Source organism: Capricornis sumatraensis, chromosome 6, assembly GCF_032405125.1.
Source record: "Capricornis sumatraensis isolate serow.1 chromosome 6, serow.2, whole genome shotgun sequence".
Lineage (NCBI taxonomy): Eukaryota > Metazoa > Chordata > Mammalia > Artiodactyla > Bovidae > Capricornis > Capricornis sumatraensis.
In genome coordinates this window covers 5,703,089-5,846,705 of record NC_091074.1, presented here as the reverse complement: position 1 = coordinate 5,846,705, position 143,617 = coordinate 5,703,089, and positions in this window count along the sequence as shown.

The following is a 143,617-nucleotide window of genomic DNA, read 5'->3' as shown; positions in this document are numbered from 1 at the left end:
GCCCCCTAGCAACTCGCATAGGGACTGGCCTCTCCTGAGGCCACCAGGGCGGGTCCCTGAGGTCCCCGTCGTAACTCGAGAACACCTGCCGCAACTCGAGAAAATCCAGGAAGTTCTCCCTTCCAGGCGAGATGAGGCCTATTTCCGATGAGGCGTCTGGAGACTAATGACACCTTACCTCTGGAACTTCGAAAGGGTCTTTCACAGCCTTGCTGCAACTCAAGAAGTTCACCACCATACCCGTCTCCACTAGAGAGGAAGCACGATGGTCCCGCCCACATCCAGTGGAGCCCCGTTTCCCCCTCGTAGCTCGAGATGAGGGATCCTTTCCCTGCTTTCAACGGGAAAGAATTCCCGGCGTTCCCGTCGCATCTCAAGAGGAGGCACTCTCAACAGGAAAGGCGAGAGGAACTCCATGGTCGTACCACCATTCCAAGAGTCCCCCAGATGTCTCAGTCCATTCCAGAGGAACCTCTTTGCCCTGCACTGGCTCATCTTTCACGCCGAGGATCGACTCACACCACGGTGGCACGTGGGACAACCCTGTGGGAAAGCCTCGAGGGAAAACCACAGATCCTTTGATCCACGCGACGGGAAGCGTGACATTGCTGCTACAGCCTTGAAGGAAAGTGCACGTGCATGCCCCCACTCGAGACGAGGCCTGACTCCCCTGGGGAGACTCCACAAGTACCCAAAGATCCATGTCAGCCCCTGAGAGGAATCCTCGGTTCCGGCACTGACTCCACACAAGGTTTTTGGCCCCGGTATCGACGGGAGAGGAATCCCGAGAGGCCCCCTAGCAACTCGCATGGGGACTGGCCTCTCCTGAGGCCACCAGGGCGGGTCCCTGAGGTCCCCGTCGTAACTCGAGAACACCTGCCGCAACTCGAGAAAATCCAGGAAGTTCTCCCTTCCAGGCGAGATGAGGCCTATTTCCGATGAGGCGTCTGGAGACTAATGACACCTAACCTCTGGAACTTCGAAAGGGTCTTTCACACCCTTGCTGCAACTCAAGAAGTTCACCGCCATACCCGTCTCCACTCGAGAGGAAGCACGATGGTCCCGCCCACATCCAGAGGAGCCCCGTTTTCCCCTCGTAGCTCGAGATGAGGGATCCTTTCCCTGCTTTCAACGGGAAAGAATTCCCGGCGTTCCCGTCGCATATCAAGAGGAGGCACTCTCAACAGGAAAGGCGAGAGGAACTCCATGGTCGTACCACCATTCCAAGAGTCCCCCAGATGTCTCAGTCCATTCCAGAGGAAACTCTTTGCCCTGCACTGGCTCATCTTTCACGCCGAGGATCGACTCACGCCACGGTGGCACGTGGGACAGCCCTGTGGGAAAGCCTCGAGGGAAAGCCTCGAGGGAAAACCACAGATCCTTTGATCCACGTGACGGGAAGCGTGACATTGCTGCTACAGCCTGGAAGGAAAGCGCACGTGCATGCCCCCACTCGAGACGAGGCCTGACTCCCCTGGGGAGACTCCAGAAGTACCCAAAGATCCATGTCAGCCCCTGAGAGGAATCCTCGGTTCCGGCCCTGACTCCACTCAAGGTTTTTGGCCCCGGTATCGACGGGAGAGGAATCCCGAGAGGCCCCCTAGCAACTCGCATGGGGACTGGCCTCTCCTGAGGCCACCAGGGCGGGTCCCTGAGTTCCCCGTCGTAACTTAAGAACACCTGCCGCAACTCGAGAAAATCCAGGAAGTTCTCCCTTCCAGGCGAGATGAGGCCTATTTCCGATGAGGCGTCTGGAGACTAATGACACCTAACCTCTGGAACTTTGAAAGGGTCTTTCACACCCTTGCTGCAACTCAAGAAGTTCTCCGCCATACCCGTCTCCACTCGAGAGGAAGCACGATGGTCCCGCCCACATCCAGAGGAGTCCCGTTTTCCCCTCGGTGCTCGAGATGAGGGATCCTTTCCCTACTTTCAACGGGAAAGAATTCCCGGCGTTCCCGTCGCATCTCAAGAGGAGGCACTCTCAACAGGAAAGGCGAGAGGATCTCCATGGTCGTACCACCATTCCAAGAGTCCCCCAGATGTCTCAGTCCATTCCAGAGGAAGCTCTTTGCCCTGCACTGGCTCATCTTTCACGCCGAGGATCGACTCACACCACGGTGGCACGTGGGACAGCCCTGTGGGAAAGCCTCGAGGGAAAGCCTCGAGGGAAAACCACAGATCCTTTGATCCACGCGACGGGAAGCGTGACATTGCTGCTACAGCATGGAAGGAAAGCGCACGTGCATGCCCCCACTCGAGACGAGGTCTGACTCCACTGGGGAGACTCCAGAAGTACCCAAAGATCCATGTCAGCCCCTGAGAGGAATCCTCGGTTCCGGCCCTGACTCCACACAAGGTTTTTGGCCCCGGTATCGACGGGAGAGGAATCCCGAGAGGCCCCCTAGCAACTCGCATGGGGACTGGCCTCTCCTGAGGCCACCAGGGCCGGTCCCTGAGGTCCCCGTCGTTACTCGAGAACACCTGCCACAACTCGAGAAAATCCAGGAAGTTCTCCCTTCCAGGCGAGATGAGGCTTATTTCCGATGAGGCGTCTGGAGACTAATGACACCTAACCTCTGGAACTTCGAAAGGGTCTTTCACACCCTTGCTGCAACTCAAGAAGTTCACCACCATACCCGTCTCCACTCGAGAGGAAGCACGATGGTCCCGACCACATCCAAAGGAGCCCCGTTTCCCCCTCGTAGCTCGAGATGAGGGATCCTTTCCCTGCTTTCAACGGGAAAGAATTCCCTGCGTTCCCGTCGCATCTCAAGAGGAGGCACTCTCAACAGGAAAGGCGAGAGGAACTCCATGGTCGTACCACCATTCCAAGAGTCCCCCAGATGTCTCAGTCCATTCCAGAGGAAGCTCTTTGCCCTGCACTGGCTCATCTTTCACGCCGAGGATCGACTCACACCACGGTGGCACGTGGGACAGCCCTGTGGGAAAGCCTCGAGGGAAAACCACACATCATTTGATCCACGCGACGGGAAGCGTGACATTGCTGCTACAGCCTGAAAGGAAAGCGCACGTGCATGCCCCCACTCGAGACGAGGCCTGACTCCACTGGGGAGACTCCAGAAGTCCCCAAAGATCCATGTCAGCCCCTGAGAGGAATCCTCGGTTCCGGCCCTGACTCCACACAAGCTTTTTGGCCCCGGTATCGACGGGAGAGGAATCCCGAGAGGCCCCCTAGCAACTCGCATGAGGACTGGCCTCTCCTGAGGCCACCAGGGCGGGTTCCTGAGGTCCCCGTCGAAACTCGAGAACACCTGCCGCAACTCGAGAAAATCCAGGAAGTTCTCCCTTCCAGGCGAGATGAGGCCTATTTCCGATGAGGCGTCTGGAGTCTAATGACACCTAACCTCTGGAACTTCGAAAGGGTCTTTCACACCCTTGCTGCAACTCAAGAAGTTCACCGCCATACCCGTCTCCACTCGAGAGGAAGCACGATGGTCCCGCCCACATCCAGAGGAGGCCCGTTTCCCCCTCGTAGCTCGAGATGAGGGATCCTTACCCTGCTTTCAACGGGAAAGAATTCCCGGCGTTCCCGTCGCATCTCAAGAGGAGGCACTCTCAACAGGAAAGGCGAGAGGAACTCCATGGTCGTACCACCATTCCAAGAGTCCCCCAGATGTCTCAGTCCATTCCAGAGGAACCTCTTTGCCCTGCACTGGCTCATCTTTCACGCCGAGGATCGACTCACACCACGGTGGCACGTGGGACAGCCCTGTGGGAAAGCCTCGAGGGAAAGCCTCGAGGGAAAACCACAGATCCTTTGATCCACGCCACGGGAAGCGTGACATTGCTGCTACAGCCTGGAAGGAAAGCGCACGTGCATGCCCCCACTCGAGACGAGGCCTGACTCCCCTGGGGAGACTCCAGAAGTACCCAAAGATCCATGTCAGCCCCTGAGAGGAATCCTCGGTTCCGGCCCTGACTCCACACAAGGTTTTTGGCCCCGGTATCAACGGGAGAGGAATCCCGAGAGGCCCCCTAGCAATTCGCCTAGGGACTGGCCTCTCCTGAGGCCACCAGGGCGGGTCCCTGAGGTCCCCGTCGTAACTCGAGAACACCTGCCGCAACTCGAGAAAATCCAGGAAGTTCTCCCTTCCAAGCGAGATGAGGCCTATTTCCGATGAGGCCTCTGGAGACTAATGACACCTAACCTCTGGAACTTCGAAAGGGTCTTTCACACCCTTGCTGCAACTCAAGAAGTTCACCGCCATACCCGTCTCCACTAGAGAGGAAGCACGATGGTCCCGCCCACATCCAGAGGAGCCCCGTTTCCCCCTCGTAGCTCGAGATGAGGGATCCTTTCCCTGCTTTCAACGGGAAAGAATTTCCGGCGTTCCCGTCGCATCTCAAGAGGAGGCACTCTCAACAGGAAAGGCGAGAGGAACTCCATGGTCGTACCACCATTCCAAGAGTCCCCCAGATGTCTCAGTCCATTCCAGAGGAACCTCTTTGCCCTGCACTGGCTCATCTTTCACGCCGAGGATCGACTCACACCACGGTGGCACGTGGGACAACCCTGTGGGAAAGCCTCGAGGGAAAACCACAGATCCTTTGATCCACGCGACGGGAAGCGTGACATTGCTGCTACAGCCTTGAAGGAAAGTGCACGTGCATGCCCCCACTCGAGACGAGGCCTGACTCCCCTGGGGAGACTCCACAAGTACCCAAAGATCCATGTCAGCCCCTGAGAGGAATCCTCGGTTCCGGCACTGACTCCACACAAGGTTTTTGGCCCCGGTATCGACGGGAGAGGAATCCCGAGAGGCCCCCTAGCAACTCGCATGGGGACTGGCCTCTCCTGAGGCCACCAGGGCGGGTCCCTGAGGTCCCCGTCGTAACTCGAGAACACCTGCCGCAACTCGAGAAAATCCAGGAAGTTCTCCCTTCCAGGCGAGATGAGGCCTATTTCCGATGAGGCGTCTGGAGACTAATGACACCTAACCTCTGGAACTTCGAAAGGGTCTTTCACACCCTTGCTGCAACTCAAGAAGTTCACCGCCATACCCGTCTCCACTCGAGAGGAAGCACGATGGTCCCGCCCACATCCAGAGGAGCCCCGTTTCCCCCTCGTAGCTCGAGATGAGGGATCCTTTCCCTGCTTTCAACGGGAAAGAATTCCCGGCGTTCCCGTCGCATATCAAGAGGAGGCACTCTCAACAGGAAAGGCGAGAGGAACTCCATGGTCGTACCACCATTCCAAGAGTCCCCCAGATGTCTCAGTCCATTCCAGAGGAAACTCTTTGCCCTGCACTGGCTCATCTTTCACGCCGAGGATCGACTCACGCCACGGTGGCACGTGGGACAGCCCTGTGGGAAAGCCTCGAGGGAAAGCCTCGAGGGAAAACCACAGATCCTTTGATCCACGTGACGGGAAGCGTGACATTGCTGCTACAGCCTGGAAGGAAAGCGCACGTGCATGCCCCCACTCGAGACGAGGCCTGACTCCCCTGGGGAGACTCCAGAAGTACCCAAAGATCCATGTCAGCCCCTGAGAGGAATCCTCGGTTCCGGCCCTGACTCCACTCAAGGTTTTTGGCCCCGGTATCGACGGGAGAGGAATCCCGAGAGGCCCCCTAGCAACTCGCATGGGGACTGGCCTCTCCTGAGGCCACCAGGGCGGGTCCCTGAGTTCCCCGTCGTAACTTAAGAACACCTGCCGCAACTCGAGAAAATCCAGGAAGTTCTCCCTTCCAGGCGAGATGAGGCCTATTTCCGATGAGGCGTCTGGAGACTAATGACACCTAACCTCTGGAACTTTGAAAGGGTCTTTCACACCCTTGCTGCAACTCAAGAAGTTCTCCGCCATACCCGTCTCCACTCGAGAGGAAGCACGATGGTCCCGCCCACATCCAGAGGAGTCCCGTTTTCCCCTCGGTGCTCGAGATGAGGGATCCTTTCCCTACTTTCAACGGGAAAGAATTCCCGGCGTTCCCGTCGCATCTCAAGAGGAGGCACTCTCAACAGGAAAGGCGAGAGGATCTCCATGGTCGTACCACCATTCCAAGAGTCCCCCAGATGTCTCAGTCCATTCCAGAGGAAGCTCTTTGCCCTGCACTGGCTCATCTTTCACGCCGAGGATCGACTCACACCACGGTGGCACGTGGGACAGCCCTGTGGGAAAGCCTCGAGGGAAAGCCTCGAGGGAAAACCACAGATCCTTTGATCCACGCGACGGGAAGCGTGACATTGCTGCTACAGCATGGAAGGAAAGCGCACGTGCATGCCCCCACTCGAGACGAGGTCTGACTCCACTGGGGAGACTCCAGAAGTACCCAAAGATCCATGTCAGCCCCTGAGAGGAATCCTCGGTTCCGGCCCTGACTCCACACAAGGTTTTTGGCCCCGGTATCGACGGGAGAGGAATCCCGAGAGGCCCCCTAGCAACTCGCATGGGGACTGGCCTCTCCTGAGGCCACCAGGGCCGGTCCCTGAGGTCCCCGTCGTTACTCGAGAACACCTGCCACAACTCGAGAAAATCCAGGAAGTTCTCCCTTCCAGGCGAGATGAGGCTTATTTCCGATGAGGCGTCTGGAGACTAATGACACCTAACCTCTGGAACTTCGAAAGGGTCTTTCACACCCTTGCTGCAACTCAAGAAGTTCACCACCATACCCGTCTCCACTCGAGAGGAAGCACGATGGTCCCGACCACATCCAAAGGAGCCCCGTTTCCCCCTCGTAGCTCGAGATGAGGGATCCTTTCCCTGCTTTCAACGGGAAAGAATTCCCTGCGTTCCCGTCGCATCTCAAGAGGAGGCACTCTCAACAGGAAAGGCGAGAGGAACTCCATGGTCGTACCACCATTCCAAGAGTCCCCCAGATGTCTCAGTCCATTCCAGAGGAAGCTCTTTGCCCTGCACTGGCTCATCTTTCACGCCGAGGATCGACTCACACCACGGTGGCACGTGGGACAGCCCTGTGGGAAAGCCTCGAGGGAAAACCACACATCATTTGATCCACGCGACGGGAAGCGTGACATTGCTGCTACAGCCTGAAAGGAAAGCGCACGTGCATGCCCCCACTCGAGACGAGGCCTGACTCCACTGGGGAGACTCCAGAAGTCCCCAAAGATCCATGTCAGCCCCTGAGAGGAATCCTCGGTTCCGGCCCTGACTCCACACAAGCTTTTTGGCCCCGGTATCGACGGGAGAGGAATCCCGAGAGGCCCCCTAGCAACTCGCATGAGGACTGGCCTCTCCTGAGGCCACCAGGGCGGGTTCCTGAGGTCCCCGTCGAAACTCGAGAACACCTGCCGCAACTCGAGAAAATCCAGGAAGTTCTCCCTTCCAGGCGAGATGAGGCCTATTTCCGATGAGGCGTCTGGAGTCTAATGACACCTAACCTCTGGAACTTCGAAAGGGTCTTTCACACCCTTGCTGCAACTCAAGAAGTTCACCGCCATACCCGTCTCCACTCGAGAGGAAGCACGATGGTCCCGCCCACATCCAGAGGAGCCCCGTTTCCCCCTCGTAGCTCGAGATGAGGGATCCTTACCCTGCTTTCAACGGGAAAGAATTCCCGGCGTTCCCGTCGCATCTCAAGAGGAGGCACTCTCAACAGGAAAGGCGAGAGGAACTCCATGGTCGTACCACCATTCCAAGAGTCCCCCAGATGTCTCAGTCCATTCCAGAGGAACCTCTTTGCCCTGCACTGGCTCATCTTTCACTCCGAGGATCGACTCACACCACGGTGGCACGTGGGACAGCCCTGTGGGAAAGCCTCGAGGGAAAACCACAGATCCTTTGATCCAAGCGACGGGAAGCGTGACATTGCTGCTAAAGCCTGGAAGGAAAGCGCACGCGCATGCCCCCACTCGAGACGAGGCCTGACTCCCCTGGGGAGACTCCAGAAGTACCCAAAGATCCATGTCAGCCCCTGAGAGGAATCCTCGGTTCCGGCCCTGACACCACTCAAGGTTTTTGGCCCCGGTATCGACGGGAGAGGAATCCCGAGAGGGCCCCTAACAACTCGCATGGGGACTGGCCTCTCCTGAGGCCACCAGGGCGGGTCCCTGAGGTCCCCGTCGTAACTCGAGAACACCTGCCGCAAATCGAGTAAATCCAGGAAGTTCTCCCTTCCAGGCGAGATGAGGCCTATTTCCGATGAGGCGTCTGGAGACTAATGACACCTAACCTCTGGAACTTCGAAAGGGTCTTTCACACCCTTGCTGCAACTCAAGAAGTTCACCGCCATACCCGTGTCCACTCAAGAGGAAGCACGATGGTCCCGCCCACATCCAGAGGAGCCCCGTTTCCCCCTCGTAGCTCGAGATGAGGGATCCTTTCCCTGCTTTCAACGGGAAAGAATTCCCGGCGTTTCCGTCGCATCTCAAGAGGAGGCACTCTCAACAGGAAAGGCGAGAGGAACTCCATGGTCGTACCACCATTCCAAGAGTCCCCCAGATGTCTCAGTCCATTCCAGAGGAACCTCTTTGCGCTGCACTGGCTCATTTTTCACGCCGAGAATCGACTCACACCACGGTGTCACGTGGGACAGCCCTGTGGGAAAGCCTCGAGGGAAAGCGTCGAGCAAAAACCGCAGATCCTTTGATCCACGCGACGGGAAGCGTGACATTGCTGCTACAGCCTGGAAGGAAAGTGCACGTGCATGCCCCCACACGAGACGAGGCCTGTCTCCCCTGGCGAGTCTCCAGAAGTACCCAAAGATCCATATCAGTCCCTGAGAGGAATCCTCGGTTCCGGCCCTGACTCCACACAAGGTTTTTGGCCCCGGTATCGACGGGAGAGGAATCCCGAGGGGCCCCCAAGCAACACGCATAGGGACTGGCCTCTACTGAGGCCAACAGGGCGGGTCCCTGAGGTCCCCGTCGTAACTCGAGAACACCTGCCGCAACTCGAGAAAATCAAGGAAGTTCTCCCTTCCAGGCGAGATGAGGCCTATTTCCGATGAGGCATCTGGAGACTAATGACACCTACCTCTGGAACTTCGAAAGGGTCTTTCACACCCTTGCTGCAACTCAAGAAGTTCACCGCCATACCCGTCTCCACTCGAGAGAAAGCACGATGGTCCCGCCCACATCCAGAGGAGCCCCGTTTCCCCCTCGTAGCTCGAGATGAGGGATCCTTTCCCTGATTTCAACGGCAAAAAATTCCCGGCGTTCCCGTCGCATCTCAAGAGGAGGCACTCTCAACAGGAAAGGCGAGAGGAACTCCATGGTCGTACCACCATTCCAAGAGTCCCCCAGATGTCTCAGTCCATTCCAGAGGAACCTCTTTGCCCTGCACTGGCTCATCTTTCACGCCGAGGATCGACTCACACCACGGTGGCACGTGGGACAGCCCTGTGGGAAAGCCTCGAGGGAAAACCACACATCATTTGATCCACGCGACGGGAAGCGTGACATTGCTGCTACAGCCTGGAAGGAAAGTGCACGTGCATGCCCCCACTCGAGACGAGGCCTGACTCCCCTGGGGAGACTCCAGAAGTACCCAAAGATCCATGTCAGCCCCTGAGAGGAATCCTCGGTTCCGGCCCTGACTCCACACAAGGTTTTTGGCCCCGGTATCGACGGGAGAGGAATCCCGAGAGGCCCCCTAGCAACTCGCATAGGGACTGGCCTCTCCTGAGGCCACCAGGGCGGGTCCCTGAGGTCCCCGTCGTAACTCGAGAACACCTGCCGCAACTCGAGAAAATCCAGGAAGTTCTCCCTTCCAGGCGAAATGAGGCCTATTTCCGATGAGGCGTCTGGAGACTAATGACACCTTACCTCTGGAACTTCGAAAGGGTCTTTCACAGCCTTGCTGCAACTCAAGAAGTTCACCACCATACCCGTCTCCACTAGAGAGGAAGCACGGTGGTCCCGCCCACATCCAGAGGAGCCCCGTTTCCCCCTCGTAGCTCGAGATGAGGGATCCTTTCCCTGCTTTAAACGGGAAAGAATTCCCGGCGTTACCGTCGCATCTCAAGAGGAGGCACTCTCAACAGGAAAGGCGAGAGGAACTCCATGGTCGTACCACCATTCCAAGAGTCCCCCAGATGTCTCAGTCCATTCCAGAGGAACCTCTTTGCCCTGCACTGGCTCATCTTTCACGCCCAGGATTGACTCACACCACGGTGGCACGTGGGACAGCCCTGTGGGAAAGCCTCCAGGGAAAGCCTCGAGGGAAAACCACAGATCCTTTGATCCACGCGACGGGAAGCGTGACATTGCTGCTACAGCCTGGAAGGAAAGCGAACGTGCATGCCCCCACTCGAGACGAGGCCTGACTCCCCTGGGGAGACTCCAGAAGTACCCAAAGATCCATGTCAGCCCCTGAGAGGAATCCTCGGTTCCGGCCCTGACTCCACACAAGGTTTTTGGCCCCGGTATCGACGGGAGAGGAATCCGAGAGGCCCCCTAGCAACTCGCCTAGGGACTGGCCTCTCCTGAGGCCACCAGGGCGGGTCCCTGAGGTCCCCGTCTTAACTCGAGAACACCTGCCGCAACTCGAGAAAATCCAGGAAGTTCTCCCTTCCAGGCGAGATGAGGCCTATTTCCGATGAGGCCTCTGGAGACTAATGACACCTAACCTCTGGAACTTCGAAAGGGTCTTTCACACCCTTGCTGCAACTCAAGAAGTTCACCGCCATACCCGTCTCCACTAGAGAGGAAGCACGATGGTCCCGCCCACATCCAGAGGAGCCCCGTTTTCCCCTCGGTGCTCGAGATGAGGGATCCTTTCCCTGCTTTCAACGGGAAAGAATTCCCGGCGTTCCCGTCGCATCTCAAGAGGAGGCACTCTCAACAGGAAAGGCGAGAGGAACTCCATGGTCGTACCACCATTCCAAGAGTCCCCCAGATGTCTCAGTCCATTCCAGAGGAACCTCTTTGCCCTGCACTGGCTCATCTTTCACGCCGAGGATCGACTCACACCACGGTGGCACGTGGGACAGCCCTGTGGGAAAGCCTCGAGGGAAAACCACAGATCCTTTGATCCACGCGACGGGAAGCGTGACATTGCTGCTACAGCCTGGAAGGAAAGTGCACGTGCATGCCCCCACTGGAGACGAGGCCTGACTCCCCTGGGGAGACTCCAGAAGTACCCAAAGATCCATGTCAGCCCCTGAGAGGAATCCTCGGTTCCGGCCCTGACTCCACTCAAGGTTTTTGGCCCCGGTATCGACGGGAGAGGAATCCCGAGAGGCCCCCTAGCAACTCGCATGGGGACTGGCCTCTCCTGAGGCCACCAGGGCGGGTCCCTGAGTTCCCCGTCGTAACTTAAGAACACCTGCCGCAACTCGAGAAAATCCAGGAAGTTCTCCCTTCCAGGCGAGATGAGGCCTATTTCCGATGAGGCGTCTGGAGACTAATGACACCTAACCTCTGGAACTTTGAAAGGGTCTTTCACACCCTTGCTGCAACTCAAGAAGTTCTCCGCCATACCCGTCTCGACTCGAGAGGAAGCACGATGGTCCCGCCCACATCCAGAGGAGTCCCGTTTTCCCCTCGGTGCTCGAGATGAGGGATCCTTTCCCTACTTTCAACGGGAAAGAATTCCCGGCGTTCCCGTCGCATCTCAAGAGGAGGCACTCTCAACAGGAAAGGCGAGAGGATCTCCATGGTCGTACCACCATTCCAAGAGTCCCCCAGATGTCTCAGTCCATTCCAGAGGAAGCTCTTTGCCCTGCACTGGCTCATCTTTCACGCCGAGGATCGACTCACACCATGGTGGCACGTGGGACAGCCCTGTGGGAAAGCCTCGAGGGAAAGCCTCGAGGGAAAACCACAGATCCTTTGATCCACGCGACGGGAAGCGTGACATTGCTGCTACAGCATGGAAGGAAAGCGCACGTGCATGCCCCCACTCGAGACGAGGTCTGACTCCACTGGGGAGACTCCAGAAGTACCCAAAGATCCATGTCAGCCCCTGAGAGGATTCCTCGGTTCCGGCCCTGACTCCACACAAGGTTTTTGGCCCCGGTATCGACGGGAGAGGAATCCCGAGAGGCCCCCTAGCAACTCGCATGGGGACTGGCCTCTCCTGAGGCCACCAGGGCGGGTCCCTGAGGTCCCCGTCGTAACTCGAGAACACCTGCCGCAACTCGAGAAAATCAAGGAAGTTCTCCCTTCCAGGCGAGATGAGGCCTATTTCCGATGAGGCCTCTGGAGACTAATGACACCAAACCTCTGGAACTTCGAAAGGGTCTTTCACACCCTTGGTGCAACTCAAGAAGTTCACCGCCATACCCGTCTCCACTCGAGAGGAAGCACGATGGTCCCGCCCACATCCAGAGGAGCCCCGTTTCCCCCTCGTAGCTCGATATGAGGGATCCTTTCCCTGCTTTCAACGGGAAAGATTTCCCGGCGTTCCCGTCGCATCTCAAGAGGAGGCACTCTCAACAGGAAAGGCGAGAGGAACTCCATGGTCGTACCACCATTCCAAGAGTCCCCCAGATGTCTCAGTCCATTCCAGAGGAACCTCTTTGCCCTGCACTGGCTCATCTTTCACGCCGAGGATCGACTCACACCACGGTGGCACGTGGGACAGCCCTGTGGGAAAGCCTCGAGGGAAAACCACAGATCCTTTGATCCACGCGACGGGAAGCGTGACATTGCTGCTACAGCCTGGAAGGAAAGTGCACGTGCATGCCTCCACTCGAGACGAGGCCTGACTCCCCTGGGGAGACTCCAGAAGTACCCAAAGATCCATGTCAGCCCCTGAGAGGAATCCTCGGTTCCGGCCCTGACTCCACACAAGGATTTTGGCCCCGGTATCGACGGGAGAGGAATCCCGAGAGGCCCCCTAGCAACTCGCATGGGGACTGGCCTCTCCTGAGGCCACCAGGGCGGGTCCCTGAGGTCCCCGTCGTAACTCGAGAACACCTGCCGCAACTCGAGAAAATCCAGGAAGTTCTCCCTTCCAGGCGAGATGAGGCCTATTTCCGATGAGGCGTCTGGAGACTAATGACACCTAACCTCTGGAACTTCGAAAGGGTCTTTCACACCCTTGCTGCAACTCAAGAAGTTCACCGCCATACCCGTCTCCACTCAAGAGGAAGCACGATGGTCCCGCCCACATCCAGAGGAGCCCCGTTTCCCCCTCGTAGCTCGAGATGAGGGATCCTTTCCCTGCTTTCAACGGGAAAGAATTCCCGGCGTTCCCGTCGCATCTCAAGAGGAGGCACTCTCAACAGGAAAGGCGAGAGGAACTCCATGGTCGTACCACCATTCCAAGAGTCCCCCAGATGTCTCAGTCCATTCCAGAGGAAACTCTTTGCCCTGCACTGGCTCATCTTTCACGCCGAGGATCGACTCACACCACGGTGGCACGTGGGACAGCCCTGTGGGAAAGCCTCGAGGGAAAGCCTCGAGGGAAAACCACAGATCCTTTGATGCACGTGACGGGAAGCGTGACATTGCTGCTACAGCCTGGAAGGAAAGCGCACGTGCATGCCCCCACTCGAGACGAGGCCTGACTCCCCTGGGGAGACTCCAGAAGTACCCAAAGATCCATGTCAGCCCCTGAGAGGAATCCTCGGTTCCGGCCCTGACTCCACTCAAGGTTTTTGGCCCCGGTATCGACGGGAGAGGAATCCCGAGAGGCCCCCTAGCAACTCGCATGGGGACTGGCCTCTCCTGAGGCCACCAGGGCGGGTCCCTGAGTTCCCCGTCGTAACTCGAGAACACCTGCCGCAACTCGAGAAAATCCAGGAAGTTCTCCCTTCCAGGCGAGATGAGGCCTATTTCCGATGAGGCGTCTGGAGACTAATGACACCTAACCTCTGGAACTTCGAAAGGGTCTTTCACAGCCTTGCTGCAACTCAAGAAGTTCACCACCATACCCGTCTCCACTAGAGAGGAAGCACGATGGTCCCGCCCACATCCAGAGGAGCCCCGTTTCCCCCTTGTAGCTCGAGATGAGGGATCCTTTCCCTGCTTTCAACGGGAAAGAATTCCCGGCGTTCCCGTCGCATCTCAAGAGGAGGCACTCTCAACAGGAAAGGCGAGAGGAACTCCATGGTCGTAGCACCATTCCAAGAGTCCCCCAGATGTCTCAGTCCATTCCAGAGGAAACTCTTTGCCCTGCACTGGCTCATCTTTCACGCCGAGGATCGACTCACACCACGGTGGCACGTGGGACAGCCCTGTGGGAAAGCCTCGAGGGAAAGCCTCGAGGGAAAACCACAGATCCTTTGATCCACGCGACGGGAAGCGTGACATTGCTGCTACAGCCTGGAAGGAAAGCGCACGTGCATGCCCCCACTCGAGACGAGGCCTGACTCCCCTGGGGAGACTCCAGAAGTACCCAAAGATCCATGTCAGCCCCTGAGAGGAATCCTCGGTTCCGGCCCTGACTCCACACAAGGTTTTTGGCCCCGGTATCAACGGGAGAGGAATCCCGAGAGGCCCCCTAGCAACTCGCCTAGGGACTGGCCTCTCCTGAGGCCACCAGGGCGGGTCCCTGAGGTCCCCGTCGTAACTCGAGAACACCTGCCGCAACTCGAGAAAATCCAGGAAGTTCTCCCTTCCAGGCGAGATGAGGCCTATTTCCGATGAGGCCTCTGGAGACTAATGACACCTAACCTCTGGAACTTCGAAAGGGTCTTTCACACCCTTGCTGCAACTCAAGAAGTTCACCGCCATACCCGTCTCCACTAGAGAGGAAGCACGATGGTCCCGCCCACATCCAGAGGAGCCCCGTTTTCCCCTCGGTGCTCGAGATGAGGGATCCTTTCCCTGCTTTCAACGGGAAAGAATTCCCGGCGTTCCCGTCGCATCTCAAGAGGAGGCACTCTCAACAGGAAAGGCGAGAGGAACTCCATGGTCGTACCACCATTCCAAGAGTCCCCCAGATGTCTCAGTCCATTCCAGAGGAACCTCTTTGCCCTGCACTGGCTCATCTTTCACGCCGAGGATCGACTCACACCACGGTGGCACGTGGGACAGCCCTGTGGGAAAGCCTCGAGGGAAAACCACAGATCCTTTGATCCACGCGACGGGAAGCGTGACATTGCTGCTGCAGCCTGGAAGGAAAGTGCACGTGCATGCCCCCACTGGAGACGAGGCCTGACTCCCCTGGGGAGACTCCAGAAGTACCCAAAGATCCATGTCAGCCCCTGAGAGGAATCCTCGGTTCCGGCCCTGACTCCACTCAAGGTTTTTGGCCCCGGTATCGACGGGAGAGGAATCCCGAGAGGCCCCCTAGCAACTCGCATGGGGACTGGCCTCTCCTGAGGCCACCAGGGCGGGTCCCTGAGTTCCCCGTCGTAACTTAAGAACACCTGCCGCAACTCGAGAAAATCCAGGAAGTTCTCCCTTCCAGGCGAGATGAGGCCTATTTCCCATGAGGCGTCTGGAGACTAATGACACCTAACCTCTGGAACTTTGAAAGGGTCTTTCACACCCTTGCTGCAACTCAAGAAGTTCTCCGCCATACCCGTCTCGACTCGAGAGGAAGCACGATGGTCCCGCCCACATCCAGAGGAGTCCCGTTTTCCCCTCGGTGCTCGAGATGAGGGATCCTTTCCCTACTTTCAACGGGAAAGAATTCCCGGCGTTCCCGTCGCATCTCAAGAGGAGGCACTCTCAACAGGAAAGGCGAGAGGATCTCCATGGTCGTACCACCATTCCAAGAGTCCCCCAGATGTCTCAGTCCATTCCAGAGGAAGCTCTTTGCCCTGCACTGGCTCATCTTTCACGCCGAGGATCGACTCACACCACGGTGGCACGTGGGACAGCCCTGTGGGAAAGCCTCGAGGGAAAGCCTCGAGGGAAAACCACAGATCCTTTGATCCACGCGACGGGAAGCGTGACATTGCTGCTACAGCATGGAAGGAAAGCGCACGTGCATGCCCCCACTCGAGACGAGGTCTGACTCCACTGGGGAGACTCCAGAAGTACCCAAAGATCCATGTCAGCCCCTGAGAGGATTCCTCGGTTCCGGCCCTGACTCCACACAAGGTTTTTGGCCCCGGTATCGACGGGAGAGGAATCCCGAGAGGCCCCCTAGCAACTCGCATGGGGACTGGCCTCTCCTGAGGCCACCAGGGCGGGTCCCTGAGGTCCCCGTCGTAACTCGAGAACACCTACCGCAACTCGAGAAAATCAAGGAAGTTCTCCCTTCCAGGCGAGATGAGGCCTATTTCCGATGAGGCCTCTGGAGACTAATGACACCAAACCTCTGGAACTTCGAAAGGGTCTTTCACACCCTTGGTGCAACTCAAGAAGTTCACCGCCATACCCGTCTCCACTCGAGAGGAAGCACGATGGTCCCGCCCACATCCAGAGGAGCCCCGTTTCCCCCTCGTAGCTCGATATGAGGGATCCTTTCCCTGCTTTCAACGGGAAAGATTTCCCGGCGTTCCCGTCGCATCTCAAGAGGAGGCACTCTCAACAGGAAAGGCGAGAGGAACTCCATGGTCGTACCACCATTCCAAGAGTCCCCCAGATGTCTCAGTCCATTCCAGAGGAACCTCTTTGCCCTGCACTGGCTCATCTTTCACGCCGAGCATCGACTCACACCACGGTGGCACGTGGGACAGCCCTGTGGGAAAGCCTCGAGGGAAAACCACAGATCCTTTGATCCACGCGACGGGAAGCGTGACATTGCTGCTACAGCCTGGAAGGAAAGTGCACGTGCATGCCTCCACTCGAGACGAGGCCTGACTCCCCTGGGGAGACTCCAGAAGTACCCAAAGATCCATGTCAGCCCCTGAGAGGAATCCTCGGTTCCGGCCCTGACTCCACACAAGGATTTTGGCCCCGGTATCGACGGGAGAGGAATCCCGAGAGGCCCCCTAGCAACTCGCATGGGGACTGGCCTCTCCTGAGGCCACCAGGGCGGGTCCCTGAGGTCCCCGTCGTAACTCGAGAACACCTGCCGCAACTCGAGAAAATCCAGGAAGTTCTCCCTTCCAGGCGAGATGAGGCCTATTTCCGATGAGGCGTCTGGAGACTAATGACACCTAACCTCTGGAACTTCGAAAGGGTCTTTCACACCCTTGCTGCAACTCAAGAAGTTCACCGCCATACCCGTCTCCACTCGAGAGGAAGCACGATGGTCCCGCCCACATCCAGAGGAGCCCCGTTTCCCCCTCGTAGCTCGAGATGAGGGATCCTTTCCCTGCTTTCAACGGGAAAGAATTCCCGGCGTTCCCGTCGCATCTCAAGAGGAGGCACTCTCAACAGGAAAGGCGAGAGGAACTCCATGGTCGTACCACCATTCCAAGAGTCCCCCAGATGTCTCAGTCCATTCCAGAGGAAACTCTTTGCCCTGCACTGGCTCATCTTTCACGCCGAGGATCGACTCACACCACGGTGGCACGTGGGACAGCCCTGTGGGAAAGCCTCGAGGGAAAGCCTCGAGGGAAAACCACAGATCCTTTGATGCACGTGACGGGAAGCGTGACATTGCTGCTACAGCCTGGAAGGAAAGCGCACGTGCATGCCCCCACTCGAGACGAGGCCTGACTCCCCTGGGGAGACTCCAGAAGTACCCAAAGATCCATGTCAGCCCCTGAGAGGAATCCTCGGTTCCGGCCCTGACTCCACTCAAGGTTTTTGGCCCCGGTATCGACGGGAGAGGAATCCCGAGAGGCCCCCTAGCAACTCGCATGGGGACTGGCCTCTCCTGAGGCCACCAGGGCGGGTCCCTGAGTTCCCCGTCGTAACTCGAGAACACCTGCCGCAACTCGAGAAAATCCAGGAAGTTCTCCCTTCCAGGCGAGATGAGGCCTATTTCCGATGAGGCGTCTGGAGACTAATGACACCTAACCTCTGGAACTTCGAAAGGGTCTTTCACAGCCTTGCTGCAACTCAAGAAGTTCACCACCATACCCGTCTCCACTAGAGAGGAAGCACGATGGTCCCGCCCACATCCAGAGGAGCCCCGTTTCCCCCTCGTAGCTCGAGATGAGGGATCCTTTCCCTGCTTTCAACGGGAAAGAATTCCCGGCGTTCCCGTCGCATCTCAAGAGGAGGCACTCTCAACAGGAAAGGCGAGAGGAACTCCATGGTCGTAGCACCATTCCAAGAGTCCCCCAGATGTCTCAGTCCATTCCAGAGGAAACTCTTTGCCCTGCACTGGCTCATCTTTCACGCCGAGGATCGACTCACACCACGGTGGCACGTGGGACAGCCCTGTGGGAAAGCCTCGAGGGAAAGCCTCGAGGGAAAACCACAGATCCTTTGATCCACGCGACGGGAAGCGTGACATTGCTGCTACAGCCTGGAAGGAAAGCGCACGTGCATGCCCCCACTCGAGACGAGGCCTGACTCCCCTGGGGAGACTCCAGAAGTACCCAAAGATCCATGTCAGCCCCTGAGAGGAATCCTCGGTTCCGGCCCTGACTCCACACAAGGTTTTTGGCCCCGGTATCAACGGGAGAGGAATCCCGAGAGGCCCCCTAGCAACTCGCCTAGGGACTGGCCTCTCCTGAGGCCACCAGGGCGGGTCCCTGAGGTCCCCGTCGTAACTCGAGAACACCTGCCGCAACTCGAGAAAATCCAGGAAGTTCTCCCTTCCAGGCGAGATGAGGCCTATTTCCGATGAGGCCTCTGGAGACTAATGACACCTAACCTCTGGAAATTCGAAAGGGTCTTACACACCCTTGCTGCAACTCAAGAAGTTCACCGCCATACCCGTCTCCACTAGAGAGGAAGCACGATGGTCCCGCCCACATCCAGAGGAGCCCCGTTTCCCCCTCGTAGCTCGAGATGAGGGATCCTTTCCCTGCTTTCAACGGGAAAGAATTTCCGGCGTTCCCGTCGCATCTCAAGAGGAGGCACTCTCAACAGGAAAGGCGAGAGGAACTCCATGGTCGTACCACCATTCCAAGAGTCCCCCAGATGTCTCAGTCCATTCCAGAGGAACCTCTTTGCCCTGCACTGGCTCATCTTTCACGCCGAGGATCGACTCACACCACGGTGGCACGTGGGACAGCCCTGTGGGAAAGCCTCGAGGGAAAGCCTCGAGGGAAAACCACAGATCCTTTGATCCACGTGACGGGAAGCGTGACATTGCTGCTACAGCCTGAAAGGAAAGCGCACGTGCATGCCCCCACTCGAGACGAGGCCTGACTCCACCGGGGAAACTCCAGAAGTACCCAAAGATCCATGTCAGCCCCTGAGAGGAATCCTCGGTTCCGGCCCTGACTCCACACAAGCTTTTTGGCCCCAGTATCGACGGGAGAGGAATCCCGAGAGGCCCCCTAGCAACTCGCATGGGGACTGGCCTCTCCTGAGGCCACCAGGGCGGGTCCCTGAGGTCCCCGTCGAAACTCGAGAACACCTGCCGCAACTCGAGAAAATCCAGGAAGTTCTCCCTTCCAGGCGAGATGAGGCCTATTTCCGATGAGGCCTCTGGAGACTAATGACACCTAAACTCTGGAACTTCGAAAGGGTCTTTCACACCCTTGCTGCAACTCAAGAAGTTCACCGCCATACCCGTCTCCACTCGAGAGGAAGCACGATGGTCCCGCCCACATCCAGAGGAGCCCCGTTTCCCCCTCGTAGCTCGAGATGAGGGATCCTTTCCCTGCTTTCAACGGGAAAGAATTCCCGGCGTTCCCGTCGCATCTCAAGAGGAGGCACTCTCAACAGGAAAGGCGAGAGGAACTCCATGGTCGTACCACCATTCCAAGAGTCCCCCAGATGTCTCAGTCCATTCCAGAGGAACCTCTTTGCCCTGCACTGGCTCATTTTTCACGCCGAGAATCGACTCACACCACGGTGTCACGTGGGACAGCCCTGTGGGAAAGCCTCGAGGGAAAGCCTCGAGGGAAAACCGCAGATCCTTTGATCCACGCGACGGGAAGCGTGACATTGCTGCTACAGCCTGGAAGGAAAGTGCACGTGCATGCCCCCACACGAGACGAGACCTGTCTCCCCTGGCGAGACTCCAGAAGTACCCAAAGATCCATATCAGTCCCTGAGAGGAATCCTCGGTTCTGTCCCTGACTCCACACAAGGTTTTTGGCCCCGGTATCGACGGGAGAGGAATCCCGAGGGGCCCCCTAGCAACACGCATAGGGACTGGCCTCTCCTGAGGCCAACAGGGCGGGTCCCTGAGGTCCCCGTCGTAACTCGAGAACACCTGCCGCAACTCGAGAAAATCAAGGAAGTTCTCCCTTCCAGGCGAGATGAGGCCTATTTCCGATGAGGCCTCTGGAGACTAATGACACCTAACCTCTGGAACTTCGAAAGGGTCTTTCACACCCTTGCTGCAACTCAAGAAGTTCACCGCCATACCCGTCTCCACTCGAGAGAAAGCACGATGGTCCCGCCCACATCCAGAGGAGCCCCGTTTCCCCTCGTAGCTCGAGATGAGGGATCCTTTCCCTGCTTTCAACGGCAAAAAATTCCCGGCGTTCCCGTCGCATCTCAAGAGGAGGCACTCTCAACAGGAAAGGCGAGAGGAACTCCATGGTCGTACCACCATTCCAAGAGTCCCCCAGATGTCTCAGTCCATTCCAGAGGAACCTCTTTGCCCTGCACTGGCTCATCTTTCACGCCGAGGATCGACTCACACCACGGTGGCACGTGGGACAGCCCTGTGGGAAAGCCTCGAGGGAAAACCACACATCATTTGATCCACGCGACGGGAAGCGTGACATTGCTGCTACAGCCTGGAAGGAAAGTGCACGTGCATGCCCCCACTCGAGACGAGGCCTGACTCCCCTGGGGAGACTCCAGAAGTACCCAAAGATCCATGTCAGCCCCTGAGAGGAATCCTCGGTTCCGGCCCTGACTCCACACAAGGTTTTTGGCCCCGGTATCGACGGGAGAGGAATCCCGAGAGGCCCCCTAGCAACTCGCATAGGGACTGGCCTCTCCTGAGGCCACCAGGGCGGGTCCCTGAGGTCCCCGTCGTAACTCGAGAACACCTGCCGCAACTCGAGAAAATCCAGGAAGTTCTCCCTTCCAGGCGAGATGAGGCCTATTTCCGATGAGGCGTCTGGAGACTAATGACACCTTACCTCTGGAACTTCGAAAGGGTCTTTCACAGCCTTGCTGCAACTCAAGAAGTTCACCACCATACCCGTCTCCACTAGAGAGGAAGCACGATGGTCCCGCCCACATCCAGTGGAGCCCCGTTTCCCCCTCGTAGCTCGAGATGAGGGATCCTTTCCCTGCTTTAAACGGGAAAGAATTCCCGGCGTTCCCGTCGCATCTCAAGAGGAGGCACTCTCAACAGGAAAGGCGAGAGGAACTCCATGGTCGTACCACCATTCCAAGAGTCCCCCAGATGTCTCAGTCCATTCCAGAGGAACCTCTTTGCCCTGCACTGGCTCATCTTTCACGCCCAGGATTGACTCACACCACGGTGGCACGTGGGACAGCCCTGTGGGAAAGCCTCGAGGGAAAGCCTCGAGGGAAAACCACAGATCCTTTGATCCACGCGACGGGAAGCGTGACATTGCTGCTACAGCCTGGAAGGAAAGTGCACGTGCATGCCCCCACTCGAGACGAGGCCTGACTCCCCTGGGGAGACTCCAGAAGTACCCAAAGATCCATGTCAGCCCCTGAGAGGAATCCTCGGTTCCGGCCCTGACTCCACACCAGGTTTTTGGCCACGGTATCAACGGGAGAGGAATCCCGAGAGGCCCCCTAGCAACTCGCCTAGGGACTGGCCTCTCCTGAGGCCACCAGGGCGGGTCCCTGAGGTCCCCGTCGTAACTCGAGAACACCTGCCGCAACTCGAGAAAATCCAGGAAGTTCTCCCTTCCAAGCGAGATGAGGCCTATTTCCGATGAGGCCTCTGGAGACTAATGACACCTAACCTCTGGAACTTCGAAAGGGTCTTTCACACCCTTGCTGCAACTCAAGAAGTTCACCGCCATACCGGTCTCCACTAGAGAGGAAGCACGATGGTCCCGCCCACATCCAGAGGAGCCCCGTTTCCCCCTCGTAGCTCGAGATGAGGGATCCTTTCCCTGCTTTCAACGGGAAAGAATTTCCGGCGTTCCCGTCGCATATCAAGAGGAGGCACTCTCAACAGGAAAGGCGAGAGGAACTCCATGGTCGTACCACCATTCCAAGAGTCCCCCAAATGTCTCAGTCCATTCCAGAGGAAGCTCTTTGCCCTGCACTGGCTCATCTTTCACGCCGAGGATCGACTCACACCACGGTGGCACGTGGGACAGCCCTGTGGGAAAGCCTCGAGGGAAAACCACAGATCCTTTGATCCACGCGACGGGAAGCGTGACATTGCTGCTACAGCCTGGAAGGAAAGTGCACGTGCATGCCCCCACTCGAGACGAGGCCTGACTCCCCTGGGGAGACTCCACAAGTACCCAAAGATCCATGTCAGCCCCTGAGAGGAATCCTCGGTTCCGGCACTGACTCCACACAAGGTTTTTGGCCCCGGTATCGACGGGAGAGGAATCCCGAGAGGCCCCCTAGCAACTCGCATGGGGACTGGCCTCTCCTGAGGCCACCAGGGCGGGTCCCTGAGGTCCCCGTCGTAACTCGAGAACACCTGCCGCAACTCGAGAAAATCCAGGAAGTTCTCCCTTCCAGGCGAGATGAGGCCTATTTCCGATGAGGCGTCTGGAGACTAATGACACCTAACCTCTGGAACTTCGAAAGGGTTTTTCACACCCTTGCTGCAACTCAAGAAGTTCACCGCCATACCCGTCTCCACTCGAGAGGAAGCACGATGGTCCCGCCCACATCCAGAGGAGCCCCGTTTCCCCCTCGTAGCTCGAGATGAGGGATCCTTTCCCTGCTTTCAACGGGAAAGAATTCCCGGCGTTCCCGTCGCATATCAAGAGGAGGCACTCTCAACAGGAAAGGCGAGAGGAACTCCATGGTCGTACCACCATTCCAAGAGTCCCCCAGATGTCTCAGTCCATTCCAGAGGAAACTCTTTGCCCTGCACTGGCTCATCTTTCACGCCGAGGATCGACTCACGCCACGGTGGCACGTGGGACAGCCCTGTGGGAAAGCCTCGAGGGAAAGCCTCGAGGGAAAACCACAGATCCTTTGATCCACGTGACGGGAAGCGTGACATTGCTGCTACAGCCTGGAAGGAAAGCGCACGTGCATGCCCCCACTCGAGACGAGGCCTGACTCCCCTGGGGAGACTCCAGAAGTACCCAAAGATCCATGTCAGCCCCTGAGAGGAATCCTCGGTTCCGGACCTGACTCCACTCAAGGTTTTTGGCCCCGGTATCGACGGGAGAGGAATCCCGAGAGGCCCCCTAGCAACTCGCATGGGGACTGGCCTCTCCTGAGGCCACCAGGGCGGGTCCCTGAGTTCCCCGTCGTAACTTAAGAACACCTGCCGCAACTCGAGAAAATCCAGGAAGTTCTCCCTTCCAGGCGAGATGAGGCCTATTTCCGATGAGGCGTCTGGAGACTAATGACACCTGACCTCTGGAACTTTGAAAGGGTCTTTCACACCCTTGCTGCAACTCAAGAAGTTCTCCGCCATACCCGTCTCCACTCGAGAGGAAGCACGATGGTCCCGCCCACATCCAGAGGAGCCCCGTTTTCCCCTCGGTGCTCGAGATGAGGGATCCTTTCCCTGCTTTCAACGGGAAAGAATTCCCGGCGTTCCCGTCGCATCTCAAGAGGAGGCACTCTCAACAGGAAAGGCGAGAGGAACTCCATGGTCGTACCACCATTCCAAGAGTCCCCCAGATGTCTCAGTCCATTTCAGAGGAACCTCTTTGCCCTGCACTGGCTCATCTTTCACGCCGAGGATCGACTCACAACACGGTGGCACGTGGGACAGCCCTGTGGGAAAGCCTCGAGGGAAAGCCTCGAGGGAAAACCACAGATCCTTTGATCCACGCGACGGGAAGCGTGACATTGCTGCTACAGCCTGGAAGGAAAGCGCACATGCATGCCCCCACTCGAGACGAGGCCTGACTCCCCTGGGGAGACTCCAGAAGTACCCAAAGATCCATGTCAGCCCCTGAGAAGAATCCTCGGTTCCGGCCCTGACTCCACACAAGCTTTTTGGCCCCGGTATCGACGGGAGAGGAATCCCGAGAGACCCCCTAGCAACTCGCATGGGAACTGGCCTCTCCTGAGGCCACCAGGGCGGGTCCCTGAGGTCCCCGTCGTAACTCGAGAACACCTGCCGCAACTCGAGAAAATCCAGGTAGTTCTCCCTTCCAGGCGAGATGAGGCCTATTTCCGATGAGGCCTCTGGAGACTATTGACACCAAACCTCTGGAACTTCGAAAGGGTCTTTCACACCCTTGCTGCAACTCAAGAAGTTCACCGCCATACCCGTCTCCACTCGAGAGGAAGCACGATGGTCCCGCCCACATCCAGAGGAGCCCCGTTTCCCCCTCGTAGCTCGAGATGAGGGATCCTTTCCCTGGTTTCAAAGGGAAAGAATTCCCGGCGTTCCCGTCGCATCTCAAGAGGAGGCACTCTCAACAGGAAAGGCGAGAGGAACTCCATGGTCGTACCACCATTCCAAGAGTCCCCCAGATGTCTCAGTCCATTCCAGAGGAACCTCTTTGCCCTGCACTGGCTCATCTTTCACGCCGAGGATCGACTCACACCACGGTGGCACGTGGGACAGCCCTGTGGGAAATCCTCCAGGGAAAGCCTCGAGGGAAAACCACAGATCCTTTGATCCACGCGACGGGAAGCGTGACATTGCTGCTACAGCCTGGATGGAAAGCGCTCGTGCATGCCCCCACTCGAGACGAGGCCTGACTCCCCTGGGGAGACTCCAGAAGTACCCAAAGATCCATGTCAGCCCCTGAGAGGAATCCTCGGTTCCGGCCCTGACTCCACACAAGCTTTTTGGCCCCGGTATCGACGGGAGAGGAATCCCGAGAGGCCCCCTAGCAACTCGCATGGGGACTGGCCTCTCCTGAGGCCACCAGGGCCGGTCCCTGAGGTCCCCGTCGTTACTCGAGAACACCTGCCACAACTCGAGAAAATCCAGGAAGTTCTCCCTTCCAGGCGAGATGAGGCTTATTTCCGATGAGGCGTCTGGAGACTAATGACACCTAACCTCTGGAACTTCGAAAGGGTCTTTCACACCCTTGCTGCAACTCAAGAAGTTCACCACCATACCCGTCTCCACTCGAGAGGAAGCACGATGGTCCCGACCACATCCAAAGGAGCCCCGTTTCCCCCTCGTAGCTCGAGATTAGGGATCCTTTCCCTGCTTTCAACGGGAAAGAATTCCCTGCGTTCCCGTCGCATCTCAAGAGGAGGCACTCTCAACAGGAAAGGCGAGAGGAACTCCATGGTCGTACCACCATTCCAAGAGTCCCCCAGATGTCTCAGTCCATTCCAGAGGAAGCTCTTTGCCCTGCACTGGCTCATCTTTAACGCCGAGGATCGACTCACACCACGGTGGCACGTGGGACAGCCCTGTGGGAAAGCCTCGAGGGAAAACCACACATCATTTGATCCACGCGACGGGAAGCGTGACATTGCTGCTACAGCCTGAAAGGAAAGCGCACGTGCATGCCCCCACTCGAGACGAGGCCTGACTCCACTGGGGAGACTCCAGAAGTCCCCAAAGATCCATGTCAGCCCCTGAGAGGAATCCTCGGTTCCGGCCCTGACTCCACACAAGCTTTTTGGCCCCGGTATCGACGGGAGAGGAATCCCGAGAGGCCCCCTAGCAACTCGCATGAGGACTGGCCTCTCCTGAGGCCACCAGGGCGGGTTCCTGAGGTCCCCGTCGAAACTCGAGAACACCTGCCGCAACTCGAGAAAATCCAGGAAGTTCTCCCTTCCAGGCGAGATGAGGCCTATTTCCGATGAGGCGTCTGGAGTCTAATGACACCTAACCTCTGGAACTTCGAAAGGGTCTTTCACACCCTTGCTGCAACTCAAGAAGTTCACCGCCATACCCGTCTCCACTCGAGAGGAAGCACGATGGTCCCGCCCACATCCAGAGGAGCCCCGTGTCCCCCTCGTAGCTCGAGATGAGGGATCCTTACCCTGCTTTCAACGGGAAAGAATTCCCGGCGTTCCCGTCGCATCTCAAGAGGAGGCACTCTCAACAGGAAAGGCGAGAGGAACTCCATGGTCGTACCACCATTCCAAGAGTCCCCCAGATGTCTCAGTCCATTCCATAGGAACCTCTTTGCCCTGCACTGGCTCATCTTTCACGCCGAGGATCGACTCACACCACGGTGGCACGTGGGACAGCCCTGTGGGAAAGCCTCGAGGGAAAACCACAGATCCTTTGATCCAAGCGACGGGAAGCGTGACATTGCTGCTAAAGCCTGGAAGGAAAGCGCACGCGCATGCCCCCACTCGAGACGAGGCCTGACTCCCCTGGGGAGACTCCAGAAGTACCCAAAGATCCATGTCAGCCCCTGAGAGGAATCCTCGGTTCCGGCCCTGACTCCACACAAGGTTTTTGGCCCCGGTATCAACGGGAGAGGAATCCCGAGAGGCCCCCTAGCAACTCGCCTAGGGACTGGCCTCTCCTGAGGCCACCAGGGCGGGTCCCTGAGGTCCCCGTCGTAACTCGAGAACACCTGCCGCAACTCGAGAAAATCCAGGAAGTTCTCCCTTCCAGGCGAGATGAGGCCTATTTCCGATGAGGCCTCTGGAGACTAATGACACCTAACCTCTGGAAATTCGAAAGGGTCTTTCACACCCTTGCTGCAACTCAAGAAGTTCACCGCCATACCCGTCTCCACTAGAGAGGAAGCACGATGGTCCCGCCCACATCCAGAGGAGCCCCGTTTCCCCCTCGTAGCTCGAGATGAGGGATCCTTTCCCTGCTTTCAACGGGAAAGAATTTCCGGCGTTCCCGTCGCATCTCAAGAGGAGGCACTCTCAACAGGAAAGGCGAGAGGAACTCCATGGTCGTACCACCATTCCAAGAGTCCCCCAGATGTCTCAGTCCATTCCAGAGGAACCTCTTTGCCCTGCACTGGCTCATCTTTCACGCCGAGGATCGACTCACACCACGGTGGCACGTGGGACAGCCCTGTGGGAAAGCCTCGAGGGAAAGCCTCGAGGGAAAACCACAGATCCTTTGATCCACGTGACGGGAAGCGTGACATTGCTGCTACAGCCTGAAAGGAAAGCGCACGTGCATGCCCCCACTCGAGACGAGGCCTGACTCCACCGGGGAAACTCCAGAAGTACCCAAAGATCCATGTCAGCCCCTGAGAGGAATCCTCGGTTCCGGCCCTGACTCCACACAAGCTTTTTGGCCCCGGTATCGACGGGAGAGGAATCCCGAGAGGCCCCCTAGCAACTCGCATGGGGACTGGCCTCTCCTGAGGCCACCAGGGCGGGTCCCTGAGGTCCCCGTCGAAACTCGAGAACACCTGCCGCAACTCGAGAAAATCCAGGAAGTTCTCCCTTCCAGGCGAGATGAGGCCTATTTCCGATGAGGCCTCTGGAGACTAATGACACCTAAACTCTGGAACTTCGAAAGGGTCTTTCACACCCTTGCTGCAACTCAAGAAGTTCACCGCCATACCCGTCTCCACTCGAGAGGAAGCACGATGGTCCCGCCCACATCCAGAGGAGCCCCGTTTCCCCCTCGTAGCTCGAGATGAGGGATCCTTTCCCTGCTTTCAACGGGAAAGAATTCCCGGCGTTCCCGTCGCATCTCAAGAGGAGGCACTCTCAACAGGAAAGGCGAGAGGAACTCCATGGTCGTACCACCATTCCAAGAGTCCCCCAGATGTCTCAGTCCATTCCAGAGGAACCTCTTTGCCCTGCACTGGCTCATTTTTCACGCCGAGAATCGACTCACACCACGGTGTCACGTGGGACAGCCCTGTGGGAAAGCCTCGAGGGAAAGCCTCGAGGGAAAACCGCAGATCCTTTGATCCACGCGACGGGAAGCGTGACATTGCTGCTACAGCCTGGAAGGAAAGTGCACGTGCATGCCCCCACACGAGACGAGACCTGTCTCCCCTGGCGAGACTCCAGAAGTACCCAAAGATCCATATCAGTCCCTGAGAGGAATCCTCGGTTCCGTCCCTGACTCCACACAAGGTTTTTGGCCCCGGTATCGACGGGAGAGGAATCCCGAGGGGCCCCCTAGCAACACGCATAGGGACTGGCCTCTCCTGAGGCCAACAGGGCGGGTCCCTGAGGTCCCCGTCGTAACTCGAGAACACCTGCCGCAACTCGAGAAAATCAAGGAAGTTCTCCCTTCCAGGCGAGATGAGGCCTATTTCCGATGAGGCCTCTGGAGACTAATGACACCTAACCTCTGGAACTTCGAAAGGGTCTTTCACACCCTTGCTGCAACTCAAGAAGTTCACCGCCATACCCGTCTCCACTCGAGAGAAAGCACGATGGTCCCGCCCACATCCAGAGGAGCCCCGTTTCCCCTCGTAGCTCGAGATGAGGGATCCTTTCCCTGCTTTCAACGGCAAAAAATTCCCGGCGTTCCCGTCGCATCTCAAGAGGAGGCACTCTCAACAGGAAAGGCGAGAGGAACTCCATGGTCGTACCACCATTCCAAGAGTCCCCCAGATGTCTCAGTCCATTCCAGAGGAACCTCTTTGCCCTGCACTGGCTCATCTTTCACGCCGAGGATCGACTCACACCACGGTGGCACGTGGGACAGCCCTGTGAGAAAGCCTCGAGGGAAAACCACACATCATTTGATCCACGCGACGGGAAGCGTGACATTGCTGCTACAGCCTGGAAGGAAAGTGCACGTGCATGCCCCCACTCGAGACGAGGCCTGACTCCCCTGGGGAGACTCCAGAAGTACCCAAAGATCCATGTCAGCCCCTGAGAGGAATCCTCGGTTCCGGCCCTGACTCCACACAAGGTTTTTGGCCCCGGTATCGACGGGAGAGGAATCCCGAGAGGCCCCCTAGCAACTCGCATAGGGACTGGCCTCTCCTGAGGCCACCAGGGCGGGTCCCTGAGGTCCCCGTCGTAACTCGAGAACACCTGCCGCAACTCGAGAAAATCCAGGAAGTTCTCCCTTCCAGGCGAGATGAGGCCTATTTCCGATGAGGCGTCTGGAGACTAATGACACCTTACCTCTGGAACTTCGAAAGGGTCTTTCACAGCCTTGCTGCAACTCAAGAAGTTCACCACCATACCCGTCTCCACTAGAGAGGAAGCACGATGGTCCCGCCCACATCCAGTGGAGCCCCGTTTCCCCCTCGTAGCTCGAGATGAGGGATCCTTTCCCTGCTTTAAACGGGAAAGAATTCCCGGCGTTCCCGTCGCATCTCAAGAGGAGGCACTCTCAACAGGAAAGGCGAGAGGAACTCCATGGTCGTACCACCATTCCAAGAGTCCCCCAGATGTCTCAGTCCATTCCAGAGGAACCTCTTTGCCCTGCACTGGCTCATCTTTCACGCCCAGGATTGACTCACACCACGGTGGCACGTGGGACAGCCCTGTGGGAAAGCCTCGAGGGAAAGCCTCGAGGGAAAACCACAGATCCTTTGATCCACGCGACGGGAAGCGTGACATTGCTGCTACAGCCTGGAAGGAAAGTGCACGTGCATGCCCCCACTCGAGACGAGGCCTGACTCCCCTGGGGAGACTCCAGAAGTACCCAAAGATCCATGTCAGCCCCTGAGAGGAATCCTCGGTTCCGGCCCTGACTCCACACCAGGTTTTTGGCCACGGTATCAACGGGAGAGGAATCCCGAGAGGCCCCCTAGCAACTCGCCTAGGGACTGGCCTCTCCTGAGGCCACCAGGGCGGGTCCCTGAGGTCCCCGTCGTAACTCGAGAACACCTGCCGCAACTCGAGAAAATCCAGGAAGTTCTCCCTTCCAAGCGAGATGAGGCCTATTTCCGATGAGGCCTCTGGAGACTAATGACACCTAACCTCTGGAACTTCGAAAGGGTCTTTCACACCCTTGCTGCAACTCAAGAAGTTCACCGCCATACCGGTCTCCACTAGAGAGGAAGCACGATGGTCCCGCCCACATCCAGAGGAGCCCCGTTTCCCCCTCGTAGCTCGAGATGAGGGATCCTTTCCCTGCTTTCAACGGGAAAGAATTTCCGGCGTTCCCGTCGCATATCAAGAGGAGGCACTCTCAACAGGAAAGGCGAGAGGAACTCCATGGTCGTACCACCATTCCAAGAGTCCCCCAAATGTCTCAGTCCATTCCAGAGGAAGCTCTTTGCCCTGCACTGGCTCATCTTTCACGCCGAGGATCGACTCACACCACGGTGGCACGTGGGACAGCCCTGTGGGAAAGCCTCGAGGGAAAACCACAGATCCTTTGATCCACGCGACGGGAAGCGTGACATTGCTGCTACAGCCTGGAAGGAAAGTGCACGTGCATGCCCCCACTCGAGACGAGGCCTGACTCCCCTGGGGAGACTCCACAAGTACCCAAAGATCCATGTCAGCCCCTGAGAGGAATCCTCGGTTCCGGCACTGACTCCACACAAGGTTTTTGGCCCCGGTATCGACGGGAGAGGAATCCCGAGAGGCCCCCTAGCAACTCGCATGGGGACTGGCCTCTCCTGAGGCCACCAGGGCGGGTCCCTGAGGTCCCCGTCGTAACTCGAGAACACCTGCCGCAACTCGAGAAAATCCAGGAAGTTCTCCCTTCCAGGCGAGATGAGGCCTATTTCCGATGAGGCGTCTGGAGACTAATGACACCTAACCTCTGGAACTTCGAAAGGGTCTTTCACACCCTTGCTGCAACTCAAGAAGTTCACCGCCATACCCGTCTCCACTCGAGAGGAAGCACGATGGTCCCGCCCACATCCAGAGGAGCCCCGTTTCCCCCTCGTAGCTCGAGATGAGGGATCCTTTCCCTGCTTTCAACGGGAAAGAATTCCCGGCGTTCCCGTCGCATATCAAGAGGAGGCACTCTCAACAGGAAAGGCGAGAGGAACTCCATGGTCGTACCACCATTCCAAGAGTCCCCCAGATGTCTCAGTCCATTCCAGAGGAAACTCTTTGCCCTGCACTGGCTCATCTTTCACGCCGAGGATCGACTCACGCCACGGTGGCACGTGGGACAGCCCTGTGGGAAAGCCTCGAGGGAAAGCCTCGAGGGAAAACCACAGATCCTTTGATCCACGTGACGGGAAGCGTGACATTGCTGCTACAGCCTGGAAGGAAAGCGCACGTGCATGCCCCCACTCGAGACGAGGCCTGACTCCCCTGGGGAGACTCCAGAAGTACCCAAAGATCCATGTCAGCCCCTGAGAGGAATCCTCGGTTCCGGACCTGACTCCACTCAAGGTTTTTGGCCCCGGTATCGACGGGAGAGGAATCCCGAGAGGCCCCCTAGCAACTCGCATGGGGACTGGCCTCTCCTGAGGCCACCAGGGCGGGTCCCTGAGTTCCCCGTCGTAACTTAAGAACACCTGCCGCAACTCGAGAAAATCCAGGAAGTTCTCCCTTCCAGGCGAGATGAGGCCTATTTCCGATGAGGCGTCTGGAGACTAATGACACCTGACCTCTGGAACTTTGAAAGGGTCTTTCACACCCTTGCTGCAACTCAAGAAGTTCTCCGCCATACCCGTCTCCACTCGAGAGGAAGCACGATGGTCCCGCCCACATCCAGAGGAGCCCCGTTTTCCCCTCGGTGCTCGAGATGAGGGATCCTTTCCCTGCTTTCAACGGGAAAGAATTCCCGGCGTTCCCGTCGCATCTCAAGAGGAGGCACTCTCAACAGGAAAGGCGAGAGGATCTCCATGGTCGTACCACCATTCCAAGAGTCCCCCAGATGTCTCAGTCCATTCCAGAGGAACCTCTTTGCCCTGCACTGGCTCATCTTTCACGCCGAGGATCGACTCACACCACGGTGGCACGTGGGACAGCCCTGTGGGAAAGCCTCGAGGGAAAGCCTCGAGGGAAAACCACAGATCCTTTGATCCACGCGACGGGAAGCGTGACATTGCTACTACAGCCTGGAAGGAAAGCGCACGTGCATGCCCCCACTCGAGACGAGGTCTGACTCCACTGGGGAGACTCCAGAAGTACCCAAAGATCCATGTCAGCCCCTGAGAGGAATCCTCGGTTCCGGCCCTGACTCCACACAAGGTTTTTGGCCCCGGTATCGACGGGAGAGGAATCCCGAGAGGCCCCCTAGCAACTCGCATGGGGACTGGCCTCTCCTGAGGCCACCAGGGCGGGTCCCTGAGGTCCCCGTCGTAACTCGAGAACACCTGCCGCAACTCGAGAAAATCCAGGAAGTTCTCCCTTCCAGGCGAGATGAGGCCTATTTCCGATGAGTCCTCTGGAGACTAATGACACCAAACCTCTGGAACTTCGAAAGGGTCTTTCACACCCTTGGTGCAACTCAAGAAGTTCACCGCCATACCCGTCTCCACTCGAGAGGAAGCACGATGGTCCCGCCCACATCCAGAGGAGCCCCGTTTCCCCCTCGTAGCTCGAGATGAGGGATCCTTTCCCTGCTTTCAACGGGAAAGAATTCCCGGCGTTCCCGTCGCATCTCAAGAGGAGGCACTCTCAACAGGAAAGGCGAGAGGAACTCCATGGTCGTACCACCATTCCAAGAGTCCCCCAGATGTCTCAGTCCATTTCAGAGGAACCTCTTTGCCCTGCACTGGCTCATCTTTCACGCCGAGGATCGACTCACAACACGGTGGCACGTGGGACAGCCCTGTGGGAAAGCCTCGAGGGAAAACCACAGATCCTTTGATCCACGCGACGGGAAGCGTGACATTGCTGCTACAGCCTGGAAGGAAAGCGCACATGCATGCCCCCACTCGAGACGAGGCCTGACTCCCCTGGGGAGACTCCAGAAGTACCCAAAGATCCATGTCAGCCCCTGAGAAGAATCCTCGGTTCCGGCCCTGACTCCACACAAGCTTTTTGGCCCCGGTATCGACGGGAGAGGAATCCCGAGAGACCCCCTAGCAACTCGCATGGGAACTGGCCTCTCCTGAGGCCACCAGGGCGGGTCCCTGAGGTCCCCGTCGTAACTCGAGAACACCTGCCGCAACTCGAGAAAATCCAGGTAGTTCTCCCTTCCAGGCGAGATGAGGCCTATTTCCGATGAGGCCTCTGGAGACTATTGACACCAAACCTCTGGAACTTCGAAAGGGTCTTTCACACCCTTGCTGCAACTCAAGAAGTTCACCGCCATACCCGTCTCCACTCGAGAGGAAGCACGATGGTCCCGCCCACATCCAGAGGAGCCCCGTTTCCCCCTCGTAGCTCGAGATGAGGGATCCTTTCCCTGGTTTCAAAGGGAAAGAATTCCCGGCGTTCCCGTCGCATCTCAAGAGGAGGCACTCTCAACAGGAAAGGCGAGAGGAACTCCATGGTCGTACCACCATTCCAAGAGTCCCCCAGATGTCTCAGTCCATTCCAGAGGAACCTCTTTGCCCTGCACTGGCTCATCTTTCACGCCGAGGATCGACTCACACCACGGTGGCACGTGGGACAGCCCTGTGGGAAAGCCTCCAGGGAAAGCCTCGAGGGAAAACCACAGATCCTTTGATCCACGCGACGGGAAGCGTGACATTGCTGCTACAGCCTGGATGGAAAGCGCTCGTGCATGCCCCCACTCGAGACGAGGCCTGACTCCCCTGGGGAGACTCCAGAAGTACCCAAAGATCCATGTCAGCCCCTGAGAGGAATCCTCGGTTCCGGCCCTGACTCCACACAAGCTTTTTGGCCCCGGTATCGACGGGAGAGGAATCCCGAGAGGCCCCCTAGCAACTCGCATGGGGACTGGCCTCTCCTGAGGCCACCAGGGCCGGTCCCTGAGGTCCCCGTCGTTACTCGAGAACACCTGCCACAACTCGAGAAAATCCAGGAAGTTCTCCCTTCCAGGCGAGATGAGGCTTATTTCCGATGAGGCGTCTGGAGACTAATGACACCTAACCTCTGGAACTTCGAAAGGGTCTTTCACACCCTTGCTGCAACTCAAGAAGTTCACCACCATACCCGTCTCCACTCGAGAGGAAGCACGATGGTCCCGACCACATCCAAAGGAGCCCCGTTTCCCCCTCGTAGCTCGAGATGAGGGATCCTTTCCCTGCTTTCAACGGGAAAGAATTCCCTGCGTTCCCGTCGCATCTCAAGAGGAGGCACTCTCAACAGGAAAGGCGAGAGGAACTCCATGGTCGTACCACCATTCCAAGAGTCCCCCAGATGTCTCAGTCCATTCCAGAGGAAGCTCTTTGCCCTGCACTGGCTCATCTTTAACGCCGAGGATCGACTCACACCACGGTGGCACGTGGGACAGCCCTGTGGGAAAGCCTCGAGGGAAAACCACACATCATTTGATCCACGCGACGGGAAGCGTGACATTGCTGCTACAGCCTGAAAGGAAAGCGCACGTGCATGCCCCCACTCGAGACGAGGCCTGACTCCACTGGGGAGACTCCAGAAGTCCCCAAAGATCCATGTCAGCCCCTGAGAGGAATCCTCGGTTCCGGCCCTGACTCCACACAAGCTTTTTGGCCCCGGTATCGACGGGAGAGGAATCCCGAGAGGCCCTCTAGCAACTCGCATGAGGACTGGCCTCTCCTGAGGCCACCAGGGCGGGTTCCTGAGGTCCCCGTCGAAACTCGAGAACACCTGCCGCAACTCGAGAAAATCCAGGAAGTTCTCCCTTCCAGGCGAGATGAGGCCTATTTCCGATGAGGCGTCTGGAGTCTAATGACACCTAACCTCTGGAACTTCGAAAGGGTCTTTCACACCCTTGCTGCAACTCAAGAAGTTCACCGCCATACCCGTCTCCACTCGAGAGGAAGCACGATGGTCCCGCCCACATCCAGAGGAGCCCCGTTTCCCCCTCGTAGCTCGAGATGAGGGATCCTTACCCTGCTTTCAACGGGAAAGAATTCCCGGCGTTCCCGTCGCATCTCAAGAGGAGGCACTCTCAACAGGAAAGGCGAGAGGAACTCCATGGTCGTACCACCATTCCAAGAGTCCCCCAGATGTCTCAGTCCATTCCATAGGAACCTCTTTGCCCTGCACTGGCTCATCTTTCACGCCGAGGATCGACTCACACCACGGTGGCACGTGGGACAGCCCTGTGGGAAAGCCTCGAGGGAAAACCACAGATCCTTTGATCCAAGCGACGGGAAGCGTGACATTGCTGCTAAAGCCTGGAAGGAAAGCGCACGCGCATGCCCCCACTCGAGACGAGGCCTGACTCCCCTGGGGAGACTCCAGAAGTACCCAAAGATCCATGTCAGCCCCTGAGAGGAATCCTCGGTTCCGGCCCTGACTCCACACAAGGTTTTTGGCCCCGGTATCGACGGGAGAGGAATCCCGAGAGGGCCCCTAACAACTCGCATGGGGACTGGCCTCTCCTGAGGCCACCAGGGCGGGTCCCTGAGGTCCCCGTCGTAACTCGAGAACACCTGCCGCAAATCGAGAAAATCCAGGAAGTTCTCCCTTCCAGGCGAGATGAGGCCTATTTCCGATGAGGCGTCTGGAGACTAATGACACCTAACCTCTGGAACTTCGAAAGGGTCTTTCACACCCTTGCTGCAACTCAAGAAGTTCACCGCCATACCCGTGTCCACTCAAGAGGAAGCACGATGGTCCCGCCCACATCCAGAGGAGCCCCGTTTCCCCCTCGTAGCTCGAGATGAGGGATCCTTTCCCTGCTTTCAACGGGAAAGAATTCCCGGCGTTTCCGTCGCATCTCAAGAGGAGGCACTCTCAACAGGAAAGGCGAGAGGAACTCCATGGTCGTACCACCATTCCAAGAGTCCCCCAGATGTCTCAGTCCATTCCAGAGGAACCTCTTTGCGCTGCACTGGCTCATTTTTCACGCCGAGAATCGACTCACACCACGGTGTCACGTGGGACAGCCCTGTGGGAAAGCCTCGAGGGAAAGCGTCGAGCAAAAACCGCAGATCCTTTGATCCACGCGACGGGAAGCGTGACATTGCTGCTACAGCCTGGAAGGAAAGTGCACGTGCATGCCCCCACACGAGACGAGGCCTGTCTCCCCTGGCGAGTCTCCAGAAGTACCCAAAGATCCATGTCAGTCCCTGAGAGGAATCCTCGGTTCCGGCCCTGACTCCACACAAGGTTTTTGGCCCCGGTATCGACGGGAGAGGAATCCCGAGGGGCCCCCTAGCAACACGCATAGGGACTGGCCTCTCCTGAGGCCAACAGGGCGGGTCCCTGAGGTCCCCGTCGTAACTCGAGAACACCTGCCGCAACTCGAGAAAATCAAGGAAGTTCTCCCTTCCAGGCGAGATGAGGCCTATTTCCGATGAGGCGTCTGGAGACTAATGACACCTACCTCTGGAACTTCGAAAGGGTCTTTCACACCCTTGCTGCAACTCAAGAAGTTCACCGCCATACCCGTCTCCACTCGAGAGAAAGCACGATGGTCCCGCCCACATCCAGAGGAGCCCCGTTTCCCCCTCGTAGCTCGAGGTGAGGGATCCTTTCCCTGATTTCAACGGCAAAAAATTCCCGGCGTTCCCGTCGCATCTCAAGAGGAGGCACTCTCAACAGGAAAGGCGAGAGGAACTCCATGGTCGTACCACCATTCCAAGAGTCCCCCAGATGTCTCAGTCCATTCCAGAGGAACCTCTTTGCCCTGCACTGGCTCATCTTTCACGCCGAGGATCGACTCACACCACGGTGGCACGTGGGACAGCCCTTTGGGAAAGCCTCGAGGGAAAACCACACATCATTTGATCCACGCGACGGGAAGCGTGACATTGCTGCTACAGCCTGGAAGGAAAGTGCACGTGCATGCCCCCACTCGAGACGAGGCCTGACTCCCCTGGGGAGACTCCAGAAGTACCCAAAGATCCATGTCAGCCCCTGAGAGGAATCCTCGGTTCCGGCCCTGACTCCACACAAGGTTTTTGGCCCCGGTATCGACGGGAGAGGAATCCCGAGAGGCCCCCTAGCAACTCGCATAGGGACTGGCCTCTCCTGAGGCCACCAGGGCGGGTCCCTGAGGTCCCCGTCGTAACTCGAGAACACCTGCCGCAACTCGAGAAAATCCAGGAAGTTCTCCCTTCCAGGCGAAATGAGGCCTATTTCCGATGAGGCGTCTGGAGACTAATGACACCTTACCTCTGGAACTTCGAAAGGGTCTTTCACAGCCTTGCTGCAACTCAAGAAGTTCACCACCATACCCGTCTCCACTAGAGAGGAAGCACGATGGTCCCGCCCACATCCAGAGGAGCCCCGTTTCCCCCTCGTAGCTCGAGATGAGGGATCCTTTCCCTGCTTTCAACGGGAAAGAATTCCCGGCGTTCCCGTCGCATCTCAAGAGGAGGCACTCTCAACAGGAAAGGCGAGAGGAACTCCATGGTCGTACCACCATTCCAAGAGTCCCCCAGATGTCTCAGTCCATTCCAGAGGAACCTCTTTGCCCTGCACTGGCTCATCTTTCACGCCCAGGATTGACTCACACCCCGGTGGCACGTGGGACAGCCCTGTGGGAAAGCCTCCAGGGAAAGCCTCGAGGGAAAACCACAGATCCTTTGATCCACGCGACGGGAAGCGTGACATTGCTGCTACAGCCTGGAAGGAAAGCGAACGTGCATGCCCCCACTCGAGACGAGGCCTGACTCCCCTGGGGAGACTCCAGAAGTACCCAAAGATCCATGTCAGCCCCTGAGAGGAATCCTCGGTTCCGGCCCTGACTCCACACAAGGTTTTTGGCCCCGGTATCGACGGGAGAGGAATCCGAGAGGCCCCCTAGCAACTCGCCTAGGGACTGGCCTCTCCTGAGGCCACCAGGGCGGGTCCCTGAGGTCCCCGTCTTAACTCGAGAACACCTGCCGCAACTCGAGAAAATCCAGGAAGTTCTCCCTTCCAGGCGAGATGAGGCCTATTTCCGATGAGGCGTCTGGAGACTAATGACACCTAACCTCTGGAACTTTGAAAGGGTCTTTCACACCCTTGCTGCAACTCAAGAAGTTCTCCGCCATACCCGTCTCCACTTGAGAGGAAGCACGATGGTCCCGCCCACATCCAGAGGAGCCCCGTTTTCCCCTCGGTGCTCGAGATGAGGGATCCTTTCCCTGCTTTCAACGGGAAAGAATTCCCGGCGTTCCCGTCGCATCTCAAGAGGAGGCACTCTCAACAGGAAAGGCGAGAGGAACTCCATGGTCGTACCACCATTCCAAGAGTCCCCCAGATGTCTCAGTCCATTCCTGAGTAACCTCTTTGCCCTGCACTGGCTCATCTTTCACGCCGAGGATCGACTCACACCACGGTGGCACGTGGGACAGCCCTGTGGGAAAGCCTCGAGGGAAAGCCTCGAGGGAAAACCACAGATCCTTTGATCCACGCGACGGGAAGCGTGACATTGCTGCTACAGCCTGGAAGGAAAGCGCACGTGCATGCCCCCACTCGAGACGAGGTCTGACTCCACTAGGGAGACTCCAGAAGAACCCAAAGATCCATGTCAGCCCCTGAGAGGAATCCTCGGTTCCGGCCCTGACTCCACACAAGGTTTTTGGCCCCGGTATCGACGGGAGAGGAATCCCGAGAGGCCCCCTAGCAACTCGCATGGGGACTGGCCTCTCCTGAGGCCACCAGGGCGGGTCCCTGAGGTCCCCGTCGTAACTCGAGGACACCTGCCGCAACTCGAGAAAATCCAGGAAGTTCTCCCTTCCAGGCGAGATGAGGCCTATTTCCGATGAGGCCTCTGGAGACTAATGACACCAAACCTCTGGAACTTCGAAAGGGTCTTTCACACACTTGGTGCAACTCAAGAAGTTCACCGCCATACCCGTCTCCACTCGAGAGGAAGCACGATGGTCCCGCCCACATCCAGAGGAGCCCCGTTTCCCCCTCGTAGCTCGAGATGAGGGATCCTTTCCCTGCTTTCAACGGGAAAGATTTCCCGGCGTTCCCGTCGCATCTCAATAGGAGGCACTCTCAACAGGAAAGGCGAGAGGAACTCCATGGTCGTACCACCATTCCAAGAGGCCCCCAGATGTCTCAGTCCATTTCAGAGGAACCTCTTTGCCCTGCACTGGCTCATCTTTCACGCCGAGGATCGACTCACAACACGGTGGCACGTGGGATAGCCCTGTGGGAAAGCCTCGAGGGAAAGCCTCAAGGGAAAACCACAGATCCTTTGATCCACGCGACGGGAAGCATGACATTGCTGCTACAGCCTGGAAGGAAAGCGCACATGCATGCCCCCACTCGAGACGAGGCCTGACTCCCCTGGGGAGACTCCAGAAGTACCCAAAGATCCATGTCAGCCCCTGAGAAGAATCCTCGGTTCCGGCCCTGACTCCACACAAGCTTTTTGGCCCCGGTATCGACGGGAGAGGAATCCCGAGAGACCCCCTAGCAACTCGCATGGGGACTGGCCTCTCCTGAGGCCACCAGGGCGGGTCCCTGAGGTCCCCGTCGTAACTCGAGAACACCTGCCGCAACTCGAGAAAATCCAGGAAGTTCTCCCTTCCAGGCGAGATGAGGCCTATTTCCGATGAGGCCTCTGGAGACTAATGACACCAAACCTCTGGAACTTCGAAAGGGTCTTTCACACCCTTGCTGCAACTCAAGAAGTTCACCGCCATACCCGTCTCCACTCGAGAGGAAGCACGATGGTCCCGCCCACATCCAGAGGAGCCCCGTTTCCCCCTCGTAGCTCGAGATGAGGGATCCTTTCCCTGCTTTCAACGGGAAAGAATTCCCGGCGTTCCCGTCGCATCTCAAGAGGAGGCACTCTAAACAGGAAAGGTGAGAGGAACTCCATGGTCGTACCACCATTCCAAGAGTCCCCCAGATGTCTCAGTCCATTCCAGAGGAACCTCTTTGCCCTGCACTGGCTCATCTTTCACGCCGAGGATCGACTCACAACACGGTGGCACGTGGGACAGCCCTGTGGGAAAGCCTCGAGGGAAAGCCTCGAGGGAAAACCACAGATCCTTTGATCCACGCGACGGGAAGCGTGACATTGCTGCTACAGCCTGGAAGGAAAGCGCACGTGCATGCCCCCACTCGAGACGAGGCCTGACTCCCCTGGGGAGACTCCAGAAGTACCCAAAGATCCATGTCAGCCCCTGAGAGGAATCCTCGGTTCCGGCCCTGACTCCACACAAGCTTTTTGGCCCCGGTATCGACGGGAGAGGAATCCCGAGAGGCCCCCTAGCAACTCGCATGGGGACTGGCCTCTCCTGAGGCCACCAGGGCCGGTCCCTGAGGTCCCCGTCGTAACTCGAGAACACCTGCCGCAACTCGAGAAAATCCAGGAAGTTCCCCCTTCCAGGCGAGATGAGGCCTATTTCCGATGAGGCGTCTGGAGACTAATGACACCTAACCTCTGGAACTTTGAAAGGGTCTTTCACACCCTTGCTGCAACTCAAGAAGTTCTCCGCCATACCCGTCTCCACTCGAGAGGAAGCACGATGGTCCCGCCCACATCCAGAGGAGTCCCGTTTTCCCCTCGGTGCTCGAGATGAGGGATCCTTTCCCTGCTTTCAACGGGAAAGAATTCCCGGCGTTTCCGTCGCATCTCAAGAGGAGGCACTCTCAACAGGAAAGGCGAGAGGATCTCCATGGTCGTACCACCATTCCAAGAGTCCCCCAGATGTCTCAGTCCATTCCAGAGGAACCTCTTTGCCCTGCACTGGCTCATCTTTCACGCCGAGGATCGACTCACACCACGGTGGCACGTGGGACAGCCCTGTGGGAAAGCCTCGAGGGAAAGCCTCGAGGGAAAACCACAGATCCTTTGATCCACGCGACGGGAAGCGTGACATTGCTGCTACAGCATGGAAGGAAAGCGCACGTGCATGCCCCCACTCGAGACGAGGTCTGACTCCACTGGGGAGACTCCAGAAGTACCCAAAGATCCATGTCAGCCCCTGAGAGGAATCCTCGGTTCCGGCCCTGACTCCACACAAGGTTTTTGGCCCCGGTATCGACGGGAGAGGAATCCCGAGAGGCCCCCTAGCAACTCGCATGGGGACTGGCCTCTCCTGAGGCCACCAGGGCGGGTCCCTGAGGTCCCCGTCGTAACTCGAGGACACCTGCCGCAACTCGAGAAAATCCAGGAAGTTCTCCCTTCCAGGCGAGATGAGGCCTATTTCCGATGAGGCCTCTGGAGACTAATGACACCAAACCTCTGGAACTTCGAAAGGGTCTTTCACACCCTTGGTGCAACTCAATAAGTTCACCTCCATACCCGTCTCCACTCGAGAGGAAGCACGATGGTCCCGCCCACATCCAGAGGAGCCCCGTTTCCCCCTCGTAGCTCGATATGAGGGATCCTTTCCCTGCTTTCAACGGGAAAGATTTCCCGGCGTTCCCGTCGCATCTCAAGAGGAGGCACTCTCAACAGGAAAGGCGAGAGGAACTCCATGGTCGTACCACCATTCCAAGAGTCCCCCAGATGTCTCAGTCCATTCCAGAGGAACCTCTTTGCCCTGCACTGGCTCATCTTTCACGCCGAGGATCGACTCACACCACGGTGGCACGTGGGACAGCCCTGTGGGAAAGCCTCGAGGGAAAGCCTCGAGGGAAAACCACAGATCCTTTGATCCACGCGACGGGAAGCGTGACATTGCTGCTACAGCATGGAAGGAAAGCGCACGTGCATGCCCCCACTCGAGACGAGGTCTGACTCCACTGGGGAGACTCCAGAAGTACCCAAAGATCCATGTCAGCCCCTGAGAGGAATCCTCGGTTCCGGCCCTGACTCCACACAAGGTTTTTGGCCCCGGTATCGACGGGAGAGGAATCCCGAGAGGCCCCCTAGCAACTCGCATGGGGACTGGCCTCTCCTGAGGCCACCAGGGCGGGTCCCTGTGGTCCCCGTCGTAACTCGAGGACACCTGCCGCAACTCGAGAAAATCCAGGAAGTTCTCCCTTCCAGGCGAGATGAGGCCTATTTCCGATGAGGCCTCTGGAGACTAATGACACCAAACCTCTGGAACTTCGAAAGGGTCTTTCACACCCTTGGTGCAACTCAAGAAGTTCACCGCCATACCCGCCTCCACTCGAGAGGAAGCACGATGGTCCCGCCCACATCCAGAGGAGCCCCGTTTCCCCCTCGTAGCTCGATATGAGGGATCCTTTCCCTGCTTTCAACGGGAAAGATTTCCCGGCGTTCCCGTCGCATCTCAAGAGGAGGCACTCTCAACAGGAAAGGCGAGAGGAACTCCATGGTCGTACCACCATTCCAAGAGTCCCCCAGATGTCTCAGTCCATTCCAGAGGAACCTCTTTGCCCTGCACTGGCTCATCTTTCACGCCGAGGATCGACTCACACCACGGTGGCACGTGGGACAGCCCTGTGGGAAAGCCTCGAGGGAAAACCACAGATCCTTTGATCCACGCGACGGGAAGCGTGACATTGCTGCTACAGCCTGGAAGGAAAGTGCACGTGCATGCCTCCACTCGAGACGAGGCCTGACTCCCCTGGGGAGACTCCAGAAGTACCCAAAGATCCATGTCAGCCCCTGAGAGGAATCCTCGGTTCCGGCCCTGACTCCACACAAGGTTTTTGGCCCCGGTATCGACGGGAGAGGAATCCCGAGAGGCCCCCTAGCAACTCGCATGGGGACTGGCCTCTCCTGAGACCACCAGGGCGGGTCCCTGAGGTCCCCGTCGTAACTCGAGAACACCTGCCGCAACTCGAGAAAATCCAGGAAGTTCTCCCTTCCAGGCGAGATGAGGCCTATTTCCGATGACGCGTCTGGAGACTAATGACACCTAACCTCTGGAACTTCGAAAGGGTCTTTCACACCCTTGCTGCAACTCAAGAAGTTCACCGCCATACCCGTCTCCACTCGAGAGGAAGCACGATGGTCCCGCCCACATCCAGAGGAGCCCCGTTTCCCCCTCGGTGCTCGAGATGAGGGATCCTTTCCCTGGTTTCAACGGGAAAGAATTCCCGGCGTTCCCGTCGCATCTCAAGAGGAGGCACTCTCAACAGGAAAGGCGAGAGGAACTCCATGGTCGTACCACCATTCCAAGAGTCCCCCAGATGTCTCAGTCCATTCCAGAGGAAACTCTTTGCCCTGCACTGGCTCATCTTTCACGCCGAGGATCGACTCACACCACGGTGGCACGTGGGACAGCCCTGTGGGAAAGCCTCGAGGGAAAGCCTCGAGGGAAAACCACAGATCCTTTGATGCACGTGACGGGAAGCGTGACATTGCTGCTACAGCCTGGAAGGAAAGCGCACGTGCATGCCCCCACTCGAGACGAGGCCTGACTCCCCTGGGGAGACTCCAGAAGTACCCAAAGATCCATGTCAGCCCCTGAAAGGAATCCTCGGTTCCGGCCCTGACTCCACTCAAGGTTTTTGGCCCCGGTATCGAAGGGAGAGAAATCCCGAGAGGCCCCCTAGCAACTCGCATGGGGACTGGCCTCTCCTGAGGCCACCAGGGCGGGTCCCTGAGTTCCCCGTCGTAACTTTAGAACACCTGCCGCAACTCGAGAAAATCCAGGAAGTTCTCCCTTCCAGGCGAGATGAGGCCTATTTCCGATGAGGCGTCTGGAGACTAATGACACCTAACCTCTGGAACTTTGAAAGGGTCTTTCACACCCTTGCTGCAACTCAAGAAGTTCTCCGCCATACCCGTCTCCACTCGAGAGGAAGCACGATGGTCCCGCCCACATCCAGAGGAGCCCCGTTTTCCCCTCGGTGCTCGAGATGAGGGATCCTTTCCCTGCTTTCAACGGGAAAGAATTCCCGGCGTTCCCGTCGCATCTCAAGAGGAGGCACTCTCAACAGGAAAGGCGAGAGGAACTCCATGGTCGTACCACCATTCCAAGAGTCCCCCAGATGTCTCAGTCCATTCCTGAGGAACCTCTTTGCCCTGCACTGGCTCATCTTTCACGCCGAGGATCGACTCACACCACGGTGGCACGTGGGACAGCCCTGTGGGAAAGCCTCGAGGGAAAGCCTCGAGGGAAAACCACAGATCCTTTGATCCACGCGACGGGAAGCGTGACATTGCTGCTACAGCCTGGAAGGAAAGCGCACGTGCATGCCCCCACTCGAGACGAGGTCTGACTCCACTGGGGAGACTCCAGAAGTACCCAAAGATCCATGTCAGCCCCTGAGAGGAATCCTCGGTTCCGGCCCTGACTCCACACAAGGTTTTTGGCCCCGGTATCGACGGGAGTGGAATCCCGAGAGGCCCCCTAGCAACTCGCATGGGGACTGGCCTCTCCTGAGGCCACCAGGGCGGGTCCCTGAGGTCCCCGTCGTAACTCGAGAACACCTGCCGCAACTCGAGAAAATCCAGGAAGTTCTCCCTTCCAGGCGAGATGAGGCCTATTTCCGATGAGGCCTCTGGAGACTAATGACACCAAACCTCTGGAACTTCGAAAGGGTCTTTCACACCCTTGGTGCAACTCAAGAAGTTCACCGCCATACCCGTCTCCACTCGAGAGGAAGCACGATGGTCCCGCCCACATCCAGAGGAGCCCCGTTTCCCCCTCGTAGCTCGAGATGAGGGATCCTTTCCCTGCTTTCAACGGGAAAGAATTCCCGGCGTTCCCGTCGCATCTCAAGAGGAGGCACTCTCAACAGGAAAGGCGAGAGGAACTCCATGGTCGTACCACCATTCCAAGAGTCCCCCAGATGTCTCAGTCCATTTCAGAGGAACCTCTTTGCCCTGCACTGGCTCATCTTTCACGCCGAGGATCGACTCACAACACGGTGGCACGTGGGATAGCCCTGTGGGAAAGCCTCGAGGGAAAGCCTCGAGGGAAAACCACAGATCCTTTGATCCACGCGACGGGAAGCATGACATTGCTGCTACAGCCTGGAAGGAAAGCGCACATGCATGCCCCCACTCGAGACGAGGCCTGACTCCCCTGGGGAGACTCCAGAAGTACCCAAAGATCCATGTCAGCCCCTGAGAAGAATCCTCGGTTCCGGCCCTGACTCCACACAAGCTTTTTGGCCCCGGTATCGACGGGAGAGGAATCCCGAGAGGCCCCCTAGCAACTCGCATGGGGACTGGCCTCTCCTGAGGCCACCAGGGCGGGTCCCTGAGGTCCCCGTCGTAACTCGAGAACACCTGCCGCAACTCGTGAAAATCCAGGAAGTTCTCCCTTCCAGGCGAGATGAGGCCTATTTCCGATGAGGCCTCTGGAGACTAATGACACCAAACCTCTGGAACTTCGAAAGGGCCTTTCACACCCTTGCTGCAACTCAAGAAGTTCACCGCCATACCCGTCTCCACTCGAGAGGAAGCACGGTGGTCCCGCCCACATCCAGAGGAGCCCCGTTTCCCCCTCGTAGCTCGAGATGAGGGATCCTTTCCCTGGTTTCAACGGGAAAGAATTCCCGGCGTTCCCGTCGCATCTCAAGAGGAGACACTCTAAACAGGAAAGGCGAGAGGAACTCCATGGTCGTACCACCATTCCAAGAGTCCCCCAGATGTCTCAGTCCATTCCAGAGGAACCTCTTTGCCCTGCACTGGCTCATCTTTCACGCCGAGGATCGACTCACAACACGGTGGCACGTGGGACAGCCCTGTGGGAAAGCCTCGAGGGAAAGCCTCGAGGGAAAACCACAGATCCTTTGATCCACGCGACGGGAAGCGTGACATTGCTGCTACAGCCTGGAAGGAAAGCGCACGTGCATGCCCCCACTCGAGACGAGGCCTGACTCCCCTGGGGAGACTCCAGAAGTACCCAAAGATCCATGTCAGCCCCTGAGAGGAATCCTCGGTTCCGGCCCTGACTCCACACAAGCTTTTTGGCCCCGGTATCGACGGGAGAGGAATCCCGAGAGGCCCCCTAGCAACTCGCATGGGGACTGGCCTCTCCTGAGGCCACCAGGGCGGGTCCCTGAGGTCCCCGTCGTAACTCGAGAACACCTGCCGCAACTCGAGAAAGTCCAGGAAGTTCTCCCTTCCAGGCTAGATGAGGCCTATTTCCGATGAGGCCTCTGGAGACTAATGACACCTAACCTCTGGAACTTCGAAAGGGTCTTTCACACCCTTGCTGCAACTCAAGAAGTTCACCGCCATACCCGTCTCCACTCGAGAGGAAGCACGATGGTCCCGCCCACATCCAGAGGAGCCCCGTTTCCCCCTCGTAGCTCGAGATGAGGGATCCTTTCCCTGGTTTCAACGGCAAAAAATTCCCGGCGTTCCCGTCGCATCTCAAGAGGAGGCACTCTCAACAGGAAAGGCGAGAGGAACTCCATGGTCGTAGCACCATTCCAAGAGTCCCCCAGATGTCTCAGTCCATTCCAGAGGAACCTCTTTGCCCTGCACTGGCTCATCTTTCACGCCGAGGATCGACTCACACCACGGTGGCACGTGGGACAGCCCTGTGGGAAAGCCTCGAGGGAAAGCCTCGAGGGAAAACCACAGATCCTTTGATCCAAGCGACGGGAAGCGTGACATTGCTGCTAAAGCCTGGAAGGAAAGCGCACGCGCATGCCCCCACTCGAGACGAGGCCTGACTCCCCTGGGGAGACTCCAGAAGTACCCAAAGATCCATGTCAGCCCCTGAGAGGAATCCTCGGTTCCGGCCCTGACTCCACACAAGGTTTTTGGCCCCGGTATCCACGGGAGAGGAATCCCGAGAGGCCCCCTAACAACTCGCATGGGGACTGGCCTCTCCTGAGGCCACCAGGGCGGGTCCCTGAGGTCCCCGTCGTAACTCGAGAACACCTGCCGCAAATCGAGAAAATCCAGGAAGTTCTCCCTTCCAGGCGAGATGAGGCCTATTTCCGATGAGGCGTCTGGAGACTAATGACACCTAACCTCTGGAACTTCGAAAGGGTCTTTCACACCCTTGCTGCAACTCAAGAAGTTCACCGCAATACCCGTGTCCACTCAAGAGGAAGCAGGATGGTCCCGCCCACATCCAGAGGAGCCCCGTTTCCCCCTCGTAGCTCGAGATGAGGGATCCTTTCCCTGCTTTCAACGGGAAAGAATTCCCGGCGTTCCCGTCGCATCTCAAGAGGAGGCACTCTCAACAGGAAAGGCGAGAGGAACTCCATGGTCGTACCACCATTCCAAGAGTCCCCCAGATGTCTCAGTCCATTCCAGAGGAACCTCTTTGCCCTGCACTGGCTCATTTTTCACGCCGAGAATCGACTCACACCACGGTGTCACGTGGGACAGCCCTGAGGGAAAGCCTCGAGGGAAAGCCTCGAGCGAAAACGGCAGATCCTTTGATCCACGCGACGGGAAGCGTGACATTGCTGCTACAGCCTGGAAGGAAAGTGCACGTGCATGCCCCCACACGAGACGAGGCCTGTCTCCCCTGGCGAGACTCCAGAAGTACCCAAAGATCCATATCAGTCCCTGAGAGGAATCCTCGGTTCCGGCCCTGACTCCACACAAGGTTTTTGGCCCCGGTATCGACGGGAGAGGAATCCCGAGGGGCCCCCTAGCAACACGCATAGGGACTGGCCTCTCCTGAGGCCAACAGGGCGGGTCCCTGAGGTCCCCGTCGTAAGTCGAGAACACCTGCCGCAACTCGAGAAAATCAAGGAAGTTCTCCCTTCCAGGCGAGATGAGGCCTATTTCCGATGAGGCGTCTGGAGACTAATGACACCTAACCTCTGGAACTTCGAAAGGGTCTTTCACACCCTTGCTGGAACTCAAGAAGTTCACCGCCATACCCGTCTCCACTCGAGAGAAAGCACGATGGTCCCGCCCACATCCAGAGGAGCCCCGTTTCCCCCTCGTAGCTCGAGATGAGGGATCCTTTCCCTGCTTTCAACGGCAAAAAATTCCCGGCGTTCCCGTCGCATCTCAAGAGGAGGCACTCTCAACAGGAAAGGCGAGAGGAACTCCATGGTCGTACCACCATTCCAAGAGTCCCCCAGATGTCTCAGTCCTTTCCAGAGGAACCTCTTTGCCCTGCACTGGCTCATCTTTCACGCCGAGGATCGACTCACACCACGGTGGCACGTGGGACAGCCCTGTGGGAAAGCCTCGAGGGAAAACCACACATCATTTGATCCACGCGACGGGAAGCGTGACATTGCTGCTACAGCCAGGAAGGAAAGTGCACGTGCATGCCCCCACTCGAGACGAGGCCTGACTCCCCTGGGGAGACTCCAGAAGTACCCAAAGATCCATGTCAGCCCCTGAGAGGAATCCTCGGTTCCGGCCCTGACTCCACACAAGGTTTTTGGCCCCGGTATCGACGGGAGAGGAATCCCGAGAGGCCCCCTAGCAACTCGCATAGGGACTGGCCTCTCCTGAGGCCACCAGGGCGGGTCCCTGAGGTCCCCGTCGTAACTCGAGAACACCTGCCGCAACTCGAGAAAATCCAGGAAGTTCTCCCTTCCAGGCGAAATGAGGCCTATTTCCGATGAGGCGTCTGGAGACTAATGACACCTTACCTCTGGAACTTCGAAAGGGTCTTTCACAGCCTTGCTGCAACTCAAGAAGTTCACCACCATACCCGTCTCCACTAGAGAGGAAGCACGATGGTCCCGCCCACATCCAGAGGAGCCCCGTTTCCCCCTCGTAGCTCGAGATGAGGGATCCTTTCCCTGCTTTCAACGGGAAAGAATTCCCGGCGTTCCCATCGCATCTCAAGAGGAGGCACTCTCAACAGGAAAGGCGAGAGGAACTCCATGGTCGTACCACCATTCCAAGAGTCCCCCAGATGTCTCAGTCCATTCCAGAGGAACCTCTTTGCCCTGCACTGGCTCATCTTTCACGCCCAGGATTGACTCACACCACGGTGGCACGTGGGACAGCCCTGTGGGAAAGCCTCGAGGGAAAGCCTCGAGGTAAAACTACAGATCCTTTGATCCACGCGAAGGGAAGCGTGACATTGCTGCTACAGCCTGGAAGGAAAGCGCACGTGCATGCCCCCACTCGAGACGAGGCCTGACTCCCCTGGGGAGACTCCAGAAGTACCCAAAGATCCATGTCAGCCCCTGAGAGGAATCCTCGGTTCCGGCCCTGACTCCACACAAGGTTTTTGGCCCCGGTATCAACGGGAGAGGAATCCCGAGAGACCCCCTAGCAACTCGCCTAGGGACTGGCCTCTCCTGAGGCCACCAGGGCGGGTCCCTGAGGTCCCCGTCGTAACTCGAGAACACCTGCCGCAACTCGAGAAAATCCAGGAAGTTCTCCCTTCCAGGCGAGATGAGGCCTATTTCCGATGAGGCCTCTGGAGACTAATGACACCTAACCTCTGGAACTTCGAAAGGGTCTTTCACACCCTTGCTGCAACTCAAGAAGTTCACCGCCATACCCGTCTCCACTCGAGAGGAAGCACGATGGTCCCGCCCACATCCAGAGGAGCCCCGTTTCCCCCTCGTAGCTCGAGATGAGGGATCCTTTCCCTGCTTTCAACGGGAAAGAATTCCCGGCGTTCCCGTCGCATCTCAAGAGGAGGCACTCTCAACAGGAAAGGCGAGAGGAACTCCATGGTCGTACCACCATTCCAAGAGTCCCCCAGATGTCTCAGTCCATTCCAGAGGAACCTCTTTGCCGTGCACTGGCTCATCTTTCACGCCGAGGATCGACTCACACCACGGTGGCACGTGGGACAGCCCTGAGGGAAAGCCTCGAGGGAAAACCACAGATCCTTTGATCCACGCGACGGGAAGCGTGACATTGCTGCTACAGCCTGGAAGGAAAGTGCACGTGCATGCCCCCACTCGAGACGAGGCCTGACTCCCCTGGGGAGACTCCAGAAGTACCCAAAGATCCATGTCAGCCCCTGAGAGGAATCCTCGGTTCCGGCCCTGACTCCACACAAGGTTTTTGGCCCCGGTATCGACGGGAGAGGAATCCCGAGAGGCCCCCTAGCAACTCGCATGGGGACTGGCCTCTCCTGAGGCCACCAGGGCGGGTCCCTGAGGTTCCCGTCGTAACTCGGGAACACCTGCCGCAACTCGAGAAAATCCAGGAAGTTCTCCCTTCCAGGCGAGATGAGGCCTATTTCCGATGAGGCGTCTGGAGACTAATGACACCTAACCTCTGGAACTTCGAAAGGGTCTTTCACACCCTTGCTGCAACTCAAGAAGTTCACCACCATACCCGTCTCCACTCGAGAGGAAGCACGATGGTCCCGCCCACATCCAGAGGAGCCCCGTTTTCCCCTCGGAGCTCGAAATGGGGGATCCTTTCCCTGCTTTCAACGGGAAAGAATTCCCAGCGTTCCCGTCGCATCTCAAGAGGAGGCACTCTCAACAGGAAAGGCGAGAGGAACTCCATGGTCGTACCACCATTCCAAGAGTCCCCCAGATGTCTCAGTCCATTCCAGAGGAAACTCTTTGCCCTGCACTGGCTCATCTTTCACGCCGAGGATCGACTCACACCACGGTGGCACGTGGGACAGCCGTGTGGGAAAGCCTCGAGGGAAAGCCTCGAGGGAAAACAACAGACCCTTTGATCCACGCTTCGGGAAGCGTGACATTGCTGCTACAGCCTGGAAGGAAAGCGCACGTGCATGCCCCCACTCGAGACGAGGCCTGTGTCCCCTGGCGAGACTCCAGAAGTACCCAAAGATCCATATCAGCCCCTGAGAGGAATCCTCGGTTCCGGCCCTGACTCCACACAAGGTTTTAGGCCCCGGTATCGACGGGAGAGGAATCCCGAGAGGCCCCCTAGCAACTCGCATGGGGACTGGCCTCTCCTGAGGCCACCAGGGCGGGTCCCTGAGGTCCCCGTCGTAACTCGAGAACACCTGCCGCAACTCGAGAAAATCCAGGAAGTTCTCCCTTCCAGGCGAGATGAGGCCTATTTCCGATGAGGCGTCTGGAGACTAATGACACCTAACCTCTGGAACTTCGAAAGGGTCTTTCACACCCTTGCTGCAACTCAAGAAGTTCACCGCCATACCCGTCTCCACTCGAGAGGAAGCACGATGGTCCCGCCCACATCCAGAGGAGCCCCGTTTCCCCCTCGTAGCTCGAGATGAGGGATCCTTTCCCTGCTTTCAACGGGAAAGAATTCCCGGCGTTCCCGTCGCATCTCAAGAGGAGGCACTCTCAACAGGAAAGGCGAGAGGAACTCCATGGTCGTACCACCATTCCAAGAGTCCCCCAGATGTCTCAGTCCATTCCAGAGGAACCTCTTTGCCCTGCACTGGCTCATCTTTCACGCCGAGGATCGACTCACACCACGGTGGCACGTGGGACAGCCCTGTGGGAAAGCCTCGAGGGAAAGACTCAAGGGAAAACCACAGATCCTTTGATCCACGCCACGGGAAGCGTGACATTGCTGCTACAGCCTGGAAGGAAAGCGCAAGTGCATGCCCCCACACGAGACGAGGCCTGACTAACCTGGGGAGACTCCAGAAATACCCAAAGATCCATGTCAGCACCTGAGAGGAATCCTCGGTTCCGGCCCTGACTCCACACAAGGTTTTTGGCCCCGGTATCGACGGGAGAGGAATCCCGAGAGGCCCCCTAGCAACTCGCATGGGGACTGGCCTCTCCTGAGGCCACCAGGGCGGGTCCCTGAGGTTCCCGTCGTAACTCGGGAACACCTGCCGCAACTCGAGAAAATCCAGGAAGTTCTCCCTTCCAGGCGAGATGAGGCCTATTTCCGATGAGGCGTCTGGAGACTAATGACACCTAACCTCTGGAACTTCGAAAGGGTCTTTCACACCCTTGCTGCAACTCAAGAAGTTCACCACCATACCCGTCTCCACTCGAGAGGAAGCACGATGGTCCCGCCCACATCCAGAGGAGCCCCGTTTTCCCCTCGGAGCTCGAAATGGGGGATCCTTTCCCTGCTTTCAACGGGAAAGAATTCCCAGCGTTCCCGTCGCATCTCAAGAGGAGGCACTCTCAACAGGAAAGGCGAGAGGAACTCCATGGTCGTACCACCATTCCAAGAGTCCCTCAGATGTCTCAGTCCATTCCAGAGGAAACTCTTTGCCCTGCACTGGCTCATCTTTCACGCCGAGGATCGACTCACACCACGGTGGCACGTGGGACAGCCGTGTGGGAAAGCCTCGAGGGAAAGCCTCGAGGGAAAACAACAGACCCTTTGATCCACGCTTCGGGAAGCGTGACATTGCTGCTACAGCCTGGAAGGAAAGCGCACGTGCATGCCCCCACTCGAGACGAGGCCTGTGTCCCCTGGCGAGACTCCAGAAGTACCCAAAGATCCATATCAGCCCCTGAGAGGAATCCTCGGTTCCGGCCCTGACTCCACACAAGGTTTTAGGCCCCGGTATCGACGGGAGAGGAATCCCGAGAGGCCCCCTAGCAACTCGCATGGGGACTGGCCTCTCCTGAGGCCACCAGGGCGGGTCCCTGAGGTCCCCGTCGTAACTCGAGAACACCTGCCGCAACTCGAGAAAATCCAGGAAGTTCTCCCTTCCAGGCGAGATGAGGCCTATTTCCGATGAGGCGTCTGGAGACTAATGACACCTAACCTCTGGAACTTCGAAAGGGTCTTTCACACCCTTGCTGCAACTCAAGAAGTTCACCGCCATACCCGTCTCCACTCGAGAGGAAGCACGATGGTCCCGCCCACATCCAGAGGAGCCCCGTTTCCCCCTCGTAGCTCGAGATGAGGGATCCTTTCCCTGCTTTCAACGGGAAAGAATTCCCGGCGTTCCCGTCGCATCTCAAGAGGAGGCACTCTCAACAGGAAAGGCGAGAGGAACTCCATGGTAGTACCACCATTCCAAGAGTCCCCCAGATGTCTCAGTCCATTCCAGAGGAACCTCTTTGCCCTGCACTGGCTCATCTTTCACGCCGAGGATCGACTCACACCACGGTGGCACGTGGGACAGCCCTGTGGGAAAGCCTCGAGGGAAAGCCTCGAGGGAAAACCACAGATCCTTTGATCCACGCCACGGGAAGCGTGACATTGCTGCTACAGCCTGGAAGGAAAGCGCACGTGCATGCCCCGACTCGAGACGAGGCCTGACTCCCTTGGGGACACTCCAGAAGTACCCAAAGGTCCATGTCAGCCCCTGAGAGGAATCCTCGGTTCCGGCCCTGACTCCAAAAAATGTTTTTGGGCCCGGTATCGACGGGAGAGGAATCCCGAGAGGCCCCCTAGCAACTCGCATGGGGACTGGCCTCTCCTGAGGCCACCAGGGCGGGTCCCTGAGGTCCCCGTCGTAACTCGAGAACACCTGCCGCAACTCGAGAAAATCCAGGAAGTTCTCCCTTCCAGGCGAGATGAGGCCTATTTCCGATGAGGCGTCTGGAGATAAATGACACCTAACTTCTGGAACTTCGAAAGGGTCTTTCACACCCTTGCTGCAACTCAAGAAGTTCACCGCCATACCCTTCTCAACTCGGGAGGAAGCACGATGGTCCCGCCCACATCCAGAGGAGTCCCGTTTCCCCCTCGTAGCTCGAGATGAGGGATCCTTTCCCTGCTTTCAACGGGAAAGAATTCCCGGCGTTCCCGTCGCATCTCAAGAGGAGGCACTCTCAACAGGAAAGGCGAGAGGAACTCCATGGTCGTACCACCATTCCAAGAGTCCCCCAGATGTCTCAGTCCATTCCAGAGGAACCTCTTTGCCCTGCACTGGCTCATCTTTCACGCCGAGGATCGACTCACACCACGGTGGCACGTGGGACAGCCCTGTGGGAAAGCCTCGAGGGAAAGACTCAAGGGAAAACCACAGATCCTTTGATCCACGCCACGGGAAGCGTGACATTGCTGCTACAGCCTGGAAGGAAAGCGCAAGTGCATGCCCCCATACGAGACGAGGCCTGACTAACCTGGGGAGACTCCAGAAATACCCAAAGATCCATGTCAGCACCTGAGAGGAATCCTCGGTTCCGGCCCTGACTCCACACAAGGTTTTTGGACCCGGTATCGACGGGAGAGGAATCCCGAGAGGCCCCCTAGCAACTCGCATGGGGACTGGCCTCTCCTGAGGCCACCAGGGCGGGTCCCTGAGGTCCCCGTCGTAACTCGAGAACACCTGCCGCAACTCGAGAAAATCCAGGAAGTTCTCCCTTCCACGCGAGATGAGGCCTATTTCCGATGAAGCGTCTGGAGACTAATGACACCTAACCTCTGGAACTTCGAAAGGGTCTTTCACATCCTTGCTGCAACTCAAGAAGTTCACCGCCATAACCGTCTCCACTCGAGAGGAAGCACGATGGTCCCGCCCACATCCAGAGGAGCCTCGTTTCCCCCTCGGAGCTCGAGATGAGGGATCCTTTCCCTGCTTTCAACGGGAAAGAATTCCCGGCGTTCCCGTCGCATCTCAATAGGAGGCACTCTCAACAGGAAAGGCGAGAGGAACTCCATGGTCGTACCACCATTCCAAGAGTCCACCAGATGTCTCAGTCCATTCCAGAGGAACCTCTTTGCCCTGCACTGGCTCATCTTTCACGCCTAGGATCGACTCACACCACGGTGGCACGTGGGACAGCCCTGTGGGAAAGCCTCGAGGGAAAGCCTCGAGGGAAAACCACAGATCCTTTGATCCACGTGACGGGAAGCGTGACATTGCTGCTACAGCCTGGAAGGAAAGCGCACGTGCATGCCCCCACTCGAGACGAGGCCTGACTCCGCTGGGGAGACTCCACAAGTACCCAAAGATCCATGTCAGCCCCTGAGAGGAATCCTCGGTTCCGGCCCTGACTTCACACAAGGTTTTTGGCTCAGGTATCGACGGGAGAGGAATCCCGAGAGGCCCCCTAGCACCTCGCATGGGGACTGGCCTCTCCTGAGGCCACCAGGGCGGGTCCCTGAGGTCCCCGTCGTAACTCGAGAACACCTGCCGCAACTCGAGAAAATCCAGGAAGTTCTCCCTTCCAGGCGAGATGAGGCCTATTTCCGATGAGGCGTCTGGAGATAAATGACACCTAACTTCTGGAACTTCGAAAGGGTCTTTCACACCCTTGCTGCAACTCAAGAAGTTCACCGCCATACCCGTCTCCACTCGGGAGGAAGCACGATGGTCCCGCCCACATCCAGAGGAGCCCCGTTTCCCCCTCGTAGCTCGAGATGAGGGATCCTTTCCCTGCTTTCAACGGGAAAGAATTCCCGGCGTTCCCGTCGCATCTCAAGAGGAGGCACTCTCAACAGGAAAGACGAGAGGAACTCCATGGTCGTACCACCATTCCAAGAGTCCCCCAGATGTCTCAGTCCATTCCAGAGGAACCTCTTTGCCCTGCACTGGCTCATCTTTCACGCCGAGGATCGACTCACACCACGGTGGCACGTGGGACAGCACTGTGGGAAAGCCTCTAGGGAAAGCTTCGAGGGAAAACCACAGATCCTTTGATCCATGCGACGGGAAGCGTGACATTGCTGCTACAGCCTGGAAGGAAAGCGCACGTGCATGCCCCCACTCGAGACGAGGCCTGACTCCCCTGGGGAGACTCCAGAAGTACCCAAAGATCCATGTCAGCCCCTGAGAGGAATCCTCGCTTCCGGCCCTGACGCCACACAAGGTTTTTGGCCCCGGTATCGACGGGAGAGGAATCCCGAGAGGCCCCCTAGCAACTCGCATGGGGACTGGCCTCTCCTGAGGCCACCAGGGCGGGTCCCTGAGGTCCCCGTCGTAACTCGAGAACACCTGCCGCAACTAGAGAAAATCCAGAAAGTTCTCCCTTGCAGGCGAGATGAGGCCTATTTCCGATGAAGCGTCTAGAGACTAATGACACCTAACCTCTGGAACTTCGAAAGGGTCTTTCACACCCTTGCTGCAACTCAAGAAGTTCACCGCCATACCCGTCTCCACTCGAGAGGAAGCACCATGGTCCCGCCCACATCCAGAGGAGCCCCGTTTACCCCTCGGAGCTCGAGATGAGGGATCCTTTCCCTGCTTTCAAGGGGAAAGAATTCCCGGCGTTCCCGTCGCATCTCAATAGGAGGCACTCTCAACAGGAAAGGCGAGAGGAACTCCATGGTCGTACCACCATTCCAAGAGTCCCCCAGATGTCTCAGTCCATTCCAGAGGAACCTCTTTGCCCTGCACTGGCTCATCTTTCACGCCGAGGATCGACTCACACCACGGTGGCACGTGGGACAGCCCTGTGGGAAAGCCTCGAGGGAAAGCCTCGAGGGAAAACCACAGATCGTTTGATCCACGTGACGGGAAGCGTGACATTGCTGCTACAGCCTGGAAGGAAAGTGCACGTGCATGCCCCCACTCGAGACGAGGCCTGACTCCCCTGGGGAGACTCCACAAGTACCCAAAGATCCATGTCAGACCCTGAGAGGAATCCTCGGTTACGGCCCTGACTTCACACAAGGTTTTTAGCGCCGGTATCGACGGGAGAGGAATCCCGAGAGGCCCCCTAGCACCTCGCATGGGGACTGGCCTCTCCTGAGGCCACCAGGGCGGGTCCCTGAGGTCCCCGTCGAAACTCGAGAACACCTGCCGCAACTCAAGAAAATGCAGGAAGTTCTCCCTTCCAGGCGAGATGAGGCCTATTTCCGATGAGGCGTCTGGAGACTAATGACACCTAACCTCTGGAACTTCGAAAGGGTCTTTCACACCCTTGCTGCAACTCAAGAAGTTCACCGCCATACCCGTCTCCACTCGAGAGGAAGCACGATGGTCCCGCCCACATCCAGAGGAGCCCCGTTTCCCCCTCGTAGCTCGAGATGAGGGATCCTTTCCCTGCTTTCAACGGGAAAGAATTCCCGGCGTTCCCGTCGCATCTCAAGAGGAGGCACTCTCAACAGGAAAGGCGAGAGGAACTCCATGGTCGTACCACCATTCCAAGAGTCCCCCAGATGTCTCAGTCCATTCCAGAGGAACCTCTTTGCCCTGCACTGGCTCATCTTACACGCCGAGGATCGACTCACACCACGGTGGCACGTGGGACAGCCCTGTGGGAAAGCCTCGAGGGAAAGCCTCGAGGGAAAACCACAGATCCTTTGATCCACGAGACGGGAAGCGTGACATTGCTGCTACAGCCTGGAAGGAAAGCGCACGTGCATGCCCCCACTCGAGACGAGGCCTGACTCCGCTGGGGAGACTTCAGAAGTACCCAAAGATCCATGTCAGCCCCTGAGAGGAATCCTCGGTTCCGGCCCTGACTCCAAAAAATGTTTTTGGGCCCGGTATCGACGGGAGAGGAATCCCGAGAGGCCCCCTAGCACCTCGCATGGGACTGGCCTCTCCTGAGGCCACCAGGGCGGGTCCCTGAGGTCCCCGTCGTAACTCGAGAACACCTGCCGCAACTCGAGAAAATCCAGGAAGTTCTCCCTTCCAGGCGAGATGAGGCCTATTTCCGATGAGGCGTCTGGAGATAAATGACACCTAACTTCTGGAACTTCGAAAGGGTCTTTCACACCCTTGCTGCAACTCAAGAAGTTCACCGCCATACCCGTCTCCACTCGGGAGGAAGCACGATGGTCCCCCCCACATCCAGAGGAGTCCCGTTTCCCCCTCGTAGCTCGAGATGAGGGATCCTTTCCCTGCTTTCAACGGGAAAGAATTCCCGGCGTTCCCGTCGCATCTCAAGAGGAGGCACTCTCAACAGGAAAGGCGAGAGGAACTCCATGGTCGTACCACCATTCCAAGAGTCCCCCAGATGTCTCAGTCCATTCCAGAGGAACCTCTTTGCCCTGCACTGGCTCATCTTTCACGCCGAGGATCGACTCACACCACGGTGGCACGTGGGACAGCCCTGTGGGAAAGCCTCGAGGGAAAGCCTCACGGGAAAACCACAGATCCTTTGATCCACGCCACGGGAAGCGTGACATTGCTGCTACAGCCTGGAAGGAAAGCGCAAGTGCATGCCCCCACACGAGACGAGGCCTGACTCCCCTGGGGAGACTCCACAAGTACCCAAAGATCCATGTCAGCACCTGAGAGGAATCCTCGGTTCCGGCCCTGACACCACACAAGGTTTTTGGACCCGGTATCGACGGGAGAGGAATCCCGAGAGGCCCCCTAGCACCTCGCATGGGGACTGGCCTCTCCTGAGGCCACCAGGGCGGGTCCCTGAGGTCCCCGTCGAAACTCGAGAACACCTGCCGCAACTCAAGAAAATGCAGGAAGTTCTCCCTTCCAGGCGAGATGAGGCCTATTTCCGATAAGGCGTCTGGAGACTAATGACACCTAACCTCTGGAACTTCGAAAGGGTCTTTCACACCCTTGCTGCAACTCAAGAAGTTTACCGCCATACCCGTCTCCACTCGAGAGGAAGCACGATGGTCCCGCCCACATCCAGAGGAGCCCCGTTTCCCCCTCGGAGCTCGAGATGAGGGATCCTTTCCCTGCTTTCAACGGGAAAGAATTCCCGGCGTTCCCGTCGCATCTCAAGAGGAGGCGCTCTCAACAGGAAAGGCGAGAGGAACTCCATGGTCGTACCACCATTCCAAGAGTCCCCCAGATGTCTCAGTCCATTCCAGAGGAACCTCTTTGCCCTGCACTGGCTCATCTTTCACGCCGAGGATCGACTCACACCATGGTGGCACGTGGGACAGCCCTGTGGGAAAGCCTCTAGGGAAAGCTTCGAGGGAAAACCACAGATCCTTTGATCCACGCGACGGGAAGAATGACATTGCTGCTACAGCCTGGAAGGAAAGCGCACGTGCATGCCCCCACTCGAGACGAGGCCTGACTCCCCTGGGGAGACTCCAGAAGTACCCAAAGATCCATGTCAGCCCCTGAGAGGAATCCTCGGTTCCGACCCTGACGCCACACAAGGTTTTTGGCCCCGGTATCGACGGGAGAGGAATCCCGTTAGGCCCTCTCGCAACTCGCATGGGGACTGGCCTCTCCTGAGGCCACCAGGGCGGGTCCCTGAGGTCCCCGTCGTAACTCGAGAACACCTGCCGCAACTCGAGAAAATCCAGGAAGTTCTCCCTTCCAGGCGAGATGAGGCCTATTTCCGATGAGGCGTCTGGAGACTAATGACACCTAACCTCTGGAACTTCGAAAGGGTCTTTCACACCCTTGCTGCAACTCAAGAAGTTCACCGCCATACCCGTCTCCACTCGAGAGGAAGCACGATGGTCCCGCCCACATCCAGAGGAGCCCCGTTTCCCCCTCGTAGCTCGAGATGAGGGATCCTTTCCCTGCTTTCAACGGGAAAGAATTCCCGGCGTTCCCGTCGCATCTCAAGAGGAGGCACTCTCAACAGGAAAGGCGAGAGGAACTCCATGGTCGTACCACCATTCCAAGAGTCCCCCAGATGTCTCAGTCCATTCCAGAGGAGCCTCTTTGCCCTGCACTGGCTCATCTTTCACGCCGAGGATCGACTCACACCACGGTGGCACGTGGGACAGACCTGTGTGAAAGCCTCGAGGGAAAGCCTCGAGGGAAAACCACAGGTCGTTTGATCCACGCGACGGGAAGCGTGACATTGCTGCTACAGCCTGGAAGGAAAGCGCACGTGCATGCCCCCACTCGAGACGAGGCCTGACTCCCCTGGGGAGACTCCAGAAGTACCCAAAGATACATGTCAGCCCCTGAGAGGAATCCTCGGTTCCGGCCCTGACTCCACCAAAGGGTTTTGGCCCCGGTATCGACGGAAGAGTAATCCCGAGAGGCCCCCTAGCAACTCGCATGGTGACTGGCCTCTCCTGAGGCCACCAGGGCGGGTCCCTGAGGTCCCCGTCGTAACTCGAGAACACCTGCCGCAACTCGAGAAATCCAGGAAGTTCTCCCTTCCAGGCGAGATGAGGCCTATTTCCGATGAGGCGTCTGGAGACTAATGACACCTAACCTCTGGAACTTCGAAAGGGTCTTTCACACCCTTGCTGCAACTCAAGAAGTTCACCGCCATACCCGTGTCCACTCGAGAGGAAGCACGATGGTCCCGCCCACATCCAGAGGAGCCCCGTTTCCCCCTCGTAGCTCGAGATGAGGGAACCTTTCCATGCTTTCAACGGGAAAGAATTCCCGGCGTTCCCGTCGAATCTCAAGAGGAGGCACTCTCAACAGGAAAGGCAAGAGGAACTCCATGGTCGTACCACCATTCCAAGAGTCCCCCAGATGTCTCAGTCCATTCCAGAGGAACCTCTTTGCCCTGCACTGGCTCATCTTTCACGCCGAGGATCGACTCACACCATGGTGGCACGTGGGACAGCCCTGTGGGAAAGCCTCAAGGGAGAGCCTCGAGGGAAAACCACAGATCCTTTGATCCACGCGACGGGAAGCGTGACATTGCTGCTACAGCCTGGAAGGAAAGCGCATGTGCATGCCCCCACTCGAGACGAGGCCTGACTCCCCTGGGGAGACTCCAGAAGTACTCAAAGATCCATGTCAGCCCCTGAGAGGAATCCTCGGTTCCGGCCCTGACTCCACCAAATGTTTTTGGCCCCGGTATCGACGGGAGAGGAATCCCGAGAGGCCTCCTAGCAACTCGCATGGGGACTGCCCTCTCCTAAGGCCACCAGGGCGGGTCCCTGAGGTCCCCGTCGTAACTCGAGAACACCTGCCGCAACTCGAGAAAATCCAGGAAGTTCTCCCTTCCAGGCGAGATGAGGCCTATTTCCGATGAGGCGTCTGGAGACTAATGACACCTAAACTCTGGAACTTCGAAAGGGTCTTTCACACCCTTGCTGCAACTCAAGAAGTTCACCGCCATACCCGTCTCCACTCGAGAGGAAGCACGATGGTCCCGCCCACATCCAGAGAAGCCCCGTTTCCCCCTCGTAGCTCGAGATGAGGGATCCTTTCCCTGCTTTCAACGGGAAAGAATTCCCGGCGTTCCCGTCGCATCTCAAGAGGAGGCACTCTCAACAGGAAAGGCGAGAGGAACTCCATGGTCGTACCACCATTCCAAGAGTCCCCCAGATGTCTCAGTCCATTCCAGAGGAACCTCTTTGCCCTGCACTGGCTCATCTTTCACGCCGAGGATCGACTCACACCACGGTGGCACGTGGGACAGCCCTGTGGGAAAGCCTCGAGGGAAAGCCTCGAGGGAAAACCACAGATCCTTTGATCCACGCGACGGGAAGCGTGACATTGCTGCTACAGCCTGGAAGGAAAGCGCACGGGCATGCCCCCACTCGAGACGAGGACTGACTCCCATGGGGAGACTCCACAAGTACCCAAAGGTCCATGTCAGCCCCTGAGAGGAATCCTCGGTTCCGGCCCTGACTCCACACAAGGTTTTTGGCCCCGGTATCGACGGGAGAGGAATCCCGAGAGGCCCCCTAGCAACTCGCATGGGGACTGGCCTCTCCTGAGGCCACCACGGCGGGTCCCTGAGGTCCCCGTCGTAACTCGAGAACACCTGCCGCAACTCGAGAAAATCCAGGAAGTTCTCCCTTCCTGGCGAGATGAGGCCTATTTCCGATGAGGCCTCTGGAGACAAATGACACCTAACCTCTGGAACTTCGAAAGGGTCTTTCACACCCTTGCTGCAACTCAAGAAGTTCACCGCCATACCCGTCTCCACTCGAGAGGAAGCACGATGGTCCCGCCCACATCCTGAGGAGCCCCGTTTCCCCCTCGTAGCTCGAGATGAGGGATCCTTTCCCTGCTTTCAACGGGAAAGAATTCCCGGCGTTCCCGTCGCATCTCAAGAGGAGGCACTCTCAACAGGAAAGGCGAGAGGAACTCCATGGTCGTACCACCATTCCAAGAGTCCCCCAGATGTCTCAGTCCATTCCAGAGGAGCCTCTTTGCCCTGCACTGGCTCATCTTTCACGCCGAGGATCGACTCACACCACGGTGGCACGTGGGACAGCCCTGTGGGAAACCCTCGAGGGAAAGCCTCGAGGGAAAACCACAGATCCTTTGATGCACGCGACGGGAAGCGTGACATTGCTGCTACAGCCTGAAAGGAAAGCGCACGTGCATGCCCCCACTCGAGACGAGGCCTGACTCCCCTGGGGAGACTCCAGAAGTACCCAAAGATCCATGTCAGCCCCTGAGAGGAATCCTCGGTTCCGGCCCTGACTCCACACAAGGTTTTTGGCCCCGGTATCGACGGGAGAGGAATCCCGAGAGGACCCCTAGCAACTCGCATGGGGACTGGCCTCTCCTGAGGCCACCACCGCGGGTCCCTGAGGTCCCCGTCGTAACTCGAGAACACCTGCCGCAACTCGAGAAAATCCAGGAAGTTCTCCCTTCCAGGCGAGATGAGGCCTATTTCCGATGAGGCCTCTGGAGACAAATGACACCTAACCTCTGGAACTTCGAAAGGGTCTTTCACACCCTTGCTGCAACTCAAGAAGTTCACCGCCGTACCCGTCTCCACTCGAGAGGAAGCACGATGGTCCCGCCCACATCCAGAGGAGCCCCGTTTCCCCCTCGTAGCTCGAGATGAGGGATCCTTTCCCTGCTTTCAACGGGAAAGAATTCCCGGCATTCCCGTCGCATCTCAAGAGGAGGCACTCTCAACAGGAAAGTCGAGAGTAACTCCATGGTCGTACCACCATTCCAAGAGTCCCCCAGATGTCTCAGTCCATTCCAGAGGAACCTGTTTGCCCTGCACTGGCTCATCTTTCACGCCGAGGATCGACTCACACCACGATGGCACGTGAGACAGCCCTGTGAGAAAGCCTCGAGGGAAAGCCTCGAGGGAAAACCACAGATCCTTTGATCCACGCGACGGGAAGCGTGACGTTGCTGCTACAGCCTGGAATGAAGGCGCACGTGCATGCCCCCACTCGAGACGAGGCCTGACCCCCCTGGGGAGACTCCAGAAGTACCCAAAGACCCATGTCAGCCCCTAGGAGGAATCCTCGGTTCCGGCCCTGACTCCACAGAAGGATTTTGTCCCCGGTATCGACGGGAGAGGAATCCCGAGAGGCCCCCGAGCAACTCGCATGGGGACTGGCCTTTCCTGAGGACACCAGGGCGGGTCCCTGAGGTCCCCGTCGTAACTCGAGAACACCTGCCGCAACTCGAGAAAATCCAGGAAGTTCTCCCTTCCAGGCGAGATGAGGCCTATTTCCGATGAGGCGTCTGGAGACTAATGACACCGAACCTCTGGAACTTCGAAAGGGTCTTTCACACCCTTGCTGCAACTCAAGAAGTTCACCGCCATACCCGTCTCCACTCGAGAGGAAACACGATGGTCCGGCCCACATCCAGAGGAGCCCCGTTTCCCCCTCGTAGCTCGAGATGAGGGATCCTTTCCCTGCTATCAACGGGAAAGAATTCCCGGCGTTCCCGTCGCATCTCAAGAGGAGGCACTCTCAACAGGAAAGATGAGAGGAACTCCATGGTCGTACCACCATTCCAAGAGTTCCCGAGATTTCTCAGTCCATTCCAGAGGAAACTCTTTGCCCTGCACTGGCTCATCTTTCACGCCGAGGATCGACTCACACCATGGTGGCACGTGGGACAGCCCTGTGGGAAAGCCTCGAGGGAAAGCCTCGAGGGAAAACCACAGATCCTTTGATGCACGCGACGGGAAGCGTGACATTGCTGCTACAGCCTGGAAGGAAAGCGCACGTGCATGCCCCCACTCGAGACGAGGCCTGACTCCCCTGGGGAGACTCCACAAGTACCCAAAGATCCATGTCAGCCCCTGAGAGGAATCCTCGGTTCCGGCCCTGACTCCACACAAGGTTTTTGGCCCCGGTATCGACGGGAGAGTAATCCCGAGAGGCCCCCTAGCAACTCGCATGGTGACTGGCCTCTCCTGAGGCCACCAGGGCGGGTCCCTGAGGTCCCCGTCGTAACTCGAGAACACCTGCCGCAACTCGAGAAATCCAGGAAGTTCTCCCTTCCAGGCGAGATGAGGCCTATTTCCGATGAGGCGTCTGGAGACTAATGACACCTAACCTCTGGAACTTCGAAAGGGTCTTTCACACCCTTGCTGCAACTCAAGAAGTTCACCGCCATACCCGTGTCCACTCGAGAGGAAGCACGATGGTCCCGCCCACATCCAGAGGAGCCCCGTTTCCCCCTCGTAGCTCGAGATGAGGGAACCTTTCCATGCTTTCAACGGGAAAGAATTCCCGGCGTTCCCGTCGAATCTCAAGAGGAGGCACTCTCAACAGGAAAGGCGAGAGGAACTCCATGGTCGTACCACCATTCCAAGAGTCCCCCAGATGTCTCAGTCCATTCCAGAGGAACCTCTTTGCCCTGCACTGGCTCATCTTTCACGCCGAGGATCGACTCACACCACGGTGGCACGTGGGACAGCCCTGTGGGAAAGCCTCAAGGGAGAGCCTCGAGGGAAAACCACAGATCCTTTGATCCACGCGACGGGAAGCGTGACATTGCTGCTACAGCCTGGAAGGAAAGCGCATGTGCATGCCCCCACTCGAGACGAGGCCTGACTCCCATGGGGAGACTCCACAAGTACCCAAATGTCCATGTCAGCCCCTGAGAGGAATCCTCGGTTCCGGCCCTGACTCCACACAAGGTTTTTGGCCCCGGTATCGACGGGAGAGGAATCCCGAGAGGCCCCCTAGCAACTCGCATGGGGACTGGCCTCTCCTGAGGCCACCACGGCGGGTCCCTGAGGTCCCCGTCGTAACTCGAGAACACCTGCCGCAACTCGAGAAAATCCAGGAAGTTCTCCCTTCCAGGCGAGATGAGGCCTATTTCCGATGAGGCCTCTGGAGACAAATGACACCTAACCTCTGGAACTTCGAAAGGGTCTTTCACACCCTTGCTGCAACTCAAGAAGTTCACCGCCATACCCGTCTCCACTCGAGAGGAAGCACGATGGTCCCGCCCACATCCTGAGGAGCCCCGTTTCCCCCTCGTAGCTCGAGATGAGGGATCCTTTCCCTGCTTTCAACGGGAAAGAATTCCCGGCGTTCCCGTCGCATCTCAAGAGGAGGCACTCTCAACAGGAAAGGCGAGAGGAACTCCATGGTCGTACCACCATTCCAAGAGTCCCCCAGATGTCTCAGTCCATTCCAGAGGAGCCTCTTTGCCCTGCACTGGCTCATCTTTCACGCCGAGGATCGACTCACACCACGGTGGCACGTGGGACAGCCCTGTGGGAAACCCTCGAGGGAAAGCCTCGAGGGAAAACCACAGATCCTTTGATGAACGCGACGGGAAGCGTGACATTGCTGCTACAGCCTGAAAGGAAAGCGCACGTGCATGCCCCCACTCGAGACGAGGCCTGACTCCCCTGGGGAGACTCCAGAAGTACCCAAAGATCCATGTCAGCCCCTGAGAGGAATCCTCGGTTCCGGCCCTGACTCCACACAAGGTTTTTGGCCCCGGTATCGACGGGAGAGGAATCCCGAGAGGACCCCTAGCAACTCGCATGGGGACTGGCCTCTCCTGAGGCCACCACCGCGGGTCCCTGAGGTCCCCGTCGTAACTCGAGAACACCTGCCGCAACTCGAGAAAATCCAGGAAGTTCTCCCTTCCAGGCGAGATGAGGCCTATTTCCGATGAGGCCTCTGGAGACAAATGACACCTAACCTCTGGAACTTCGAAAGGGTCTTTCACACCCTTGCTGCAACTCAAGAAGTTCACCGCCGTACCCGTCTCCACTCGAGAGGAAGCACGATGGTCCCGCCCACATCCAGAGGAGCCCCGTTTCCCCCTCGTAGCTCGAGATGAGGGATCCTTTCCCTGCTTTCAACGGGAAAGAATTCCCGGCATTCCCGTCGCATCTCAAGAGGAGGCACTCTCAACAGGAAAGTCGAGAGTAACTCCATGGTCGTACCACCATTCCAAGAGTCCCCCAGATGTCTCAGTCCATTCCAGAGGAACCTGTTTGCCCTGCACTGGCTCATCTTTCACGCCGAGGATCGACTCACACCACGATGGCACGTGAGACAGCCCTGTGAGAAAGCCTCGAGGGAAAGCCTCGAGGGAAAACCACAGATCCTTTGATCCACGCGACGGGAAGCGTGACGTTGCTGCTACAGCCTGGAATGAAGGCGCACGTGCATGCCCCCACTCGAGACGAGGCCTGACCCCCCTGGGGAGACTCCAGAAGTACCCAAAGACCCATGTCAGCCCCTGAGAGGAATCCTCGGTTCCGGCCCTGACTCCACAGAAGGATTTTGTCCCCGGTATCGACGGGAGAGGAATCCCGAGAGGCCCCCGAGCAACTCGCATGGGGACTGGCCTTTCCTGAGGACACCAGGGCGGGTCCCTGAGGTCCCCGTCGTAACTCGAGAACACCTGCCGCAACTCGAGAAAATCCAGGAAGTTCTCCCTTCCAGGCGAGATGAGGCCTATTTCCGATGAGGCGTCTGGAGACTAATGACACCGAACCTCTGGAACTTCGAAAGGGTCTTTCACACCCTTGCTGCAACTCAAGAAGTTCACCGCCATACCCGTCTCCACTCGAGAGGAAACACGATGGTCCGGCCCACATCCAGAGGAGCCCCGTTTCCCCCTCGTAGCTCGAGATGAGGGATCCTTTCCCTGCTATCAACGGGAAAGAATTCCCGGCGTTCCCGTCGCATCTCAAGAGGAGGCACTCTCAACAGGAAAGATGAGAGGAACTCCATGGTCGTACCACCATTCCAAGAGTTCCCGAGATTTCTCAGTCCATTCCAGAGGAAACTCTTTGCCCTGCACTGGCTCATCTTTCACGCCGAGGATCGACTCACACCATGGTGGCACGTGGGACAGCCCTGTGGGAAAGCCTCGAGGGAAAGCCTCGAGGGAAAACCACAGATCCTTTGATGCACGCGACGGGAAGCGTGACATTGCTGCTACAGCCTGGAAGGAAAGCGCACGTGCATGCCCCCACTCGAGACGAGGCCTGACTCCCCTGGGGAGACTCCACAAGTACCCAAAGATCCATGTCAGCCCCTGAGAGGAATCCTCGGTTCCGGCCCTGACTCCACACAAGGTTTTTGGCCCCGGTATCGACGGGAGAGGAATCCCGAGAGGACCCCTAGCAACTCGCATGGGGACTGGCCTCTCCTGAGGCCACCAGGGCGGGTCCCTGAGTTCCCCGTCGTAACTCGAGAACACCTGCCGCAACTCGAGAAAATCCAGGAAGTTCTCCCTTCCAGGCGAGATGAGGCCTATTTCCGATGAGGCCTCTGGAGACAAATGACACCTAAACTCTGGAACTTCGAAAGGGTCTTTCACACCCTTGCTGCAACTCAAGAAGTTCACCGCCGTACCCGTCTCCACTCGAGAGGAAGCACGATGGTCCCGCCCACATCCAGAGGAGCCCCGTTTCCCCCTCGTAGCTCGAGATGAGGGATCCTTTCCCTGCTTTCAACGGGAAAGAATTCCCGGCGTTCCCGTCGCATCTCAAGTGGAGGCACTCTCAACAGGAAAGTCGAGAGTAACTCCATGGTCGTACCACCATTCCAAGAGTCCCCCAGATGTCTCAGTCCATTCCAGAGGAACCTGTTTGCCCTGCACTGGCTCATCTTTCACGCCGAGGATCGACTCACACCACGATGGCACGTGAGACAGCCCTGTGAGAAAGCCTCGAGGGAAAGCCTCGAGGGAAAACCACAGATCCTTTGATCCACGCGACGGGAAGCGTGACGTTGCTGCTACAGCCTGGAATGAAGGCGCACTTGCATGCCCCCACTCGAGACGAGGCCTGACCCCCCTGGGGAGACTCCAGAAGTACCCAAAGACCCATGTCAGCCCCTGAGAGGAATCCTCGGTTCCGGCCCTGACTCCACAGAAGGATTTTGTCCCCGGTATCGACGGGAGAGGAATCCCGAGAGGCCCCTGAGCAACTCGCATGGGGACTGGCCTTTCCTGAGGACACCAGGGCGGGTCCCTGAGGTCCCCGTCGTAACTCGAGAACACCTGCCGCAACTCGAGAAAATCCAGGAAGTTCTCCCTTCCAGGCGAGATGAGGCCTATTTCCGATGAGGCGTCTGGAGACTAATGACACCGAACCTCTGGAACTTCGAAAGGGTCTTTCACACCCTTGCTGCAACTCAAGAAGTTCACCGCCATACCCGTCTCCACTCGAGAGGAAACACGATGGTCCCGCCCACATCCAGAGGAGCCCCGTTTCCCCCTCGTAGCTCGAGATGAGGGATCCTTTCCCTGCTATCACCGGGAAAGAATTCCCGGCGTTCCCGTCGCATCTCAAGAGGAGGCACTCTCAACAGGAAAGATGAGAGGAACTCCATGGTCGTACCACCATTCCAAGAGTCCCCGAGATTTCTCAGTCCATTCCAGAGGAAACTCTTTGCCCTGCACTGGCTCATCTTTCACGCCGAGGATCGACTCACACCATGGTGGCACGTGGGACAGCCCTGTGGGAAAGCCTCGAGGGAAAGCCTCGAGGGAAAACCACAGATCCTTTGATCCACGCCCCGGGAAGCATGACATTGCTGCTACAGCCTGGAAGGAAAGCGCACGTGCATGCCCCCACTCGAGACGAGTCCTGACTCCCCTGGGGAGACTCCAGAATTACCCAAAGATCCATGTCAATCCCTGAGAGGAATCCTCGGTTCCGGCCCTGACTCCACACAAGGTTTTTGGCCCCGGTATCGACGGGAGAGGAATCCCGAGAGGCCCCATAGCAACTAGCATGGGGACTGGCCGTTCCTGAGGCCACCAGGGCGGGTCCCTGAGGTCCCAGTTGTAAATCGAGAACACCTGCCGCAACTCGAGAAAATCCAGGAAGTTCTCCTTTCCAGGCGAAATGAGGCCTATTTCCGATGAGGCGTCTGGAGACTAATGACACCTAATCTCTGGAACTTCGAAAGGGTCTTTCACACCCTTGCTGCAACTCAAGAATTTCACCGCCGTACCCGTCTCCACTCGAAAGGAAGCACGATGGTCCCGCCCACATCCAGAGGAGCCCCGTTTCCCCCTCGTAGCTCGAGATGAGGGATCCTTTCCCTGCTTTCAACGGGAAAGAATTCCCGGCATTCCCGTCGCATCTCAAGAGGAGGCACTCTCAACAGGAAAGGCGAGAGGAACTCCATGGTCGTACCACCATTCCAAGAGTCCCCCAGATGTCTCAGTCCATTCCAGAGGAACCTGTTTGCCCTGCACTGGCTCATCTTTCACGCCGAGGATCGACTCACACAACGGTGGCACGTGAGACAGCCCTGTGGGAAAGCCTCGAGGGAAAGCCTCGAGGGAAAACCACAGGTCGTTTGATCCACGAGACGGGAAGCGTGACATTGCTGCTACAGCCTGGAAGGAAAGCGCACGTGCATGCCCCCACTCGAGACGAGGCCTGACTCCCCTGGGGAGACTCCAGAAGTACCCAAAGATACATGTCAGCCCCTGAGAGGAATCCTCGGTTCCGGCCCTGACTCCACCAAAGGGTTTTGGCCCCGGTATCGACGGAAGAGTAATCCCGAGAGGCCCCCTAGCAACTCGCATGGTGACTGGCCTCTCCTGAGGCCACCAGGGCGGGTCCCTGAGGTCCCCGTCGTAACTCGAGAACACCTGCCGCAACTCGAGAAATCCAGGAAGTTCTCCCTTCCAGGCGAGATGAGGCCTATTTCCGATGAGGCGTCTGGAGACTAATGACACCTAACCTCTGGAACTTCGAAAGGGTCTTTCACACCCTTGCTGCAACTCAAGAAGTTCACCGCCATACCCGTGTCCACTCGAGAGGAAGCACGATGGTCCCGCCCACATCCAGAGGAGCACCGTTTCCCCCTCGTAGCTCGAGATGAGGGAACCTTTCCATGCTTTCAACGGGAAAGAATTCCCGGCGTTCCCGTCGAATCTCAAGAGGAGGCACTCTCAACAGGAAAGTCAAGAGGAACTCCATGGTCGTACCACCATTCCAAGAGTCCCCCAGATGTCTCAGTCCATTCCAGAGGAACCTCTTTGCCCTGCACTGGCTCATCGTTCACGCCGAGGATCGACTCACACCATGGTGGCACGTGGGACAGCCCTGTGGGAAAGCCTCAAGGGAGAGCCTCGAGGGAAAACCACAGATCCTTTGATCCACGCGACGGGAAGCGTGACATTGCTGCTACAGCCTGGAAGGAAAGCGCATGTGCATGCCCCCACTCGAGACGAGGCCTGACTCCCCTGGGGAGACTCCAGAAGTACTCAAAGATCCATGTCAGCCCCTGAGAGGAATCCTCGGTTCCGGCCCTGACTCCACCAAATGTTTTTGGCCCCGGTATCGACGGGAGAGGAATCCCGAGAGGCCTCCTAGCAACTCGCATGGGGACTGCCCTCTCCTAAGGCCACCAGGGCGGGTCCCTGAGGTCCCCGTCGTAACTCGAGAACACCTGCCGCAACTCGAGAAAATCCAGGAAGTTCTCCCTTCCAGGCGAGATGAGGCCTATTTCCGATGAGGCGTCTGGAGACTAATGACACCTAAACTCTGGAACTTCGAAAGGGTCTTTCACACCCTTGCTGCAACTCAAGAAGTTCACCGCCATACCCGTCTCCACTCGAGAGGAAGCACGATGGTCCCGCCCACATCCAGAGAAGCCCCGTTTCCTCCTCGTAGCTCGAGATGAGGGATCCTTTCCCTGCTTTCAACGGGAAAGAATTCCCGGCGTTCCCGTCGCATCTCAAGAGGAGGCACTCTCAACAGGAAAGGCGAGAGGAACTCCATGGTCGTACCACCATTCCAAGAGTCCCCCAGATGTCTCAGTCCATTCCAGAGGAACCTCTTTGCCATGCACTGGCTCATCTTTCACGCCGAGGATCGACTCACACCACGGTGGCACGTGGGACAGCCCTGTGGGAAAGCCTCGAGGGAAAGCCTCGAGGGAAAACCACAGATCCTTTGATCCACGCGACGGGAAGCGTGACATTGCTGCTACAGCCTGGAAGGAAAGCGCACGTGCATGCCCCCACTCGAGACGAGGACTGACTCCCATGGGGAGACTCCACAAGTACCCAAAGGTCCATGTCAGCCCCTGAGAGGAATCCTCGGTTCCGGCCCTGACTCCACACAAGGTTTTTGGCCCCGGTATCGACGGGAGAGGAATCCCGAGAGGCCCCCTAGCAACTCGCATGGGGACTGGCCTCTCCTGAGGCCACCACGGCGGGTCCCTGAGGTCCCCGTCGTAACTCGAGAACACCTGCCGCAACTCGAGAAAATCCAGGAAGTTCTCCCTTCCAGGCGAGATGAGGCCTATTTCCGATGAGGCCTCTGGAGACAAATGACACCTAACCTCTGGAACTTCGAAAGGGTCTTTCACACCCTTGCTGCAACTCAAGAAGTTCACCGCCATACCCGTCTCCACTCGAGAGGAAGCACGATGGTCCCGCCCACATCCTGAGGAGCCCCGTTTCCCCCTCGTAGCTCGAGATGAGGGATCCTTTCCCTGCTTTCAACGGGAAAGAATTCCCGGCGTTCCCGTCGCATCTCAAGAGGAGGCACTCTCAACAGGAAAGGCGAGAGGAACTCCATGGTCGTACCACCATTCCAAGAGTCCCCCAGATGTCTCAGTCCATTCCAGAGGAGCCTCTTTGCCCTGCACTGGCTCATCTTTCACGCCGAGGATCGACTCACACCACGGTGGCACGTGGGACAGCCCTGTGGGAAACCCTCGAGGGAAAGCCTCGAGGGAAAACCACAGATCCTTTGATGCACGCGACGGGAAGCGTGACATTGCTGCTACAGCCTGAAAGGAAAGCGCACGTGCATGCCCCCACTCGAGACGAGGCCTGACTCCCCTGCGGAGACTCCACAAGTACCCAAAGATCCATGTCAGCCCCTGAGAGGAATCCTCGGTTCCGGCCCTGACTCCACACAAGGTTTTTGGCCCCGGTATCGACGGGAGAGGAATCCCGAGAGGACCCCTAGCAACTCGCATGGGGACTGGCCTCTCCTGAGGCCACCACCGCGGGTCCCTGAGGTCCCCGTCGTAACTCGAGAACACCTGCCGCAACTCGAGAAAATCCAGGAAGTTCTCCCTTCCAGGCGAGATGAGGCCTATTTCCGATGAGGCCTCTGGAGACAAATGACACCTAACCTCTGGAACTTCGAAAGGGTCTTTCACACCCTTGCTGCAACTCAAGAAGTTCACCGCCGTACCCGTCTCCACTCGAGAGGAAGCACGATGGTCCCGCCCACATCCAGAGGAGCCCCGTTTCCCCCTCGTAGCTCGAGATGAGGGATCCTTTCCCTGCTTTCAACGGGAAAGAATTCCCGGCGTTCCCGTCGCATCTCAAGAGGAGGCACTCTCAACAGGAAAGGCGAGAGGAACTCCATGGTCGTACCACCATTCCAAGAGTCCCCCAGATGTCTCAGTCCATTCCAGAGGAAACTCTTTGCCCTGCACTGGCTCATCTTTCACGCCGAGGATCGACTCACACCACGGTGGCACGTGGGACAGCCCTGTGGGAAAGCCTCGAGGGAAAACCACAGATCCTTTGATCCACGCGACGGGAACCGAGACATTGCTGCTACAGCCTGGAAGGAAAGCGCACGTGCATGCCCCCACTCGAGACAAGGCCTGACTCCCCTGGGGAGACTCCAGAAGTACCCAAAGATCCATGTCAGCCCCTGAGAGGAATCCTCGGTTCCGGCCCTGACTCCACACAAGTTTTTTGGCCCCGGAATCGACAGGAGAGGAATCCTGAGAGGCCCCCGAGCAACTCGCATGGGGATTGGCCTTTCCTGAGGCCACCAGGGCGGGTCCCTGAGGTCCCCGTCGTAACTCGAGAACACCTGCCGCAACTCGAGAAAATCAAGGAAGTTCTCCCTTCCAGGCGAGATGAGGCCTATTTCCGATGAGGCGTCTGGGGACTAATGACACGGAACCTCTGGAACTTCGAAAGGGTCTTTCACACCCTTGCTGCAACTCAAGAAGTTCACCGCCATATCCGTCTCCACTCGAGAGGAAACATGATGGTCCCGCCCACATCCAGAGGAGCCCCGTTTGCCCCTCGTAGCTCGAGATGAGGGATCCTTTCCCTGCTATCAACGGGAAAGTATTTTCGGCGTTCCCGTCGCATCTCAAGAGGAGGCACTCTCAACAGGAAAGACGAGAGGAACTCCATGGTCGTACCACCATTCCAAGAGTCCCCCAGATGTTTCAGTCCATTCCAGAGGAACCTCTTTGCCCTGCACTGACTCATCTTTCATGCCGAAGATCGACTCACACCACGGTGGCACGTGGGACAGCCCTGTCGGATAGCCTCGAGGGAAAGCCTAGAGGGAAAACCACAGATCCTTTGATCCACGCGACGGGAAGCGTGACATTGCTGCTACAGCCTGGAAGGAAAGCGCACGTGCATGCCCCCACTCGAGACGAGGCCTGACTCCCCTGGGGAGACTCCAGAAAGACCCAAAGATCCATGTCAGCCCCTTAGAGGAATCCTCCGTTCCGGCCCTGACTCCACACAAGGTTTTAGGCCCCGGTATCGACTGGAGAGGAATCCCGAGAGGCACCCTAGCAACTCGTATGGGGACTGGAGTTTCCTGAGGCCACCAGGGCTTGTCCCTCACATCCCCGTCGTAACTCGAGAACACCTGCCGCAACTCGAGAAAATCCAGGAAGTTCTCCCTTCCAGGCGAGATGAGGCTAATTTCCGATAAGGCGTCTGGAGACTAATGACACGGAACCTCTGGAACTTCGAAAGGGTCTTTCACACCCTTGCTGCAACTCAAGAAGTTAACCGCCATATCCGTCTCCACTCGAGAGGAAACATGATGGTCCCGCCCACATCCAGAGGAGCCCCGTTTGCCCCTCGTAGCTCGAGATGAGGGATCCTTTCCCTGCTATCAACGGGAAAGTTTTTTCGGCGTTCCCGTCGCATCTCAAGAGGAGGCACACTCAACAGGAAAGACGAGAGGAACTCCATGGTCGTACCACCATTCCAAGAGTCCCCGAGATTTCTCAGTCCATTCCAGAGGAACCTCTTTGCCCTGCACTGGCTCATCTTTCACGCCGAGGATCGACTCACACCACGGTGGCACGTGGGACAGCCCTGTGGGAAAGCCTCGAGGGTAAACCACAGATCCTTTGATCCACGCGACGGGAAGCGTGACATTGCTGCTACAGCCTGGAAGGAAAGCGCACGTGCATGCCCCCACTCGAGACGAGGCCTGACTCCCCTGGGGAGACTCCAGAAGTACCCAAAGATCCATGTCAGCCCCTGAGAGGAATCCTCGGTTCCGGCCCTGACTCCACACAAGGTTTTTTGCCCCGGTATCGACCGGAGAGGAATCCCGAGAGGCCCCCTAGTAACTCGCTTGGGGACTGGCCTCTCCTGAGGCCACCAGGGCGGGTCCCTGAGGTCCCCGTCGTAACTCGAGAACACCTGCCGCAACTCGAGAAAATCCAGGAAGTTCTCCCTTCCAGGCGAGATGAGGCCTATTTCCGATGAGGCGTTTGGAGACGAATGACACCTAACCTCTGGAACTTCGAAAGGGTCTTTCACACCCTTGCTGCAACTCAAGAAGTTCAGCGCCATACCCGTGTCCACTCGAGAGGAAGCACGATCGTCCCGCCCACATCCAGAGTAGCCCAGTTTCCCCCTCGTAGCTCGAGATGAGGGATCCTTTCCCTGCTTTCAACGGGAAAGAATTCCCGGCGTTCCCGTCGCATCTCAAGAGGAGGCACTCTCAACAGGAAAGGCGAGAGGAACTCCATGGTCGTACCACCATTCCAAGAGTCCCCCAGATGTCTCAGTCCATTCCAGAGGAACCTCTTTGCCCTGCACTGGCTGATCTTTCACGCCGAGGATCGACTCACACCACGGTGGCACGTGGGACAGCCCTGTGGGAAAGCCTCGAGGGAAAGCCTCGAGGGAAAACCACAGATCCTTTGATTCACGCTACGGGAAGCGTGACATTGGTGCTACAGCCTGGAAGGAAAGCGCACGTGCATGCCCCCACTCGAGACGAGGCCTGACTCCCCTGGGGAGACTCCAGAAGTACCCAAAGATCCATGTCAGCCCCTGAGAGGAATCCTCGGTTCCGGCCCTGACTCCACACAAGGTTTTTGGCCCCGGTATCTACGGGAGAGGAATCCCGAGAGGCCCCCTAGCAACTCGCATGGGGACTGGCCTCTCCTGAGGCCACCAGGGCGGGTCCCTGAGGTCCCCGTCGTAACTCGAGAACACCTGCCGCAACTCGAGAAAATCCAGGAAGTTCTCCCTTCCAGGCGAGATGAGGCCTATTTCCGATGAGGCGTCTGGAGACTAATGACACCTAACCTCTGGAACTTCGAAAGGGTCTTTCACACCCTTGCTGCAACTCAAGAAGTTCACCGCCATACCGTCTCCACTCGAGAGGAAGCACGATGGTCCCGCCCACATCCAGAGGAGCCCCGTTTCCCCCTCGGAGCTCGAGATGAGGGATCCTTTCCCTGCTTTCAACGGGAAAGAATTCCCGGCGTTCCCGTCGCATCTCAAGAGGAGGCACTCTCAACAGGAAAGGCGAGAGGAACTCCATGGTCGTACCACCATTCCAAGAGTCCCCCAGATGTCTCAGTCCATTCCAGAGGAACCTCTTTGCCCTGCACTGGCTCATCTTTCACGCCGAGGATCGACACACACAACGGTGGCACGTGGGACAGCCCTGTGGGAAAGCCTCGAGGGAAAGCCTCGAGGGAAAACCACAGATCCTTTGATCCACGCCACGGGAAGCGTGACATTGCTGCTACAGCCTGGAAGGAAAGCGCACGTGCATGCTCCCACTCGAGACGAGGCCTGACTCCCCTGGGGAGACTCCACAAGTACCCAAAGATCCATGTCAGCCCCTGAGAGGAATCCTCGGTTCCGGCCCTGACTCCACACAAGGTTTTTGGCCCCGGTATCTACGGGAGAGGAATCCCGAGAGGCCCCCTAGCAACTCGCATGGGGACTGGCCTCTCCTGAGGCCACCTGGGCGGGTCCCTGAGGTCCCCGTCGTAACTCGAGAACACCTGCCGCAACTCGAGAAAATCCAGGAAGTTCTCCCTTCCAGGCGAGATGAGGCCTATTTCCGATGAGGCCTCTGGAGACTAATGACACCTAACCTCTGGAACTTCGAAAGGGTCTTTCACATCATTGCTGCAACTCAAGAAGTTCACCGCCATACCCGTCTCCACTCGAGAGGAAGCACGATGGTCCCGCCGACATCCAGAGGAGCCCAGTTTCCCCCTCGTAGCTCGAGATGAGGGATCCTTTCCCTGCTTTCAACGGGAAAGAATTCCCGGCGTTCCCGTCGCATCTCAAGAGGAGGCACTCTCAACAGGAAAGGCGAGAGGAACTCCATGGTCGTACCATCATTCCAAGAGTCCCCCAGATGTCTCAGTCCAGTCCAGAGGAACCTCTGCCCTGCACTGGCTCATCTTTCACGCCGAGGATCGACTCACACCACGGTGGCACGTGGGACAGCCCTGTGGGAAAGCCTCGAGCGAAAGCCTCGAGGGAAAACCGCAGATACTTTGATCCACGCCACGGGAAGCGTGACATTGCTGCTACAGCCTGGAAGGAAAGCGCACGTGCATGCCCCCACTCGAGACGAGGCCTGACTCCCCTGGGGAGACTCCACAAGTACCCCAAGATCCATGTCAGCCCCTGAGAGGAATCCTCGGTTCCGGCCCTGACTCCACACAAGGTTTTTGGCCCCGGTATCTACGGGAGAGGAATCCCGAGAGGCCCCCTAGCAACTCGCATGGGGACTGGCCTCTCCTGAGGCCACCAGGGCGGGTCCCTGAGGTCCCCGTCGTAACTCGAGAACACCTGCCGCAACTCGAGAAAATCCAGGAAGTTCTCCCTTCCAGGCGAGATGAGGCCTATTTCCGATGAGGCGTCTGGAGACTAATGACACCTAACCTCTGGAACTTCGAAAGGGTCTTTCACACCCTTGCTGCAACTCAAGAAGTTCACCGCCATACCGTCTCCACTCGAGAGGAAGCACGATGGTCCCGCCCACATCCAGAGGAGCCCCGTTTCCCCCTCGGAGCTCGAGATGAGGGATCCTTTCCCTGCTTTCAACGGGAAAGAATTCCCGGCGTTCCCGTCGCATCTCAAGAGGAGGCACTCTCAACAGGAAAGGCGAGAGGAACTCCATGGTCGTACCACCATTCCAAGAGTCCCCCAGATGTCTCAGTCCATTCCAGAGGAACCTCTTTGCCCTGCACTGGCTCATCTTTCACGCCGAGGATCGACACACACAACGGTGGCACGTGGGACAGCCCTGTGGGAAAGCCTCGAGGGAAAGCCTCGAGGGAAAACCACAGATCCTTTGATCCACGCGACGGGAAGCGTGACATTGCTGCTACAGCCTGGAAGGAAAGCGCACGTGCATGCCCCCACTCGAGACGAGGCCTGACTCCCCTGGGGAGACTCCACAAGTACCCAAAGATCCATGTCAGCCCCTGAGAAGAATCCTCGGTTCCGGCCCTGACTCCACACAAGGTTTTTGGCCCGGGTATCTACGGGAGAGGAATCCCGAGAGGCCCCCTAGCAACTCGCATGGGGACTGGCCTCTCCTGAGGCCACCAGGGCGGGTCCCTGAGGTCCCCGTCGTAACTCGAGGACACCTGCCGCAACTCGAGAAAATCCAGGAAGTTCTCCCTTCCAGGCGAGATGAGGCCTATTTCCGATGAGGCCTCTGGAGACTAATGACACCTAACCTCTGGAACTTCGAAAGGGTTTTTCACATCCTTGCTGCAACTCAAGAAGTTCACCGCCATACCCGTCTCCACTCGAGAGGAAGCACGATGGTCCCGCCCACATCCAGAGGAGCCCAGTTTCCCCCTCGTAGCTCGAGATGAGGGATCCTTTCCCTGCTTTCAACGGGAAAGAATTCCCGGCGTTCCCGTCGCATCTCAAGAGGAGGCACTCTCAACAGGAAAGGCGAGAGGAACTCCATGGTGTACCACCATTCCAAGAGTCCCCCAGATGTCTCAGTCCATTCCAGAGGAGCCTCTTTGCCCTGCACTGGCTCATCTTTCACGCCGAGGATCGACTCACACCACGGTGGCACGTGGGACAGCCCTGAGGGAAAGCCTCGACGGAAAGCCTCGAGGGAAAACCACAGATCCTTTGATCCACGCGACGGGAAGCGTGACATTGCTGCTACAGCCTGGAAGGAAAGCGCACGTGCATGCCCCCCTCGAGACGAGGCCTGACTCCCCTGGGGAGACTCCACAAGTACCCAAAGATCCATGTCAGCCCCTGAGAGGAATCCTCGGTTCCGGCCCTGACTCCACACAAGGTTTTTTGCCCCGGTATCGACCGGAGAGGAATCCCGAGAGGCCCCCTAGCAACTCGCATGGGGACTGGCCTCTCCTGAGGCCACCAGGGCGGGTCCCTGAGGTCCCGTCGTAACTCGAGAACACCTGCCGCAACTCGAGAAAATCCAGGAAGTTCTCCCTTCCAGGCGAGATGAGGCCTATTTCCGATGAGGCGTCTGGAGACTAATGACACCTAAACTCTGGAACTTCGAAAGGGTCTTTCACACCCTTGCTGCAACTCAAGAAGTTCACCGCCATACCCGTCTCCACTCGAGAGGAAGCACGATGGTCCCGCCCACATCCAGAGGAGCCCCGTTTCCCCCTCGGAGCTCGAGATGAGGGATCCTTTCCCTGCTTTCAACGGGAAAGATTTCCCGGCGTTCCAGTCGCATCTCAAGAGGAGGCACTCTCAACAGGAAAGGCGAGAGGAACTCCATGGTCGTACCACCATTCCAAGAGTCCCCCAGATGTCTCAGTCCATTCCAGAGGAACCTCTTTGCCCTGCACTGGCTCATCTTTCACGCCGAGGATCGACTCACACCACGGTGGCACGTGGGACAGCCCTGTGGGAAAGCCTCGAGCGAAAGCCTCGAGGGAAAACCACAGATCCTTTGATCCACGCGACGGGAAGCGTGACATTGCTGCTACAGCCTGGAGGGAAAGTGCACGTGCATGCCCCCTCACGAAACGAGGCCTGTCTCCCCTGGCGAGACTCCAGAAGTATCCAAAGATCCATATCAGCCCCTGCGAGGAATCCTCGGTTCCGGCCCTGACTCCACACAAGGTTTTTGGCCCCGGTATCGACGGGAGAGGAATCCCGAGAGGCCCCCTAGCAACTCGCATGGGGACTGGCCTCTCCTGAGGCCACCAGGGCCGGTCCCTGAGGTCCCCGTCGTAACTCGAGAAAACCTGCCGCAACTCGAGAAAATCCAGGAAGTTCTCCCTTCCAGGCGAGATGAGGCCTATTTCCGATGAGGCGTCTGGAGACTAATGACACCTAACCTCTGGAACTTCGAAAGGGTCTTTCACACCCTTGTTGCAACTCAAGAAGTTCACCGCCATAACCGTCTCCACTCGAGAGAAAGCACGATGGTCCCGCGCACATCCAGAGGAGCCCCTTTTCCCCCTCGTAGCTGGAGATGAGGGATCCTTTCCCTGCTTTCAACGGGAAAAAATTCCCGGCGTTCCCGTCGCATCTCAAGAGGAGGCACTCTCAACAGGAAAGGCGAGAGGAACTCCATGGTCGTACCACCATTCCAAGAGTCCCCCAGATGTCTCAGTCCATTCCAGAGGAACCTCTTTGCCCTGCACTGGCTCATCTTTCACGCCGAGGATCGACTCACACCACGGTGGCACGTGGGACAGCCCTGTGGGAAAGCCTCTAGGGAAAACCACACATCATTTGATCCACGCGACGGGAAGCGTGACATTGCTGCTACAGCCTGGAAGGAAAGTGCACGTCCATGCCCCCACTCGAGACGAGGCCTGACTCCCCTGGGGAGACTCCAGAAGTACCCAAAGATCCATGTCAGCCCGTGAGAGGAATCCTCGGTTCCGGCCCTGACTCCACACAAGGTTTTTGGCCCCGGTATCGACGGGAGAGGAATCCCGAGAGGCCCCCTAGCAACTCGCATAGGGACTGGCCTCTCCTGAGGCCACCAGGGCGGGTCCCTGAGGTCCCCGTCGTAACTCGAGAACACCTGCCGCAACTCGAGAAAATCCAGGAAGTTCTCCCTTCCAGGCGAGATGAGGCCTATTTCCGATGAGGCGTCTGGAGACTAATGACACCTTACCTCTGGAACTTCGAAAGGGTCTTTCACAGCCTTACTGCAACTCAAGAAGTTCACCACCATACCCGTCTCCACTCGAGAGGAAGCACGATGGTCCCGCCCACATCCAGAGGAGCCCCGTTTCCCCCTCGTAGCTCGAGATGAGGGATCCTTTCCCTGCTTTCAACGGGAAAGAATTCCCGGCGTTCCCGTCGCATCTCAAGAGGAGGCACTCTCAACAGGAAAGGCGAGAGGAACTCCATGGTCGTACCACCATTCCAAGAGTCCCCCAGATGTCTCAGTCCATTCCAGAGGAACCTCTTTGCCCTGCACTGGCTCATCTTTCACGCCGAGGATCGACTCACACCACGGTGGCACGTGGGACAGCCCTGTGGGAAAGGCTCGAGGGAAAGCCTCGAGGGAAAACCACAGATCCTTTGATCCACGCGACGGGAAGCATGACATTGCTGCTACAGCCTGGAAGGAAAGCGCACGTGCATGCCCCCACTCGAGACGAGGCCTGACTCCCCTGGGGAGACTCCAGAAGTACCCAAAGATCCATGTCAGCCCCTGAGAGGAATCCTCGGTTCCGGCCCTGACTCCACACAAGGTTTTTCGCCCCGGTATCAACGGGAGAGGAATCCCGAGAGGCCCCCTAGCAACACGCCTAGGGACTGGCCTCTCCTGAGGCCACCAGGGCGGGTCCCTGAGGTCCCCGTCGTAACTCGAGAACACCTGCCGCAACTCGAGAAAATCCAGGAAGTTCTCCCTTCCAGGCGAGATGAGGCCTATTTCCGATGAGGCGTCTGGAGACTAATGACACCTAACCTCTGGAACTTCGAAAGGGTCTTTCACACCCTTGCTGCAACTCAAGAAGTTCACCGCAATACCCGTCTCCACTAGAGAGGAAGCACGATGGTCCCGCCCACATCCAGAGGAGCCCCGTTTCCACCTCGGAGCTCGAGATGAGGGATCCTTTCCCTGCTTTCAACGGGAAAGAATTCCCGGCGTTCCCGTCGCATCTCAAGAGGAGGCACTCTCAACAGGAAAGGCGAGAGGAACTCCATGGTCGTACCACCATTCCAAGAGTCCCCCAGATGTCTCAGTCCATTCCAGAGGAACCTCTTTGCCCTCCATTGGCTCATCTTTCACGCCGAGGATCGACTCACACCACGGTGGCACGTGGGACAGCCCTGTGGGAAAGCCTCGAGAGAAAGCCTCGAGGGAAAACCACAGATCCTTTGATCCACGTGACGGGAAGCGTGACATTGCTGCTACAGCCTGAAAGGAAAGCGCACGTGCATGTCCCCACTCGAGACGAGGCCTGACTCCACTGGCGAGACTCCAGAAATACCCAAAGATCCATGTCAGCCCCTGAGAGGAATCCTAGGTTCCGGCCCTGACTCCACACAAGGTTTTTGGCCCCAGTATCGACGGGAGAGGAATCCCGAGAGGCCCCCTAGCAACTCGCATGGGGACTGGCCTCTCCGGAGGCCATCAGGGCGGGTCCCTGAGGTCCCCGTCGTAATTTGAGAACACCTGCCGCAACTCGAGAAAATCCAGGAAGTTCTCCCTTCCAGGCGAGATGAGGCCTATTTCCAATGAGGCCTCTGGAGACTAATGACACCAAACCTCTGGAACTTCGAAAGGGTCTTTCACACCCTTGCTGCAACTCAAGAAGTTCACCGCCATACCCGCCTCCACTCGAGAGGAAGCACGATGGTCCCGCCCACATCCAGAGGAGCCCCGTTTCCCCCTCGTAGCTCGAGATGAGGGATCCTTTCCCTGGTTTCAACGGGAAAGAATTCCCGGCGTTCCTGTCGCATCTCAAGAGGAGGCACTCTCAACAGGAAAGGCGAGAGGAACTCCATGGTCGTACCACCATTCCAAGAGTCCCCAAGATGTCTCAGTCCATTCCAGAGGAACCTCTTTGCCCTGCACTGGCTCATCTTTCACGCCGAGGATCAACTTACAACACGGTGGCACGTGGGACAGCCCTGTGGGAAAGCCTCCAGGGAAAGCCTCGAGGGAAAACCACAGATCCTTTGATCCACGCGACGGGAAGCGTGACATTGCTGCTACAGCCTGGAAGGAAAGCGCACGTGCATGCCCCCACTCGAGACGAGGCCTGACTCCCCTGGGGAGACTCCAGAAGTACCCAAAGATCCATGTCAGCCCCTGAGAGGAATCCTCGGTTCCGGCCCTGACTCCACACAAGGTTTTTGGCCCCGGTATCGACGGGAGAGGAATCCCGAGAGGCCCCCTAGCAACTCGCATGGGGACTGGCCTCTCCTGAGGCCACCAGGGCGGGTCCCTGAGGTCCCCGTCGTAACTCGAGAACACCTGCCGCAACTCGAGAAAATCCAGGAAGTTCTCCCTTCCAGGCGAGATGAGGCCTATTTCCGATGAGGCCTCTGGAGACTAATGACACCAAACCTCTGGAACTTCGAAAGGGTCTTTCACACCCTTGCTGCAACTCAAGAAGTTCACCGCCATACCCGTCTCCACTCGAGAGGAAGCACGATGGTCCCGCCCACATCCAGAGGAGCCCCGTTTCCCCCTCGTAGCTCGAGATGAGGGATCCTTTCCCTGCTTTCAACGGGAAAAAATTCCCGGCGTTCCCGTCGCATCTCAAGAGGAGGCACTCTCAACAGGAAAGGCGAGAGGAACTCCATGGTCGTACCACCATTCCAAGAGTCCCCCAGATGTCTCAGTCCATTCCAGAGGAACCTCTTTGCCCTGCACTGGCTCATCTTTCACGCCGAGGATCGACTCACACCACGGTGGCACGTGGGACAGCCCTGTGGGAAAGCCTCTAGGGAAAACCACACATCATTTGATCCACGCGACGGGAAGCGTGACATTGCTGCTACAGCCTGGAAGGAAAGTGCACGTCCATGCCCCCACTCGAGACGAGGCCTGACTCCCCTGGGGAGACTCCAGAAGTACCCAAAGATCCATGTCAGCCCCTGAGAGGAATCCTCGGTTCCGGCCCTGACTCCACACAAGGTTTTTGGCCCCGGTATCGACGGGAGAGGAATCCCGAGAGGCCCCCTAGCAACTCGCATGGGGACTGGCCTCTCCTGAGGCCACCAGGGCCGGTCCCTGAGGTCCCCGTCGTAACTCGAGAACACCTGCCGCAACTCGAGAAAATCCAGGAAGTTCTCCCTTCCAGGCGAGATGAGGCCTATTTCCGATGAGGCGTCTGGAGACTAATGACACCTAACCTCTGGAACTTCGAAAGGGTCTTTCACACCCTTGTTGCAACTCAAGAAGTTCACCGCCATAACCGTCTCCACTCGAGAGAAAGCACGATGGTCCCGCGCACATCCAGAGGAGCCCCGTTTCCCCCTCGTAGCTGGAGATGAGGGATCCTTTCCCTGCTTTCAACGGGAAAAAATTCCCGGCGTTCCCGTCGCATCTCAAGAGGAGGCACTCTCAACAGGAAAGGCGAGAGGAACTCCATGGTCGTACCACCATTCCAAGAGTCCCCCAGATGTCTCAGTCCATTCCAGAGGAACCTCTTTGCCCTGCACTGGCTCATCTTTCACGCCGAGGATCGACTCACACCACGGTGGCACGTGGGACAGCCCTGTGGGAAAGCCTCTAGGGAAAACCACACATCATTTGATCCACGCGACGGGAAGCGTGACATTGCTGCTACAGCCTGGAAGGAAAGTGCACGTGCATGCCCCCACTCGAGACGAGGCCTGACTCCCCTGGGGAGACTCCAGAAGTACCCAAAGATCCATGTCAGCCCCTGAGAGGAATCCTCGGTTCCGGCCCTGACTCCACACAAGGTTTTTGGCCCCGGTATCGACGGGAGAGGAATCCCGAGAGGCCCCCTAGCAACTCGCATAGGGACTGGCCTGTCCTGAGGCCACCAGGGCGGGTCCCTGAGGTCCCCGTCGTAAATCGAGAACACCTGCCGCAACTCGAGAAAATCCAGGAAGTTCTCCCTTCCAGGCGAGATGAGGCCTATTTCCGATGAGGCGTCTGGAGACTAATGACACCTAACCTCTGGAACTTCGAAAGGGTCTTTCACAGCCCTGCTGCAACTCAAGAAGTTCACCACCATACCCGTCTCCACTAGAGAGGAAGCACGATGGTCCCGCCCACATCCAGAGGAGCCCCGTTTCCCCCTCGTAGCTCGAGATGAGGGATCCTTTCCCTGCTTTCAACGGGAAAGAATTCCGGGAGTTCCCGTCGCATCTCAAGAGGAGGCACTCTCAACAGGAAAGGCGAGAGGAACTCCATGGTCGTACCACCATTCCAAGAGTCCCCCAGATGTCTCAGTCCATTCCAGAGGAACCTCTTTGCCCTGCACTGGCTCATCTTTCACGCCGAGGATCGACTCACACCACGGTGGCACGTGGGACAGCCCTGTGGGAAAGCCTCGAGGGAAAGCCTCGAGGGAAAACCACAGATCCTTTGATCCACGTGACGGGAAGCGTGACATTGCTGCTACAGCCTGAAAGGAAAGCGCACGTGCATGCCTCCATTCGAGACGAGGCCTGACTCCACTGGGGAGACTCCAGAAGTACCCAAAGATCCATGTCAGCCCCTGAGAGGAATCCTCGGTTCCGGCCCTGACTCCACACAAGCTTTTTGGCCCCGGTATCGACGGGAGAGGAATCCCGAGAGGCCCCCTAGCAACTCGCATGGGGACTGGCCTCTCCTGAGGCCACCAGGGCGGGTCCCTGAAGTCCCCGTCGAAACTCAGAACACCTGCCGCAACTCGAGAAAATCCAGGAAGTTCTCCCTTCCAGGCGAGATGAGGCCTATTTCCGATGAGGCGTCTGGAGACTAATGACACCTAACCTCTGGAACTTCGAAAGGGTCTTTCACACCCTTGCTGCAACTCAAGAAGTTCACCGCCATACCCGTCTCCACTCGAGAGGAAGCACGATGGTCCCGCCCACATCCAGAGGAGCCCCGTTTCCCCCTCGTAGCTCGAGATGAGGGATCCTTTCCCTGCTTTCAACGGGAAAGAATTCCCGGCGTTCCCGTCACATCTCAAGAGGAGGCACTCTCAACAGGAAAGGCGAGAGGAACTCCATGGTCGTACCACCATTCCAAGAGTCCCCCAGATGTCTCAGTCCATTCCAGAGGAACCTCTTTGCCCTGCACTGGCTCATCTTTCACGCCGAGGATCGACTCACACCACGGTGGCACGTGGGACAGCCCTGTGGGAAAGCCTCGAGTAAAAGCCTCGAGGGAAAACCACAGATCCTTTGATCCAAGCGACGGGAAGCGTGACATTGCTGCTAAAGCCTGGAAGGAAAGCGCACGCGCATGCCCCCACTCGAGACGAGGCCTGACTCCCCTGGGGAGACTCCAGAAGTACCCAAAGATCCATGTCAGCCCCTGAGAGGAATCCTCGGTTCCGGCCCTGACTCCACACAAGGTTTTTGGCCCCGGTATCGACGGGAGAGGAATCCCGAGAGGCCCCCTAGCAACTCGCATGGGGACTGGCCTCTCCTGAGGCCACCAGGGCGGGTCCCTGAGTTCCCCGTCGTAACTTAAGAACACCTGCCGCAACTCGAGAAAATCCAGGAAGTTCTCCCTTCCAGGCGAGATGAGGCCTATTTCCGATGAGGCGTCTGGAGAATAATGACACCTAACCTCTGGAACTTTGAAAGGGTCTTTCACACCCTTGCTGCAACTCAAGAAGTTCTCCGCCATACCCGTCTCCACTCGAGAGGAAGCACGATGGTCCCGCCCACATCCAGAGGAGCCCCGTTTTCCCCTCGGTGCTCGAGATGAGGGAACCTTTCCCTGCTTTCAACGGGAAAGAATTCCCGGCGTTCCCGTCGCATCTCAAGAGGAGGCACTCTCAACAGGAAAGGCGAGAGGATCTCCATGGTCGTACCACCATTCCAAGAGTCCCCCAGATGTCTCAGTCCATTCCAGAGGAACCTCTTTGCCCTGCACTGGCTCATCTTTCACGCCGAGGATCGACTCACACCACGGTGGCACGTGGGACAGCCCTGTGGGAAAGCCTCGAGGGAAAGCCTCGAGGGAAAACCACAGATCCTTTGATCCACGCGACGGGAAGCGTGACATTGCTGCTACAGCCTGGAAGGAAAGCGCACATGCATTCCCCACTCGAGACGAGGCCTGACTCCCCTGGGGAGACTCCAGAAGTACCCAAAGATCCATGTCAGCCCCTGAGAAGAATCCTCGGTTCCGGCCCTGACTCCACACAAGCTTTTTGGCCCCGGTATCGACGGGAGAGGAATCCCGAGAGACCCCCTAGCAACTCGCATGGGGACTGGCCTCTCCTGAGGCCACCAGGGCGGGTCCCTGAGGTCCCCGTCGTAACTCGAGAACACCTGCCGCAACTCGAGAAAATCCAGGAAGTTCTCCCTTCCAGGCGAGATGAGGCCTATTTCCGATGAGGCCTCTGGAGACTATTGACACCAAACCTCTGGAACTTCGAAAGGGTCTTTCACACCCTTGCTGCAACTCAAGAAGTTCACCGCCATACCCGTCTCCACTCGAGAGGAAGCACGATGGTCCCGCCCACATCCAGAGGAGCCCCGTTTCCCCCTCGTAGCTCGAGATGAGGGATCCTTTCCCTGGTTTCAACGGGAAAGAATTCCCGGCGTTCCCGTCGCATCTCAAGAGGAGGCACTCTCAACAGGAAAGGCGAGAGGAACTCCATGGTCGTACCACCATTCCAAGAGTCCCCCAGATGCCTCAGTCCATTCCAGAGGAACCTCTTTGCCCTGCACTGGCTCATCTTTCACGCCGAGGATCGACTCACACCACGGTGGCACGTGGGACAGCCCTGTGGGAAAGCCTCGAGTAAAAGCCTCGAGGGAAAACCACAGATCCTTTGATCCAAGCGACGGGAAGCGTGACATTGCTGCTAAAGCCTGGAAGGAAAGCGCACGCGCATGCCCCCACTCGAGACGAGGCCTGACTCCCCTGGGGAGACTCCAGAAGTACCCAAAGATCCATGTCAGCCCCTGAGAGGAATCCTCGGTTCCGGCCCTGACTCCACACAAGGTTTTTGGCCCCGGTATCGACGGGAGAGGAATCCCGAGAGGCCCCCTAGCAACTCGCATGGGGACTGGCCTCTCCTGAGGCCACCAGGGCGGGTCCCTGAGTTCCCCGTCGTAACTTAAGAACACCTGCCGCAACTCGAGAAAATCCAGGAAGTTCTCCCTTCCAGGCGAGATGAGGCCTATTTCCGATGAGGCGTCTGGAGAATAATGACACCTAACCTCTGGAACTTTGAAAGGGTCTTTCACACCCTTGCTGCAACTTAAGAAGTTCTCCGCCATACCCGTCTCCACTCGAGAGGAAGCACGATGGTCCCGCCCACATCCAGAGGAGCCCCGTTTTCCCCTCGGTGCTCGAGATGAGGGAACCTTTCCCTGCTTTCAACGGGAAAGAATTCCCGGCGTTCCCGTCGCATCTCAAGAGGAGGCACTCTCAACAGGAAAGGCGAGAGGATCTCCATGGTCGTACCACCATTCCAAGAGTCCCCCAGATGTCTCAGTCCATTCCAGAGGAACCTCTTTGCCCTGCACTGGCTCATCTTTCACGCCGAGGATCGACTCACACCACGGTGGCACGTGGGACAGACCTGTGGGAAAGCCTCGAGGGAAAGCCTCGAGGGAAAACCACAGATCCTTTGATCCACGCGACGGGAAGCGTGACATTGCTGCTACAGCCTGGAAGGAAAGCGCACATGCATTCCCCACTCGAGACGAGGCCTGACTCCCCTGGGGAGACTCCAGAAGTACCCAAAGATCCATGTCAGCCCCTGAGAAGAATCCTCGGTTCCGGCCCTGACTCCACACAAGCTTTTTGGCCCCGGTATCGACGGGAGAGGAATCCCGAGAGACCCCCTAGCAACTCGCATGGGGACTGGCCTCTCCTGAGGCCACCAGGGCGGGTCCCTGAGGTCCCCGTCGTAACTCGAGAACACCTGCCGCAACTCGAGAAAATCCAGGAAGTTCTCCCTTCCAGGCGAGATGAGGCCTATTTCCGATGAGGCCTCTGGAGACTATTGACACCAAACCTCTGGAACTTCGAAAGGGTCTTTCACACCCTTGCTGCAACTCAAGAAGTTCACCGCCATACCCGTCTCCACTCGAGAGGAAGCACGATGGTCCCGCCCACATCCAGAGGAGCCCCGTTTCCCCCTCGTAGCTCGAGATGAGGGATCCTTTCCCTGCTTTCAACGGGAAAGAATTCCCGGCGTTCCCGTCGCATCTCAAGAGGAGGCACTCTCAACAGGAAAGGCGAGAGGAACTCCATGGTCGTACCACCATTCCAAGAGTCCCCCAGATGTCTCAGTCCATTCCAGAGGAACCTCTTTGCCCTGCACTGGCTCATCTTTCACGCCGAGGATCGACTCACACCACGGTGGCACGTGGGACAGCCCTGTGGGAAAGCCTCTAGGGAAAACCACAGATCCTTTGATCCACGCGACGGGAAGCGTGACATTGCTGCTACAGCCTGGAAGGAAAGTGCACGTGCATGCCCCCACTCGAGACGAGGCCTGACTCCCCTGGGGAGACTCCAGAAGTACCCAAAGATCCATGTCAGCCCCTGAGAGGAATCCTCGGTTCCGGCCCTGACTCCACACAAGGTTTTTGGCCCCGGTATCGACGGGAGGGGAATCCCGAGAGGCCCCCTAGCAACTCGCATGGGGACTGGCCTCTCCTGAGGCCACCAGGGCGGGTCCCTGAGGTCCCCGTCGTAACTCGAGAACACCTGCCGCAACTCGAGAAAATCTAGGAAGTTCTCCCTTCCAGGCGAAATGAGGCCTATTTCCGATGAGGCGTCTGGAGACTAATGACACCTTACCTCTGGAACTTCGAAAGGGTCTTTCACAGCCTTGCTGCAACTCAAGAAGTTCACCGCCATACCCGTCTCCACTCGAGAGGAAGCACGATGGTCCCGCCCACATCCAGAGGAGCCCCGTTTCCCCCTCGTAGCTCGAGATGAGGGATCCTTTCCCTGCTTTCAACGGGAAAGAATTCCCGGCGTTCCCGTCGCAACTCAAGAGGAGGCACTCTCAACAGGAAAGGCGAGAGGAACTCCATGGTCGTACCACCATTCCAAGAGTCCCCCAGATGTCTCAGTCCATTCCAGAGGAACCTCTTTGCCCTGCACTGGCTCATCTTTCACGCCGAGGATCGACTCACACCATGGTGGCACGTGGGACAGCCCTGTGGGAAAGCCTCGAGGGAAAGCCTCGAGGGAAAACCACAGATCCTTTGATGCACGCGACGGGAAGCGTGACATTGCTGCTACAGCCTGGAAGGAAAGCGCACGTGCATGCCCCCACTCGAGACGAGGCCTGACTCCCCTGGGGAGACTCCAGAAGTACCCAAAGATCCATGTCAGCCCCTGAGAGGAATCCTCGGTTCCGGCCCTGACTCCACACAAGGTTTTTGGCCCCGGTATCAACGGGAGAGGAATCCCGAGAGGCCCCCTAGCAACTCGCCTAGGGACTGGCCTTTCCTGAGGCCACCAGGGCGGGTCCCTGAGGTCCCCGTCGTAACTCGAGAACACCTGCCGCAACTCGAGAAAATCCAGGAAGTTCTCCCTTCCAGGCGAGATGAGGCCTATTTCCGATGAGGCGTCTGGAGACTAATGACACCTAACCTCTGGAACTTCGAAAGGGTCTTTCACAACCTTGCTGCAACTCAAGAAGTTCACCGCCATACCCGTGTCCACTCAAGAGGAAGCACGATGGTCACGCCCACATCCAGAGGAGCCCCGTTTCCCCCTCGTAGCTCGAGATGAGGGATCCTTTCCCTGCTTTCAACGGGAAAGAATTCCCGGCGTTCCCGTCGCATCTCAAGAGGAGGCACTCTCAACAGGAAAGGCGAGAGGAACTCCATGGTCGTACCACCATTCCAAGAGTCCCCCAGATGTCTCAGTCCATTCCAGAGGAACCTCTTTGCCCTGCAATGGCTCATTTTTCACGCCGAGAATCGACTCACACCACGGTGTCACGTGGGACAGCCCTGTGGGAAAGCCTCGAGGGAAAGCCTCGAGGGAAAACCGCAGATCCTTTGATCCACGCGACGGGAAGCGTGACATTGCTGCTACAGCCTGGAAGGAAAGTGCACGTGCATGCCCCCACACGAGACGAGGCCTGTCTCCCCTGGCGAGACTCCAGAAGTACCCAAAGATCCATATCAGTCCCTGAGAGGAATCCTCGGTTCCGGCCCTGACTCCACACAAGGTTTTTGGCCCCGGTATCGACGGGAGAGGAATCCCGAGGGGCCCCCTAGCAACACGCATAGGGACTGGCCTCTCCTGAGGCCAACAGGGCGGGTCCCTGAGGTCCCCGTCGTAACTCGAGAACACCTGCCGCAACTCGAGAAAATCAAGGAAGTTCTCCCTTCCAGGCGAGATGAGGCCTATTTCCGATGAGGCGTCTGGAGACTAATGACACCTAACCTCTGGAACTTCGAAAGGGTCTTTCACACCCTTGCTGCAAATCAAGAAGTTCACCGCCATACCCGTCTCCACTCGAGAGGAAGCACGATGGTCCCGCCCACATCCAGAGGAGCCCCGTTTCCCCCTCGTAGCTCGAGATGAGGGATCCTTTCCCTGCTTTAAACGGGAAAGAATTCCCGGCGTTCCCGTCGCATCTCAAGAGGAGGCACTCTCAACAGGAAAGGCGAGAGGAACTCCATGGTCGTACCACCATTCCAAGAGTCCCCCAGATGTCTCAGTCCATTCCAGAGGAACCTCTTTGCCCTGCACTGGCTCATCTTTCACGCCGAGGATCGACTCACACCACGGTGGCACGTGGGACAGCCCTGTGGGAAAGCCTCGAGGGAAAGCCTCGAGGGAAAACCACAGATCCTTTGATCCACGTGACGGGAAGCGTGACATTGCTGCTACAGCCTGAAAGGAAAGCGCACGTGCATGCCCCCACTCGAGACGAGGCCTGACTCCACTGGGGAGACTCCAGAAGTACCCAAAGATCCATGTCAGCCCCTGAGAGGAATCCTCGGTTCCGGCCCTGACTCCACACAAGCTTTTTGGCCCCGGTATCGACGGGAGAGGAATCCCGAGAGGCCCCCTAGCAACTCGCATGGGGACTGGCCTCTCCTGAGGCCACCAGGGCGGGTCCCTGAGGTCCCCGTCGAAACTCGAGAACACCTGCCGCAACTCGAGAAAATCCAGGAAGTTCTCCCTTCCAGGCGAGATGAGGCTTATTTCCGATGAGGCGTCTGGAGACTAATGACACCTAACCTCTGGAACTTCGAAAGGGTCTTTCACACCCTTGCTGCAACTCAAGAAGTTCACCACCATACCCGTCTCCACTCGAGAGGAAGCACGATGGTCCCGCCCACATCCAGAGGAGCCCCGTTTCCCCCTCGTAGCTCGAGATGAGGGATCCTTTCCCTGCTTTCAACGGGAAAGAATTCCCTGCGTTCCCGTCGCATCTCAAGAGGAAGCACTCTCAACAGGAAAGGCGAGAGGAACTCCATGGTCGTACCACCATTCCAAGAGTCCCCCAGATGTCTCAGTCCATTCCAGAGGAAGCTCTTTGCCCTGCACTGGCTCATCTTTCACGCCGAGGATCGACTCACACCACGGTGGCACGTGGGACAGCCCTGTGGGAAAGCCTCGAGGGAAAGCCTCGAGGGAAAACCGCAGATCCATTGATCCACGTGACGGGAAGCGTGACATTGCTGCTACAGCCTGGAAGGAAAGCGCACGTGCATGCCCCCACTCGAGACGAGGCCTGACTCCCCTGGGGAGACTCCAGAAGTACCCAAAGATCCATGTCAGCCCCTGAGAGGAATCCTCGGTTCCGGCCCTGACTCCACTCAAGGTTTTTGGCCCCGGTATCGACGGGAGAGGAATCCCGAGAGGCCCCCTAGCAACTCGCATGGGGACTGGCCTCTCCTGAGGCCACCAGGGCGGGTCCCTGAGTTCCCCGTCGTAACTTAAGAACACCTGCCGCAACTCGAGAAAATCCAGGAAGTTCTCCCTTCCAGGCGAGATGAGGCCTATTTCCGATGAGGCGTCTGGAGACTAATGACACCTAACCTCTGGAACTTCGAAAGGGTCTTTCACAGCCTTGCTGCAACTCAAGAAGTTCACCACCATACCCGTCTCCACTAGAGAGGAAGCACGATGGTCCCGCCCACATCCAGAGGAGCCCCGTTTCCCCCTCGTAGCTCGAGATGAGGGATCCTTTCCCTGCTTTCAACGGGAAAGAATTCCCGGCGTTCCCGTCGCATCTCAAGAGGAGGCACTCTCAACAGGAAAGGCGAGAGGAACTCCATGGTCGTACCACCATTCCAAGAGTCCCCCAGATGTCTCAGTCCATTCCAGAGGAACCTCTTTGCCCTGCACTGGCTCATCTTTCACGCCGAGGATCGACTCACACCACGGTGGCACGTGGGACAGCCCTGTGGGAAAGCCTCGAGGGAAAGCCTCGAGGGAAAACCACAGATCCTTTGATCCACGCGACGGGAAGCGTGACATTGCTGCTACAGCCTGGAAGGAAAGCGCACGTGCATGCCCCCACTCGAGACGAGGCCTGACTCCCCTGGGGAGACTCCAGAAGTACCCAAAGATCCATGTCAGCCCCTGAGAGGAATCCTCGGTTCCGGCCCTGACTCCACACAAGGTTTTTGGCCCCGGTATCAACGGGAGAGGAATCCCGAGAGGCCCCCTAGCAACTCGCCTAGGGACTGGCCCTTCCTGAGGCCACCAGGGCGTGTCCCTGAGGTCCCCGTCGTAACTCGAGAACACCTGCCGCAACTCGAGAAAATCCAGGAAGTTCTCCCTTCCAGGCGAGATGAGGCCTATTTCCGATGAGGCCTCTGGAGACTAATGACACCTAACCTCTGGAAATTCGAAAGGGTCTTTCACACCCTTGCTGCAACTCAAGAAGTTCACCGCCATACCCGTCTCCACTAGAGAGGAAGCACGATGGTCCCGCCCACATCCAGAGGAGCCCCGTTTCCCCCTCGTAGCTCGAGATGAGGGATCCTTTCCCTGCTTTCAACGGGAAAGAATTCCCGGCGTTCCCGTCGCATCTCAAGAGGAGGCACTCTCAACAGGAAAGGCGAGAGGAACTCCATGGTCGTACCACCATTCCAAGAGTCCCCCAGATGTCTCAGTCCATTCCAGAGGAACCTCCTTGCCCTGCACTGGCTCATCTTTCACGCCGAGGATCGACTCACACCACGGTGGCACGTGGGACAGCCCTGTGGGAAAGCCTCGAGGGAAAGCCTCGAGGGAAAACCACAGATCCTTTGATCCACGTGACGGGAAGCGTGACATTGCTGCTACAGCCTGAAAGGAAAGCGCACGTGCATGCCCCCACTCGAGACGAGGCCTGACTCCACTGGGGAGACTCCAGAAGTACCCAAAGATCCATGTCAGCCCCTGAGAGGAATCCTCGGTTCCGGCCCTGACTCCACACAAGGTTTTTGGCCCCGGTATCGACGGGAGAGGAATCCCGAGAGGCCCCCTAGCAACTCGCATGGGGACTGGCCTCTCCTGAGGCCACCAGGGCGTGTCCCTGAGGTCCCCGTCGAAACTCGAGAACACCTGCCGCAACTCGAGAAAATCCAGGAAGTTCTCCCTTCCAGGCGAGATGAGGCCTATTTCCGATGAGGCCTCTGGAGACTAATGACACCTAACCTCTGGAACTTCGAAAGGGTCTTTCACACCCTTGCTGCAACTCAAGAAGTTCACCGCCATACCCGTCTCCACTCGAGAGGAAGCACGATGGTCCCGCCCACATCCAGAGGAGCCCCGTTTCCCCCTCGTAGCTCGAGATGAGGGATCCTTTCCCTGCTTTCAACGGGAAAGAATTCCCGGCGTTCCCGTCGCATATCAAGAGGAGGCACTCTCACAGGAAAGGCGAGAGGAACTCCATGGTCGTACCACCATTCCAAGAGTCCCCCTGATGTCTCAGTCCATTCCAGAGGAAACTCTTTGCCCTGCACTGGCTCATCTTTCATGCCGAGGATCGACTCACGCCACGGTGGCACGTGGGACAGCCCTGTGGGAAAGCCTAGAGGGAAAGCCTCGAGGGAAAACCACAGATCCTTTGATCCACGTGACGGGAAGCGTGACATTGCTGCTACAGCCTGGAAGGAAAGCGCACGTGCATGCCCCCACTCGAGACGAGGCCTGACTCCCCTGGGGAGACTCCAGAAGTACCCAAAGATCCATGTCAGCCCCTGAGAGGAATCCTCGGTTCCGGCCCTGACTCCACTCAAGGTTTTTGGCCCCGGTATCGACGGGAGAGGAATCCCGAGAGGCCCCCTAGCAACTCGCATGGGGACTGGCCTCTCCTGAGGCCACCAGGGCGGGTCCCTGAGTTCCCCGTCGTAACTTAAGAACACCTGCCGCAACTCGAGAAAATCCAGGAAGTTCTCCCTTCCAGGCGAGATGAGGCCTATTTCCGATGAGGCGTCTGGAGACTAATGACACCTAACCTCTGGAACTTTGAAAGGGTCTTTCACACCCTTGCTGCAACTCAAGAAGTTCTCCGCCATACCCGTCTCCCCTCGAGAGGAAGCACGATGGTCCCGCCCACATCCAGAGGAGCCCCGTTTTCCCCTCGGTGCTCGAGATGAGGGATCCTTTCCCTGCTTTCAACGGGAAAGAATTCCCGGCGTTCCCGTCGCATCTCAAGAGGAGGCACTCTCAACAGGAAAGGCGAGAGGATCTCCATGGTCGTACCACCATTCCAAGAGTCCCCCAGATGTCTCAGTCCATTCCAGAGGAACCTCTTTGCCCTGCACTGGCTCATCTTTCACGCCGAGGATCGACTCACACCACGGTGGCACGTGGGACAGCCCTGTGGGAAAGCCTCGAGGGAAAGCCTCGAGGGAAAACCACAGATCCTTTGATCCACGCGACGGGAAGCGTGACATTGCTACTACAGCCTGGAAGGAAAGCGCACGTGCATGCCCCCACTCGAGACGAGGTCTGACTCCACTGGGGAGACTCCAGAAGTACCCAAAGATCCATGTCAGCCCCTGAGAGGAATCCTCGGTTCCGGCCCTGACTCCACACAAGGTTTTTGGCCCCGGTATCGACGGGAGAGGAATCCCGAGAGGTCCCCTAGCAACTCGCATGGGGACTGGCCTCTCCTGAGGCCACCAGGGCGGGTCCCTGAGGTCCCCGTCGTAACTCGAGAACACCTGCCGCAACTCGAGAAAATCCAGGAAGTTCTCCCTTCCAGGCGAGATGAGGCCTATTTCCGATGAGGCCTCTGGAGACTAATGACACCAAACCTCTGGAACTTCGAAAGGGTCTTTCACACCCTTGGTGCAACTCAAGAAGTTCACCGCCATACCCGTCTCCACTCGAGAGGAAGCACGATGGTCCCGCCCACATCCAGAGGAGCCCCGTTTCCCCCTCGTAGCTCGAGATGAGGGATCCTTTCCCTGCTTTCAACGGGAAAGAATTCCCGGCGTTCCCGTCGCATCTCAAGAGGAGGCACTCTCAACAGGAAAGGCGAGAGGAACTCCATGGTCGTACCACCATTCCAAGAGTCCCCCAGATGTCTCAGTCCATTTCAGAGGAACCTCTTTGCCCTGCAATGGCTCATCTTTCACGCCGAGTATCGACTCAAAACACGGTGGCACGTGGGACAGCCCTGTGGGAAAGCCTCGAGGGAAAGCCTCGAGGGAAAACCACAGATCCTTTGATCCACGCGACGGGAAGCGTGACATTGCTGCTACAGCCTGGAAGGAAAGCGCACATGCATGCCCCCACTCGAGACGAGGCCTGACTCCCCTGGGGAGACTCCAGAAGTACCCAAATATCCATGTCAGCCCCTGAGAAGAATCCTCGGTTCCGGCCCTGACTCCACACAAGCTTTTTGGCCCCGGTATCGACGGGAGAGGAATCCCGAGAGACCCCCTAGCAACTCGCATGGGAACTGGCCTCTCCTGAGGCCACCAGGGCGGGTCCCTGAGGTCCCCATCGTAACTCGAGAACACCTGCCGCAACTCGAGAAAATCCAGGTAGTTCTCCCTTCCAGGCGAGATGAGGCCTATTTCCGATGAGGCCTCTGGAGACTATTGACACCAAACCTCTGGAACTTCGAAAGGGTCTTTCACACCCTTGCTGCAACTCAAGAAGTTCACCGCCATACCCGTCTCCACTCGAGAGGAAGCACGATGGTCCCGCCCACATCCAGAGGAGCCCCGTTTCCCCCTCGTAGCTCGAGATGAGGGATCCTTTCCCTGGTTTCAACGGGAAAGAATTCCCGGCGTTCCCGTCGCATCTCAAGAGGAGGCACTCTCAACAGGAAAGGCGAGAGGAACTCCATGGTCGTACCACCATTCCAAGAGTCCCCCAGATGTCTCAGTCCATTCCAGAGGAACCTCTTTGCCCTGCACTGGCTCATCTTTCACGCCGAGGATCGACTCACACCACGGTGGCACGTGGGACAGCCCTGTGGGAAAGCCTCCAGGGAAAGCCTCGAGGGAAAACCACAGATCCTTTGATCCACGCGACGGGAAGCGTGACATTGCTGCTACAGCCTGGAAGGAAAGCGCTCGTGCATGCCCCCACTCGAGACGAGGCCTGACTCCCCTGGGGAGACTCCAGAAGTACCCAAAGATCCATGTCAGCCCCTGAGAGGAATCCTCGGTTCCGGCCCTGACTCCACACAAGCTTTTTGGCCCCGGTATCGACGGGAGAGGAATCCCGAGAGGCCCCCTAGCAACTCGCATGGGGACTGGCCTCTCCTGAGGCCACCAGGGCCGGTCCCTGAGGTCCCCGTCGTAACTCGAGAACACCTGCCGCAACTCGAGAAAATCCAGGAAGTTCTCCCTTCCAGGCGAGATGAGGCCTATTTCCGATGAGGCCTCTGGAGACTAATGACACCTAACCTCTGGAAATTCGAAAGGGTCTTTCACACCCTTGCTGCAACTCAAGAAGTTCACCGCCATACCCGTCTCCACTAGAGAGGATGCACGATGGTCCCGCCCACATCCAGAGGAGCCCCGTTTCCCCCTCGTAGCTCGAGATGAGGGATCCTTTCCCTGCTTTCAACGGGAAAGAATTCCCGGCGTTCCCGTCGCATCTCAAGAGGAGGCACTCTCAACAGGAAAGGCGAGAGGAACTCCATGGTCGTACCACCATTCCAAGAGTCCCCCAGATGTCTCAGTCCATTCCAGAGGAACCTCTTTGCCCTGCACTGGCTCATCTTTCACGCCGAGGATCGACTCACACCACGGTGGCACGTGGGACAGCCCTGTGGGAAAGCCTCTAGGGAAAACCACACATCATTTGATCCACGCGACGGGAAGCGTGACATTGCTGCTACAGCCTGGAAGGAAAGTGCACGTCCATGCCCCCACTCGAGACGAGGCCTGACTCCCCTGGGGAGACTCCAGAAGTACCCAAAGATCCATGTCAGCCCCTGAGAGGAATCCTCGGTTCCGGCCCTGACTCCACACAAGGTTTTTGGCCCCGGTATCGACGGGAGAGGAATCCCGAGAGGCCCCCTAGCAACTCGCATGGGGACTGGCCTCTCCTGAGGCCACCAGGGCCGGTCCCTGAGGTCCCCGTCGTAACTCGAGAACACCTGCCGCAACTCGAGAAAATCCAGGAAGTTCTCCCTTCCAGGCGAGATGAGGCCTATTTCCGATGAGGCGTCTGGAGACTAATGACACCTAACCTCTGGAACTTCGAAAGGGTCTTTCACACCCTTGTTGCAACTCAAGAAGTTCACCGCCATAACCGTCTCCACTCGAGAGAAAGCACGATGGTCCCGCGCACATCCAGAGGAGCCCCGTTTCCCCCTCGTAGCTGGAGATGAGGGATCCTTTCCCTGCTTTCAACGGGAAAAAATTCCCGGCGTTCCCGTCGCATCTCAAGAGGAGGCACTCTCAACAGGAAAGGCGAGAGGAACTCCATGGTCGTACCACCATTCCAAGAGTCCCCCAGATGTCTCAGTCCATTCCAGAGGAACCTCTTTGCCCTGCACTGGCTCATCTTTCACGCCGAGGATCGACTCACACCACGGTGGCACGTGGGACAGCCCTGTGGGAAAGCCTCTAGGGAAAACCACACATCATTTGATCCACGCGACGGGAAGCGTGACATTGCTGCTACAGCCTGGAAGGAAAGTGCACGTGCATGCCCCCACTCGAGACGAGGCCTGACTCCCCTGGGGAGACTCCAGAAGTACCCAAAGATCCATGTCAGCCCCTGAGAGGAATCCTCGGTTCCGGCCCTGACTCCACACAAGGTTTTTGGCCCCGGTATCGACGGGAGAGGAATCCCGAGAGGCCCCCTAGCAACTCGCATAGGGACTGGCCTGTCCTGAGGCCACCAGGGCGGGTCCCTGAGGTCCCCGTCGTAAATCGAGAACACCTGCCGCAACTCGAGAAAATCCAGGAAGTTCTCCCTTCCAGGCGAGATGAGGCCTATTTCCGATGAGGCGTCTGGAGACTAATGACACCTAACCTCTGGAACTTCGAAAGGGTCTTTCACAGCCCTGCTGCAACTCAAGAAGTTCACCACCATACCCGTCTCCACTAGAGAGGAAGCACGATGGTCCCGCCCACATCCAGAGGAGCCCCGTTTCCCCCTCGTAGCTCGAGATGAGGGATCCTTTCCCTGCTTTCAACGGGAAAGAATTCCGGGAGTTCCCGTCGCATCTCAAGAGGAGGCACTCTCAACAGGAAAGGCGAGAGGAACTCCATGGTCGTACCACCATTCCAAGAGTCCCCCAGATGTCTCAGTCCATTCCAGAGGAACCTCTTTGCCCTGCACTGGCTCATCTTTCACGCCGAGGATCGACTCACACCACGGTGGCACGTGGGACAGCCCTGTGGGAAAGCCTCGAGGGAAAGCCTCGAGGGAAAACCACAGATCCTTTGATCCACGTGACGGGAAGCGTGACATTGCTGCTACAGCCTGAAAGGAAAGCGCACGTGCATGCCTCCATTCGAGACGAGGCCTGACTCCACTGGGGAGACTCCAGAAGTACCCAAAGATCCATGTCAGCCCCTGAGAGGAATCCTCGGTTCCGGCCCTGACTCCACACAAGCTTTTTGGCCCCGGTATCGACGGGAGAGGAATCCCGAGAGGCCCCCTAGCAACTCGCATGGGGACTGGCCTCTCCTGAGGCCACCAGGGCGGGTCCCTGAAGTCCCCGTCGAAACTCAGAACACCTGCCGCAACTCGAGAAAATCCAGGAAGTTCTCCCTTCCAGGCGAGATGAGGCCTATTTCCGATGAGGCGTCTGGAGACTAATGACACCTAACCTCTGGAACTTCGAAAGGGTCTTTCACACCCTTGCTGCAACTCAAGAAGTTCACCGCCATACCCGTCTCCACTCGAGAGGAAGCACGATGGTCCCGCCCACATCCAGAGGAGCCCCGTTTCCCCCTCGTAGCTCGAGATGAGGGATCCTTTCCCTGCTTTCAACGGGAAAGAATTCCCGGCGTTCCCGTCACATCTCAAGAGGAGGCACTCTCAACAGGAAAGGCGAGAGGAACTCCATGGTCGTACCACCATTCCAAGAGTCCCCCAGATGTCTCAGTCCATTCCAGAGGAACCTCTTTGCCCTGCACTGGCTCATCTTTCACGCCGAGGATCGACTCACACCACGGTGGCACGTGGGACAGCCCTGTGGGAAAGCCTCGAGTAAAAGCCTCGAGGGAAAACCACAGATCCTTTGATCCAAGCGACGGGAAGCGTGACATTGCTGCTAAAGCCTGGAAGGAAAGCGCACGCGCATGCCCCCACTCGAGACGAGGCCTGACTCCCCTGGGGAGACTCCAGAAGTACCCAAAGATCCATGTCAGCCCCTGAGAGGAATCCTCGGTTCCGGCCCTGACTCCACACAAGGTTTTTGGCCCCGGTATCGACGGGAGAGGAATCCCGAGAGGCCCCCTAGCAACTCGCATGGGGACTGGCCTCTCCTGAGGCCACCAGGGCGGGTCCCTGAGTTCCCCGTCGTAACTTAAGAACACCTGCCGCAACTCGAGAAAATCCAGGAAGTTCTCCCTTCCAGGCGAGATGAGGCCTATTTCCGATGAGGCGTCTGGAGAATAATGACACCTAACCTCTGGAACTTTGAAAGGGTCTTTCACACCCTTGCTGCAACTCAAGAAGTTCTCCGCCATACCCGTCTCCACTCGAGAGGAAGCACGATGGTCCCGCCCACATCCAGAGGAGCCCCGTTTTCCCCTCGGTGCTCGAGATGAGGGAACCTTTCCCTGCTTTCAACGGGAAAGAATTCCCGGCGTTCCCGTCGCATCTCAAGAGGAGGCACTCTCAACAGGAAAGGCGAGAGGATCTCCATGGTCGTACCACCATTCCAAGAGTCCCCCAGATGTCTCAGTCCATTCCAGAGGAACCTCTTTGCCCTGCACTGGCTCATCTTTCACGCCGAGGATCGACTCACACCACGGTGGCACGTGGGACAGCCCTGTGGGAAAGCCTCGAGGGAAAGCCTCGAGGGAAAACCACAGATCCTTTGATCCACGCGACGGGAAGCGTGACATTGCTGCTACAGCCTGGAAGGAAAGCGCACATGCATTCCCCACTCGAGACGAGGCCTGACTCCCCTGGGGAGACTCCAGAAGTACCCAAAGATCCATGTCAGCCCCTGAGAAGAATCCTCGGTTCCGGCCCTGACTCCACACAAGCTTTTTGGCCCCGGTATCGACGGGAGAGGAATCCCGAGAGACCCCCTAGCAACTCGCATGGGGACTGGCCTCTCCTGAGGCCACCAGGGCGGGTCCCTGAGGTCCCCGTCGTAACTCGAGAACACCTGCCGCAACTCGAGAAAATCCAGGAAGTTCTCCCTTCCAGGCGAGATGAGGCCTATTTCCGATGAGGCCTCTGGAGACTATTGACACCAAACCTCTGGAACTTCGAAAGGGTCTTTCACACCCTTGCTGCAACTCAAGAAGTTCACCGCCATACCCGTCTCCACTCGAGAGGAAGCACGATGGTCCCGCCCACATCCAGAGGAGCCCCGTTTCCCCCTCGTAGCTCGAGATGAGGGATCCTTTCCCTGGTTTCAACGGGAAAGAATTCCCGGCGTTCCCGTCGCATCTCAAGAGGAGGCACTCTCAACAGGAAAGGCGAGAGGAACTCCATGGTCGTACCACCATTCCAAGAGTCCCCCAGATGCCTCAGTCCATTCCAGAGGAACCTCTTTGCCCTGCACTGGCTCATCTTTCACGCCGAGGATCGACTCACACCACGGTGGCACGTGGGACAGCCCTGTGGGAAAGCCTCGAGTAAAAGCCTCGAGGGAAAACCACAGATCCTTTGATCCAAGCGACGGGAAGCGTGACATTGCTGCTAAAGCCTGGAAGGAAAGCGCACGCGCATGCCCCCACTCGAGACGAGGCCTGACTCCCCTGGGGAGACTCCAGAAGTACCCAAAGATCCATGTCAGCCCCTGAGAGGAATCCTCGGTTCCGGCCCTGACTCCACACAAGGTTTTTGGCCCCGGTATCGACGGGAGAGGAATCCCGAGAGGCCCCCTAGCAACTCGCATGGGGACTGGCCTCTCCTGAGGCCACCAGGGCGGGTCCCTGAGTTCCCCGTCGTAACTTAAGAACACCTGCCGCAACTCGAGAAAATCCAGGAAGTTCTCCCTTCCAGGCGAGATGAGGCCTATTTCCGATGAGGCGTCTGGAGAATAATGACACCTAACCTCTGGAACTTTGAAAGGGTCTTTCACACCCTTGCTGCAACTTAAGAAGTTCTCCGCCATACCCGTCTCCACTCGAGAGGAAGCACGATGGTCCCGCCCACATCCAGAGGAGCCCCGTTTTCCCCTCGGTGCTCGAGATGAGGGAACCTTTCCCTGCTTTCAACGGGAAAGAATTCCCGGCGTTCCCGTCGCATCTCAAGAGGAGGCACTCTCAACAGGAAAGGCGAGAGGATCTCCATGGTCGTACCACCATTCCAAGAGTCCCCCAGATGTCTCAGTCCATTCCAGAGGAACCTCTTTGCCCTGCACTGGCTCATCTTTCACGCCGAGGATCGACTCACACCACGGTGGCACGTGGGACAGACCTGTGGGAAAGCCTCGAGGGAAAGCCTCGAGGGAAAACCACAGATCCTTTGATCCACGCGACGGGAAGCGTGACATTGCTGCTACAGCCTGGAAGGAAAGCGCACATGCATTCCCCACTCGAGACGAGGCCTGACTCCCCTGGGGAGACTCCAGAAGTACCCAAAGATCCATGTCAGCCCCTGAGAAGAATCCTCGGTTCCGGCCCTGACTCCACACAAGCTTTTTGGCCCCGGTATCGACGGGAGAGGAATCCCGAGAGACCCCCTAGCAACTCGCATGGGGACTGGCCTCTCCTGAGGCCACCAGGGCGGGTCCCTGAGGTCCCCGTCGTAACTCGAGAACACCTGCCGCAACTCGAGAAAATCCAGGAAGTTCTCCCTTCCAGGCGAGATGAGGCCTATTTCCGATGAGGCCTCTGGAGACTATTGACACCAAACCTCTGGAACTTCGAAAGGGTCTTTCACACCCTTGCTGCAACTCAAGAAGTTCACCGCCATACCCGTCTCCACTCGAGAGGAAGCACGATGGTCCCGCCCACATCCAGAGGAGCCCCGTTTCCCCCTCGTAGCTCGAGATGAGGGATCCTTTCCCTGCTTTCAACGGGAAAGAATTCCCGGCGTTCCCGTCGCATCTCAAGAGGAGGCACTCTCAACAGGAAAGGCGAGAGGAACTCCATGGTCGTACCACCATTCCAAGAGTCCCCCAGATGTCTCAGTCCATTCCAGAGGAACCTCTTTGCCCTGCACTGGCTCATCTTTCACGCCGAGGATCGACTCACACCACGGTGGCACGTGGGACAGCCCTGTGGGAAAGCCTCTAGGGAAAACCACAGATCCTTTGATCCACGCGACGGGAAGCGTGACATTGCTGCTACAGCCTGGAAGGAAAGTGCACGTGCATGCCCCCACTCGAGACGAGGCCTGACTCCCCTGGGGAGACTCCAGAAGTACCCAAAGATCCATGTCAGCCCCTGAGAGGAATCCTCGGTTCCGGCCCTGACTCCACACAAGGTTTTTGGCCCCGGTATCGACGGGAGGGGAATCCCGAGAGGCCCCCTAGCAACTCGCATGGGGACTGGCCTCTCCTGAGGCCACCAGGGCGGGTCCCTGAGGTCCCCGTCGTAACTCGAGAACACCTGCCGCAACTCGAGAAAATCTAGGAAGTTCTCCCTTCCAGGCGAAATGAGGCCTATTTCCGATGAGGCGTCTGGAGACTAATGACACCTTACCTCTGGAACTTCGAAAGGGTCTTTCACAGCCTTGCTGCAACTCAAGAAGTTCACCGCCATACCCGTCTCCACTCGAGAGGAAGCACGATGGTCCCGCCCACATCCAGAGGAGCCCCGTTTCCCCCTCGTAGCTCGAGATGAGGGATCCTTTCCCTGCTTTCAACGGGAAAGAATTCCCGGCGTTCCCGTCGCAACTCAAGAGGAGGCACTCTCAACAGGAAAGGCGAGAGGAACTCCATGGTCGTACCACCATTCCAAGAGTCCCCCAGATGTCTCAGTCCATTCCAGAGGAACCTCTTTGCCCTGCACTGGCTCATCTTTCACGCCGAGGATCGACTCACACCATGGTGGCACGTGGGACAGCCCTGTGGGAAAGCCTCGAGGGAAAGCCTCGAGGGAAAACCACAGATCCTTTGATGCACGCGACGGGAAGCGTGACATTGCTGCTACAGCCTGGAAGGAAAGCGCACGTGCATGCCCCCACTCGAGACGAGGCCTGACTCCCCTGGGGAGACTCCAGAAGTACCCAAAGATCCATGTCAGCCCCTGAGAGGAATCCTCGGTTCCGGCCCTGACTCCACACAAGGTTTTTGGCCCCGGTATCAACGGGAGAGGAATCCCGAGAGGCCCCCTAGCAACTCGCCTAGGGACTGGCCTTTCCTGAGGCCACCAGCGCGGGTCCCTGAGGTCCCCGTCGTAACTCGAGAACACCTGCCGCAACTCGAGAAAATCCAGGAAGTTCTCCCTTCCAGGCGAGATGAGGCCTATTTCCGATGAGGCGTCTGGAGACTAATGACACCTAACCTCTGGAACTTCGAAAGGGTCTTTCACAACCTTGCTGCAACTCAAGAAGTTCACCGCCATACCCGTGTCCACTCAAGAGGAAGCACGATGGTCCCGCCCACATCCAGAGGAGCCCCGTTTCCCCCTCGTAGCTCGAGATGAGGGATCCTTTCCCTGCTTTAAACGGGAAAGAATTCCCGGCGTTCCCGTCGCATCTCAAGAGGAGGCACTCTCAACAGGAAAGGCGAGAGGAACTCCATGGTCGTACCACCATTCCAAGAGTCCCCCAGATGTCTCAGTCCATTCCAGAGGAACCTCTTTGCCCTGCACTGGCTCATCTTTCACGCCGAGGATCGACTCACACCACGGTGGCACGTGGGACAGCCCTGTGGGAAAGCCTCGAGGGAAAGCCTCGAGGGAAAACCACAGATCCTTTGATCCACGTGACGGGAAGCGTGACATTGCTGCTACAGCCTGAAAGGAAAGCGCACGTGCATGCCCCCACTCGAGACGAGGCCTGACTCCACTGGGGAGACTCCAGAAGTACCCAAAGATCCATGTCAGCCCCTGAGAGGAATCCTCGGTTCCGGCCCTGACTCCACACAAGCTTTTTGGCCCCGGTATCGACGGGAGAGGAATCCCGAGAGGCCCCCTAGCAACTCGCATGGGGACTGGCCTCTCCTGAGGCCACCAGGGCGGGTCCCTGAGGTCCCCGTCGAAACTCGAGAACACCTGCCGCAACTCGAGAAAATCCAGGAAGTTCTCCCTTCCAGGCGAGATGAGGCTTATTTCCGATGAGGCGTCTGGAGACTAATGACACCTAACCTCTGGAACTTCGAAAGGGTCTTTCACACCCTTGCTGCAACTCAAGAAGTTCACCACCATACCCGTCTCCACTCGAGAGGAAGCACGATGGTCCCGCCCACATCCAGAGGAGCCCCGTTTCCCCCTCGTAGCTCGAGATGAGGGATCCTTTCCCTGCTTTCAACGGGAAAGAATTCCCTGCGTTCCCGTCGCATCTCAAGAGGAAGCACTCTCAACAGGAAAGGCGAGAGGAACTCCATGGTCGTACCACCATTCCAAGAGTCCCCCAGATGTCTCAGTCCATTCCAGAGGAAGCTCTTTGCCCTGCACTGGCTCATCTTTCACGCCGAGGATCGACTCACACCACGGTGGCACGTGGGACAGCCCTGTGGGAAAGCCTCGAGGGAAAGCCTCGAGGGAAAACCGCAGATCCATTGATCCACGTGACGGGAAGCGTGACATTGCTGCTACAGCCTGGAAGGAAAGCGCACGTGCATGCCCCCACTCGAGACGAGGCCTGACTCCCCTGGGGAGACTCCAGAAGTACCCAAAGATCCATGTCAGCCCCTGAGAGGAATCCTCGGTTCCGGCCCTGACTCCACTCAAGGTTTTTGGCCCCGGTATCGACGGGAGAGGAATCCCGAGAGGCCCCCTAGCAACTCGCATGGGGACTGGCCTCTCCTGAGGCCACCAGGGCGGGTCCCTGAGTTCCCCGTCGTAACTTAAGAACACCTGCCGCAACTCGAGAAAATCCAGGAAGTTCTCCCTTCCAGGCGAGATGAGGCCTATTTCCGATGAGGCGTCTGGAGACTAATGACACCTAACCTCTGGAACTTCGAAAGGGTCTTTCACAGCCTTGCTGCAACTCAAGAAGTTCACCACCATACCCGTCTCCACTAGAGAGGAAGCACGATGGTCCCGCCCACATCCAGAGGAGCCCCGTTTCCCCCTCGTAGCTCGAGATGAGGGATCCTTTCCCTGCTTTCAACGGGAAAGAATTCCCGGCGTTCCCGTCGCATCTCAAGAGGAGGCACTCTCAACAGGAAAGGCGAGAGGAACTCCATGGTCGTACCACCATTCCAAGAGTCCCCCAGATGTCTCAGTCCATTCCAGAGGAACCTCTTTGCCCTGCACTGGCTCATCTTTCACGCCGAGGATCGACTCACACCACGGTGGCACGTGGGACAGCCCTGTGGGAAAGCCTCGAGGGAAAGCCTCGAGGGAAAACCACAGATCCTTTGATCCACGCGACGGGAAGCGTGACATTGCTGCTACAGCCTGGAAGGAAAGCGCACGTGCATGCCCCCACTCGAGACGAGGCCTGACTCCCCTGGGGAGACTCCAGAAGTACCCAAAGATCCATGTCAGCCCCTGAGAGGAATCCTCGGTTCCGGCCCTGACTCCACACAAGGTTTTTGGCCCCGGTATCAACGGGAGAGGAATCCCGAGAGGCCCCCTAGCAACTCGCCTAGGGACTGGCCCTTCCTGAGGCCACCAGGGCGTGTCCCTGAGGTCCCCGTCGTAACTCGAGAACACCTGCCGCAACTCGAGAAAATCCAGGAAGTTCTCCCTTCCAGGCGAGATGAGGCCTATTTCCGATGAGGCCTCTGGAGACTAATGACACCTAACCTCTGGAAATTCGAAAGGGTCTTTCACACCCTTGCTGCAACTCAAGAAGTTCACCGCCATACCCGTCTCCACTAGAGAGGAAGCACGATGGTCCCGCCCACATCCAGAGGAGCCCCGTTTCCCCCTCGTAGCTCGAGATGAGGGATCCTTTCCCTGCTTTCAACGGGAAAGAATTCCCGGCGTTCCCGTCGCATCTCAAGAGGAGGCACTCTCAACAGGAAAGGCGAGAGGAACTCCATGGTCGTACCACCATTCCAAGAGTCCCCCAGATGTCTCAGTCCATTCCAGAGGAACCTCCTTGCCCTGCACTGGCTCATCTTTCACGCCGAGGATCGACTCACACCACGGTGGCACGTGGGACAGCCCTGTGGGAAAGCCTCGAGGGAAAGCCTCGAGGGAAAACCACAGATCCTTTGATCCACGTGACGGGAAGCGTGACATTGCTGCTACAGCCTGAAAGGAAAGCGCACGTGCATGCCCCCACTCGAGACGAGGCCTGACTCCACTGGGGAGACTCCAGAAGTACCCAAAGATCCATGTCAGCCCCTGAGAGGAATCCTCGGTTCCGGCCCTGACTCCACACAAGGTTTTTGGCCCCGGTATCGACGGGAGAGGAATCCCGAGAGGCCCCCTAGCAACTCGCATGGGGACTGGCCTCTCCTGAGGCCACCAGGGCGTGTCCCTGAGGTCCCCGTCGAAACTCGAGAACACCTGCCGCAACTCGAGAAAATCCAGGAAGTTCTCCCTTCCAGGCGAGATGAGGCCTATTTCCGATGAGGCCTCTGGAGACTAATGACACCTAACCTCTGGAACTTCGAAAGGGTCTTTCACACCCTTGCTGCAACTCAAGAAGTTCACCGCCATACCCGTCTCCACTCGAGAGGAAGCACGATGGTCCCGCCCACATCCAGAGGAGCCCCGTTTCCCCCTCGTAGCTCGAGATGAGGGATCCTTTCCCTGCTTTCAACGGGAAAGAATTCCCGGCGTTCCCGTCGCATATCAAGAGGAGGCACTCTCACAGGAAAGGCGAGAGGAACTCCATGGTCGTACCACCATTCCAAGAGTCCCCCTGATGTCTCAGTCCATTCCAGAGGAAACTCTTTGCCCTGCACTGGCTCATCTTTCATGCCGAGGATCGACTCACGCCACGGTGGCACGTGGGACAGCCCTGTGGGAAAGCCTAGAGGGAAAGCCTCGAGGGAAAACCACAGATCCTTTGATCCACGTGACGGGAAGCGTGACATTGCTGCTACAGCCTGGAAGGAAAGCGCACGTGCATGCCCCCACTCGAGACGAGGCCTGACTCCCCTGGGGAGACTCCAGAAGTACCCAAAGATCCATGTCAGCCCCTGAGAGGAATCCTCGGTTCCGGCCCTGACTCCACTCAAGGTTTTTGGCCCCGGTATCGACGGGAGAGGAATCCCGAGAGGCCCCCTAGCAACTCGCATGGGGACTGGCCTCTCCTGAGGCCACCAGGGCGGGTCCCTGAGTTCCCCGTCGTAACTTAAGAACACCTGCCGCAACTCGAGAAAATCCAGGAAGTTCTCCCTTCCAGGCGAGATGAGGCCTATTTCCGATGAGGCGTCTGGAGACTAATGACACCTAACCTCTGGAACTTTGAAAGGGTCTTTCACACCCTTGCTGCAACTCAAGAAGTTCTCCGCCATACCCGTCTCCCCTCGAGAGGAAGCACGATGGTCCCGCCCACATCCAGAGGAGCCCCGTTTTCCCCTCGGTGCTCGAGATGAGGGATCCTTTCCCTGCTTTCAACGGGAAAGAATTCCCGGCGTTCCCGTCGCATCTCAAGAGGAGGCACTCTCAACAGGAAAGGCGAGAGGATCTCCATGGTCGTACCACCATTCCAAGAGTCCCCCAGATGTCTCAGTCCATTCCAGAGGAACCTCTTTGCCCTGCACTGGCTCATCTTTCACGCCGAGGATCGACTCACACCACGGTGGCACGTGGGACAGCCCTGTGGGAAAGCCTCGAGGGAAAGCCTCGAGGGAAAACCACAGATCCTTTGATCCACGCGACGGGAAGCGTGACATTGCTACTACAGCCTGGAAGGAAAGCGCACGTGCATGCCCCCACTCGAGACGAGGTCTGACTCCACTGGGGAGACTCCAGAAGTACCCAAAGATCCATGTCAGCCCCTGAGAGGAATCCTCGGTTCCGGCCCTGACTCCACACAAGGTTTTTGGCCCCGGTATCGACGGGAGAGGAATCCCGAGAGGTCCCCTAGCAACTCGCATGGGGACTGGCCTCTCCTGAGGCCACCAGGGCGGGTCCCTGAGGTCCCCGTCGTAACTCGAGAACACCTGCCGCAACTCGAGAAAATCCAGGAAGTTCTCCCTTCCAGGCGAGATGAGGCCTATTTCCGATGAGGCCTCTGGAGACTAATGACACCAAACCTCTGGAACTTCGAAAGGGTCTTTCACACCCTTGGTGCAACTCAAGAAGTTCACCGCCATACCCGTCTCCACTCGAGAGGAAGCACGATGGTCCCGCCCACATCCAGAGGAGCCCCGTTTCCCCCTCGTAGCTCGAGATGAGGGATCCTTTCCCTGCTTTCAACGGGAAAGAATTCCCGGCGTTCCCGTCGCATCTCAAGAGGAGGCACTCTCAACAGGAAAGGCGAGAGGAACTCCATGGTCGTACCACCATTCCAAGAGTCCCCCAGATGTCTCAGTCCATTTCAGAGGAACCTCTTTGCCCTGCAATGGCTCATCTTTCACGCCGAGTATCGACTCAAAACACGGTGGCACGTGGGACAGCCCTGTGGGAAAGCCTCGAGGGAAAGCCTCGAGGGAAAACCACAGATCCTTTGATCCACGCGACGGGAAGCGTGACATTGCTGCTACAGCCTGGAAGGAAAGCGCACATGCATGCCCCCACTCGAGACGAGGCCTGACTCCCCTGGGGAGACTCCAGAAGTACCCAAATATCCATGTCAGCCCCTGAGAAGAATCCTCGGTTCCGGCCCTGACTCCACACAAGCTTTTTGGCCCCGGTATCGACGGGAGAGGAATCCCGAGAGACCCCCTAGCAACTCGCATGGGAACTGGCCTCTCCTGAGGCCACCAGGGCGGGTCCCTGAGGTCCCCATCGTAACTCGAGAACACCTGCCGCAACTCGAGAAAATCCAGGTAGTTCTCCCTTCCAGGCGAGATGAGGCCTATTTCCGATGAGGCCTCTGGAGACTATTGACACCAAACCTCTGGAACTTCGAAAGGGTCTTTCACACCCTTGCTGCAACTCAAGAAGTTCACCGCCATACCCGTCTCCACTCGAGAGGAAGCACGATGGTCCCGCCCACATCCAGAGGAGCCCCGTTTCCCCCTCGTAGCTCGAGATGAGGGATCCTTTCCCTGGTTTCAACGGGAAAGAATTCCCGGCGTTCCCGTCGCATCTCAAGAGGAGGCACTCTCAACAGGAAAGGCGAGAGGAACTCCATGGTCGTACCACCATTCCAAGAGTCCCCCAGATGTCTCAGTCCATTCCAGAGGAACCTCTTTGCCCTGCACTGGCTCATCTTTCACGCCGAGGATCGACTCACACCACGGTGGCACGTGGGACAGCCCTGTGGGAAAGCCTCCAGGGAAAGCCTCGAGGGAAAACCACAGATCCTTTGATCCACGCGACGGGAAGCGTGACATTGCTGCTACAGCCTGGAAGGAAAGCGCTCGTGCATGCCCCCACTCGAGACGAGGCCTGACTCCCCTGGGGAGACTCCAGAAGTACCCAAAGATCCATGTCAGCCCCTGAGAGGAATCCTCGGTTCCGGCCCTGACTCCACACAAGCTTTTTGGCCCCGGTATCGACGGGAGAGGAATCCCGAGAGGCCCCCTAGCAACTCGCATGGGGACTGGCCTCTCCTGAGGCCACCAGGGCCGGTCCCTGAGGTCCCCGTCGTAACTCGAGAACACCTGCCGCAACTCGAGAAAATCCAGGAAGTTCTCCCTTCCAGGCGAGATGAGGCCTATTTCCGATGAGGCCTCTGGAGACTAATGACACCTAACCTCTGGAAATTCGAAAGGGTCTTTCACACCCTTGCTGCAACTCAAGAAGTTCACCGCCATACCCGTCTCCACTAGAGAGGATGCACGATGGTCCCGCCCACATCCAGAGGAGCCCCGTTTCCCCCTCGTAGCTCGAGATGAGGGATCCTTTCCCTGCTTTCAACGGGAAAGAATTCCCGGCGTTCCCGTCGCATCTCAAGAGGAGGCACTCTCAACAGGAAAGGCGAGAGGAACTCCATGGTCGTACCACCATTCCAAGAGTCCCCCAGATGTCTCAGTCCATTCCAGAGGAACCTCTTTGCCCTGCACTGGCTCATCTTTCACGCCGAGGGTCGACTCACACCACGGTGGCACGTGGGACAGCCCTGTGGGAAAGCCTCGAGGGAAAGCCTCGAGGGAAAACCACAGATCCTTTGATCCACGTGACGGGAAGCGTGACATTGCTGCTACAGCCTGAAAGGAAAGCGCACGTGCATGCCCCCACTCGAGACGAGGCCTGACTCCACTGGGGAGACTCCAGAAGTACCCAAAGATCCATGTCAGCCCCTGAGAGGAATCCTCGGTTCCGGCCCTGACTCCACACAAGGTTTTTGGCCCCGGTATCGACGGGAGAGGAATCCCGAGAGGCCCCCTAGCAACTCGCATGGGGACTGGCCTCTCCTGAGGCCACCAGGGTGTGTCCCTGAGGTCCCCGTCGAAACTCGAGAACACCTGCCGCAACTCGAGAAAATCCAGGAAGTTCTCCCTTCCAGGCGAGATGAGGCCTATTTCCGATGAGGCCTCTGGAGACTAATGACACCTAACCTCTGGAACTTCGAAAGGGTCTTTCACACCCTTGCTGCAACTCAAGAAGTTCACCGCCATACCCGTCTCCACTCGAGAGGAAGCACGATGGTCCCGCCCACATCCAGAGGAGCCTCGTTTCCCCCTCGTAGCTCGAGATGAGGGATCCTTTCCCTGCTTTCAACGGGAAAGAATTCCCGGCGTTCCCGTCGCATCTCAAGAGGAGGCACTCTCAACAGGAAAGGCGAGAGGAACTCCATGGTCGTACCACCATTCCAAGAGTCCCCCAGATGTCTCAGTCCATTCCAGAGGAACCTCTTTGCCCTGCACTGGCTCATTTTTCACGCCGAGAGTCGACTCACACCACGGTGTCACGTGGGACAGCCCTGTGGGAAAGCCTCGAGGGAAAGCCTCGAGGGAAAACCGCAGATCCTTTGATCCACGCGACGGGAAGCGTGACATTGCTGCTACAGCCTGGAAGGAAAGTGCACGTGCATGCCCCCACACGAGACGAGACCTGTCTCCCCTGGCGAGACTCCAGAAGTACCCAAAGATCCATATCAGTCCCTGAGAGGAATCCTCGGTTCCGGCCCTGACTCCACACAAGGTTTTTGGCCCCGGTATCGACGGGAGAGGAATCCCGAGGGGCCCCCTAGCAACTCGCATAGGGACTGGCCTCTCCTGAGGCCACCAGGGCGGGTCCCTGAGGTCCCCGTCGTAACTCGAGAACACCTGCCGCAACTCGAGAAAATCCAGGAAGTTCTCCCTTCCAGGCGAGATGAGGCCTATTTCCGATGAGGCCTCTGGAGACTAATGACACCTAACCTCTGGAACTTCGAAAGGGTCTTTCACACCCTTGCTGCAACTCAAGAAGTTCACCGCCATACCCGTCTCCACAAGAGAGGAAGCACGATGGTCCCGCCCACATCCAGAGGAGCCCCGTTTCCCCCTCGTAGCTCGAGATGAGGGATCCTTTCCCTGCTTTCAACGGGAAAGAATTCCCGGCGTTCCCGTCGCATCTCAAGAGGAGGCACTCTCAACAGGAAAGGCGAGAGGAACTCCATGGTCGTACCACCATTCCAAGAGTCCCCCAGATGTCTCAGTCCATTCCAGAGGAACCTCTTTGCCCTGCACTGGCTCATCTTTCACGCCGAGGATCGACTCACACCACGGTGGCACGTGGGACAGCCCTGTGGGAAAGCCTCGAGGGAAAGCCTCGAGGGAAAACCACAGATCCTTTGATCCACGTGACGGGAAGCGTGACATTGCTGCTACAGCCTGAAAGGAAAGCGCACGTGCATGCCCCCACTCGAGACGAGGCCTGACTCCACTGGGGAGACTCCAGAAGTACCCAAAGATCCATGTCAGCCCCTGAGAGGAATCCTCGGTTCCGGCCCTGACTCCACACAAGCTTTTTGGCCCCGATATCGACGGGAGAGGAATCCCGAGAGGCCCCCTAGCAACTCGCATGGGGACTGGCCTCTCCTGAGGCCACCAGGGCGGGTCCCTGAGGTCCCCGTCGAAACTCGAGAACACCTGCCGCAACTCGAGAAAATACAGGAAGTTCTCCCTTCCAGGCGAGATGAGGCCTATTTCCGATGAGGCCTCTGGAGACTAATGACACCTAACCTCTGGAACTTCGAAAGGGTCTTTCACACCCTTGCTGCAACTCAAGAAGTTCACCGCCATACCCGTCTCCACTCGAGAGGAAGCACGATGGTCCCGCCCACATCCAGAGGAGCCCCGTTTCCCCCTCGTAGCTCGAGATGAGGGATCCTTTCCCTGCTTTCAACGGGAAAGAATTCCCGGCGTTCCCGTCGCATCTCAAGAGGAGGCACTCTCAACAGGAAAGGCGAGAGGAACTCCATGGTCGTACCACCATTCCAAAAGTCCCCCAGATGTCTCAGTCCATTCCAGAGGAACCTCTTTGCCCTGCACTGGCTCATCTTTCACGCCGAGGATCGACTCACACCACGGTGGCACGTGGGACAGACCTGTGGGAAAGCCTCGAGGGAAAGCCTCGAGGGAAAACCGCAGAACCTTTGATCCACGCGACGGGAAGCGTGACATTGCTGCTACAGCCTGGAAGGAAAGTGCACGTGCATGCCCCCTCACGAGACGAGACCTGTCTCCCCTGGCGAGACTCCAGAAGTACCCAAAGATCCATATCAGTCCCTGAGAGGAATCCTCGGTTCCGGCCCTGACTCCACACAAGGTTTTTGGCCCCGGTATCGACGGGAGAGGAATCCCGAGGGGCCCACTAGCAACACGCACAGGGACTGGCCTCTCCTGAGGCCAACAGGGCGGGTCCCTGAGGTCCCCGTCGTAACTCGAGAACACCTGCCGCAACTCGAGAAAATCAAGGAAGTTCTCCCTTCCAGGCGAGATGAGGCCTATTTCTGATGAGGCGTCTGGAGACTAATGACACCTAACCTCTGGAACTTCGAAAGGGTCTTTCACACCCTTGCTGCAACTCAAGAAGTTCACCGCCATACCCGTCTCCACTCGAGAGAAAGCACGATGGTCCCGCCCACATCCAGAGGAGCCCCGTTTCCCCTCGTAGCTCGAGATGAGGGATCCTTTCCCTGCTTTCAACGGCAAAAAATTCCCGGCGTTCCCGTCGCATCTCAAGAGGAGGCACTCTCAACAGGAAAGGCGAGAGGAACTCCATGGTCGTACCACCATTCCAAGAGTCCCCCAGATGTCTCAGTCCATTCCAGAGGAACCTGTTTGCCCTGCACTGGCTCATCTTTCACGCCGAGGATCGACTCACACCACGGTGGCACGTGGGCAGCCCTGTGGGAAAGCCTCGAGGGAAAACCACACATCATTTGATCCACGCGATGGGAAGCGTGACATTGCTGCTACAGCCTGGAAGGAAAGTGCACGTGCATGCCCCCACTCGAGACGAGGCCTGACTCCCCTGGGGAGACTCCAGAAGTACCCAAAGATCCATGTCAGCCCCTGAGAGGAATCCTCGGTTCCGGCCCTGACTCCACACAAGGTTTTTGGCCCCGGTATCGACGGGAGAGGAATCCCGAGAGGCCCCCTAGCAACTCGCATAGGGACTGGCCTCTCCTGAGGCCACCAGGGCGGGTCCCTGAGGTCCCCGTCGTAACTCGAGAACACCTGCCGCAACTCGAGAAAATCCAGGAAGTTCTCCCTTCCAGGCGAGATGAGGCCTATTTCCGATGAGGCGTCTGGAGACTAATGACACCTTACCTCTGGAACTTCGAAAGGGTCTTTCACAGCCTTGCTGCAACTCAAGAAGTTCACCACCATACCCGTCTCCACTAGAGAGGAAGCACGATGGTCCCGCCCACATCCAGAGGAGCCGCGTTTCCCCCTCGTAGCTCGAGATGAGGGATCCTTTCCCTGCTTTAAACGGGAAACAATTCCCGGCGTTCCCGTCGCATCTCAAGAGGAGGCACTCTCAACAGGAAAGGCGAGAGGAACTCCATGGTCGTACCACCATTCCAAGAGTCCCCCAGATGTCTCAGTCCATTCCAGAGGAACCTCTTTGCCCTGCACTGGCTCATCTTTCACGCCGAGGTTCGACTCACACCACGGTGGCACGTGGGACAGCCCTGTGGGAAAGCCTCGAGGGAAAACCACAGATCCTTTGATCCACGCGACGGGAAGCGTGACATTGCTGCTACAGCCTGGAAGGAAAGTGCACGTGCATGCCCCCACTCGAGACGAGGCCTGACTCCCCTGGGGAGACTCCAGAAGTACCCAAAGATCCATGTCAGCCCCTGAGAGGAATCCTCGGTTCCGGCACTGACTCCACACAAGGTTTTTGGGCCCGGTATCGACGGGAGAGGAATCCCGAGAGGCCCCCTAGCAACTCGCATGGGGACTGGCCTCTCCTGAGGCCACCAGGGCGGGTCCCTGAGGTCCCCGTCGTAACTCGAGAACACCTGCCGCAACTCGAGAAAATCCAGGAAGTTCTCCCTTCCAGGCGAGATGAGGCCTATTTCCGATGAGGTGTCTGGAGACTAATGACACCAAACCTCTGGAACTTCGAAAGGGTCTTTCACACCCTTGGTGCAACTCAAGAAGTTCACCGCCATACCCGTCTCCACTCGAGAGGAAGCACGATGGTCCCGCCCACATCCAGAGGAGCCCCGTTTCCCCCTCGTAGCTCGAGATGAGGGATCCTTTCCCTGGTTTCAACGGGAAAGAATTCCCGGCGTTCCCGTCGCATCTCAAGAGGAGGCACTCTCAACAGGAAAGGCGAGAGGAACTCCATGGTCGTACCACCATTCCAAGAGTCCCCCAGATGTCTCAGTCCATTTCAGAGGAACCTCTTTGCCCTGCACTGGCTCATCTTTCACGCCGAGTATCGACTCAAAACACGGTGGCACGTGGGACAGCCCTGTGGGAAAGCCTCGAGGGAAAGCCTCGAGGGAAAACCACAGATCCTTTGATCCACGCGACGGGAAGCGTGACATTGCTGCTACAGCCTGGAAGGAAAGCGCACATGCATGCCCCCACTCGAGACGAGGCCTGACTCCCCTGGGGAGACTCCAGAAGTACCCAAATAACCATGTCAGCCCCTGAGAAGAATCCTCGGTTCCGGCCCTGACTCCACACAAGCTTTTTGGCCCCGGTATCGACGGGAGAGGAATCCCGAGAGACCACCTAGCAACTCGCATGGGAACTGGCCTCTCCTGAGGCCACCAGGGCGGGTCCCTGAGGTCCCCATCGTAACTCGAGAACACCTGCCGCAACTCGAGAAAATCCAGGTAGTTCTCCCTTCCAGGCGAGATGAGGCCTATTTCCGATGAGGCCTCTGGAGACTATTGACACCAAACCTCTGGAACTTCGAAAGGGTCTTTCACACCCTTGCTGCAACTCAAGAAGTTCACCGCCATACCCGTCTCCACTCGAGAGGAAGCACGATGGTCCCGCCCACATCCAGAGGAGCCCCGTTTCCCCCTCGTAGCTCGAGATGAGGGATCCTTTCCCTGGTTTCAACGGGAAAGAATTCCCGGCGTTCCCGTCGCATCTCAAGAGGAGGCACTCTCAACAGGAAAGGCGAGAGGAACTCCATGGTCGTACCACCATTCCAAGAGTCCCCCAGATGTCTCAGTCCATTCCAGAGGAACCTCTTTGCCCTGCACTGGCTCATCTTTCACGCCGAGGATCGACTCACACCACGGTGGCACGTGGAACAGCCCTGTGGGAAAGCCTCCAGGGAAAGCCTCGAGGGAAAACCACAGATCCTTTGATCCACGCGACGGGAAGCGTGACATTGCTGCTACAGCCTGGAAGGAAAGCGCTCGTGCATGCCCCCACTCGAGACGAGGCCTGACTCCCCTGGGGAGACTCCAGAAGTACCCAAAGATCCATGTCAGCCCCTGAGAGGAATCCTCGGTTCCGGCCCTGACTCCACACAAGCTTTTTGGCCCCGGTATCGACGGGAGAGGAATCCCGAGAGGTCCCCTAGCAACTCGCATGGGGACTGGCCTCTCCTGAGGCCACCAGGGCCGGTCCCTGAGGTCCCCGTCGTTACTCGAGAACACCTGCCACAACTCGAGAAAATCCAGGAAGTTCTCCCTTCCAGGCGAGATGAGGCCTATGTCCGATGAGGCGTCTGGAGTCTAATGACACCTAACCTCTGGAACTTCGAAAGGGTCTTTCACACCCTTGCTGCAACTCAAGAAGTTCACCACCATACCCGTCTCCACTCGAGAGGAAGCACGATGGTCCCGACCACATCCAAAGGAGCCCCGTTTCCCCCTCGTAGCTCGAGATGAGGGATCCTTTCCCTGCTTTCAACGGGAAAGAATTCCCTGCGTTCCCGTCGCATCTCAAGAGGAGGCACTCTCAACAGGAAAGGCGGGAGGAACTCCATGGTCGTACCACCATTCCAAGAGTCCCCCAGATGTCTCAGTCCATTCCAGAGGAAGCTCTTTGCCCTGCACTGGCTCATCTTTCACGCCGAGCATCGACTCACACCACGGTGGCACGTGGAACAGCCCTGTGGGAAAGCCTCGAGGGAAAACCACACATCATTTGATCCACGCGACGGGAAGCGTGACATTGCTGCTACAGCCTGAAAGGAAAGCGCACGTGCATGCCCCCACTCGAGACGAGGCCTGACTCCCCTGGGGAGACTCCAGAAGTACCCAAAGATCCATGTCAGCCCCTGAGAGGAATCCTCGGTTCCGGCCCTGACTCCACACAAGCTTTTTGGCCCCGGTATCGACGGGAGAGGAATCCCGAGAGGCCCCCTAGCAACTCGCATGAGGACTGGCCTCTCCTGAGGCCACCAGGGCGGGTTCCTGAGGTCCCCGTCGAAACTCGAGAACACCTGCCGCAACTCGAGAAAATCCAGGAAGTTCTCCCTTCCAGGCGAGATGAGGCCTATTTCCGATGAGGCGTCTGGAGTCTAATGACACCTAACCTCTGGAACTTCGAAAGGGTCTTTCACACCCTTGCTGCAACTCAAGAAGTTCACCGCCATACCCGTCTCCACTCGAGAGGAAGCACGATGGTCCCGCCAACATCCAGAGGAGCCCCGTTTCCCCCTCTTAGCTCGAGATGAGGGATCCTTTCCCTGCTTTCAACGGGAAAGAATTCCCGGCGTTCCCGTCGCATCTCAAGAGGAGGCACTCTCAACAGGAAAGGCGAGAGGAACTCCATGGTCGTACCACCATTCCAAGAGTCCCGCAGATGTCTCAGTCCATTCCATAGGAAACTCTTTGCCCTGCACTGGCTCATCTTTCACGCCGAGGATCGACTCACACCACGGTGGCACGTGGGACAGCCCTGTGGGAAAGCCTCGAGGGAAAGCCTCGAGGGAAAACCACAGATCCTTTGATCCACGCGACGGGAAGCGTGACATTGCTGCTACAGCCTGTAAGGAAAGCGAACGTGCATGCCCCCACTCGAGACGAGGCCTGACTCCCCTGGGGAGACTCCAGAAGTACCCAAAGTTCCATGTCAGCCCCTGAGAGGAATCCTCGGTTCCGGCCCTGACTCCACACAAGGTTTTTGGCCCCGGTATCAACGGGAGAGGAATCCGAGAGGCCGCCTAGCAACTCGCCTAGGGACTGGCCTCTCCTGAGGCCACCAGGGCGGGTCCCTGAGGTCCCCGTCGTAACTCGAGAACACCTGCCGCAACTCGAGAAAATCCAGGAAGTTCTCCCTTCCAGGCGAGATGAGGCCTATTTCCGATGAGGCCTCTGGAGACTAATGACACCTAACCTCTGGAACTTCGAAAGGGTCTTTCACACCCTTGCTGCAACTCAAGAAGTTCACCGCCATACCCGTCTCCACTAGAGAGGAAGCACGATGGTCCCGCCCACATCCAGAGGAGCCCCGTTTCCCCCTCGTAGCTCGAGATGAGGGATCCTTTCCCTGCTTTCAACGGGAAAGAATTCCCGGCGTTCCCGTCGCATCTCAAGAGGAGGCACTCTCAACAGGAAAGGCGAGAGGAACTCCATGGTCGTACCACCATTCCAAGAGTCCCCCAGATGTCTCAGTCCATTCCAGAGGAACCTCTTTGCCCTGCACTGGCTCATCGTTCACACCGAGGATCGACTCACACCACGGTGGCACGTGGGACAGCCCTGTGGGAAAGCCTCGAGGGAAAACCACAGATCCTTTGATCCACGCGACGGGAAGCGTGACATTGCTGCTACAGCATGGAAGGAAAGTGCACGTGCATGCCCCCACTGGAGACGAGGCCTGACTCCCCTGGGGAGACTCCAGAAGTACCCAAAGATCCATGTCAGCCCCTGAGAGGAATCCTCGGTTCCGGCCCTGACTCCACTCAAGGTTTTTGGCCCCGGTATCGACGGGAGAGGAATCCCGAGAGGCCCCCTAGCAACTCGCATGGGGACTGGCCTCTCCTGAGGCCACCAGGGCGGGTCCCTGAGTTCCCCGTCGTAACTTAAGAACACCTGCCGCAACTCGAGAAAATCCAGGAAGTTCTCCCTTCCAGGCGAGATGAGGCCTATTTCCGATGAGGCGTCTGGAGACTAATGACACCTAACCTCTGGAACTTTGAAAGGGTCTTTCACACCCTTGCTGCAACTCAAGAAGTTCTCCGCCATACCCGTCTCCACTCGAGAGGAAGCACGATGGTCCCGCCCACATCCAGAGGAGTCCCGTTTTCCCCTCGGTGCTCGAGATGAGGGATCCTTTCCCTGCTTTCAACGGGAAAGAATTCCCGGCTTTCCCGTCGCATCTCAAGAGGAGGCACTCTCAACAGGAAAGGCGAGAGGATCTCCATGGTCGTACCACCATTCCAAGAGTCCCCCAGATGTCTCAGTCCATTCCAGAGGAAGCTCTTTGCCCTGCACTGGCTCATCTTTCACGCCGAGGATCGACTCACACCACGGTGGCACGTGGGACAGCCCTGTGGGAAAGCCTCGAGGGAAAGCCTCGAGGGAAAACCACAGATCCTTTGATCCACGCGACGGGAAGCGTGACATTGCTGCTACAGCATGGAAGGAAAGCGCACGTGCATGCCCCCACTCGAGACGAGGTCTGACTCCACTGGGGAGACTCCAGAAGTACCCAAAGATCCATGTCAGCCCCTGAGAGGAATCCTCGGTTCCGGCCCTGACTCCACACAAGGTTTTTGGCCCCGGTATCGACGGGAGAGGAATCCCGAGAGGCCCCCTAGCAACTCGCATGGGGACTGGCCTCTCCTGAGGCCACCAGGGCAGGTCCCTGAGGTCCCCGTCGTAACTCGAGAACACCTGCCGCAACTCGAGAAAATCCAGGAAGTTCTCCCTTCCAGGCGAGATGAGGCCTATTTCCGATGAGGCCTCTGGAGACTAATGACACCAAACCTCTGGAACTTCGAAAGGGTCTTTCACACCCTTGCTGCAACTCAAGAAGTTCACCGCCATACCCGTCTCCACTCGAGAGGAAGCACGATGGTCCCGCCCACATCCAGAGGAGCCCCGTTTCCCCCTCGTAGCTCGAGATGAGGGATCCTTTCCCTGCTTTCAACGGGAAAGAATTCCCGGCGTTCCCGTCGCATCTCAAGAGGAGGCACTCTCAACAGGAAAGGCGAGAGGAACTCCATGGTCGTACCACCATTCCAAGAGTCCCCCAGATGTCTCAGTCCATTCCAGAGGAACCTCTTTGCCCTGCACTGGCTCATCTTTCACGCCGAGGATCGACTTACACCACGGTGGCACGTGGGACAGCCCTGTGGCAAAGCCTCGAGGGAAAACCACAGATCCTTTGATCCACGCGACGGGAAGCGTGACATTGCTGCTACAGCCTGGAAGGAAAGTGCACGTGCATGCCTCCACTCGAGACGAGGCCTGACTCCCCTGGGGAGACTCCAGAAGTACCCAAAGATCCATGTCAGCCCCTGAGAGGAATCCTCGGTTCCGGCCCTGACTCCACACAAGGTTTTTGGCCCCGGTATCGATGGGAGAGGAATCCCGAGAGGCCCCCTAGCAACTCGCATGGGGACTGGCCTCTCCTGAGGCCACCAGGGCGGGTCCCTGAGGTCCCCGTCGTAACTCGAGAACACCTGCCGCAACTCGAGAAAATCCAGGAAGTTCTCCCTTCCAGGCGAGATGAGGCCTATTTCCGATGAGGCGTCTGGAGACTAATGACACCTAACCTCTGGAACTTCGAAAGGGTCTTTCACACCCTTGCTGCAACTCAAGAAGTTCACCGCCATACCCGTCTCCACTCGAGAGGAAGCACGATGGTCCCGCCCACATCCAGAGGAGCCCCGTTTCCCCCTCGTAGCTCGAGATGAGGGATCCTTTCCCTGCTTTCAACGGGAAAGAATTCCCGGCGTTCCCGTCGCATCTCAAGAGGAGACACTCTCAACAGGAAAGGCGAGAGGAACTCCATGGTCGTACCACCATTCCAAGAGTCCCCCAGATGTCTCAGTCCATTCCAGAGGAAACTCTTTGCCCTGAACTGGCTCATCTTTCACGCCGAGGATCGACTCACACCACGCTGGCACGTGGGACAGCCCTGTGGGAAAGCCTCGAGGGAAAACCACAGATCCTTTGATGCACGTGACGGGAAGCGTGACATTGCTGCTACAGCCTGGAAGGAAAGCGCACGTGCATGCCCCCACTCGAGACGAGGCCTGACTCCCCTGGGGAGACTCCAGAAGTACCCAAAGATCCATGTCAGCCCCTGAGAGGAATCCTCGGTTCCGGCCCTGACTCCACTCAAGGTTTTTAGCCCCGGTATCGACGGGAGAGAAATCCCGAGAGGCCCCCTCGCAACTCGCATGGGGACTGGCCTCTCCTGAGGCCACCAGGGCGGGTCCCTGAGTTCCCCGTCGTAACTTTAGAACACCTGCCGCAACTCGAGAAAATCCAGGAAGTTCTCCCTTCCAGTCGAGATGAGGCCTATTTCCGATGAGGCCTCTGGAGACTAATGACACCTAACCTCTGGAACTTTGAAAGGGTCTTTCACACCCTTGCTGCAAGTCAAGAAGTTCTCCGCCATACCCGTCTCCACTCGAGAGGAAGGACGATGGTCCCGCCCACATCCAGAGGAGCCCCGTTTTCCCCTCGGTGCTCGAGATGAGGGATCCTTTCCCTGCTTTCAACGGGAAAGAATTCCCGGCGTTCCCGTCGCATCTCAAGAGGAGGCACTCTAAACAGGAAAGGCGAGAGGAACTCCATGGTCGTACCACCATTCCAAGAGTCCCCCAGATGTCTCAGTCCATTCCAGAGGAACCTCTTTGCCCTGCACTGGCTCATCTTTCACGCCGAGGATCGACTCACAACACGGTGGCACGTGGGACAGCCCTGTGGGAAAGCCTCGAGGGAAAGCCTCGAGGGAAAACCACAGATCCTTTGATCCACGCGACGGGAAGCGTGACATTGCTGCTACAGCCTGGAAGGAAAGCGCACGTGCATGCCCCCACTCGAGACGAGGCCTGACTCCCCTGGGGAGACTCCAGAAGTACCCAAAGATCCATGTCAGCCCCTGAGAGGAATCCTCGGTTCCGGCCCTGACTCCACACAAGCTTTTTGGCCCCGGTATCGACGGGAGAGGAATCCCGAGAGGCCCCCTAGCAACTCGCATGGGGACTGGCCTCTCCTGAGGCCACCAGGGCCGGTCCCTGAGGTCCCCGTCGTAACTCGAGAACACCTGCCGCAACTCGAGAAAATCCAGGAAGTTCTCCCTTCCAGGCGAGATGAGGCCTATTTCCGATGAGGCGTCTGGAGACTAATGACACCTAACCTCTGGAACTTCGAAAGGGTCTTTCACACCCTTGCTGCAACTCAAGAAGTTCACCACCATACCCGTCTCCACTCGAGAGGAAGCACGATGGTCCCGACCACATCCAAAGGAGCCCCGTTTCCCCCTCGTACTTCGAGATGAGGGATCCTTTCCCTGCTTTCAACGGGAAAGAATTCCCTGCGTTCCTGTCGCGTCTCAAGAGGAGGCACTCTCAACAGGAAAGGCGAGAGGAACTCCATGGTCGTACCACCATTCCAAGAGTCCCCCAGATGTCTCAGTCCATTCCAGAGGAAGCTCTTTGCCCTGCACTGGCTCATCTTTCACGCCGAGGATCGACTCACAACACGGTGGCACGTGGGACAGCCCTGTGGGAAAGCCTCGAGGGAAAGCCTCGAGGGAAAACCACAGATCCTTTGAACCAAGCGACGGGAAGCGTGTCATTGCTGCTACAGCCTGGAAGGAAAGCGCACGTGCATGCCCCCACTCGAGACGAGGCCTGACTCCACTGGGGAGACTCCAGAAGTACCCAAAGATCCATGTCAGCCCCTGAGAGGAATCCTCGGTTCCGGCCCTGACTCCACACAAGGTTTTTGGCCCCGGTATCGAAGGGAGAGGAATCCCGAGAGGCCCCCTAGCAACTCGCATAGGGACTGGCCTCTCCTGAGGCCACCAGGGCGGGTCCCTGAGGTCCCCGTCGTAACTCGAGAACACCTGCCGCAACTCGAGAAAATCCAGGAAGTTCTCCCTTCCAGGCGAGATGAGGCCTATTTCCGATGAGGCCTCTGGAGACTAATGACACCAAAACTCTGGAACTTCGAAAGGGTCTTTCACACCCTTGGTGCAACTCAAGAAGTTCACCGCCATACCCGTCTCCACTCGAGAGGAAGCACGATGGTCCCGCCCACATCCAGAGGAGCCCCGTTTCCCCCTCGTAGCTCGAGATGAGGGATCCTTTCCCTGGTTTCAACGGGAAAGAATTCCCGGCGTTCCCGTCGCATCTCAAGAGGAGGCACTCTCAACAGGAAAGGCGAGAGGAACTCCATGGTCGTACCACCATTCCAAGAGTCCCCCAGATGTCTCAGTCCATTCCAGAGGAACCTCTTTGCCCTGCACTGGCTCATCTTTCACGCCGAGGATCGACTCACAACACGGTGGCACGTGGGACAGCCCTGTGGGAAAGCCTCGAGGGAAAGCCTCGAGGGAAAACCACAGATCCTTTGATCCACGCGACGGGAAGCGTGACATTGCTGCTACAGCCTGGAAGGAAAGCGCACGTGGATGCCCCCACTCGAGACGAGGCCTGACTCCCCTGGGGAGACTCCAGAAGTACCCAAAGATCCATGTCAGCCCCTGAGAAGAATCCTCGGTTCCGGCCCTGACTCCACACAAGCTTTTTGGCCCCGGTATCGACGGGAGAGGAATCCCGAGAGGCCCCCTAGCAACTCGCATGGGGACTGGCCTCTCCTGAGGCCACCAGGGCGGGTCCCTGAGGTCCCCGTCGTAACTCGAGAACACCTGCCGCAACTCGAGAAAGTCCAGGAAGTTCTCCCTTCCAGGCGAGATGAGGCCTATTTCCGATGAGGCCTCTGGAGACTAATGACACCTAACCTCTGGAACTTCGAAAGGGTCTTTCACACCCTTGCTGCAACTCAAGAAGTTCACCGCCATACCCGTCTCCACTCGAGAGGAAGCACGATGGTCCCGCCCACATCCAGAGGAGCCCCGTTTCCCCCTCGTAGCTCGAGATGAGGGATCCTTTCCCTGCTTTCAACGGCAAAAAATTCCCGGCGTTCCCGTCGCATCTCAAGAGGAGGCACTCTCAACAGGAAAGGCGAGAGGAACTCCATGGTCGTACCACCATTCCAAGAGTCCCCCAGATGTCTCAGTCCATTCCAGAGGAACCTCTTTGCCCTGCACTGGCTCATCTTTCACGCCGAGGATCGACTCACACCACGGTGGCACGTGGGACAGCCCTGTGGGAAAGCCTCGAGGGAAAGCCTCGAGGGAAAACCACAGATCCTTTGATCCAAGCGACGGGAAGCGTGACATTGCTGCTAAAGCCTGGAAGGAAAGCGCACGCGCATGCCCCCACTCGAGACGAGGCCTGACTCCCCTGGGGAGACTCCAGAAGTACCCAAAGATCCATGTCAGCCCCTGAGAGGAATCCTCGGTTCCGGCCCTGACTCCACACAAGGTTTTTGGCCCCGGTATCGACGGGAGAGGAATCCCGAGAGGCCCCCTAACAACTCGCATGGGGACTGGCCTCTCCTGAGGCCACCAGGGCGGGTCCCTGAGGTCCCCGTCGTAACTCGAGAACACCAGCCGCAAATCGAGAAAATCCAGGAAGTTCTCCCTTCCAGGCGAGATGAGGCCTATTTCCGATGAGGCGTCTGGAGACTAATGACACCTAACCTCTGGAACTTCGAAAGGGTCTTTCACACCCTTGCTGCAACTCAAGAAGTTCACCGCCATACCCGTGTCCACTCAAGAGGAAGCACGATGGTCCCGCCCACATCCAGAGGAGCCCCGTTTCCCCCTCGTAGCTCGAGATGAGGGATCCTTTCCCTGCTTTCAACGGGAAAGAATTCCCGGCGTTCCCGTCGCATCTCAAGAGGAGGCACTCTCAACAGGAAAGGCGAGAGGAACTCCATGGTCGTACCACCATTCCAAGAGTCCCCCAGATGTCTCAGTCCATTCCAGAGGAACCTCTTTGCCCTGCACTGGCTCATTTTTCACGCCGAGAATCGACTCACACCACGGTGTCACGTGGGACAGCCCTGTGGGAAAGCCTCGAGGGAAAGCCTCGAGCGAAAACCGCAGATCCTTTGATCCACGCGACGGGAAGCGTGACATTGCTGCTACAGCCTGGAAGGAAAGTGCACGTGCATGCCCCCACACGAGACAAGGCCTGTCTCCCCTGGCGAGACTCCGAAGTACCCAAAGATCCATGTCAGTCCCTGAGAGGAATCCTCGGTTCCGGCCCTGACTCCACACAAGGTTTTTGGCCCCGGTATCGACGGGAGAGGAATCCCGAGGGGCCCCCTAGCAACACGCATAGGGACTGGCCTCTCCTGAGGCCAACAGGGCGGGTCCCTGAGGTCCCCGTCGTAACTCGAGAACACCTGCCGCAACTCGAGAAAATCAAGGAAGTTCTCCCTTCCAGGCGAGATGAGGCCTATTTCCGATGAGGCATCTGGAGACTAATGACACCTAACCTCTGGAACTTCGAAAGGGTCTTTCACACCCTTGCTGCAACTCAAGAAGTTCACCGCCATACCCGTCTCCACTCGAGAGAAAGCACGATGGTCCCGCCCACATCCAGAGGAGCCCCGTTTCCCCCTCGTAGCTCGAGATGAGGGATCCTTTCCCTGCTTTCAACGGCAAAAAATTCCCGGCGTTCCCGTCGCATCTCAAGAGGAGGCACTCTCAACAGGAAAGGCGAGAGGAACTCCATGGTCGTACCAACATTCCAAGAGTCCCCCAGATGTCTCAGTCCATTCCAGAGGAACCTCTTTGCCCTGCACTGGCTCATCTTTCACGCCGAGGATCGACTCACACCACGGTGGCACGTGGGACAGCCCTGTGGGAAAGCCTCTAGGGAAAACCACACATCATTTGATCCACGCGACGGGAAGCGTGACATTGCTGCTACAGCCTGGAAGGAAAGTGCACGTGCATGCCCCCACTCGAGACGAGGCCTGACTCCCCTGGGGAGACTCCAGAAGTACCCAAAGATCCATGTCAGCCCCTGAGAGGAATCCTCGGTTCCGGCCCTGACTCCACACAAGGTTTTTGGCCCTGGTATCGACGGGAGAGGAATCCCGAGAGGCCCCCTAGCAACTCGCATAGGGACTGGCCTCTCCTGAGGCCACCAGGGCGGGTCCCTGAGTTCCCCGTCGTAACTTAAGAACACCTGCCGCAACTGGAGAAAATCCAGGAAGTTCTCCCTTCCAGGCGAGATGAGGCCTATTTCCGATGAGGCGTCTGGAGACTAATGACACCTAACCTCTGGAACTTTGAAAGGGTCTTTCACACCCTTGCTGCAACTCAAGAAGTTCTCCGCCATACCCGTCTCCACTCGAGAGGAAGGACGATGGTCCCGCCCACATCCAGAGGAGCCCCGTTTTCCCCTCGGTGCTCGAGATGAGGGATCCTTTCCCTGCTTTCAACGGGAAAGAATTCCCGGCGTTCCCGTCGCATCTCAAGAGGAGGCACTCTCAACAGGAAAGGCGAGAGGATCTCCATGGTGGTACCACCATTCCAAGAGTCCCCCAGATGTCTCAGTCCATTCCAGAGGAAGCTCTTTGCCCTGCACTGGCTCATCTTTCACGCCGAGGATCGACTCACACCACGGTGGCACGTGGGACAGCCCTGTGGGAAAGCCTCGAGGGAAAGCCTCGAGGGAAAACCACAGATCCTTTGATCCACGCGACGGGAAGCGTGACATTGCTGCTACAGCCTGGAAGGAAAGCGCACGTGCATGCCCCCACTCGAGACGAGGCCTGACTCCACTGGGGAGACTCCAGAAGTACCCAAAGATCCATGTCAGCCCCTGAGAGGAATCCTCGGTTCCGGCCCTGACTCCACACAAGGTTTTTGGCCCAGGTATTGACGGGAGAGGAATCCCGAGAGGCCCCCTAGCAACTCGCATGGGGACTGGCCTCTCCGGAGGCCACCAGGGCGGGTCCCTGAGGTCCCCGTCGTAACTCGAGAACACCTGCCGCAACTCGAGAAAATCCAGGAAGTTCTCCCTTCCAGGCGAGATGAGGCCTATTTCCGATGAGGCCTCTGGAGACTAATGACACCAAACCTCTGGAACTTCGAAAGGGTCTTTCACACCCTTGCTGCAACTCAAGAAGTTCACCGCCATACCCGTCTCCACTCGAGAGGAAGCACGATGGTCCCGCCCACATCCAGAGGAGACCCGTTTTCCCCTCGGTGCTCGAGATGAGGGATCCTTTCCCTGGTTTCAACGGGAAAGAATTCCCTGCGTTCCCGTCGCATCTCAAGAGGAGGCACTCTCAACAGGAAAGGCGAGAGGAACTCCATGGTCGTACCACCATTCCAAGAGTCCCCCAGATGTCTCAGTCCATTCCAGAGGAACCTCTTTGCCCTGCACTGGCTCATCTTTCACGCCGAGGATCGACTCACACCACGGTGGCACGTGGGACAGCCCTGTGGGAAAGCCTCGAGGGAAAACCACAGATCCTTTGATCCACGCGACGGGAAGCGTGACATTGCTGCTACAGCCTGGAAGGAAAGTGCACGGGCATGCCCCCACTCGAGACGAGGCCTGACTCCCCTGGGGAGACTCCAGAAGTACCCAAAGATCCATGTCAGCCCCTGAGAGGAATCCTCGGTTCCGGCCCTGACTCCACACAAGGTTTTTGGCCCCGGTATCGACGGGAGAGGAATCCCGAGAGGCCCCCTAGCAACTCGCATGGGGACTGGCCTCTCCTGAGGCCACCAGGGCGGGTCCCTGAGGTCCCCGTCGTAACTCGAGAACACCTGCCGCAACTCGAGAAAATCCAGGAAGTTCTCCCTTCCAGGCGAGATGAGGCCTATTTCCGATGAGGCCTCTGGAGACTAATGACACCTAACCTCTGGAACTTCGAAAGGGTCTTTCACACCCTTGCTGCAACTCAAGAAGTTCACCGCCATACCCGTCTCCACTCGAGAGGATGCACGATGGTCCCGCCCACATCCAGAGGAGCCCCGTTTCCCCCTCGTAGCTCGAGATGAGGGATCCTTTCCCTGCTTTCAACGGCAAAAAATTCCCGGCGTTCCCGTCGCATCTCAAGAGGAGGCACTCTCAACAGGAAAGGCGAGAGGAACTCCATGGTCGTACCACCATTCCAAGAGTCCCCCAGATGTCTCAGTCCATTCCAGAGGAACCTCTTTGCCCTGCACTGGCTCATTTTTCATGCCGAGAATCGACTCACACCACGGTGTCACGTGGGACAGCCCTGTGGGAAAGCCTCGAGGGAAAGCCTTGAGCGAAAACCGCAGATCCTTTGATCCACGCGACGGGAAGCGTGACATTGCTGCTACAGCCTGGAAGGAAAGTGCACGTGCATGCCCCCACACGAGACGAGGCCTGTCTCCCCTGGCGAGACTCCAGAAGTACCCAAAGATCCATATCAGTCCCTGAGAGGAATCCTCGGTTCCGGCCCTGACTCCACACAAGGTTTTTGGCCCCGGTATCGACGGGAGAGGAATCCCGAGAGGCCCCCTAGCAATTCGCATAGGGACTGGCCTCTCCTGAGGCCACCAGGGCGGGTCCCTGAGGTCCCCGTCGTAACTCGAGAACACCTGCCGCAACTGGAGAAAATCCAGGAAGTTCTCCCTTCCAGGCGAAATGAGGCCTATTTCCGATGAGGCGTCTGGAGACTAATGACACCTTACCTCTGGAACTTCGAAAGGGTCTTTCACAGCCTTGCTGCAACTCAAGAAGTTCACCACCATACCCGTCTCCACTAGAGAGGAAGCACGATGGTCCCGCCCACATCCAGAGGAGCCCCGTTTCCCCCTCGTAGCTCGAGATGAGGGATCCTTTCCCTGCTTTCAACGGGAAAGAATTCCCGGCGTTCCCGTCGCATCTCAAGAGGAGGCACTCTCAACAGGAAAGGCGAGAGGAACTCCATGGTCGTACCACCATTCCAAGAGTCCCCCAGATGTCTCAGTCCATTCCAGAGGAACCTCTTTGCCCTGCACTGGCTCATCTTTCACGCCGAGGATCGACTCACACCACGGTAGCACGTGGGACAGCCCTGTGGGAAAGCCTCGAGGGAAAACCACAGATCCTTTGATCCACGCGACGGGAAGCGTGACATTGCTGCTACAGCCTGGAAGGAAAGTGCACGTGCATGCCCCCACTCGAGACGAGGCCTGACTCCCCTGGGGAGACTCCAGAAGTACCCAAAGATCCATGTCAGCCCCTGAGAGGAATCCTCGGTTCCGGCCCTGAATCCACACAAGGTTTTTGGCCCCGGTATCGACGGGAGAGGAATCCCGAGAGGCCCCCTAGCAACTCGCATGGGGACTGGCCTCTCCTGAGGCCACCAGGGCGGGTCCCTGAGGTCCCCGTCGTAACTCGAGAACACCTGCCGCAACTCGAGAAAATCCAGGAAGTTCTCCCTTCCAGGCGAGATGAGGCCTATTTCCGATGAGGCGTCTGGAGACTAATGACACCTAACCTCTGGAACTTCGAAAGGGTCTTTCACACCCTTGCTGCAACTCAAGAAGTTCACCGCCATACCCGTCTCCACTCGAGAGGAAGCACGATGGTCCCGCCCACATCCAGAGGAGCCCCGTTTCCCCCTCGTAGCTCGAGATGAGGGATCCTTTCCCTGCTTTCAACGGGAAAGAATTCCCGGCATTCCCGTCGCATCTCAAGAGGAGGCACTCTCAACAGGAAAGGCGAGAGGAACTCCATGGTCGTACCACCATTCCAAGAGTCCCCCAGATGTCTCAGTCCATTCCAGAGGAAACTCTTTGCCCTGCACTGGCTCATCGTTCACGCCGAGGATCGACTCACACCACGGTGGCACGTGGGACAGCCCTGTGGGAAAGCCTCGAGGGAAAACCACACATCATTTGATCCACGCGACGGGAAGCGTGACATTGCTGCTACAGCCTGGAAGGAAAGTGAACGTGCATGCCCCCACTCGAGACGAGTCCTGACTCCCCTGGGGAGACTCCAGAAGTACCCAAAGATCCATGTCAGCCCCTGAGAGGAATCCTCGGTTCCGGCCCTGACTCCACACAAGGATTTTGGCCCCGGTATCGACGGGAGAGAAATCCCGAGAGGCCCCCTAGCAACTCGCATAGGGACTGGCCTCTCCTGAGGCCACCAGGGCGGGTCCCTGAGGTCCCCGTCGTAACTCGAGAACACCTGCCGCAACTCGAGAAAATCCAGGAAGTTCTCCCTTCCAGGCGAGATGAGGCCTATTTCCGATGAGGCGTCTGGAGACTAATGACACCTAACCTCTGGAACTTCGAAAGGGTCTTTCACACCCTTGCTGCAACTCAAGAAGTTCACCACCATACCCGTCTCCACTAGAGAGGAAGCACGATGGTCCCGCCCACATCCAGAGGAGCCCCGTTTCCCCCTCTTAGCTCGAGATGAGGGATCCTTTCCCTGCTTTCAACGGGAAAGAATTCCCGGCGTTCCCGTCGCATCTCAAGAGGAGGCACTCTCAACAGGAAAGGCGAGAGGAACTCCATGGTCGTACCACCATTCCAAGAGTCCCCCAGATGTCTCAGTCCATTCCAGAGGAAACTCTTTGCCCTGCACTGGCTCATCTTTCACGCCGAGGATCGACTCACACCACGGTGGCACGTGGGACAGCCCTGTGGGAAAGGCTCGAGGGAAAGCCTCGAGGGAAAACCACAGATCCTTTGATCCACGCGACGGGAAGCGTGACATTGCTGCTACAGCCTGGAAGGAAAGCGCACGTGCATGCCCCCACTCGAGACGAGGCCTGACTCCACTGGGGTGACTCCAGAAGTACCCAAAGATCCATGTCAGCCCCTGAGAGGAATCCTCGGTTCCGGCCCTGACTCCACACAAGGTTTTTGGCCCCGGTATCGACGGGAGAGGAATCCCGAGAGGCCCCCTAGCAACTCGCATGGGGACTGGCCTCTCCGGAGGCCACCAGGGCGGGTCCCTGAGGTCCCCGTCGTAATTCGAGAACACCTGCCGCAACTCGAGAAAATCCAGGAAGTTCTCCCTTCCAGGCGAGATGAGGCCTATTTCCGATGAGGCCTCTGGAGACTAATGACACCAAACCTCTGGAACTTCGAAAGGGTCTTTCACACCCTTGCTGCAACTCAAGAAGTTCACCGCCATACCCGTCTCCACTCGAGAGGAAGCACGATGGTCCCGCCCACATCCAGAGGAGCCCCGTTTCCCCCTCGGAGCTCGAGATGAGGGATCCTTTCCCTGCTTTCAACGGGAAAGAATTCCCGGCGTTCCCGTCGCATCTCAAGAGGAGGCACTCTCAACAGGAAAGGCGAGAGGAACTCCATGGTCGTACCACCATTCCAAGAGTCCCCCAGATGTCTCAGTCCATTCCAGAGGAACCTCTTTGCCCTGCACTGGCTCATCTTTCACGCCGAGGATCGACTCACACCACGGTGGCACGTGGGACAGCCCTGTGGGAAAGCCTCGAGGGAAAGCCTCGAGGGAAAACCACAGATCCTTTGATCCACGCGACGGGAAGCGTGACATTGCTGCTACAGCCTGGAAGGAAAGCGCACGTGCATGCCCCCACTCGAGACGAGGCCTGACTCCCCTGGGGAGACTCCAGAAGTACCCAAAGATCCATGTCAGCCCCTGAGAGGAATCCTCGGTTCCGGCCTTGACTCCACACAAGCTTTTTGGCCCCGGTATCGACGGGAGAGGAATCCCGAGAGGCCCCCTAGCAACTCGCATGGGGACTGGCCTCTCCTGAGGCCACCAGGGCGGGTCCCTGAGGTCCCCGTCGTAACTCGAGAACACCTGCCGCAACTCGAGAAAATCCAGGAAGTTCTCCCTTCCAGGCGAGATGAGGCCTATTTCCGATGAGGCCTCTGGAGACTAATGACACCTAACCTCTGGAACTTCGAAAGGGTCTTTCACACCCTTGCTGCAACTCAAGAAGTTCACCGCCATATCCGTCTCCACTCGAGAGGAAGCACGATGGTCCCGCCCACATCCAGAGGAGCCCCGTTTCCCCCTCGTAGCTCGAGATGAGAGATCCTTTCCCTGCTTTCAACGGCAAAAAATTCCCGGCGTTCCCGTCGCATCTCAAGAGGAGGCACTCTCAACAGGAAAGGCGAGAGGAACTCCATGGTCGTACCACCATTCCAAGAGTCCCCCAGATGTCTCAGTCCATTCCAGAGGAACCTCTTTGCCCTGCACTGGCTCATCTTTCACGCCGAGGATCGACTCACACCACGGTGGCACGTGGGACAGCCCTGTGGGAAAGCCTCGAGGGAAAACCACAGATCCTTTGATCCACGCGACGGGAAGCGTGACATTGCTGCTAAAGCCTGGAAGGAAAGCGCACGCGCATGCCCCCACTCGAGACGAGGCCTGACTCCCCTGGGGAGACTCCAGAAGTACCCAAAGATCCATGTCAGCCCCTGAGAGGAATCCTCGGTTCCGGCCCTGACTCCACACAAGGTTTTTGGCCCCGGTATCGACGGGAGAGGAATCCCGAGAGGCCCCCTAACAACTCGCATGGGGACTGGCCTCTCCTGAGGCCACCAGGGCGGGTCCCTGAAGTCCCCGTCGTAACTCGAGAACACCTGCCGCAAATCGAGAAAATCCAGGAAGTTCTCCCTTCCAGGCGAGATGAGGCCTATTTCCGATGAGGCGTCTGGAGACTAATGACACCTAACCTCTGGAACTTCGAAAGGGTCTTTCACACCCTTGCTGCAACTCAAGAAGTTCACCACCATACCCGTCTCCACTAGAGAGGAAGCACGATGGTCCCGCCCACATCCAGAGGAGCCCCGTTTCCCCCTCGTAGCTCGAGATGAGGGATCCTTTCCCTGCTTTCAACGGGAAAGAATTCCCGGCGTTCCCGTCGCATCTCAAGAGGAGGCACTCTCAACAGGAAAGGCGAGAGGAACTCCATGGTCGTACCACCATTCCAAGAGTCCCCCAGATGTCTCAGTCCATTCCAGAGGAACCTCTTTGCCCTGCACTGGCTCATCTTTCACGCCCAGGATTGACTCACACCACGGTGGCACGTGGGACAGCCCTGTGGGAAAGCCTCGAGGGAAAGCCTCGAGGGAAAACCACGGATCCTTTGATCCACGCGACGGGAAGCGTGACATTGCTGCTACAGCCTGGAAGGAAAGCGCACGTGCATGCCCCCACTCGAGACGAGGCCTGACTCCCCTGAGGAGACTCCAGAAGTACCCAAAGATCCATGTCAGCCCCTGAGAGGAATCCTCGGTTCCGGCCCTGACTCCACACAAGCTTTTTGGCCCCGGTATCAACGGGAGAGGAATCCCGAGAGGCCCCCTAGCAACTCGCCTAGGGACTGGCCTCTCCTGAGGCCACCAGGGCGGGTCCCTGAGGTCCCCGTCGTAACTCGAGAACACCTGCCGCAACTCGAGAAAATCCAGGAAGTTCTCCCTTCCAGGCGAGATGAGGCCTATTTCCGATGAGGCCTCTGGAGACTAATGACACCTAACCTCTGGAACTTCGAAAGGGTCTTTCACACCCTTGCTGCAACTCAAGAAGTTCACCGCCATACCCGTCTCCACTAGAGAGGAAGCACGATGGTCCCGCCCACATCCAGAGGAGCCCCGTTTCCCCCTCGTAGCTCGAGATGAGGGATCCTTTCCCTGCTTTCAACGAGAAAGAATTCCCGGCGTTCCCGTCGCATCTCAAGAGGAGGCACTCTCAACAGGAAAGGCGAGAGGAACTCCATGGTCGTACCACCATTCCAAGAGTCCCCCAGATGTCTCAGTCCATTCCAGAGGAAGCTCTTTGCCCTGCACTGGCTCATCTTTCACGCCGAGGATCGACTCACACCACGGTGGCACGTGGGACAGCCCTGTGGGAAAGCCTCGAGGGATAACCACAGATCCTTTGATCCACGCGACGGGAAGCGTGACATTGCTGCTACAGCCTGGAAGGAAAGTGCACGTGCATGCCCCCACTCGAGACGAGGCCTGACTCCCCTGGGGAGACTCCACAAGTACCCAAAGATCCATGTCAGCCCCTGAGAGGAATCCTCGGATCCGGCCCTGACTCCACACAAGGTTTTTGGCCCCGGTATCGACGGGAGAGGAATCCCGAGAGGCCCCCTAGCAACTCGCATGGGGACTGGCCTCTCCTGAGGCCACCAGGGCGGGTCCCTGAGGTCCCCGTCGTAACTCGAGAACACCTGCCGCAACTCGAGAAAATCCAGGAAGTTCTCCCTTCCAGGCGAGATGAGGCCTATTTCCGATGAGGCGTCTGGAGACTAATGACACCTAACCTCTGGAACATCGAAAGGGTCTTTCACACCCTTGCTGCAACTCAAGAAGTTCACCGCCATACCCGTCTCCACTCGAGAGGAAGCACGATGGTCCCGCCCACATCCAGAGGAGCCCCGTTTCCCCCTCGTAGCTCGAGATGAGGGATCCTTTCCCTGCTTTCAACGGGAAAGAATTCCCGGCATTCCTGTCGCATCTCAAGAGGAGGCACTCTCAACAGGAAAGGCGAGAGGAACTCCATGGTCGTACCACCATTCCAAGAGTCCCCCAGATGTCTCAGTCCATTCCAGAGGAACCTCTTTGCCCTGCACTGGCTCATCTTTCACGCCGAGGATCGACTCACACCACGGTGGCACGTGGGACAGCCCTGTGGGAAAGCCTCGAGGGAAAACCACACATCATTTGATCCACGCGACGGGAAGCGTGACATTGCTGCTACAGCCTGGAAGGAAAGTGCACGTGCATGCCCCCACTCGAGACGAGGCCTGACTCCCCTGGGGAGACTCCAGAAGTACCCAAAGATCCATGTCAGCCCCTGAGAGGAATCCTCGGTTCCGGCCCTGACTCCACACAAGGTTTTTGGCCCCGGTATCGACGGGAGAGGAATCCCGAGAGGCCCCCTAGCAACTCGCATGGGGACTGGCCTCTCCTGAGGCCACCAGGGCGGGTCCCTGAGGTCCCCGTCGTAACTCGAGAACACCTGCCGCAACTCGAGAAAATCCAGGAAGTTCTCCCTTCCAGGCGAGATGAGGCCTATTTCCGATGAGGCCTCTGGAGACTAATGACACCAAACCTCTGGAACTTCGAAAGGGTCTTTCACACCCTTGGTGCAACTCAAGAAGTTCACCGCCATACCCGTCTCCACTCGAGAGGAAGCACGATGGTCCCGCCCACATCCAGAGGAGCCCCGTTTCCCCCTCGTAGCTCGAGATGAGGGATCCTTTCCCTGCTTTCAACGGGAAAGAATTCCCGGCGTTCCCGTCGCATCTCAAGAGGAGGCACTCTCAACAGGAAAGGCGAGAGGAACTCCATGGTCGTACCACCATTCCAAGAGTCCCCCAGATGTCTCAGTCCATTCCAGAGGAACCTCTTTGCCCTGCACTGGCTCATCTTTCACGCCGAGGATCGACTCACACCACGGTGGCACGTGGGACAGCCCTGTGGGAAAGCCTCGAGGGAAAGCCTCTAGGGAAAACCACAGATCCTTTGATCCACGCGACGGGAAGCGTGACATTGCTGCTACAGCCTGGAAGGAAAGCGCACGTGCATGCCCCCACTCGAGAAGAGGCCTGACTCCACTGGGGAGACTCCAGAAGTACCCAAAGATCCATGTCAGCCCCTGAGAGGAATCCTCGGTTCCGGCCCTGACTCCACACAAGGTTTTTGGCCCCGGTATCGACGGGAGAGGAATCCCGAGAAGCCCCCTAGCAACTCGCTTGTGGACTGGCCTCTCCGGAGGCCACCAGTGCGGGTCCCTGAGGTCCCCGTCGTAACTCGAGAACACCTGCCGCAACTCGAGAAAATCCAGGAAGTTCTCCCTTCCAGGCGAGATGAGGCCTATTTCCGATGAGGCCCCTGGAGACTAATGACACCAAACCTCTGGAACTTCGAAAGGGTCTTTCACACCCTTGCTGCAACTCAAGAAGTTCACCGCCATACCCGTCTCCACTCGAGAGGAAGCACGATGGTCCCGCCCACATCCAGAGGAGCCCCGTTTTCCCCTCGGTGCTCCAGATGAGGGATCCTTTCCCTGGTTTCAACGGGAAAGAATTCCCGGCGTTCCCGTCGCATCTCAAGAGGAGGCACTCTCAACAGGAAAGGCGAGAGGAACTCCATGGTCGTACCACCATTCCAAGAGTCCCCCAGATGTCTCAGTCCATTCCAGAGGAACCTCTTTGCCCTGCACTGGCTCATCTTTCACGCCGAGGATCGACTCACACCACGGTGGAACGTGGGACAGCCCTGTGGGAAAGCCTCGAGGGAAAGCCTCGAGGGAAAACCACAGATCCTTTGATCCACGCGACGGGAAGCGTGACATTGCTGCTACAGCCTGGAAGGAAAGCGCACGTGCATGCCCCCACTCGAGACGAGGCCTGACTCCCCTGGGGAGACTCCAGAAGTACCCAAAGATCCATGTCAGCCCCTGAGAGGAATCCTCGGTTCCGGCCCTGACTCCACACAAGCTTTTTGGCCCCGGTATCGACGGGAGAGGAATCCCGAGAGGCCGCCTAGCAACTCGCATGGGGACTGGCCTCTCCTGAGGCCACCAGGGCGGGTCCCTGAGGTCCCCGTCGTAACTCGAGAACACCTGCCGCAACTCGAGAAAATCCAGGAAGTTCTCCCTTCCAGGCGAGATGAGGCCTATTTCCGATGAGGCGTCTGGAGACTAATGACACCTAACCTCTGGAACTTCGAAAGGGTCTTTCACACCCTTGCTGCAACTCAAGAAGTTCACCGCCATACCCGTCTCCACTCGAGGGGAAGCACGATGGTCCCGCCCACATCCAGAGGAGCCCCGTTTCCCCCTCGTAGCTCGAGATGAGGGATCCTTTCCCTCCTTTCAATGGGAAAGAATTCCCGGCGTTCCCGTCGCATCTCAAGAGGAGGCACTCTCAACAGGAAAGGCGAGAGGAACTCCATGGTCGTACCACCATTCCAAGAGTCCCCCAGATGTCTCAGTCCATTCCAGAGGAACCTCTTTGCCCTGCACTGGCTCATCTTTCACGCCGAGGATCGACTCACACCACGGTGGAACGTGGGACAGCCCTGTGGGAAAGCCTCGAGGGAAAGCCTCGAGGGAAAACCACAGATCCTTTGATCCACGCGACGGGAAGCGTGACATTGCTGCTACAGCCTGGAAGGAAAGCGCACGTGCATGCCCCCACTCGAGACGAGGCCTGACTCCCCTGGGGAGACTCCAGAAGTACCCAAAGATCCATGTCAGCCCCTGAGAGGAATCCTCGGTTCCGGCCCTGACTCCACACAAGCTTTTTGGCCCCGGTATCGACGGGAGAGGAATCCCGAGAGGCCGCCTAGCAACTCGCATGGGGACTGGCCTCTCCTGAGGCCACCAGGGCGGGTCCCTGAGGTCCCCGTCGTAACTCGAGAACACCTGCCGCAACTCGAGAAAATCCAGGAAGTTCTCCCTTCCAGGCGAGATGAGGCCTATTTCCGATGAGGCGTCTGGAGACTAATGACACCTAACCTCTGGAACTTCGAAAGGGTCTTTCACACCCTTGCTGCAACTCAAGAAGTTCACCGCCATACCCGTCTCCACTCGAGGGGAAGCACGATGGTCCCGCCCACATCCAGAGGAGCCCCGTTTCCCCCTCGTAGCTCGAGATGAGGGATCCTTTCCCTCCTTTCAATGGGAAAGAATTCCCGGCGTTCCCGTCGCATCTCAAGAGGAGGCACTCTCAACAGGAAAGGCGAGAGGAACTCCATGGTCGTACCACCATTCCAAGAGTCCCCCAGATGTCTCAGTCCATTCCAGAGGAACCTCTTTGCCCTGCACTGGCTCATCTTTCACGCCGAGGATCGACTCACACCACGGTGGAACGTGGGACAGCCCTGTGGGAAAGCCTCGAGGGAAAGCCTCGAGGGAAAACCACAGATCCTTTGATCCACGCGACGGGAAGCGTGACATTGCTGCTACAGCCTGGAAGGAAAGCGCACGTGCATGCCCCCACTCGAGACGAGGCCTGACTCCCCTGGGGAGACTCCAGAAGTACCCAAAGATCCATGTCAGCCCCTGAGAGGAATCCTCGGTTCCGGCCCTGACTCCACACAAGCTTTTTGGCCCCGGTATCGACGGGAGAGGAATCCCGAGAGGCCCCCTAGCAACTCGCATGGGGACTGGCCTCTCCTGAGGCCACCAGGGCGGGTCCCTGAGGTCCCCGTCGTAACTCGAGAACACCTGCCGCAACTCGAGAAAATCCAGGAAGTTCTCCCTTCCAGGCGAGATGAGGCCTATTTCCGATGAGGCGTCTGGAGACTAATGACACCTAACCTCTGGAACTTCGAAAGGGTCTTTCACACCCTTGCTGCAACTCAAGAAGTTCACCGCCATACCCGTCTCCACTCGAGAGGAAGCACGATGGTCCCGCCCACATCCAGAGGAGCCCCGTTTCCCCCTCGTAGCTCGAGATGAGGGATCCTTTCCCTCCTTTCAATGGGAAAGAATTCCCGGCGTTCCCGTCGCATCTCAAGAGGAGGCACTCTCAACAGGAAAGGCGAGAGGAATTCCATGGTCGTACCACCATTCCAAGAGTCCCCCAGATGTCTCAGTCCATTCCAGAGGAACCTCTTTGCCCTGCACTGGCTAATTTTTCACGCCGAGAATCGACTCACACCACGGTGTCACGTGGGACAGCCCTGTGGGAAAGCCTCGAGGGAAAGCCTCGAGGGAAAACCGCAGATCCTTTGATCCACGCAACGTGAAGCGTGACATTGCTGCTACAGCCTGGAAGGAAAGTGCACGTGCATGCCCCTACACGAGACGAGGCCTGTCTCCCCTGGCGAGACTCCAGAAGTACCCAAAGATCCATATCAGTCCCTGAGAGGAATCCTCGGTTCCAGCCCTGTCTCCACACAAGGTTTTTGGCCCCGGTATCGACGGGAGAGGAATCCCGACGGGCCCCCTAGCAACACGCATAGGGACTGGCCTCTCCTGATGCCAACAGGGCGGGTCCCTGAGGTCCCCGTCGTAACTCGAGAACACCTGCCGCAACTCGAGAAAATCAAGGAAATTCTCCCTTCCAGGCGAGATGAGGCCTATTTCCGATGAGGCGTCTGGAGACTAATGACACCTAACCTCTGGAACTTCGAAAGGGTCTTTCACACCCTTGCTGCAACTCAAGAAGTTCACCGCCATACCCGTCTCCACTCGAGAGAAAGCACGATGGTCCCGCCCACATCCAGAGGAGCCCCGTTTCCCCCTCGTAGCTCGAGATGAGGGATCCTTTCCCTGCTTTCAACGGGAAAATATTCCCGGCGTTCCCGTCGCATCTCAAGAGGAGGCACTCTCAACAGGAAAGGCGAGAGGAACTCCATGGTCGTACCACCATTCCAAGAGTCCCCCAGATGTCTCAGTCCATTCCAGAGGAACCTCTTTGCCCTGCACTGGCTCATCTTTCACGCCGAGGATCGACTCACACCACGGTGGCACGTGGGACAGCCCTGTGGGAAAGCCTCGAGGGAAAACCACACATCATTTGATCCACGCGACAGGTAGCGTGACATTGCTGCTACAGCCTGGAAGGAAAGTGCACGTGCATGCCCCCACTGGAGACGAGGCCTGACTCCCCTGGGGAGACTCCAGAAGTACCCAAAGATCCATGTCAGCCCCTGAGAGGAATCCTCGGTTCCGGCCCTGACTCCACACAAGGTTTTTGGCCCCGGTATCGACGGGAGAGGAATCCCGAGAGGCCCCCTAGCAACTCGCATAGGGACTGGCCTCTCCTGAGGCCACCAGGGCGGGTCCCTGAGGTCCCCGTCGTAACTCGAGAACACCTGCCGCAACTCGAGAAAATCCAGGAAGTTCTCCCTTCCAGGCGAGATGAGGCCTATTTCCGATGAGGCGTCTGGAGACTAATGACACCTTACCTCTGGAACTTCGAAAGGGTCTTTCACACCCTTGCTGCAACTCAAGAAGTTCATCACCATACCCTGCCGGAAGCCAGTGTGAGGAATCCCGCCCGTGACAAGGTCATGAGGAAGGAAGCTGACATACGCAAGGCGTGCTCAGACTTCAGGGACCCCTCTGGATATTCCTAAGCATGTACCCCAGCAAAAATCTGCTGGCTTTTGTGCTCTGCTTTTCCACTTTTCTGATATTCTCTGGAAAAAAGTCAATTCAGGGTTTTAGTCTTCTGCATTTGAAAGGGATGTTTCAGTTAAACCCCTCTGATAGCTCTCTAGTCTGCCTAACAGGTTCCCCAGACCTCTTACAGCTTGTGAATTGCTTACAGCCCCCCAACCGCGAGAGGCACAAAGCTTACAGCTTGTGAATTGCTTACAGCCCCCCAACCGCGGGAGGCACAAAGCTTAAAAGCATCTTAAAGATACAGAGCCTTTTCTAAAGAGTTAAAAATTATATTGGTAGAGGGTTTTCACTGTTGACTCAAGGATTGCTGCCAGACCTCCTTATTCTTTATCTTTTAGGCACCTGGAAGGATGTTAATGTAAGCAGGATGTAGAAAAAGATACATAGTAGTTTTGATGTTAGCAACACTAGACTTTTGAGTTAATTGCTTCTCTTTTGCTATAAATCACTGCACTCCCTCTACTTGTTATAAGTTGCTGTATCCTTGCTGTCTAAGAATGTAACTTTCTTTAGTGCTTTCCGAGAGTGGCACCAGACCTTGGGAAGATCAACACAAATAAGTCTTGTGGTTGACAAACCCTTATCAGAAAAAAGGCTGTAAAATGTTAATTGGCCCTTTTGGTTGGAAGATGATGTAAATTACCTAAGACTTGTGTATACAATTAGGTATGCAGAGAGAAAAGCCTGGTTTTGATAAGAGTCTGGACTGCTAACGCTGCATAACTTTGTGTTACCCATTGATCTCCATGTTTTATCAAAAGTATAAAAGGCCTTCTGAACAATAAAGGACGGGACCAGATTCTCAGACCAGTTTCTCGGACTAGTCTCGGCCTGGTTTCTTGGGAATCTGGCTCCCCCCCTGTCTCTCTCTCTCTCTCTTTTTCTCTCCCTTTTCTTCCCTCTGCTCTTTACTTTAATTTCAGGCTGAATTTCCATCTGGGGCGCGGAGGCTCGCCAGGTCTACTTATTTGCCCTGGTTATTAAGATCCGCGAGAAAGGGAGCTTAAGGCGAGGCACCCTTAGATATTCAAGCGGGCACCGGTGGCCCAACGTAGATGGTGCAAATTCCTTGTCTGGAATTTTATTGGTCTTCCGCGTAAACCAAGCTATTCAGCCCTCTTTCTCCACTTAATCTTCCTACTGCACTACAGTTTCTTAATCTAATCTTATATTAATAAATAAACAAGTCTTTCCACGCCAACGCCGTCCACCCTTCGAATTCCCTGGATCCACCGGGGCTGGACCCCGGCAAGTGGCGCCCGGAACAGGCTATTCGAAGGTAGGTTCCTCGGAGCAAAAGCTCCCCCCGGAGCACTCTCTGTAGCTCCCCCCGGAGCACTCTCTGTTGCTCCCCCCGGAGCACTCTCTGTTGCTCCCCCCCGGAGTGACTTAATCACTCCCCCCGGAGTACTTTCGGGTACTCCCCCAGTGTTGAGTGTTCGGGACGGCTAGGACCCCACTCAGGGTGCCGCGGACCCCCCTGTAGGATAGACAGGGTGAGGAGGAGTGGGAAGTGTTCAAGGGTTTAAGAGAAACCTGGTGCTCTAGAGGTTGAAAAGAAACCTGCTATCTTAGGGTTGAAAACAAAACCCCCCTCGCCAAAGGTAAAACCTTTTTGTTGAGGTAGACTTTTCTATAAGACTTAATTTTCTGACATGGGTAACAGTGAATCAAAAGAAAGACAGCTTTTTACAGGAGTAATCTTGCAGTTACTAACTAAACGAGGAATTAAAGTTAAAAAATCCAATATTCATTCATTTTTTTCCTTTGTACAAGAACAGTGTCCCTGGTTTCCAGAAGAAGGCACTGTTAACTTAGACACCTGGGAGAGAGTAGGAAAACAACTAAAAACTTACCATGCTGAACATGGCTCACAAAAGGTGCCTACTGACGCCTTTTCCTTATGGAATATAATTAGGGACGCTCTAGACCCTGCCCCTGAATCTGAAAAGGTACATCTTAAAGAGGAAAGTGCAGAGAAAAAGGTATCTATCGAAGAGGAGAGTGATGAAAAGGAGGCTACACCTAACTATCGGCAGTTGAGTCAAATGATAGCTGCAATGACTGCCCAAGAAAAGGTAATAGATAGAGATGACAAAAAAGAGCAGCTTTCAGATGAGGAAGATTTGGAAGAGGAAGTAAGTCAAGATCATTCTGATGAGGACTGGTCTTTATTAAATAAAGATGCTCCAAGGAGTTTAAGAGAAACTTCTCCAATTAGATTATCTGCTCCAAAGAGCTTAATAAAAACTTCCCCAACCAGACCACCTGCTTCCACAAATTCAAGAGAAATTTCCTTAATTAAGCCTTCTGCTTCCAGAGGCTCAAGACAAATGTCCCCCATCAGATTATATGCACCTGAGAGTTTAAGGCCAGATTCCCCAGATAAAACATCCGTAAGACCTAAACACAGAACGGATAAAAAATTCCCAAAGTACGAAGAAAGTGACATAGGACACCCCTTGCCCCCCCCTCCCTATAAGGGTGAGGGGCCTCCACTAGAAGCTCCCCGAAGAAGAGTTTTCTCTAGCCCAGATGATGAACTTGATCCCCACCTTGAGGCTTGTTTCCCCATAATATTTGGTGGAAGTGGTGGGAGAACAGCCCCCCCACTGGGAACCCATTCCAATGAAAATGATTAAAGAACTCAAACAGGCTTGTGCTTTGTATGGGCCTAAAGCCCCGTACACTGTATCATTGGTGGAAGCTTTAGCGGGCAGATGGATGACACCCCATGACTGGAAGACAGTCGCTAAAGCTTGTCTGTCTGGAGGTCAATATGTACTTTGGAGAACTGAATATGAAGATCTAGCCCAAAAACAGGCTGATGCTAACCAAAAATATGGCCCAAGATATATTATAAAAAATATGTTGGCAGGGACTAATGATTTTGGAACACTTAGAGATCAAATGGGATTAGATAAAACCACTTTAGATCAAGTAACCGCCTGCGCCCTTGGGGCTTGGCGTTTGTTGCCTGAAGGGAAAGAATCTACCTCTTCCTTCTCAAATGTTAAACAAAAACCAGAAGAGCCATATGAAGACTTTATATCAAGACTTGCAGAGGCAGTCAACAGAGTAATTTCCAACACTGAGGCAGCTAGTATATTGATAAAACAACTGGCATTTGAAAATGCTAATTCTACCTGCCAGGCCATTTTACGTCCTATTAAAAAAACTGGGGAAATAATAGATTATATCAGGCAATGTGCAGATGTAGGACCAGCGATGATGCAGGGCGTTGCCATAGCTGCAGCCATAAAGGGAAATTCTTACCAGCAGGCAGTACAGTCCTTTTTTACAAATAGAAATAACCCGTCAAAGAGTCATTCCAGTAGTCCAGGCCAGAATATTGGTTTATCCAAGGCCTGCTTCTCTTGCGGACGGGAAGGGCACCTTATGCGAGCTTGTCCCCAAAAAGCAGCCGGTTCTTCTCTGCCGAATTCTCCCTCCCCGGCTGTGCCTACTAATCTCCCTAGATCTCTCTGCCCTCGTTGTCAAAAAGGATATCACTGGGCAAAAGAATGTAGGTCACAATTCCATAGAAATGGAGCCTTTTTGGGCCCCGACCAGCAGTCGGGAAACGGATTGAGGGGCCAGCCTCAGGCCCCGACAACAATTGGGGCAGCCTCACTGAACCCATTCATTCCCTTCGTCCCATCGCAGAACTCATCAGAGCAACCCCAGGCAGCGCAGGACTGGACCTCAGTTCCACCACCTCAGCAATATTAACACCAGATAGCCCCACTGTAAAAATACCTACAGGAGTTAAAGGCCCATTACCAACAGGTTTAGTAGGAATTATACTAGGCAGAAGTTCCTTAGCTATGCAAGGTCTCACAATCATCCCTGGAGTAATTGACTCAGATTATACAGGAGAAATCCAGATAATGATTTCACCCCCAACTAAAACTTTCCAAATACATCAGGGACAAAGAATAGCCCAACTT